Raw genomic sequence first — 144,179 nt, forward strand, 5'->3', positions numbered from 1 at the left:
GGAAGGTATTAGTATTAAGGTTGTTAGTTTTGTGTAATGTAATGTACAGTGGATCTGTGAGAGCTAATAGAGTGTGTTAGTTTGTAACAGTAGGTGTATTAGTTGGAAGTAGGTAGGTAGAGTGTGTGTGTACTCTCGCGCAAGCCGCGGCGACCTTATCCTTTTACAAATAATAATAATAATAATAATAATAAAATTTAAAGGTAGGGCCGGGATTGGGAATATCTCCAAGACCCAAGCCCAAGCTCACGCTCAGGCTTAGGCATCTATTGCCCTTTAAAATTACGAATTTTAGCTTCACACGTAGCTAAAAATCGATTTTCTGAGGACCAACGAAGCTTCAGGTGACCGAACATTGTGCTGTAAAGCACACCGCGGCCCTCTGAGTGATACGCTCATTTTGAGCTATCACACACTTTAATCAAAAAACTATCGTTCAAAAATATAAAAAAACGAGACGCTTAAAAAAGTAAGCGGTTAACCTTCGAGGTTATTCACCGTCGACGCTTGTAGGATGCCAAAGGCACATGCATCTGCGCTCTGGTCGTGTGCTAGAGACGGAGCAACTAGAGAGAATTTCGACTTACGCGAGTTCTCAATATCCACCTACTTTAGGTTTTGGGCCCTCGGCGGGGACCCAAGGTAGTACAAACCAAGACCCGAACATAGTGGCTAGTGACTCTTCCTCTGACTACGACGTCATGGAGGGTTTCAGAATGCCTAATCCCGATAGCTCAAGCCAAGACATGCATACTATGGGCCCGCGGTCTGGGCCGAGCGTGCTTAGCCGCTTGAAGGAAACCTTTAGTAGAGCCACTCGCTTCGAACATGGAGCTAATGATGTAAATGAGGGGGGTGGGGAAGTAAATTCTCCATTCATGACCAACGTAGAGCCTATTCCCTTAGAGAATGTGTACGTGAATACTTCATTCACTGTACCTCCTGACTCTCAGAGTTATTTCCCTCGAAGGTCATATTACCCGATGGTAGAAGCCTTGCCGAAGTGCAAGAGGTTGAGCGAGCGAGGGAAAAGGAAATTGAGAGCTTACGCAAGGTGGAGCAACGAAGAGAGTTAAAATCAAAAGCCCCTATGTCACTATCCTTGCTAAGAGAGCAATCGAGTGCTCTTGACTTAGCAACCGCTAAGGGCTAACCCCTAGAAAGAAACATTGCATCTAGCTCAAAAGGACACCCCTAGCACCTCAATCCTATATGGAGCGTTCTTAAATGAGAACTGGGAGTACGAACTACAAAAAAATACTATGACTGACCTATACACAGGTCACACCTATCACGTGGGTTGGTTATATGTCCTACAATCCACAATGGGTGCTACTAGTGTGGAGGATCAACAACAAAGAGTTTGTGAGGTCATCCATAGGGTCATTGAGTTAGAGAGACAGAACAAGGGGATCAACATGCCTTCAACGGGTCTCACGAGATTCTTAGATACAGGAAAGGCTAAACAACCGACCCTATCGCAAATGGAGACTCCCTCGGTAAGTCCGATGGATCCTCCATATGTTGTTTCTCCAAGGGTCTCAGTGCAATCTGAGCCCACAAGTGATAGCTTCACCTTTCCAAGTCTAGCTCATCTTTCCCTTGATGACACCATGCCTACCCCAATGATGGGCATGCCAAGAAGCATGCCATGGACCTCATTTGTTAGTAAAGCACCACTACATGGTAGCTCAATGCCTGCAACAGTACCTACAAGTGTGTACCAATCGTATGCACCTATGGGTCATTGCACTCATGTAGTCCCTACCCCTCCCATTGTTTCAACTACCTATGCTCCACAACCACAACACCCAAGTTCTTATTTCCATGGGACTATACCGGCTAGCATTAGCATGTCACATCCGACGTCTGCTATGCCTAGGGCCACACATATGAACTTTGGGCCACCACATGGCACAACATCGTACCCAACGTGGAACCCAAGGGCTTCCTATGCGCCAAGCCCAATGCCAATACCTACTCCACATGTCTCTGGAGCGCCTTTATCCACGGTGCCTGCTCACTTAGGTGACTTGGCAACATTTTCTCAAGCTATTGGTCGATCTATTGCTGAGAATATGCGTTACACGCCTGATAGAGAGCCTAGAAGTAAGGTAGTACAAATAGCCAAGCTCACACAAAAATTTAGTGGAGATGGGGATGTGAGAAAGCATATCGAAGTGTTTGAACAAATATGCGATTCTCTAGGAGAACACAATGACCTGCATAAGAGTAATGCTTTAAGCCTAACCTTAAGTGGGAAGGTAGGGGATTGGTATAGAACCCTAAGGGTGGAAAAAAAAACGATTTACCTTACTCTTAGGAGACTGTTCTTGAAAGAATACATATGAGAAGGAGTACTTTGGGGTGTAGCCTCTCAGCTCCAGAAAGCCCAACGAGAGGAAGGAGAGTCGGTGAGAGACTTTATAAGTCGCTTGAAGCATTTGAATTCTCATTGTAATCCAAATGAGCACTTCAACAATAACCAAATTCTTGATAGATTCATTAGGGGATTACAACATGAGGATATCTACAATGGCCTAGTCATTAGAGGTATCACCACTTGGGAAGCAGTCACCACCAATGCGATCCAGTTGGAGGATAATTTAATGATTCAAGGAGAAAGAGTGTTTGTTGAGACTAAATCTGTTGAGACTAAGTCTATTACTTCAATGCTATGAGTGTGGAGGTCCACATCGTGTAGCCGAGTTTCCTATTAGGCTACAAAAGAAAGCCACACTAATGCAAACCAGTCAAGCCAGCACATCTACAATGCCAATACTCATGTGTAATCGATGTGGTATAGATCATTTGATTGCCCAATGTCCAAATAATCCAAATGCACCGAAGATCATGCCATTAAACTTGATTGAAGTTACCGAGGAGCCATCACAAAGTACACCTGTGGTCCCAGTAAACGTACTCACACGATCGATGCTCCAAAAACAAAATTATATTCTTGAGGAAAGAGACACGGCATCTATTGCCCAATCTCAGAAAAAGAAGAAAACGCAAAGGAAGAGATCGCAAAAAGCAGTGAAGTCAGACCCTAGTTCAAAGACCAACATAAGGACTGGTGACGACCCTGTATATATGAACGATGCTGAAGAGGATTTGGATTCATGTGAAACCATGGAGACCAAAACAACCACTAAGATAGAAACCAACAAGGAAGATCTTCATGAGCCACAATGGCCAGGATCCAAGAAGAAGATAGAAACTTATCCAAACCCTACGGAGGAGATTGAGCGAGTGAAGCAATTAAGGAGTTTGGTAGAAGATACCCAAAGGGATCTAGAACTAGCACCTAGGCAAATCCAGATTACAGACAACGTGTTCCCTATGCAACAACAACCTCACCAAGTCCATAGACCCTTAGCCAGACCTAGTGTCATCCAAGAAGAAAGTGACTTAAAGTCATGGGAAAGTGGGCGTACTCACTTCTTGATGGAAAGAATGTTTACAGAGGGACTACTTGATCCTATCGAAGAAATGGAGATCACATCTTCCCCACGTCAAGGGACTGAAGTCCAAAAGGTGCCATTAAACATTGCCAAATTGATGGATTTCATGTCTTCAGAAGTTAGAACCACCATCATGTCCAAACTATATAAGGACCCTGAGCTAGTCTCAGCTCTTCGAGCCTTCCTCAATGGAGAACTAAATCTTGGGCTACCACAATTTTCACAGATGGATGGAGCTGGGGAGATGCCAACAGAGGAGGAACACTTAGATCCACAACCCAACCTAGATGAGAACCTTGTTATAGAAATACCTGTTAACAAGTTGGGACAATACTTTGAGGGTGATGAATCCAATGCGACCATACCAATCACTAATAAGGGATTAACTGTGAAGGGAATCCTTGATGGTGGCGTTGGGGTTAGCATTGTGACTAAAAATTGCTGGGAAACTATGGGAAGACCTCACCTTGCGACCACAACTATAGTAGTGAAGATGGCCAATGGGTCTATTGTTAAGCCTATTGGGATGCTAGAAGATCTCAAAATCAAGGTCTTTGGAAATAAAATAAGGATTACCTTCATTGTTATGGATTTCTCCAAACACACTATGGCATCGGAGATGATCTTAGGACATCCTTTCATGAGGGAAGAAAAAACGGTGCATGACTGGTCTAAAAACCATGTCTACTTGCAGTTCCAAGATTCTGTCATTCGAGTGGATCTTGTGACTGGTCGAGCACATCCCCTAGGAAACGGGGTTATAATTGATCATAGATCTGACACCATATTTCACTCAGCCCCATTGCAATATTGTTACACATGTAAAGCGGACACTGATGTTGGGGAAGATTCTCCTTATATGGATGTACTACCTGGGATGACTGAGTCGGACAATGTGGATTGGGTCCACCTAGCAGCAATCATAGACACTTGGGGAAATAGGGGGACAATCTGGGTAACACCTGAGGGGGATGAAATGCCACCACTCGTACCCTTAAATATGCTAGAAGCAATGCATATAGCTTCTGATGACCTACAAGATGAAAGTTTGACTGGCATTGGAACCAGTAGCGCCTCACAAGACTATAGCCCACATGATTTGGGGTCGGAATCATCAACTCTGAGGACGAAGAATCTAAGTTAAATCTTAGTGCAAATGTGGGGACAAACCATTCAGGGCCCAGTGGTACCCTAGATGACAATCTATCCAAGGGAGCAGAAGACACAAGTAGTGATTCATCTCGTGACTCTTCACTAGAGATCGGACGTAATCAAGAATTAAACAAGAAGAGTAAGAGATATAAGAGGCGATGATATCGAGCAAATGTGCATGCTAGAATAAATGAAAATAAATCTACAGCAGCATGGCTTAATTATATAGGGGCATGTGATGCTCATCGGAAGTTCGTAGATAACTGGGGTGAATACCTTCAAAGCGTTATGTGGTGTAGTCCACAACCCATTGACATCACACAACTAGAGGCTACAGAGAAGACAAATTTGAGCCGTACTATAAGGAGACGACAAAATCAAGAGTTAGCTCAACAACAAAAGGAATCGGAAGTGAAATCACAGTCCATAGAACAACAGGACTCCACAGACTTACACCCTGCACCTGAACATTTCAAATCCTATACCATAGAGGAACGTAAGGTTGTGTATACAAAGGCTCAAAGAAAACATATCGATGGAAGCAATGGAGTCTATGAAGGTCCAGTGATAGTTAAGGAAATAGAGTTAGCAGACCTAGGAGAAGAGTCTAAACCTGTTTTCATTGCCCAAGATCTGCCCAAGATCTTGTTAGGAAATAAGACGTAGCTAAATAGATAATTGAGTAGATTACTTAATGGAGAGAGACAGATTTATATACACGAGATTATAGAGTAGAGAGAGAGAGAGAGAGAGTACACACGATATACGTGGTTCACCCAATGTGGGCTACGTCCACGGGAAAGCAGCCACTCAATGGCTTTAGTACTTCAAAACAAGAAGTAGTTTACAAAGGGATTATACCCTTAATGGAGCTCCCGCCTTGCTTCACTCTCACCACCTCACACTCACCTTGTTGCATCAACTTCACACTATGAAATGTGTGTAGAAATGGCCTCCTTTTATAGGCCAAAAGGGCTGCCCTCTCTTATGAGAGACAGCCATGTGTAGCCGCCCTTGTGCGAATAAGTCCAAATCGGACCCTCCAATCCGCCCATGTGTGGCCGCCCTTGAGAAGACAAGTCCGCTTTTGAATTCGGCCACCGGCCATTGAATTCGGCCACCGGCCACCGGCCATTGACTTTCGACCACAGGCCACCGGCCATTGACTTCCGACCACCGGCCATTTGCCATTGACTACCGGCCACCGGCCAACCGACCGGTTGTTTTCCGACCACTTTCCGGCGGCCGTCCGGCCATAATATTCCGGCGAAAAAAAAGTCTCGGGGGCCTCCGCCCCCGAGGCCTTTACAGTTGCCCCTGATTCTTGTCCGTGAAAATTTTGGTTTCCGATGAGTGATTTTCCTTCACGCACGATGGCTTCTCCTCATGATGGGGGCCTTACAAATGTGCGCTTTTACCAAAGAAAATTACAAGGGTAAATCAGGCTCCATACTTAACAATCTCCCACTTGGAGACTGATCTCCAAACCAAACCTGTGACTGCTTTCCATTCTGGCTTCTTATCCTTGAATGCCGATTGAAGATGAGCAAAAGCTCAACTTCTCCTTGTTGACCACCTTTGTAAACATGTCTGCAGGATTTTCACTTGTATGCACCTTTCCTAGCTTGAGTTGTCCCTCTTCCAAAAGAGTGCGTATGAAGTGATATCTCACCTCAATGTGCTTTGTCCTTGAATGAAAGGCTGAGTTCTTCGCAAGATGGATAGCGCTTTGGCTATCACTGTACAAGACACAATTGTCTTGTTTGAATCCAAGCTCTTCTAAGAATCTGTGAAGCCACAGAATTTCTTTGCTTGCCTCCGTCATTGCTACATACTCTGCTTCCGTGGTAGAAAGTGAAACCACTTTCTGCAGCTTTGAAGCCCAGCTTATTGCTGTGCCTCCAACGGTGAACACATAGCCAGTAGTGCTCCTTCGAGTATCTTTGTCACCTGCCATATCTGCATCAGCATACCCTTCTAGAAAAATATCAGTTCCTCCAAAATACAAAGCATTTGTTGTTGTCCCTTTTAGATACCTAAGTATCCACTTCACAGCTTGCCAATGCTCTTTACCTGGGTTGTCCATGAACCTACTCACAACTCCCACTGCATGTGCAATGTCTGGCCTTGTCCAGACCATAGCATACATTAGAGAACCTACCGCTGCAGCATATGGAACTTTAGACATATAGGCTATCTCCTCTTGTGTCTTCGGACACATATCCTTGGTTAGTTTAAAATGACCAGCCAAAGGTGTAGAAACTGGTTTTGCATTTTGCATTGCAAACCTTTCTAGTACCTTCTTGATGTAATCTTCTTGAGATAGATTTATTGTCTTCTTCGTCCTGTCCCTTGATATTTTCATACCAAGTATCCTCTTTGCAGCACCTAAATCTTTCATTGAAAAAGATTTGGACAGCTCCTCTTTTAGGTCTTTGATGTCCTGCATGTTAGCACTTGCAATCAACATGTCATCAACATACAACATTAGGATGATGAATTTCCCATCTCCCAAATTCTTCGTGTAGACGCAGTGATCCGAGTTGCATCTTGTGAATCCATGATCCAACATCCATCGATCAAACTTCAAGTACCATTGTCTTGATGCTTGCTTTAAACCATACAAGCTCTTCTTTAATCTGCAAACCATTTTCTCCTTACCTTTTACTTCATACCCCTTTGGTTGAAGCATGTAGATTTCCTCCTCTAAGTCACCGTGAGGAAATGCCGTATTTACATCCATTTGCTCGAGATTTAGATCATGAGCAGCCACAAGGCTTAAGACAATCCTAATTGAGTTCATTTTTACAACAGGAGAAAATATTTCATTGAAGTCAATACCTTTCTTTTGAGAAAAACCTTTTACCACAAGCCTAGACTTGTACCTTTTCTTCCCACCTTCTTCTTCCTTTAGCTTGTACACCCATTTGTTTTGAAGTGCCCGCTTACCTTTAGGCAACTCAACCAACTCCCATGTTTGGTTGCGATGTAGTGAGTCCATCTCCACTTGCATGCTCTTCGTCCATTCTTCTTTGGATTCATGTTGCATAGCTTCTTCATATGATTCCGGCTCTCCAGAATCTGAGATCAAGAGATGGTTGAAGGAAGGAACAAACCTTTCTGGAGGTCTACTTGCTCTTGTAGATCTTCGGGGAATAGATTGAGGCTCCTCATTTGGGTGACGTTGTTGCACATTGTCACCGTTTGCAGTCCTTGAGTCTTCACCGTCCTCAAGCTCCATGTACTCATCACCTGTTTCTTTTGTTTGTTTTCTTTCCAAGTAATCTTTGTACATATTTTGTTCGTTAAAAATTACATCCCTACTCCTTAAGATTTTACCATCTTCAGGATTCCATAGGCGATACCCAAAGTCTCCTTCTCCATAGCCAATGAAGAAACACTTTTTGGACTTTGCATCTAACTTTGATCTTAGGCTTCTATCTATGTGTATGAAAGCCTCACACCCAAACACTTTGAGAAATGCATAATTCACCGGTTTACCTGTCCATGCCTCTTCTGGAACTCCCCCATCTAATGTCGTTGAGGGTGACCGATTGATTAAGTACACAGACGTACTTACAGCTTCCGCCCAAAGCTCAAGCGGTAGGCTTGCATGTAGCCGCATGCTTCGTGCTCGTTCCATGATTGTCCTGTTCATCCTTTCCGAAATCCCATTTTGTTGAGGTGTCCTTGGGGTTGTCCTTTGCCTCCGAATGCCATTGCTAGCACAAAAGCTTTCAAAATCTTGGCTGCAATATTCGCCTCCATTGTCAGATCTGAGGCATTTAACCTTGGTACCTGTTTCATTCTCCACAAAGGCTTTCCACCTTTGAAATATGGAAAATACATCGGATTTATTCTTCATGACATAAACCCATGTTTTTCTAGTCGCATCGTCTATGAATGCTACATAGTATAATGAGCCACCAAGTGATGGTGTACTTGCAGGACCCCAAACATCAGAATGAACCAACTCAAGTTTTTTATTTTTTCTTTCATTTCCTAATTTTTGAAATTTTACCCTCTTTTGTTTACCATAAACACAATCTTCACAGAACTCTAAGTCCACTTCTTTCAAACCTGGTAGAAGCTTCTTTGTTTGAAGGATTTGCATTCCTTTGGCACTCATATGCCCAAGTCGGTAGTGCCACACCGCACTGTCAACTTCTGTAGTTGTTGCACAAGCTGAAGGTTGCGTGTTAACAGTACACAAGTAAAGTGTACCGACTTTTTCACCCTTGGCAACCACCAAAGATCCCTTTGAGATCTTCCACCGTTTGTTTCCGAATGCAATGTTGTGACCTTCATCGTCCAATTGTCCTGTAGAGATTAAATTTTTTCGAAGAGAAGGAACATGCCTAACATCTTTAAGCTTCCATTCATTTCCATTAGCAGTTTTGACAGAAACTGTACCTTTGCCGACAATCTCACAAGCTTCATCATCTCCCAAGTATACATACCCAAAATTACCTTTGGTGTAGTCTTGGAAATGTTGCTTGTGTGGTGTCGCATGGAATGAAGCCCCGGAATCTACTATCCAGGAATTAGACACATTGTCTAATGAGAGAATTAGAGCATCTTGCTCTACTTTACCTGCCACATTGGCCTCCGATGTTGGCTTGTTGTCTTGAGACTCTGTCTCCTTCTTCTTCTTGGACCAGCAATCCTTCTTGACATGGCCCTTCTTGCCGCAGTTCCAACATTCAAGAACTGACTTTGTGCGTGACTTGCTCCGCCTTGAGCGATCACGACCCTTTTGGTTTTTGAACCTCTCCTTAAGCCTTCCTCTTGTTTCCACTGATAGTGCAGCACTTGATGATTATCCTGTGCTTCTCCTTTGCATTTCCTCGCTTAGGAGAACACCCACAACATCATCAAACTTAAGAGTATTTGTGCCAGAGATAGAATTACTTACAGCCATCACAAGGCTGTCCCAACTATCCGGTAGAGATGATAGTATAAGGAGAGCTCGCACTTCGTCATCGAAATTGATTTTCACTGATCGAAGTTGACTTATGTTTGTGTTAAAGTCATTTAGGTGTTCTGCAATTGAACCATTCTCTGCCATCTTTAGATTGAACAAGCGCTTCATAAGAAATACCTTATTGAATGCCGATGGTTTCTCGTAGAAGTCGTCAAGTGACTTCATCAAGTCCTCCGTGGTCTTCATCTCCGAAACATTGAAGGCCACCGTTGACGCCAAGCTTAACCGGATTGTTCCCAGTGCCTTTCGATCAAGGACAATCCATGCTTCATCTGCCATTGTTGCGGGCTTCTTCGCAAGACCGCCTAGTGGCAAATAGAGGTCCTTCTGGTAGAGATAGTCTTCAATCTGCATCTTCCAATGCTGGTAGTTTTTGCCGTTGAACTTCTCAATCTTGAGCTTCCCTTCCTCCGCCATAACTCCCACTCAATTCAAGGAATCCTTTCCTTGAGATAATTTAGCTACGAGAAAAACTTGCTCTGATACCAGTTGTTAGGAAATAAGACGTAGCTAAATAGATAATTGAGTAGATTACTTAATGGAGAGAGACAGATTTATATACACGAGATTATAGAGTAGAGAGAGAGTACACACGATATACGTGGTTCACCCAATGTGGGCTACGTCCACGGGAAAGCAGCCACTCAATGGCTTTAGTACTTCAAAACAAGAAGTAGTTTACAAAGGGATTATACCCTTAATGGAGCTCCCGCCTTGCTTCACTCTCACCACCTCACACTCACCTTGTTGCATCAACTTCACACTATGAAATGTGTGTAGAAATGACTTCCTTTTATAGGCCAAAAGGGCTGCCCTCTCTTATGAGAGACAGCCATGTGTAGCCGCCCTTGTGCGAATAAGTCCAAATCGGACCCCCCAATCTGCCCATGTGTGGCCGCCCTTGAGAAGACAAGTCCGCTTTTGAATTCAGCCACCGGCCATTGAATTCGGCCACCGGCCACCGGCCATTGACTTTCGACCACAGGCCACCGGCCATTGACTTCCGACCACCGGCCATTGGCCATTGACTACCGGCCACCGGCCAACCGACCGGTTGTTTTCCGACCACTTTCCGGCCGCCGTCCGGCCATAATATTCCGGCGAAAAAAAAGTATCGGGGGCCTCCATCCCCGAGGCCTTTAAAGTTGCCCCTGATTCTTTTCCGTGAAAATTTTGTTTTCCGGTGAGTGATTTTCCTTCACGCACGATGGCTTCTCCTCATGATGGGGGCCTTACAAATGTGCGCTTTTACCACAGAAAATTACAAGGGTAAATCAGGCTCCATACTTAACAGATCTGACTGAGACTGAGGAGTGTGTACCTAAATAACTTCTCAAGGAATTCAGGGATATATTTTCCTGGACATATCATAATATGAAAGGTGTTCCACCTTTCGTGGTGCAACACACAATCCCCATGAATAGCATGGCTAAACCAGTTCAGCAACGACCCTACCCAATGAATCCTAAATATGCAAAATTCGTTCAAGAAGAGATTGAAAAGCCTGTGGAATGCGGATTCATATACCCTATTGAGCACCCAGAATGGGTGTCTCCAATAGTGATTGTGCCAAAAAAGAATGGGAAACTCAGAGTGTGCGTGGATCTCAAGAAGGTCAATGCCGCCACTAGGAGGGACCATTACCCCTTGCCATATTCAGAACATGTGCTTGAAAGAGTTGCAGGAAAGGAAGCTTATAGATTTTTATATGGGTACTCTTGCTACAATCAAATCACAATTGCACTGGAGGACCAAGCTAAAACAGCCTTTATAACCGAATTTGGAGTGTTCGCATTTTGTGTTATGGCTTTTGGCTTAACCAATGCCTCGGCTACCTTTCAAAGATTAATAAACACTGCTTTTAGAGAATATTTGAGGGAGTTTTGTGAAGCTTTCTTAGATGACCTTTGTGTTTATTCCTCTTGGAAGGAACATCTAGCATGCTTACGAAAAGTGTTTGAGAAGTGTAGATTGTATCGCATCTCCTTAAACCCTTTCAAATGCCAATTTTGGGTTAAACATGGAGTCATTTTAGGGCATATAGTGTCCAAAAATGGGATTTTCATAGATGAGAGCAAAATTAAAGCCATTGTTGAATTGCCACCACCTACAAACTATAAAGGAGTTCAAAGGTTCATGGGCCATGTTGGTTATTACCGACGGTTTATTTTAAACTTTGCCGAGATAGCTCGTCCTTTGTACAAGCTTCTTATTGAGTTCCAATGGACTGCGGAGTGTGACCATGCTTATCAGTCATTGAAAAAGACCTTGACTAGCGCTCCTATTCTACGAGTGCTCGATTGTAATGTAATTTTCCATGTGCATATTGATGCATCAAACTTTGCTATTGGGTGTGTTCTAGCTCAACTAGGAGAACATAAATTGGACTACCCCATTAGCTGTGCAAGTCGTCAGTTGAATGATGCCGAAAGAAATTACACCACTACAGAGCGAGAAGGTTTAGGTATGATTTATTTAGTGAAGAAATTTCTCTACTACCTTCTGGCCAACAAGTTTGTGTTCTATGTTGATCATCAAGCCTTGTTGTATCTAGTAAATAAACCTTGTTCCACGGGAAGAATTACACAATGGTTGTTAATTCTCCTTGAGTTTGATTTTACCGTCGTGGTGAGACCTGGTAAAAGACATTTCATGGCGGATCATTTGTCTCGCATACCCAATGGTGAAGCCCCTACTGGAGTCGATGATGAGTTGCCCGATACTTCTCTATTCCTATTCGAAACCATACCTGAATGGAGTGAGAAGATTGTGAACTTTCTAGTTAATGGTTTTCCACCCCAAGAGCTTTGTAAAAACATAGCTCGAAAACTATTAAAAGAATGTGAACCTTACTCTCTCATTGCAAGAACTCTCTACAGGCTAGGGAAGGATGATATTCTTAGACGTTGTGCCCGTGAGGATGAGTATTTATACATACTGCAAGAAGCCCACATGGGTGTAGCCGGAGGACATTTCTCAAGGGAACTAACAGCTAGAAAGGTGTTGCAATCAGGTTATTGGTGGCCAACCTTATTTAAGGATGCATCACTTTTTGCAAAAGGATGTGATGAGTGCCAACGTTACAAGATCACACAACGAAAGGATAGGATGCCCTTACACCCTGTTAAAGTGACTCAACCATTTGAAAAATGGGGTTTAGACTTTGTAGACCCAATTAGTCCGTCAGCTCGTAGCAATCAATCTCGATATATTATCGTTGCCACTGACTATGTGACAAAGTGGGCGGAAGCCAGGACGACACGTAAGGCCGATGCGAGGTCAACTGCCAAGTTTCTCTTTGAAAACATTATTACAAGATTTGGTTGTCCCTTTGAGATTGTGAGTGACAATGGTACTCATTTTATAAATGGAGCAATAAAAGAACTCACTACCAACTTTATGATAGCTCACCATAAGTCCACACCTTATTATCCACAAGCAAATGGCCAAGCTGAGAGCACCAACAAGACCTTAATCTCTATCTTGACCAAAACGGTGGAAGCTCATCGCACAGATTGGGATTTAAAGCTTACATCAGCTCTATGGGTTTATCGTACTACGTACAAAGTTGCCATTAACTGCACACCATTCAAGATGGTGTATGGCCAAGAAGCGGTTATGCCATGGGAGTTTGTCGTTCCTAGTCTTCGAGTAGCTTCTCAAGAAGGTTGGGATGGTAACCCCTTAGTTGAGCGATTATATATCCTTGAAAGGCTAGATGAAGAGAAGCAATTAGCTGTATGCACTTGTGGAGAAAGATAGGAGGAAAAAATGGTTTGACCGTCATCTAAAGAACAAAGATATCAATGTTGGTGATAAAGTCCTTATGTATGGAGTGCATAACGAAAAGAAAAAGTTGAATTATGCGAGAAAAGGACCATATAGATTATGTGAGATCACCCCACAAGGAACCATTCGTGTGGAGACTCTTGATGGAGTTGAAACCATTGGATTCCTCAATGGGAGCAAATTTAAAAGATACTATGATCCTTTAAGCCAAGAGGAGCTACGTGCCATCCATACAAAAAAGGCAGCCAAGGCACAAATAGAATCGAAGAAGATACAAGCTCAAGCTGAGGCTAAGGAGCGACAACAACGCATAAAACAAAAACGAAAGGCTAACCTTGGAGTCACACATGCATTCCACGTTGAAACCGACGAGGATTGGTTGGACTCTGACACACCTCTACAATACCCTATTGAGCTAAACAGCACCTATGGAAAAGTGCTATATAACGCCTTATTGGCCACGGGTGCTAAATATAATCTGCTATCATATGGGGTGTGGTGTCATTTAGGGAAGCCACCTCTATCTGAGAGTATTATCCAAGTCAAGGGTGTCAACAAGAAAAAAACTTCGGTTTTTGGAATCTTGCACACTTCGGTCAGTTATGACAATGGGATTGTAGCTCAAGACTTTTTGGTCATGCTTGTTGGAACTATGGAGGGTAATATAAATCTAGGACGCACGTGGATGATAGCCACCAAATTCACTATTGATTGGGGGACAGGGGGTGTCACAACACAGAAACCAACTCTTAGCCCTGCCACGCAAGCCATAGTCCCTGAGATATTGCCTTTGAAGGAAATAAAACCCAAAACATTGCATGTCCAAGAGGTTGAACCATATGTCTCCATAGCCCAACTCTCTAGAGCTTCAACTGATGTAGCTGAAATAAAGCTTGAGACACACAAGACCCATCCCAATATAACAAAGAAAACATACAAGTGGGTCCCTAAAACTTCTTTAGCGACCATAGCCAGTGCTAAAAGGCAGGAGCCTGGTAAGAGACGTCCCGTTCGCCCCAAGAACTGTAAATAAACGTTGCGTTGGATTCCTAAAAAACTATTGGAAGCCCAAGGCTACTATGAAGGAAATGATCAAATCTGGGTGCCAAAATGTAAATTGTGCTCTTACTTGTCACCGGGCCCATGTGAGCTCAATCCTATGGCTCCAAAACAAATTCAAGATCGTGGAAAGGAAAAAATCATGGAATGCTACACACCTGCTCCAGAGCTAGTTTGGGTACCAAAGAAAGAACGATTTTTTCCACCTAGCTCAGGAACAGGGAAATCAAATGAAGCTTCTTGCTCTTCAATTAGTTCCTATACGGAAATAGAAGCTTCAACACAACCTCCACCTACCATTGTACATATCCATACAAGCAAAAAAGAGTTTGCACCTCCCGTTGTAAGTTCACCACCTACAACAATGTTGCAAATAAAATCATGGGAGAGTACCTTACCACCCTTGCAACTAGATGAAACGCATAGGGTGGTCGAAAACTATTGGTTAAAGCCTTCACCCATAACAACTTGGAACAATTGGTTTCAAAAGGTGACGACATCATTCCAAAAGGTATGATCTACCCAAGGAAGGGGGGAGTGTTTGCTGACATCCATCATTCACTTGCCTCCCCCTCAACCTTCCTCCCTGACCTCTTAATCTCCAATCTTAGGCAATGTATATATAAAGCCTTATACTCACAAAAACAAGATAAAAAAGTAAAAGAGCAAGAGCCATAACACAAAATCATAAAAACACATTATGCACAAGAACACGACCCTTGTAATATTTGTACTCTAAACATCATCTATTTGTGTGTACAGATATGGCTAGTACGCTAGAGTCATCCACTCCTGCCTGGTGAGAGGTACCCTCGTTACTTTTCACAAATGTTTTACATGGCCTTTCCGGTGCTTGCATGTGAATGGGATTTGGTAGTTACGCTAGCATGTGAAAGGAATTTTGAGGAGTTAGAATGGGTGATACGTCTCTTGACCACGACTGATCCATACTTAGTAGAGAGCGTTTCTCCCATTGCACAAGCCTACCCTTTTGACCAAGATGACTATAGGCGTCTAGTGACCTTCTTAGTAAAGATGGGTACCTATGATGAAGGAGAAGATTTACATGACTACACGGATGGCACATATGGTCTCATGGATGATGACTTTGTTTATCTTGACCACAAGGATAGGGGTTAAGCCTTAGGGTTTCCTCCCAATCTCTACAATATCATATTCCCTTGACTCTCTAAGGGGAGTGCAAATAATTAGGTTAGGGTTCCTTATGTTTTTCAATTGTGTTCAATAAGTGTTGGTACCTTTTCCCACTGATGTGCCTCTAGAGGTATTCTTTGTGTTTCTTAGTGTGTACAGGAACGTGTTGTTGTTGTTAGGATTTGGACCTTCATGGGATCTTTCTCTCGTTCACACTTTAAATCAAGCGCGACCATCAACACAAACAGGTGTTTCTTGTCCATTAGCATTGCCCCTTATCTTTTTTGCATCTATGTTTGTCTGCTTTGATTGTGATTGGAAGCATAATATTTAGTGCCTTCGTTAGCACCAAACATTAAATTCAATGTAATTTTTTGTCATAATCACTTGTTTAGGCTAAAAAATCAAGCAATCCGACTAAGCTAGTATGACCAAGCTAGGCGTTAGAGATATTCTCTTAATACCATGGGGAATACCTTCCTAATAATCAATGGTTACTTAGGTTCTTAATCCGATTTAGGCAGCATTGTGTGAAATGTACTAGGGCTTTCTAGTGGGCTTAGACCCTATTGACCTTTAGCTTAAGTATTATAAAGAGAGTTTACTAGTGTGATGAGCCTGGGGAGGGTAACAGTGTTATATGACCCCCCAAAGTTACAAAATTAAAATATTGAAAACGAACAAAAAAATAATAATAATCAAAGTGCCACAATGTAAAATCTTAAGCTGGAAGAGAAATCTCAGCTTGATTGGGTACTTCACTCACATGTATCGCCTATGGTACTAGAGCCCTAGAGGTTCCCAGTGTGGGCGCTTTTCCTTGAAAAGCAAAAAACCCAAGGCATACAAAATAAGCACACAAATCAAAATTGAATCATTGTGAAAAGACTTTGGGAGGTCAAAGAAAAAGTAATCAGTCAGGCGATGATTTCCTTTTATCGTAGCTTAACTACAAGGTCTTCTAGGTATAGCCTCTAGTCAGCCCTCGAACATGAAATACTTGGCTCTCGCGATTAAAAAACTTAATTGACCAGAGAAAATTGAGAAGCTTACCCATGTTCTTAATAGTCGATCTTGAGTGCCTTTCGACCGTTAAATTAGCGACCCTAGACTTGTTTAATTTTTTACCTTTATCGTTGCTTATGCGTTTGATTATATTGCAATTTAATGTTTATTGCTGACAAATGGTTTAAAATTCTGTTACCAATCAAATTGTCTGCCTACAGCTACATATGCTTTTTAATTGCTTATGAGAATGCAATTACTGTGCCAATGTTGTTTGATTTTGCAGTGACTGAAGGAGGCTAAGGACATTTATCTCAAAAGCTCTTCCACATCGATGAACGTGCTTCAACTCAATAGCTTTCGAGGACGGAATCTACATCAGGAAGGGGGGCATGTTAACCCTCACGGCTCACGGACACCCTATCACCTACCACAGATGTTGTAACCTACGACGGACGTTGTATTATTTACTTGGTAGAGTCAGGTACCGGGCTTGTCGGTCCAATAGGAAAAGGGTAAGAGTGATCGTCGATGAGAGGTGCACTCTAACTAAAACATTCAAGGGATTAGTTGGCTAAGCATGGGCGCCCAAGTGTGAATGGGACGAGCTCATATAAAAGTCAACTAAACCTAAAATTCACTCATTCTCTCATTTGTGAAATTGAAGAGTGCTCTTGCTCCATCTCCATCTTCTTCTTCTTCATCTCCTTGTGTGTGTGTGTGTATGCGTGAGAGAGAGAGAGAGAGATTGTGTGCGATCGAGCATTGCGGCGGCACGATGACGGCGAGACGGTTGAGCACGGCATAGCGGCGTCTCCCTCTTCTTCACGGTGAGGAATCCTCCACGACAGGAAGCGTAGAGCGGTGAGTGACACACCAACACCATCTTTGAGCTTACTAGTTTAGGCTTGTTGTGTGCTTGGAGCCATTTATGGCTCGCACACGGTGTATCGGCAAGTTCCTTGCGTAGACACATGCAACATACGCGCACATTGGTATACCTTTCTCTTGGCGATAAATATGTTTGCCTAATTTTGTAAAGCATTTTTATCAAGAACAAACTCATTGATGTTATGTAAATACTCAAATGTCCAGACCACTTCACTTTTCTTTTTTGTAAGCACAATTTGTTTGCGGTATTTCTTAAATCCAAGATATTTCATAGTTTTTATGAGTTTAATAATGTCGTCCAGTACCTCAAGCAGTCCATGCATGCCTTTATGAGCGATAGCCTCATAACAAGATGTTATATCAAAGGAATGAATGTTTGTCATACGTTTTGGTAGATTAATCAAAAAATCGTATTGATTATTAATCATCCAATACCCATTGGTTTGTGTTCCAGAAAACAAATGTAGCTTTTTATGTATAATTTTGGTGTATTCTGTAAACCCTTGTATTAATCCTTTGAGTAATTTGGTGATTATAGTTGTAGCAGGAGTAAATACACAATTATGCGCATTAGTGATCCATCTGAAATCCATTTTATGGATTTTAAAATTTCCCATAAAATATGGGAGAGAGAACATAGATGGTGTTTCTAACCCAATCTCTTAAGTATAGGATCCTATGGCCTCGCAAATTTCCTCCTCTTGCGAAGAAAGAAGACGGAATTCGGGGCTTTCTAGCCTTCTTCTTGCTGCTAATTGAATGAGTTTCTTACATATGAATACTCGAGTTTGCGCAGAGTTATCAAGTCCGCATATAAATAAATATTGTACAATATATTTTATTTCATCCATCAAGTGTGTGTTCTTGTACCAGGGAATTTGGTTCTGCCTATAAAAGGGAAATCTTTGGGAAAACATCTCATTAACTGAACCTTGGATATAATTGTAATGAGTTTTACTATCGTCACATCCTAAAAGGATGCATAAGGTCTTCCATACATTGCTAAGTTCTTTTATTATTGATTTAGGGTTTACTGGTATTAATGGTATGTGATTTAATCCTTTCTTGATAAACTCTTGGAAAGTTTTATGTCTAGCTATGCTAGGGTTAGTGGTGACCACATGTCTTCCGAAAGGTTCTAAGTCAACTAAAAAGTTGGAAAACCTTTTATGAGTTAAACAACCACATGGTTGTGTTTCATCAATTTCTTGGGCGAACACAGAAGATGGTTTGTATAGAGTATGGTTTAAGTTTTTGGTATATTTCCAATCAAAGCAAATCCTCATTTCAGATAGTTCTTTATTGATGTGAAAATCATTTATCAATGTTTGAAAAAACTTATGAGGATTAATAAAGTCCATAAATTTGTTACAAAACAATATGTGAACAAATCTTCCATGCATCCTAACGCTGCGTTCAAAATGTAATAATCCATTATTTCTTGTAATAAGTAAATGTACCTGGTCTTCAGAATTTGGGTATTCAAGTGCTTTGGGAGTATCCTCCTAGTCCTCAGATCCTTTGAATTTCCTTGGCTTCTTACTTGTTGACGCCATGCTGCTTGGTGTGTATGTGATCTTCTTTAGTTGCTCCTTGCCTTTAGGTGGTTTGAGTAGGGTTTTGATTGTGTTGGAAACTGGTGTGTTGTGTAGATTTTCAAGAAGTGGAGTCCCAGGTGTGTATGGACCAGTCCCTTAGCCACGTGTTCATGAAACTGATAATAGATCATTACCGCATGCCTTAATTCAGTTGGAAACGAGGCCACCCATGAAATAAAGGCATAAACCTGGGCACGTCCGGATGAAATTTGAAAAAACTTTGGTAAATTCTGGAATACGTACCACAAAAACTGATCAAACCAAATGATTGAAGAGGAACAACTGGAGTTTGGATCCACCCTTTTGCATTGGCATTTAAGGAAGGGTCTATAGGAATTCCAATAGTTTCTTAGAAACCGTTTTTGATCCGTTTCCCTGTCCATAAGAGAGAGTCCCTTGGTGCGAGCAATGATTGAAGAGCTTGGACATTTTTTACCATCGACATCAAATAATTTGACTTGTTTAAGCTCAAAGAGAACATCTTGTACCAAAAGATGTTTGGAATGTAAGGCTAAGGTTTTACACTACTCAACAATGTCCGTGGGAATACTACACAACAACCCTAGAGAGGAAATTGTAAAAGGTGCCCGATGGTTCAAAATTTCATAATCCCAGAGCTTATGTTCAAGTCGAATAACATCCAACTCAACTTGCCTGGGTGGTAGTAAAGGGATTACCTCTGAAAAGAGTTTAGAAATTGCTCTTTCGGGGGATAAACAGTTTGCATCTGCTCAAAAGTTGAGGGCTTCCTTCTCTTCTTCCTCCAGAAGTTCTAGATCAAGAAGGGGATTAATAACCTTTTCTGAGTGCTTGATTTCTATAGGTACCACTAGAAGGTTATTGATAAAATATAACTTGTTCACAATAGTGGATAGAGAAGTAAAATAAAAATCAAGATCTGAATTATCATGTGCGTCAATAATGGGTAGCTTAGCTAGGAAGGTATTTAAGGCCTCTAGAAGCTTATCCTTCTCTTTTCTGGAAAGAATCAATAAGGAGAGCCAGTCATTTATAGAAGCAATGTTTAATACCGATATAGAGTGGGTGCTTATAGCTTGTTTTTCAAAGTCAAGCAATTTTTTGTGAAATTCCACACCTTTGAAACAAGAAATTATACATTGGGTACCAACAGGTGGAACAAGAATGCCTTCTTCTATTCCATATCCCAGATGAGTGAGAGATCGAATCCAAAAAGCCTGAATAAATCACGATACAAGTATTAAACCAACAATTATTTTTATAACAGTACTAAGTTTCCTCAGTATATGATGGATACCCGACCAAAGGTATCTCGGGAAAATTGTGTGTGTGTTTGATTGTAAAATCCCATCATTTAGAATCATATACTGAGAGAACTTAAATACTGTTTGCACTTACCATATTGAGTAAAGAACAAAGCAAAGTAGAACTTTTTGATATAAAACTTATTACAAGATACTTCGATACATGAAAAAGTAGGAGCTTTAAGCCGGAACTCTTATCAAATGAAAGCAGGGATCTTTACCTGCCAACCAACCACAAGTACAATTAATTAGAATTAATTTGCACTAAATGGGTGACAGTATATCAAGCAATCCCCACTGCTTGTTATTGTTGTCACACCCTGGACCCCAACCTTACTCCTAATCATATGTTATGTTTTCTTTTGCTTGTCTATGCAAGTAGGGTCGATTACGGTCTGTGAAAGTTTTTATAGGTTTACACGGCTTGGAGATGGGGTCTCTAATTGCTATTGGCTTGGTTCTCTTTTCCCCTTTATGTGTTGCCATGAGCTTGTCCCGAATCTATTGTAGCTTAAATACATCTCGAGTGATGCTCATCCTAGTTGTCTGCATGTACCCCTATTTGTCCCCAATGGTTACACATATGAGTTTAGCATTCTTAGATACTATACTAGATGTTGAGGGACATCCTTATCTCTATGGTTTATACGTAGAATTCTAATTGATAAGTATATCTAATTTGTGAAAATTTTGGCAGCATTTTGTTTGTAAACCTTTCTTTTTTTTAAAAAAAAAAAACCATTTTACACAATGACATATGTCCTCACAGGAGGTTTTCATATACCCTCTTTCAAATCTTTGATATATTTTTATGCTAGATAGTAAAAAAACCAATGGTTACACATATGAGTTTAGCATTCTTAGATACTATACTAGATGTTGCCTTAGGGCATCCTTATCTCTATGGTTTATAAGTCAGCATTCCAATTTATAAGTATATTTAATTTGTGAAAATTTTGGCAGCATTTTGTTTGTAAAACCTTTCTTTTTTCAAAAAACTCAGTCTTACACAATGACATATGTCCTCATAGGAGGTTGTCATATACCCTCTTTTAAATCTTTGATACATTTTTATGCTAGATAGTAATCATAAAAAAAGCAGATAAGGAGGCAAACTTTTCTTTTTTTACATCAGTGCTTAAAAAGAATTGTACTCGAGGCTTTCTGTATCAATTCACTTGGTTATTGCTTGCTGTAGACATCTGTAGTGCTCCTTTTTCCCACTTAGCATTCAAGGTAATGCACCACTTGAAACTGTCACCTTCAACTGTCACATAATTTTGTGCAAAGATATTAATCGTATGATACAACTTTTAAATTATGCATATTATACAACCGGTTTATATGCCAATACGATGCTTACATGTGTTTATGATTTTCTACATGAATGCCGAACTGTATGTATAAGTATGCCAATACCCAAGCTTGTTCTTGTTAATGTATTAGTCTTTTGTCAATTATTCATAACCTATTGCGTACACTACTTATATGTATGTGGAGCTTCCTCTTGTTGTAACTGTATGTGAGATTCTCTACTGCTAATCTATGCATGTATACATAGTACAACTTAAGACATGTATCTATGATACAACTTTTAAATTACGCATGTGCAACCATTACTTATGTATTTTATTAATGCAAATACGTCCTACTTTTGCAGCAGAGATTAAAATAGCTAGTACATATGCCCTAGTTATTTCTCTTTCATGTGTGTAAATCTATCTGAAGACATCCTTTCTTGTGTGGTGTTTCGAGGCAAGCCATGTGTAACTATGCTAAGAGAACGTGTTGTGTGTGTGCGGCCATAAAAAGAAGGAAATTGTCAATATGCTACGAAACCTTGTTGTGTATGTGTAACTATACCAGGCACTTGCGTTTAATACTTGATTTGTATACAAATAGCATAAAAAAACCAATTTTTACAAAGCACTCTTTTTACCTTATGTTATGCGTCAAGCTGGGGATTGCACCTTTGGTTGTATATTGAAAAAGCGTCGGAGATTTGTTGTCTACTAATCCTTTATGGTAGCTGCACCTTCCTTCTTGCACTACTCTGTGTGTGTGTGTGTGTGTGTGTGTGTGTGTGTGTGTGTGTGTGTGTGTGTGTCGTGAGTTGCTTCCTTACTTGGCTATGGCAATTCCGTTAACTGGTGGGTGTGTGTGATAGTGCCGCTCGGTGAGGGTTTCAGAGGCTTATACGATTGAATAGGAAGCGGCGTTTCTTGGGAACACAGGTTGCTTTCGACAACCTATACTGTATGTGTAGAGGTGTTACAACCTTACAAGAGTGCTATAGAGAAAACGTTCCTGCCTTATGTTGAAGGCTTGTAAATAATACAGCATGGGTGCATAGATTGGCCAGTAAAGCGCTACAGAGGAGTGCTTGAAGCTTTCGCTAGCTGCGTTTTTATAAGCAGTTCTAGCCAGGCGGTGCCTTAAAGGCCTAGCCTTTGGGTGCCTTGAAACCTTTCTGCCAAACGATATGCAAGCTATGCTAGCGCTTGCAGTCCACGCTTCCAGCTTTAGGATTTGTCTATTTTAGAGGGTGAGTAGTTTGCTACCTTATTTTAAGCTTTAAAAATCGTATCTTGCTTTTAGATATTATCAATTTACTACTTGATGTAGCAAAAGGTAAAACCTTTTTCATGAGTAAGCCAATTACTGTAGAGTGGACGCTTTTAACCGGTATATTGTAACTGTGCCGGTATTACCTTTGGGTCCGTGTACTCATTAAGTAGGTGAATGAAAACCAATTATTTGAGTTTTGTAGGGTTTTTATACTCAATGCCAATGAAAACTTGATAAATTCAAGGATGCATACATGCATCTGGAGAACAAGTTACAAAATAAGGGGTTTGTCTATGCCAGAAGAAAAGCAAAAAAGGGGGGGGTTTGTGGCTTTGAAATCCATCATCTCGTCCTGCTTTGGATGCATCCATCCTTCTATCACTCTTCCACCAATGATGTTGTTGCCTGTGTCATGTTTAGTAAAAGCTTGTTAACAAAACTTACGTCTTTTTTTTCCAATGGTTGTATGTAAGCACCTGTGTGTTGTGGTTGTGTGTCCATAATATCACCGAGTGTTTGTCACCTTGCATCCTGTGTTGCATATATTGCGTGTGTGTGTGTGTGTGTGTGTGTGTGTGTCGAAAGATGTGTTTATACTTCAAATATGCAAGCATTGAGCCGAGTATGGCAAGCAAGGAGCATATCTAAAAAATTAGGACATAAAGTGTCGAACCTAGAGCAAGGGGTCAACCTTATAGGCATGGGTGTGTGGGGTGGGAATTGAGTGGGTGTAGACGTGTGTAATATCACAGAGTGTTTGTCAGCATGCATTCTATGTTCCGTATATTGTGTGTGTGTGTGTGTGTGTGTGTGTGTGTGTGTGTGTGTGTGTGTGTGTGTGTGTGTGTGTGTGTGTGTGTGTGTGTGTGTGTGTGTGTGTGTGTGTGTGTGTGTGAGAGAGAGAGAGAGAGAGAGAGGGAGAGAGGGAGAGAAGAAAGAAAAGAGAATTCCACCCACCATAAAATTAATTCCAAGAGAGTTTAAAGATCTACTTGGCCAAGACTTGAAGTTGCACAGAGAGAGAGAGAGAGAGAGAGAGAGAGAGAGAGAGAGAGAGAGAGAGAGAGAGAGAGAAGTTTTAATGTCTTAGGAACACATGAAGAGACCTCAAAGCTCTATCTGAGAATTCGTGAACTTAAGACCTGGTATTTAAGAGGGAACTATGATAACCAATCTATCACACTCAAAGGTTATTGTAGTTTCCCCTTCTTATTCACTGAGAGATATCTTGAAAAGTCTTGAACTCAAAACTGTGTGTGTGTGTGTGTGTGTGTGTGTGTGTGTGTGTGTGTGTGTGTGTGTGTGTGTGTGTGAGAGAGAGAGAGAGAGAGAGAGAGAGGAGGAAGAGGAGAGAGAGGGGGGGGGGACGGGGGGAGGGAGGGAGGGAGAAGAAGAGAGTTTTTATTGTGAGAAGGAAAATTCAAATAGATTTCAAAGATCTATTCAACAAGTCTTTTATCTCAAGATCTGTGTGAGAGAGAAAATTTCCATCTTCTTGGAGTGATTTAAGGGAATACTGTCCACCCTCCTCCCTTGTGCATGGTTGCACATGGACGTGCGTACACACACAAACATGTGTTTGTGTGTGACCCAATGGCCATGCTTTTCTTGACCGCAACAACGCGTGGGTCACACACTGGTGTCATATATGTTGCAAGAGTAATCTCTTGGAATGAGTTGATTGCAAGATATACTAATGGGAGAGGCTAGGAAGCATATCGTAACAAAGGTTAGCCAACAACATTGTGTTAGCTATGATAATTGAATATCAAAATTGAAGGGTAGGGAGGAGCTTTTTGATGCTTTGCTTAGAGCTTGGTCACTGTGAAACAAAGGCATTGAAATTTGTATGCTGCCATAGGAATGTCACGTTCTCAGGTATTATAAAGTTTCAAAAAAATTGTGTAAAAGGGCATGGTCATGCAAGGCTTAGGCTATGGTCACACGAGGCTTAGTTTTTAGTAGGCTGAGCCGACAACCATTGATGCGAAACAGCCTTTTGCAGGAGTCCATCGGCTTCGTAGGCTAACTATGCCTTTTTCAGCATAGTTGGAAAACTAAGCCTGTCTCTTGCCGGTCATCCCCTTGTTTCTCTCTCCTCGTTGCGTCTCACCCTCTCTCTCACTATACGCATTTGCCCGTCGCTTTCTGACCTACCGTGCCTGCCATCGTCAGGCCTGTCGAGACTTACAGATAACTAAGCCTCGCGTGACCATGCCCTTAGTTATCAGTTATTGATAACTATGCAAACTATGCCTAGACAAAGCATTAAATGAATAACTAAGCCTCTTGCACATGCGAGGCTTAGTTATTCATTCGTCCTCCCAACTATGCCTTGAACTTCACAACTATGCCAAAATTGACATAGTTACGAAAGGTAGGCATAGTAACTTATTTAATACTCACTAGTATGTGACCCGCTCGTTGCTGCGGCTACATGTGCGCCAATTGAAGCAACCATTGTTCTCCTTCCCTTCATAGGGAGGGCAAATGTGAGCAAATGCCTATGATTCTCATGTGAGCTTCTATAGCTCTTTAATACACTTGTGCATCAACCACCACTATAACTACTTTCTAAATGGCAATGTATGACAACACACAAGGTCTAAGTGCCCTCCACATTCACATCAACCAAGCACAATTCTATCTTTTGGATCAACAATATGTCTACCTTTTCGAGTGTAAGATCAAACAACTAATGAAGTGTAGTTACTCTCCACATTCTTGTGGAATGACCAAGGACAAATCTCCTTCTAATTGATCATTCCAAGCTCCAATATTCTCCTCCTAGTCATGGCGAGTTTGTCACTCCCCCCCCCCCCCCCCCCCCTCGTCTCTATCTATGTGTGTGTATTCAAGAATCATCAAGTCAATTTGATGTCTCTTGGGAATGAATTAAGTAATGGGCTCCCTTCGCATGATGTCTTGTTTTAACATCCTATGTTTCTCTCTAAGGAGGCAGCGAATTTGCGATTAGGCTAGAGACGTGCCCCTCACACAATTGATATGGGACCCTGCTGAGTGGTAGTGGCCCTCTAAATAGACTAATAGAGAGCTGGTATCCTTCTATGATTATAGTGTTTGCATTGAACGACGAATTCTTTAGATGCATTAGCATCCCCTCTCACCATCCTTACCAATCAAAGCGTTGGTCATAATAGCAACTCTCCCATGCTTCTCTCATGTACTTTTGGTCTTGCATTTGGGACATCACATTCAACTAAATCATCAATTGCTATTTGTTGGCACTTAGGATGCATGTACCAGCCATGAACCAACATGCCAACATTACACCACATAGTAGTAGAAGAAACTTTGTCATTGGTATGCACAACTGATTTGGTGAGCAGTGTGCCGTTTGCTTCTCAAAAAAAATATTCATGATGGGAGTGTGACCAGGGGGTGATTGCATGGCTATAGAAACTTTGTCTCTATATGTGGATAAATTTCAAAATTTACAGGTTGGATTGCACTCAATCTAGCTAGCATTAAGGCGCATATTGTTTGTTTGTGTACATTTGGGCACCATTGGCACCTTAAAATGCGAGGGCAATGAAAGCAAAAAATTTCACTCAATCGTTTCTCTTGCAAGAGTTTTGGGCATCATGCTAAAAGAAAGGGCGTGCTGCAAAATACACACACACACACACACATATACACACATGGAGCACACATGCACGTTCTTCTTTGAAAGAGAAGATTGTTCAACCATTCACATGCTTGCCCTTACCCATCTTTTGTACCATAGCAGCCATTTGGCTTAGCTCCCACTCCCTTGAATGTGAGACAAAGCATTGAGGCACTACATGGAGGAGAGTCTCTTTTTGTATGCAAATTATATCCCTTAACTATTTAAGAGTGCGATCATCATACCCTACATGAGTGCTCAGCTTTTGATCACATCAAACTTGCTTTACCCCCATTTTAGCCCATACCATGGCCTACATACCTTTCTCTCCTAGCCACCTTATGGATTTAACTTGTTAGTGGCCACCCTTATATCCATAGTCTTCAAGCAATTTACATCTTGTACTCGGTCCCATAGGTCAATCTAACCTTTAAGGATAATCTCTCTCTCTCTCTCTCTCTCTCTCTCTCTCCGTTGACCTTTGAGGTCACTATGATTGTTTCTATAATATTAAAATTTATGTCCACCTCTCCTTGTATAAGTATGTGAGCATGCAAGCCATTGAGTTCAAGAATCAACGTTCATCGGCTAAAAATTTTTAAGTCTCTTGTGATCTTCTTCTTCTTCTTCTCTTCTCTCTCTCTCTCTCTCTCTCTCTCTCTCTCTCTCTCTCTCTCTCTCTCTCTCTCTCTCTCTCTCTTTTGTAACTTGCTATGCAGCATGATGACTTGTTGCCAACAATGTTTGGATTGAATAAGGTTTGCGTAAACTTAATAGCTGAGAGTCGGGATTAGTCGCTCTCAAGATTAACGGGTCTCAAACCACGTCACTCTGAAGAAAAATCTCTCTCTCTCTCTCTCTCTCTCTCTCTCTCTCTCTCTCTCTCTCTCTCTCTCTCTCTCTCAGGTTGCATGTCTAATTTGTAGTACTAAAATGAAGCATGTGAGAGACTAAGAGCCTGGTCGTGTGTACCAGCAAGCCTGCTTTTTGCCCGTGTAGGAGCCGGATCTTCTCTCTCTACCTGTCTAATCGTGGTAGTTAAGAGCCTCAAAAGGGGCATAGCCTTTCACACGGTTGACTTGGTTGACTTTTGAGGCCCTCTCGGCTAGCAGGAACCTACTCAAGATCTATCTCATCGCTCAGTCAAATCAAGCATTTATCTTTGAAGCCATCGATTTTCTTGACTTGCAAACAAAACTGGAAGGCTATTTAGCCGTTCCAAAGTGACCAGGCTCTAAATCAAAGCAAAATGACATGAAGACAGTCCTACAATGGAGGCACATGCATGGAGGCATCCCTACAATAAGAGACCGGAGTCATCATTTCTAAGGGGAGGCAAAGGGCTCACATTAGGTATGCAACACCAAGGAGGATTCAAATGAGTAGAGGATTGCTAACTCCAAGACCAAGGCCAATATCCTCGACTGGCAATGATTATCCTCTAATGCAATCACATCAGTGTTTTGGAAAAATAAATTTTCAAACACACAAAATTGATTTCCTTTAATTTTCGAAGAGAAATTTTTGAAAATTAGGTTTATTTTGCAAGTTTTAACACTATTTTTCTCTATTTTGGGGCAGAATTTCTCCTTTTCCCCTTGCCCTCAACCGGTATTTTGGAAATTAAAAACGACATGATATTAAGCTGAGACACATTTTTCCCAAACACTAAATTGAAGACCCGCCTTGCACGATCGTTGCCGTGAGCACTGTAGCAGCAGGCAATGCCACTTGTCCCCTTACAGAACCCCTTTTTTCTTGCCTATGTCAAGAGTTTGAATGTAAAAACTTGGGAAAGCTAAAAAGCTTGGATGTTCACGTTGGAGCTCTCAACATTGTAGCATCCGTTGACTCACCAAAAAAGACGAAAAAAATGTGGAGACGGATGTGGGACTCTCTCTCTCTCTCTCTCTCTCTCTCTCTCTCTCTCTCTCTCTCTCTCTCTCTCTCGTGGTGTGGAGGGCCGCAACATGCAAAAATGAAGTCCGTCAAGATCAAGGGTGGCGGACAGGTGGCGGTAGAGGAGTAGGTGGTTCAGCAAGCGCTTGTGGCGAGTGGGGCATGTATTGGATCCAAAGTCTTGGCGTCCTGGCTAGCGGAGGATTGAGGTTGTATAAGGGTGTGGGTCTTGTGGCGGATCAGCTGTTGGCAGCCACGGGTGTTGATAAAGGAGACTACATGAGGCTTGTTGCAACAACATTTGAGAAGTTGTACATGAAGTAAGTGGTGGATTGTGTTCATAATCGAGCTTGGGGAAGGGGGGGAGGGCATTCTCTGTCAAGTGCCAAGGCAAATCAATGGCACCCTCTCTCTCTTTCGAACAAAAATAGACACACACACTTCTCAACATGACTAAATGGGATTGGCTCTCTCGCTCGCTCGCTCTCTCTCTCTCTCTCTCTCTCTCTCTCTCCCCGACACACACACACAGCTGCAGCAAATAACGGACCTGCGACCCACACGACAATGCCATAGAAAATGAAGCATGATCGATCTCTCTCTCTCTCTCTCTCTCTCTCTCTCTCTCTCTCACACACACACACACACACACACACACACATGTTTGAGTTGGACCAACTTATTGACACGTGACATAGCTCATTGTTCGTTATTTTTTCAAGCTGTAAAGTAGAGTCACCCTTCACAAAAACAAAAGTAATCACCCTTCAAAATTGAAGGCTCACTGCTAAAAAGTTTGCATAATATAAATATATATATATACTACTAAGTATTGTGACTTTTTGACATAACAAAGAAGTCAAAACTAAGTGTTTTCATTTTCTACCATCCCAATACTTCTACTTACCCTTCACTTTTACATTTCACCTACCCTTCACTTTTACATCTCAAACCAAATGTTTCTTAAAGGTTCTTGAAAGGAAGGAAAGAGTGACACATGGATGCCCTTTCCTTCCTTGAAAATTTTAAGCTCAATTATATATAGTATAGATAGATATAGATATAGATGGTCAAGGTGACACAAAGGCATTGAAATTTGTATGCTGCCATAGGAATGTCACGTTCTCACAGGTATTATAAAGTTTCAAAAAAATTGTGTAAAAGGGTATGGTCATGCAAGGCTTAGGCTATGGTCACACGAGGCTTAGTTTTTAGTAGGCTAAGCCGACAATCGTTGATGCGAAACAATCTTTTGCAGGAGTCCATCGGCTTCGTAGACTAACTATGCCTTTTCCAGCATAGTTGAAAAACTAAGCATGTCTCTTGTCAGTCATCCCCTTGTTTTTCTCTCCTCGTTGCATCTCACCCTCTCTCTCACTACATGCATTTGCTCGTCACTTTCTGACCTACTATGCTGCCATCGTCAGGCCTGTCGAGGCTTACAGATAACTAAACCTTGCGTGACCATGCCCTTAGTTATCAGTTATTGATAACTATGCAAACTATGCCCAGACAAAGCATTAAATGAACAACTAAATCTCTTGCACATGAGAGGCTTAGTTATTCATTCGTCCTCCCAACTATGCCTTGAACTTCACAACTATGCCAAAATCGACATAGTTAAGAAAGGTAGGCATGGTAACTTATTTAATACTCATGTGACCAAGAATGAGGAATAACTAAGCCTCATGTGACCATTGGCTAAACTCCTAAGGAAGCTTGCATTTTTTTATTTTTTATTTTGGGTCAAACATAGAAAGGAACGACATTTTATTACGAATGATCATAAAAATTCATCTTTTATGGCCCACATATTATAAAATTAGAGAAGACTTCGTAAACTCCTAAGGAAACTTGCATGGTTTTTGGCCAAATATAGAAAGGGAACAACATTCTATACTAATAGATAATAGGGGAGGGGATTCTCGCTCCCCCGTGCCACGCGTCATAAGCTCCTAACTCCGGCGTGCTCAGGCAGTGTAATCTGAGGCGCTAAGCGAAATAGTGAGAGAGAGAGAGAGAGAACGCGAGAGCGCCAGCCTTTGAGGTCCATGTGTCTGGCACGTGCCATGCACATGAGTGCGTGTACGGGGGAGCCCTACGTGTACAGGGGAAGAGAGAGGGAGACTGCAGCCTTGCACCCACAGTCGGAGGCGACCCCTCTAGGCGAGAGAGAGAGAGAGAGAGAGAGAGAGAGAGAGTGAGTATGCCGGCTATGTCTCTATGTTAGCGTTGAGCACGTCGGTTGCGTCTGTGTGTCGACGCTCAAAAAATACTTTTTTTCAAAAACTTAACAGTATAGGTAAATCGACAAAATTTGAAGGTTTTCTCACCTAGGTAATGACTTTTTTATGGTGCATGAAATTTTTTTGTCGGTTGCGCATGCATGTCTTCATCCTACCAAAGTGATTTTGAGAATGGTTATGAATTGTTATGGCATATGATTTTCTTATGTTACACATGTCTCCATCCTATCATAGTATGGCATATGTTTTTGAGAATCGTTAAAACTCCTCAAAGATGTCTATTCTTAATTAGATAATGAGTTTAACGTTTCATAGAGATGCTGTTTTAGAAATTCGAAAGATTGATCTATCACTGCCTGGTCGCATAACTGCCTGGACTTCCTCGCGGAGAGAGAGAGAGAGAGAGAGAGAGAGAGAGAGAGAGACTCTCGAACTGGCGCAAGCCTCGAGATAGCTCAAAGTCTGCAGCAGCATCCTCAGACTCGAACTGCGGCAACCTGCCCAGCTTGGACTTGCGCTCTGAGGACTTGCACGCACGTTGATTAACAGCTTGGACTTCCTCGCAGAGAGAGAGAGAGAGAGACTCTGAGAGAGAGAGAGAGAGAGAGAGAGAGAGAGAGAGAGAGAGAGAGAAACGAACTGGCGCAAGCAATGTTCGTGAAAAAACAATTTTCCAACCATACAAAATTCCTTTCTTTGAATTTGCCAAGAGGAAATTTTAGAAATTCGAAAGATTGATCTATGACTGCCTGGTCGCATAACTGCCTGGACTTCCTCGCAGAGAGAGAGAGAGAGAGAGAGAGAGAGAGAGAGAGACTCGAACTGGCACAAGCCTCGAGGCAGCTCAAAGTCTGCAGCCGCAGCCTCAGACTCGAACTGTCGCAGCCTGCCTAGCCTGGACTTGCGGTCTGAGGACTTGCACGCACGCTGATTAACAGCTTGGACTTCCTCGTAGAGAGAGAGAGAGAGAGAGAGAGAGAGAGAGAGAGAGAGAGAGAGAGAGAGAGAGAGAGAGACTCTGAGAGAGAGAGAGAGAGAGAGAGAGAGAGAGAGAAACGAACTGGCGCAAGCATTGTTCGTGAAAAATCAATTTTCCAACCATACAAAATTCCTTTCTTTGAATTTGCCAAGAGGAAATTTTAGAAAATTAGGTTATTTTTTCAAATTTTACACTATTTTTCTCTCTTTTGGGACGAAATATCTCCTTTTCCCTTCGCCCTCAACCAACATTTTTGAAATTGAAAACGGCATGATATTAAGTTGAGACACATTTTTCCCGAACACTGGGCGCAAGACTCTCACACACACACACACACACACACACACACACAGACTCCGGAGAAGAAGAGAGACACACATTGGTGGGGGAGAGAGAGAGAGTTGCAGAGAGAAAGCGAGACAAAGATTTTAAAAAATAAGGTTTATTTTTTGGGTTTTTACACTATTTTTCTCTATTTTGGGGTGGAATTTCTCCTTTTCCCCTTGCCCTTAATCGGCATAAGGCGCTTGAGAGAGAGAGAGAGAGAGAGAGAGAGAGAGAGAGAGAGAGAGAGAGAGAGAGAGAGAGAGAGAGAGAGAGAGAGAGAGAGAGACAGGCTAAGCCTGAGAGGGAGAGGGGTTCCGCTGCCAGGATCAAAGCAAAGCATTGCGAGTGGCCATCTCCCCTTTCGATCAAGGATCAAATCAGTATGACATGGTGTTTGTCTCAGATTTGCAAAATAGAGCCTTCAAAGCTTCCAACTGAGAGCGGTGTGTGCACATTTTACAGGGAAGAGGCTGGGTGGATTTCAGTGGGCCGGTGACTTTGTGCCAGCACTCCAACGGTCCCCAACTCTCCAAGTCCCCAGGGCGGACTCGGCCACATCTTGGCGATCGTTGTCTCTAAATCAATACGGGCCTGCTCCATTTCTCCCTCTTGCTTCAACCTTCAAAGTTCACGCACATCCTACAAGACATGAGGGGCTCTATTTTGGGGCGGAATTCCTCCTTTCCCCTTGCCCTCAACGGCATTTTTGAAATTGAAAAAGACACGATATTAAGCTGAGACACATTTTTCCCAAACACTGGAGAGAGACAGCCGTCGAGCACGAGCAGGGCTAAACAAATAGATTTTCCCTAACCAAAAACATAAAGGCAAACTTGAGAGAGGCCGTCGAGCAGTAGCAGTTAGAGGCTCAGAGCTCAAGTAGGAGACCCTCGAGCTTTTAGGATAGGTGACGTCTCTGTCAAGTCAAGGCATGTGCAAAGCATCGAAGTTTGCTTAAATACCCCCAAAATTTAGTCATAAATTCCTAGAATACGTAAATTGCCTTCTTTTGCGAGGTATTTTGTGACAAATCACATGCTAAGCACTCAAAAAAGAATCTCAATTGTCAAAAAGAAAAAGATTAGAAAATCTTGAACAATCCAACAAAAATAGATACAAGGATATTTTGGGAATTTTTGAAATTTGAGGGGTATTTTAGGAATTTCCACAAATTAGAGGGGTAGTCTGAAGGAATCAGTGATCTCCCTCTATGAGTGTCTCCTACTATTTGGTCTCCTCAAGAGGCTCTCCCTATGTCTATGCAGCTCCAATCAAAAAAGCCCAAGGCATCTCTGATCGTGATATCTCATTACTTTGGCCAGTGGTCCCAAACCCTCTCTGAATAGGTAGTGGAAGCAAAGGGTTTGAGGATAATAGGGGGCCTGTTTCACTAGTAATAAGAAAGATCATATTGAACCTCCCAAAAATTACAATTGTGAGTTTTGCCCCCCTCCCCCCCCTCTTTTTTTTCTTGCAAACCTAAAAATACACACACTTAAACAAAATAATTTATTTATTTTTAAATAGATGCATACTCTTGCTGAATGTTCAAATGACGCAACCACGAACTAATAAGCACATTCTACTATACAAATGACAAATATGCACACAGTAGGTGGCCAAAACGTTCTTTTCAGGTGCTTCACTAAAGGGCATCTGAGGAGATACCCTTTTGGGTTGAATAACAAAACTCTGTGAATGGCAGATGGAAGGTGAGAACTGAAGAACATGTGGCAGCTTTCCCGATGTGGGTGGGTGTAGCTTGTAGGAGTCGGCTCCTCTCGGAGCTTGTGCCAACCCATGTGTCCGCGTGCTGATCTCGGAGTCTCGGACGCAAATTTTTTTATTAAAAAAATTGAAACGCAACAAAGACGGACATGATCGCTGTTTGCCTGGGTAAATTTGGGTAGAAGTTCTATCTTGCCTCGAGTCCAAGTCCGCAGATTGAGAATATTGAGTTGCATTTTGCAGCTATGCCAATAAATGAAGATGAGCATATGAGCAGGTGTAGAGGACTTGCAGCTAGGGCAGGGGAGGTCTAGGGAAGTGCAGTTAGGAGATGTGGGCAAGCGAGGCGATGGAAAACAGGAATGCGAAGAAGCACCAAAGGGAAGGAGAGGGAGAGAGCGGTGCAGAGGACACATGGGGAGAGAGAGAGAGAGAGAGAGAGAGAGAGAGAGAGAGAGGGGTCAGAGGTCATGTGTTGGGCCGAACTGGGAGAGAGATCACGTAGGTAGAGGCAGAGCCATGGGTTTGGAACTGTGAGGCATTGTGTCAAATGTTTTGTGCTTCATCAATCGAGGTCTTCGAAGATGCTGAGGGAGCTTTGAGAAGGAAAAAGGGAGATATGGCGCATAAGAGAGAGAGAGAGAGAGAGAGAGAGAGACAGAGATTCTCCGCTGATGTGTCTGTGTGTGTGTCATTTGTCTGAAGAGTATGCCTGCAGCCGAACACGCCCGTGCCCGGAGAGTGGAGCTTGTTGGAGGATTGTGATACAGCACAATAGGGAACCACGGGCGGAGGAGGCATGCAATGGGCGAGCTGCAAAGGTGCTGCTTGAGAAACAGAGGTGAGAGAAAGGGGACATCATCGTCATGGCTTATGTGTGCGACGAATGCAACCTAGTGCGTCAGCAAGGCTGTGCTGCTTTTCGAGCCTTAGAGAAAGAGAAAGAGAATCTTCAAATCTAATTAATTAATAAGTTGGAGAATAGACCCAATACACTGAGATAAAATAATTTCTTGAAAGCATAGGAAACTTGGATGTGCTTCTTTCTACTTCATTGGGCTTGACTTCAGTTCAATACAAATGCAGCAAACGAAGCACCTTAAACAAGGTAAGGGGAAAGTTATTTTTTTACTATAAGTAAGCGAAAATGTATTAAGAGAGAACACAAAATTTAGGTTTGGAAGGTTAGGAACGGTTGCTTATTCTATAGAACCATGGAAACCACCAGGTTCATAGAGATACTTCAAGAAAGTAGGGGGGTGATCTTGACCTTAAGGTTAGGAACGGTTGCTTATTCTATAGAACCATGGAAACAACCAGGGTCATAGAGATACTTCAAGAAAGTAGGGGGGTGATCTTGACCTTTGGAAAACAAGAGAACTCCTTTGAATAGAACAAATTAATTGACACCGCTTTAACCGACTCTCGTAGATAAGAACTCTATGTTGTCCATGGGGTGGCTCCCGTTTTAGCGGATGTATCAGTGACATCTAAGAGTTGTCATGACTCGACACAAGCATGGCACAAATGTACTTTTTAGTGGTTGTCAATATAATTCACTCACCATTGTGAGTTTTGCGCAAAAAAAAAAAGAGAACACAAAATTTACAATTGTTTTTTTTTTTGCCATACTCACAATTGTGAGTTGATAGAATTTATATTAACTCAAACATAATACAATTGCCCACAAGCTCTACAGGTGCCTTGGGGGGACTAGGGTTCCAAGAGGGGCTTGTGCACAAGTAAAGATGTACAACCAGAGGTTACCAACCTACACTCTTGAATGTTCTAAGAAACTCAGTGCATCGGTCCAATCTTCACCCTTATTCTCCGATCCTCTTCTAGCTCCAACACCATGGATGAGCTCAATGCTCATGTCCACAATATCATCAAAACAAGCTATCACCAACTTGGCCTCAAATACTCAAAGATTCCTAGACTTCCAGACCTGATTCAGGTAGCAAAATCTAGTAATCTGGGTGCACACCAAAATGGCATGTCTTTGGAATCCACGTCCTCCCAAAATCAGGTTATCAGTAAAGAAAATTGTCTTCCAAGTTCTCCGTATCCATTTGCATACCTTAGCAGGCAGCCCTCGTGAAGCAGGGCACATGATGAACAGGTGAAGGGGGTCTTCGGAGGCTGACCTACAGCCATAGCAAATGTCAAAGCCAAGCCCTCTAGTACACACCTTAATACCAGTGGGCAAGGCTCAACATAGCACCTTACAGATGCATTTCTTCATGTATTCTGGCCATTGAGTCTCCCAAACGTCCTTAACACTCTTTTGCGAGAGCTCTTCAGACCAATTTTTCTTCCAGATTTTGATGAGTGGGATGAACCAATCCGCTTTGTATATCAGCACAATATAGATCTTTTGAGTCTTGGGAAGCGTGAACACTCTATCCTTCGGCCAATGCCAAGCCCTCCAGTCAATTTCGGATCCATTAACAAGTGGAGGTGAGGCTACAAGTACTTCCAAGATTCTAGTAATCAAAAGCCATTCGTACATACCCAAGTTATGTTGCATCACTACAAGCTCCACATCCTTCCAATAGAAACTTTTGTCATCCCAAAGATGAGAGAGTTTAGTAATTCCTTTGTTGTTTGTCAAGCTTGCAACTTCCCTCCAGAAGGGGTCCAAGGAACCCTTCCCAAGTTCTGAGAGCCAGGGGGACCAGTTGAGAGAGGAATCCTTGAAGTATCTGAAACTCTCTCCCCATTCCAGAGTTGAAGTTGCGTTGTTGCACTTTCGTACTAGCTCCCCTGTGCAGCCTCCAAGCTTTAGGAGTGTCCAAACGGGTGCCAAGATCTTGTCCTGCACTGTGACATTCTTCCAAGTGCCCCCTTTTGAGGCAATATTTTCTTCCTTAATCATATCCCATGCCATAAAATCCCATTCCTCCTTTTGGTCCGTCAATGAGGTCACCAGTTTGGCACACACAGCTTCTGCATGAACCATGGGGTCAATAATGCCAATTTCTCCTTGACTCTTTGGTCTCGCTACCCATTCCCATTTCCCCCATTGGCAAGGGGTTGAGGATTTTGTGTTGTTTTTCCACATGAACCATTTGATAGGCTTCAAATTTCTTTGCAATTGGATTTTCTCAGTTTTAGCAACAGTGATACAAATGAGATGTATGGGATCATGAAAGAATTGATCACCCCGTGACTCTCCTATGGAAGAGGAGGAGCACAAGCTTCCACCTTCTCATTTTTCTATTTACTTTGGTCAAGACCCAGTCAAATCTTTGTTTATCTATGATGCTCACCCCAAGAAGAGCGCTCAGATGCTTGAACACAGTGCCCTTGCTTATAACCTCCCCTGACCATTACGTGGGGTCGAACGAGTTGCTTTCTGAGAGAGAAATCAATTTTGATTTCTCAATGTTGCACATTGAGCCAAAAGCAGAAGTAAACAATTGAACAATCTCGAGGGCTCTTCTTATCAATTTTGAGTTGGCTCTAAGAAAGAGCCAAGAGTCGTCTGCAAACAACTTAGCAAGCAAATTATTTCCTACAGGGAGTGACAAACCTTGAATTTCCCCTTTCCTTGCACTGTCCTCGAGTGACCGCACTGTCCTCGAGTGCGGTCACCAAAGGGTGAGAGACAATAGCAAAGAGCAGCGAGGCAAGGGGGCAGCCTTGCTTGATGGAACGGTTAACTTCAAACCCTCCCACTATCTTGTTGTTGTTGAAGAGAAGTTCAAAATAGCTTCCTTCTTCGAGCGTGCGAACATTCGCATACATTTTGGGTCCAAATCCCAAAGGCTTCATAACAGCCTCAATGTAAGACCATGAGATTTTGTCATAGACCTTATCCAGGTCGAGTTGAAGGAGGATACATTCTTGCTTGGTAACAGAAGCGTACTCTATGCCAACCATGGCAGCGAGAATGTTGTCATAGACCAATCGTCCTTTCATGAATCCGTGTTGGTGGGGAGAGATGATTATGTTCAAGGTTGAAGCCAATCTTGATGCAATTGCCTTATCAATGATCTTGTATGCAAATTTCATCATGGAGATAGGTCGTCAGTGCTTAAGTAGCGAGCAATAAACCAACTTGAGTATAGGTTTGATTAGTCCTCTTTTAAGGCTGGCATCCAATTTCCCTTCCAAAAGAGCTCTGTTAGCTAGCTGTGTCATTGGGGTTTTGAGATCCTCCCAAAATTCTTTAAAGAATTCAACAGTGAGTCCATCCCACCCATGGGATTTTTCCTTCCCCATTGCTTGCAAGGTAATCCAATGTTCATAGATAGAGATTGGTCTTTCTAATGCTTTTTCTTTAGAAAGCAGTACATCACACATGATTATACCAAGTAGCTGGGCTCTGGCCTCTTCGATCCCCTGGGTAGCGACCTCTGACTAACATATAATTTTACTGAGATGGTCAAGCATGAGTTTGTCCATAGTGTTCTGGTCTCTTACTTCATTCCCCCCCTCATCGATGATTGTTGTGATAGAGTCTCTTCTCCTTTTGACTTTGAGAGCTCTAAAGAAATGAGACTGGTTGGCAGTTTTGGGTTTGAGGGCAAGCTCTCTGGCCAGCAATCGGGTCTTATTAATCTCCTCAGCTTGCAAATCAGTGAGATGCACTTTGGCCTCAAGCCATCTAGTGTGCCCTTACTCAAGAGCTCTCCCTTCTTGCTTTCTTTTGGGGAGATTCTCCACTTCTTCCTTCAACTCCATTGGAAACCTCTCGAGCCTTTCTCACTTTGGGCCTTTCACGTTTTATTGCTTATTGGATGCTACACACCAGTTCGGGCCAGGCTTGAGGTTCAACAGCTTCTACATCCCGCCTTAGCTTGCCAAGAGCCGCCTTGGCCAGGGATCTAAAAAGAGAGTCCTTAAAGAGATGATCCCCTGAGACTAAGTTCTTCTTCTTCCCTTTTGGCGAGCAAGTGTCATTGCTAGCTCTGGCTATGTAGAGCTCCAGAGAAAAGTGATCCGACATACTCTTAGAGGTATCAACACACAGCACCACACAGGGGGGTAGCCAGTCCGCGTGATGGGAGATGTAACACCTATCTAGACGGGACACTGTATTGGAATATTGGAGGCTTGTGTACGTCAAACCACGAGAGCTACTCCATGGACTTGCATTCCACAAATCCAGTAATGCCCATTTCTCGCAAAATTCTTTCCATTTGGATTTTTCAGAGCCAGCCAATAGACTAGCCGACCTTGTCTTATCCATTCATGCTTCCACCATGTTGAAATAGGCCAATGCACCAATCTCCTTTGAGAGACTGCTCTTGGAGATCCACCCAGAGTTTGGTTCTCCCCTTGGAATCACAAGGAGCATAGATGTTAATAACGGTGAAAGATTGGCATGCCCACTCGATCCTTACCCCAAGGACTCTGCCTAAGGTGTGGTTGAACACAACATGGGGCTCTAGCTCCCTATCCAAAATGGAGAGCACCCCACTATGCCCAAGGGTGCCATCTTCGTAATACACCAACTTATTTCCTATTGTCAGTTTCCTACAACAAAGAGCATCCATATGGTGCTCTAGCCAACAATTCATATTTGCTTTTTTGACCTCCTCCCAAAAGAGAGCACTTTTCTTGGCAGATTTTATGCCCTTCAGATTCCAAGACTGAATATGCAAGTCTTCCATTATGGGGAGAGTGGGACAAACTCCTCCACGTCTGGAGAACCAAACCTAACCACCTCTCTTTCGCTCTTCTCCTCTGCCATAGTCAGCCGAGAGGAGGATAACTCTAAGGTTAGAAAACCCTTTGGATCCTTGTCCATAAGCACCTCAAAGGTATTAGCTAGATTGATGGGGGCTTCTTGCAAACTTGGAGGATTCTCCTTGCAGTGAAAGTTGCTCCGAGCCAATGTTTTTACTCTCTTGCATTTTATCATAGAGATTTTCTGCCAACCCTCGTTCAACGGCTTGGGGACCGAGGATAAGGCAATTGTTTGACGAGGTGTCATGGGAGGTTTGACCACTGGGAAAGCAGCAAAATGCAAGCTTGTTGTGGCTTGATTGTTGCTACTATTAGGGCTCTTCCCGAAAGTTGAATTTACTCGAGGAGTGTCCTTAAGCGTGCTCATCTTGTCAGACTTGAGCACTTCATTATCTTTGTTGCTCCCACCTTCTCCATGCTTAGCAGCTTCAACTTCCATGTTGGATGTTGTTCATCCTTGTGCCTGCTCAGCTCTAGCCTCTTCCCTAGTGCCATTCAGATGGCAATCTCTAGCAAAGTGGCCGAACCCATTGCACTTAAATCATGCTCCAAAAAAGGTACCAAATCTAAGAGGGATCACTTTCAGACCTACACCTACATTGATTACCATGCTCTCTGGAGGAGGTTTAAGTATATCCCAGCAAATACATACTTTATTTGCCGCTGTCCCCACCTTCCTGTGTGCTAGAATGAATAGAGGAATACCTAGGGTGTTTGCAAGGTCTCCGAGGTTATCCCATAACCACATTGGTAAGTTGACGAAATTAACCCACACGGAGCTCGAATCCTTGAAGGCCTCGCGGGATTCAAAAGCCGGGTTCCACGCAAACTGGGGAGTGGTGGAGGTATAATGGGCTTTTGGCAAGGATCCTGTCAAGCATAGTGGAGTCGTTGAATCTTACAGTGAAGACTTTGGTTAGATACTGGATGTAGTCAATCTTTCCGCGATAGTTTAGGAACGTCGGACCAGAGATCCACTTGATGAGCTCTACTTGTGATGGTATTCTGCCCATGAACCCAAATACCAGGGACAAATTGGCCAGCTGGGATCTCCATAACACACTGTAGGTATTCCTTGTAGCGGGCTTGCACTATTCACCTCCGGTGGGAACGACACCTAGGTGCTCAAACTAACCAAACGGGTAGTAAGGGTGATGGGCACCGAAGATGGGTCACACCGTCGTTGAATAACGATGTGCACCGAAGATACCATGCAGTACTCTGCACGCCAAAGATACGAGAAGCAGAACCTAAGTAGAGATGAGCACTATCGCCAGGGACCTGCTATTGCGCAATGATTTGGTGTGTCCACATCTCAAGGCTCCGATTCAGGATTTATGGGGTAGCTACGCTTTGTGTGCTTGCTCTACCCACTCGCCCAAGAGAACAGAGAGCGGCTTCAAAATTCTCGCAACCCAGAACCTACGTCAGACGCCCTGGTCCGTGACCATACCATTCCTCCCATGTTCTTGCAAACACATTTCTTAGGTTACCGAAAAAAGTGGGTTTGGTTAACAAAGTTAGCTTTTGATTGAAGGTTTACAAAATCGACTAATGTCACAACTCCTAGTTAACTTTCTCATACATCTACATAAGGTGCCCCCCACATGGAGGGGAGGTAATCTATAATTTCTTTGATATTTACCTCCATTCTCACACATGAGGTAAGTGGTGATTTGTTATTTGGGTGGGAGAAAAGATCAACTCAGTTAACCTCAAGGTGGTAACAAGCAAATCATGGCTTTGGGATTCTTCAAATGCACTTTTTGGCCTGCCCAAAGGGCAAAGGCTATAGAGACGTCTTCTCTTTTTTGCTAACTAAAATAGAAAAAAGGTTGAGTTGTATTTTCAAGCATTTTTTGATAACCCAAAAATACCGATTGGTTGAAATAAGAGAGTGGGCACTCATTTAAATGAAGAGTGTGTAAATCTAATGATGAACATGTCTTGAGTTTTGAAATATGAAATGAATGCTCATTTTCATAGTCACCTCTACTAGTTAGGTGTTGGCATAGAAAGGCTAGTTGCTTCTTGCTAATGGTGGCCAATTGGAGGGAGGAAGGTATTTTTTTTTTAAATGAAGAAAATAAAGGCCACATTTGCTTCATTGTTCATGAGTGCTGAGATGTAATCTTAGTTTGAATGGATGAGTCTCATCAAAAGTGTGCTATTTTCATTTGGCAGAGGGATTGCATTCAAGGGTAAGTTAGGATTCCCAAAACTCTATGATTGAGCACTCATACCGAGTTTTGGTTCCTACAGCAACCATGGAGCATCTGCATCGTAGGGTTTTTGCTCTTTGCATGTGGTTGCAACCGTCCTGGCCCCTTGCTCATTGTATATTGATCTCCAACTAGTGTTGGGTGAGGTTCATACTCTTATCTTTTTATGTGTCCTGCTTTCATTCTCTTGCACTTCTGAGTACTTGCAGTTCAATTGCATCTATGCAAGATCACTCTTGTGCACAGCTTGGAGCTCAACTGCAGGCTCACTGCAAGTGTGCTTTCATATATGTTTGTTGGTGAGTACTTATATTTATTTGCATCCTGATTTGGCCGAGAATTATGCTGAGCTAGGGTTTTGTGGTGAAGGTTGGTTCTTTCTGTAGTTAACGTTCAAGAAACACGCCTAATGCTTCCACCACAATTTCATGCCTCTTTGTTGCAAGTTTTTTGCGTGTAGAGCTGAGCCGAAATCATGCCATATTGCTGCAATCTCCATGCGCACTGATCTGAATATTGCAGGACTTGGTGTTGTAGATTTTTGCTTTGCATAGTCTTTGGCGTACAGATTTGAGCTACTGGGTAGAGGATACTACGTTGATCTTTTTGGATAGTGTTTAAATCTTGCTAACCTTCATGTTGTAGACTAGTTTGCAGTTTCGTCTCAGAATGCTATCAAGCTCCTACAATCAGGTCTGCTAAGGTTGGGTAATTTGTTAATGTTTTGTATAGTGCGATGGTTCTCATGGTTCCTTGTACCTATTACTTTGTCGCTATTTATTTCATCTTGCACCCATCAGATGTGTTGTTTAAGGTGACAAGGTATACACTGCTCTTTGATAATTATTGGTCAATATCTTGCAAACCTTCCATTGAATGCCTCTTGTTTTTTGTGTGGTTGTAGGTTGCTTAGATCGAAGCGGTGCCCAACTCACTTCTTTGCCCACCCTAAATGCGTGACTCCTTGATGGTGCCTCCCTATTTTCTAATGAAAAAGAAACCCATTTTGTGCACATTTCAAAAACGTCAAAATTTGAAAAAATATTTTGGTTCTTTTAGTATTTACTTTTTTCGCTTTTGGTGAACGAGATGTTATCAGGGATATGCAGTCAATAGATTCTTGTTGCCTTGTGGAAACATTTAGGAGAGTAGAGTGGAAATCATGAATTGACATTTCTTTTAGTCATATACAAGTGTCATAATAATTAATATCTAATTCTCCTAAATGATTTTCTCATGTTAAACTCATCATTTAATATGGGAAAGTGCTAGGGGAGAAAAAGCTAGAATATTGGTTAAATTAGCAGGGTGGCCATGGTAGGGATCCAAAGGAGGGAAAATACGGATCCAAAGGGGGGGTCATCTGCAAAAGAACTATGTGCAACAATGGGCTCCAAAGACCTTAGGATTCAGCTCATTAAGACTTCCAAAATGCTAAGGTTCCAAAATTCAAAGGTTGTGTCCAAAGGTCAAAAGCCTAGGGAAATTGGATGCTTGGTGTGTGTCCCAAAAGTCTTCAACCATCCCTACATAGGAGGGGGCGGGCCCTAGAAGTAGGAGATGAGAGAGAAACTCTCACACACACACACACACACACACACACACACAAGCTCCCTTTACACAAAGGGAATGAGGGACACGTGTCAGCTCCCTAGCCTAGATGCCCACAAGGTGTACTTGATTCCTATTGGATGGCCTTGGAGGTGGACCAATGAGAATTAGGCTAGAGTAAATCTAGTTTAATTAGTTTAAAAACACTTAATAAAAGAACCAATAAGAATTAAGCTCTCTAAAAGACTATTGGACGATCTCCCAAGGGGTCCAATGAGCATTGAGCAGCCCAATGGCTTGCTTGATTCCTATTGGCCAGGAGACAAAGGGGTCCAATGAGAGTTTAATTGCATTTATTAATTACCTAAAGCTCTCACAAAAGGGGAAAGGGGGACACATGTCAGAAGGCTATCACTTATGCTCCCGAAATCCTATTGGCTAAGCTTGGGGAGGTCCAATGAGGGGCTAGCAAGACCAAATTACAAGAGGGATCGACCAAGAGAGAGAGGGGGCTGATTTTTGAAAGGCATTATATCACACACACACTCACACAATCTCATGTGTGAAGCAAAGAAGACTCTCTCTCCTTCTCAAGCTTTAATGGAAAGCTTACCACCTACTCCAAGCTTGTGAGAAGGGAGGCCTACACCAACAACTCTTGGCTTTGTGATGCAAATCCAACCAAGAGTCAAGATTCAATGCATGCTCATCTCCTCTACCATGCTAATTACTAAGCTAAGCTATGCTAATATGAGTGATTATGTGAGGAGATGTACATCTTTCTCGTAAGAATACTCCTTCTTCCTCTCAATCTACTCTCATACCCTGCTAGCTCTCACCATCTTCGAAGGTGTGTGAGGTCTTGGGTCTGAGAACGGGGATAATTCAAGTTGTGTTTGTTAAGTGTTTTGCTTAGTGCATGAAGTTTCCATCTTCATTGCACTAGCTAGTCTTGAAGGAACACAAAGAATTGTATTGTACAATGTCTCTCTTGATGGGAGAAACCATAATACAAAGCCTTTTGGAGGGGGGACCGGCTCCATGAAAATCCGATCCTCAACTGTTGTCAATTGCTTAATTTCTCTCTCTTTTGAAGTATTGTTCATGCTATCTAACTAGGTGTTATACTTTTTGTTGCTCTCTCTCCACCCAAGCACTCTTGTTATTCTCATTAGGAATCTATTCTAATGAAATGCTCACTATGTTCATGCTATTTTCCGCTACACACAAGTTACTAGACCATTAAAAGTTACATTGATATCAAAGCACAAGGTTTCTCTTTTCTTGCTCAAGAAGGGAGGTCCTGAAGCTAGCTATAAATGGTTGGTGTTATTAATTGCATGTGAGATAGTAGAATAGGGATTTTTTAGCCTTGTAGGGCGCCTGCCTTTGTGCAGTTAATGGGGCATCACCGTCGAGAGCTATGGTCTTAATAGTGGAGTCCTACGGGGCTTGCCTACGACTGAATTACTATTGAGCTATTAGAAGCTTGACAGGAGCCGGTGCTGTTTTGGTGTTGAACGACCCTCTCTTCTATTCCTGCAATTAATGGTATTTGAGCCACGGGTATAGTAGCTTGAGTGCTTTTTCTAAAGGGGTAAAGAGGAGTATCAACTAGGGCTTGAAGTGCCAAAGTACGCCTAAAAAGTTTACACCTAAAAGTTGTTAGAATGGCTGACAATAGTAAAGAGAGTGAAATTAATGTTGATAACTTTGATTTTGCTAATGAGCAAGCTACTAATAATGCCCCGATGCTCGTTAACTATCTTGTTTCTAGGCTTCAACAAGCCATGGGCAATCCATCCCTCCAAAGTGAAGTGCAACGGCAGCTTCGTGCCCATGGGATTCTCTAAGCTCCCCACCATGGCAAGAGAGCACCTGGGAAGCCTCCTTGCGAGCCTTCCAAAAGAGACCTCTCTCCGATTAGGGAAGAAAAAGAGGATCCATATGAAGGGCTCCGAAATTTTCTCCTTGATGACGCATCTCCTTCTCAAAGGAGAATTCAAGAGCCTCCACCAAAGGAACGAGAAAAAAGTGAGTCTCCTGTCACCTCGGCGGAGATGGCTCCACGAAGACGGCGGGCTAAACGCTCTACATCACCTCCAAAAGGAGAAGACCATCACATACTTCTCCACACCATACTTCAAGAGGGATGACAAAAAGCAAGAGAAGAAAAAGGCGAGAAAGAGGACACCCTCTTCTCCATCTTCTTCATCCTCTTCCTCTTATGAAAGTGATGGTGAAGACAAAGAAGATCAAGGAAAGAAAAAGGCAAGAAAGAGGTCACCTTCTTCTCCATCTTCCTCAAATTCTTCATCTTATGAAGAAAATGATGGTGCAACCTTTGAACCATCAAAAAGAAGAGACCATAGGAAATCCTATGCCGCGTGGAAGAGGTCATCCAAGCTCAAGAAATTCAAAGAGGGAGGGAAGAGCATCTCTTTCCTTACCTACGATGGCACTTTTGGTGCTATGGACAAAGTCTTGGCCTTTATCCAACAATTCGATGCGGCGTTTGGAGATCAGGGCTTCACGGAGTCCTCTAAGCTACACCATGTAGCTATGCACTTTCAAAAGTCCGCCAGGCAATGGTGGTCTAGCTTACGGGCCAACGGTGAAGCTCCACGAACATGGAAAGCTTTAAGAGCTTCCATTATGAAGCAGTTTTTGGCCACCGATGCCAAAGAAAAAGTACTCACCGAATGGTGAAGCTTGAAGCTCTCTCCCTACAAATCCATTCACAAATATGTAGACAAGTTTTGGGATTTACAACTCAAAGCCATTGTCTTCAAGAAGTTGGATTTTGGAGAGCAAAAGAAACAATTTTGTGCGGGCTTAACTGAAGAAATGGCAGAGTATGTCAACTCCCAAAGGCCATGCACCATATCCGCGGTTATACGCCATACTATGGTGGCCTCTCGAATCAATTTCCAAACGGGGGCTAAAAGAAATTCTAAGCCCACGAAAAACAAGGGTTCCAATGAGCCTAAGGGGAAGGACAATGTCCAAAAGTCTCCTAAGGGCAACTCCAACAAAGCTAAAGAGGGGAAACTCTCTCTTGAAGAGCTTGAGCGTTATCGCAAGGATAACCGTTGTTTCAAGTGCGGCGAGCAAGGGCATGTGTATCGCACTTGTCCCCAAAAGAACAACCGCCATGAACCTCCTAGAGCTACCTTGGTCAAAATCCAAGAGGAGGAAATTCACCACAAAGGATCTCCTCTATGCCATGCTTGGGGAAAGGTAAGAGAACATGATGCTTTTATTCTCTTTCACCCTGGTTCTACTCACAATTTTATATCTATAGAGTTGGCCACCAAGTTAGGCATACAAGCCTACGAGATGGGAGATGTCCTACCCCCGCAGATGGTGCTTTCAAGGGGCAAGAAGCTTCAGTCATTCCCTTAATCGGGAAATTGAAGCTCCATGTCCAAAGCTATGTGGACAAAGAGGACTTCTTTATCTCTCCTCTCAAGCATGAGGATGTAATCCTAGGGGCACCATGGTTTGATCGCATGGCTGCCAATGTTAAATTCCCTGAAAGGAGAATCTCCTTTAAGTTTAGGGAAAAAGATATGTATATAGATGCTAAGGAAATGGGTAACACTATACCCATTGTACATACACAAGCTTTCAACAAGTCAGTAAAGAGCTGTATTTCTGTGTACATGATTTTTGTTAAAGATTCTCAAAATTAACTTAATGTTTTAGCAAAAGAAAATATACACAATCAAAAGGAATTAGAGTTATCCAATTTTCTCAAGGGGTTTCAGGATGTCTTTATTAATGACATCCCTTGTGAGCTACCTCCTAAACGAGGTAATGATGACCATGCAATTGAACTTCTTCCAGGAAGTTCACCGCCTAACAAACCTCCTTATAGAGTTTCTCAAGATCAACAAGAGGAGATTATGTGGCAAGTGCATGAGTTAGTCTAGAAGAGCATGGTTAGGCCTAGCTCATCTCCATTTTGTTGTGTTGTGCTACTAGTGCAGAAGAAAGATGGCACATATCGTATGTGTGTCAACTATAGAGCACTAAATAGGATCACTATCAAGAATAGGTTTCCCGTTCCACGGGTGGAAGACCTATTTGATAAGCTACAAGGATCCACCTACTTCAGTAGGATTGACCTAAAAAGAGGCCATCATCAAATAAGTAGTTGATCAAGACATTGTGAAGACCACATTTCGCACTACGTTTGGTCTTTACAAATACATTGTCATGCCTTTTGTCTTGACCAATGCACCAACCACATTCAATTGCTTAATGGAGAAGCTATTCAGGCCTCACAAAAACTTTACTGGAGTGTTCTTTGATGATATCGTCATATTCTCTAATTCATTAGACAAACATAAGCAACACCTCCAGGTAATATTTCAAGTTCTGAGAGAGAATAAACTTCTTGTTAATCGAAAGAAAAGTGAATTTTTCTTACAAGAGATTGAGTATTTAGGTCACATTATCTCTCAAGATGGCATCCAAATGGATCCATCAAAGTTAGAGGTAATAAAAGGATGGCCTAAACCAAGGAATCTTCATGAGTTAAGAAGTTTTATAGGTATGTGCACATACTATAGACACTTCATAGAAAAGTTCTCACTAATAGCAGGACCATTACATGACCTAACAAAGAAAAACGTTAGGTAAACATGGTCTGCCAAGGAGAACAATGCTTTCGAAAAGATTAAAGAAAAGCTTATCTCTCAACCTGTGCTTACACTACCGGATATCTCAAAAGCCATTTGAGGTCCAATGTGATGCTTGTGGTGATTGCCTTGGAGCTGTTTTGATTCAAGAAGGGCATGCCATAGGTTATGAAAGTCAAAGGCTCAACCCTGTTGAGCAAGCTCTAGGCATATATGAAAAGGAACGGTTCTACATGCCGTAGAATCATGGAAGCACTATTTATTGGGGACTCCTTTCATTCTGCAAACGGATCACCAAAGTCTTAAGTACTTCATGACACAGACCAAGCTCTCCGACAAACAAATAAGGTGGGCAAACTTTCTTTCGCAATTTCATTTTCATATTGCTCACATTGCTGGCAAGCATAATCAAGTAGCCGATGCACTCTCAAGACGATCGAGAGTGAATGCGGTTTCCATAGCAACTCACAATGATCTATCTTCTATGATAGATGAGTATGCTATTGATCTTGATTTTAGAGATGTAATTCAGCCCTTGCACTGGGGAAGAAAGAGGAACCATTTACTTTACAAGATGGTTATCTTCTCTATGGCAATAGACTATGCATTACTAGCTCACTACGTGAGAAAGTAATGTATGAATCTCATGCTCCTCCTTATGCAGGTCATAGAGGGATTCAGTCTACCCTAAAGGGGATTGAAACATATTTCTATTGGCCTACCATGAAAGCAAACATACAAGAGTATGTTTCTAAATGTATGGTATGCCAAAAGACAAAGTTTGATAGAGGGAAGCAACCTGGATTGCTTCAACCTTTTCCAATCCCTAATTCACCATGGGAGAGCATATCCATGGATTTTATCTTTGGATTGCCTAAGTCTATCCATGGGAATATGGACGATAGTAGACAGGTTCAATAAACAAGCTCATTTTATACCTGTCAAAAAGACTATCAAAGCCCATCAAATGGCAACCCTCTTCATTTCACAAATCTTCAAGTACCATGGCTTGCCAATGTCCATAGTGTCGGATAGAGATCCTAGAATGACCAGTAATTTCTGCAAGGGTCTCTCAGAGAATTTAGGAACAAGGCTAAATTTCTCTTCAGCCTATCACTCGCAAACGGATGGCCAAAGTGAAATAGCTAACCTAACAATTCTGAATCTACTAAAAGCCTATGTAACGAAAGTAGATCAAAGATCCCAATGGGAGAAGTACTTACCCTTAGTGGAGTATGCCTACAATAACACTGTACATACTTCCACGGGAAAAGCACCTTTTCAGGTAATAGAGGGAAGATAAAAAAGTCCCTTTCTACTTAAGGTACACGGGAAGATCTTCGCTGCAGATGAGTATAGCAGAGACCTACAAAAATATTTCCAAAAGATTAAGGATGATATCTCTATCTCACAACAAAGGAAAAAGGTTGTTGCTAACAAACACAAAAGAGCCATAGCCTTTAAAGAAAATGATTGGGTCTTACTCAAATTTCCCAAGGCTCGATTAAGGCACACGACGGGCAAGAATCCTACGGGACACCAAAAGTACTATGCTAAGTTAGCAAAAAGGTACTATGGTCCCTTCCAGATTCTTAAGCCAATCAGCTCAAGTTGCCCAGCCATTGGCTCACACACAATGCTTTTCATGTGATCCTATTAAAGCCTTACAAAGGAGAACCACCTCAAGAACCTACTACCCACCGGAGATCGAGGACCAAGAAGAGGTGCTGCAGCCAGAGTCCATTCTCCGACATGAAGACAAGGTACTAAGAGGTGGTAAGACCATCCGATGATATCTTATTAAGTTTAAGAACTATCCTTTTGAAGATTCTACATGGATGCAAGGCATACAATTAAAGGATAACATAAACCTTGTCAATGCTTGCAATGCTTCCCTAGAGTAAGCAAATGTACAAATTGTTAAAAATGAACAAAGTTTTTGTCTTATAAGACTCTCTTTTTCTTTATTGTGCACAAAAATAAAATAGTATGCATGCTTAGATCAAGTTTTGCGGAGACAACGTCTCCCAAACACCAAGTAGAGCTTGTCACTCTACTATGGAAGATTGATAGGACTAATGTACTAACATGCTTGCGGTAGCTTAGGCTCTCAAGTGCAAAATGGACTAGTCATCCATTCTAGAATTATGTTGTAGCGTAAAATAGGGATCCTCTACCCGCTAGGAAAAGGACTAATGAATATGCTTTATCTTTTCTACCCCATAGTCGAGGACGACTATGATTTCAAGAGAGAGGTAATGTCATAATAATCAATATCTAATTCTCCTAAATGATTTTCTCATGTTAAACTGATCATTTAATATGGGGAAGTGCCAGGGGAGAAAAAGCTAGAATATTGGTTAAGTTAGCAGACCGGCCACAGTAGGGATCCAAAGCGGGGCCATCTGCAAAAGAACTATGTCATAATAATTAATATCTAATTCTCCTAAATGATTTTCTCATATTAAACTGATCATTTAATGTGGGGAAGGCCAGGGGAGAAAAAGCTAGAATATTGGTTAAGCTAGCACACCGGCCACAGTAGGGATCCAAAGGAGGGAAAATAGGGATCCAAAGGGGGGGCCATCTGCAAAAGAGCCATGTGCAACAATGGGCTAACAAGACCCTAAGGTTCTGCCCATTAAGACTTCCAAAATGCTAAGGATCCAAAATTCAAAGGTTGTGTCCAAAGGTCAACCCTAGGGAAAATTGGATGCTTTGTGTGTGCCCTAAAAGTCTTTGCACATCCCTACATGGGAGGGGGCGAGCCCTAAAGATAGGGAATGAGAGAGAAAGCCACACACACACACACACACACACACACACACACACACACACACACACACACACACACACACACACACACACACACACACACACACACACACACACACACACACACACACACAGAGGCTCCCTTTACACAAAGGGAATGAGGGACACGTGTCAGCTCCCTAGGCCAGATGCCCACAAGGTGTGCCCAATTTCTATTGGATGACCCTTGTCATAAAATCTAATATCTAACCAACCCAAATGATTTTCTCATATTAAATTGATCACTTAATGTGGGAGAATAAACGGGAACAAGTGTTAAGATATAGATATGTGCTTATAGATCTATCTCAACACGGGGCCAATGGTAAAGGGGCCCAAAAGGGAGATGGTCTATCAAAGAGCAAGGCTAACCAATGGAGCATAAGACCTTAGGGTTAGCTTCATTGAAGACCTCCAATAAATGTGTGTAAAAGTCCTTTGACCTTAGGTAAGCTAGGGCTGAGCTTGAGGTGGGAACTCGGCCCAAGCTCGAGGTGCTTGTCCTGCTTGAGGTGCTTGTCGTGCTTGAGGTGTTTGTCATGCTTGAGGTGCTTGATTAAGATGCTTGAGGTGCTTGACTGGCTCCATGCTTGAGGTGTTTGACTTGCTGCATGATTAAGGTACTTGAGGTGCCTTGAGAAGCTTGCCTGAGATGCTTGTGGGAACACCCCCTAGTTCAAGTGCTTTGTCATGCTTGGTGAGTAAGGTGCTTGATCACCTAAAGTCAAAAGCATACCTACAAGAGGGGGGGCCAGCCCTTTTCCTAGGGGCTAGAGAGAGAACACCCACTCACACACACAAGGGAAGCCCCAACTTGAAGAGGCAGCAAGGACACATGTCAGGCCCCTACCCATGTTACCTTCATGTGTTGATTGAAGCCTATTGGCTAGGCTTCAAAGGGGTCCAATGATAAATTACATGAATTATCTAATTGTTTTAGCATTTATCAAGTCCTCTCTCTCAAAGGGGAAAGGGGGACACTTGTCCCAAGGCTACCCATGTTGCTTGTAATGGCTCCTGCTTGTGATTGGCTAGGCCTGGAGGGGTCCAATGAGCTTCAAGCATGAGCTACAAGGGGGGGTCGACCCAAGCAAGCTAGGGGGGTGCTTAGGGGGTATACTCACCCACACACACTCACAAGCACTCTCATTGTGTACTATGCAAGGTGCAAGAGCTCCCTCTCCTTCTCCAAGCAAGTAGAGGTTGAGAGCCTACACCAACACTCTTGGCTATGGAGTGCAAATCCAACCAAGAGCCATGCTTCAATGCTTAAGCTTGACATCTCCTTCTTCTTCATTACTATGCTATTATGTATGCTAGCAACAAGAGTATGATAAGTGAGGAACTAGTTCTTTCTCCTATGAAATGTTTCTTCTTCCTCTTCCCTACCCTCATTCCCTGCTAGCTCTCTCCACCTTCGAAGGTGTTTGAGGTCTTGGGACTGAGGCTTGGGACAATTAAAGCTTTCTTCAAGTTCATGTTATGCTATGATTGTGATGCATGAAGCTTTCCATTTTCATTGCATCACCTAGGTCACAAGGAACACAAAGAATGTATTGTAACAAGTCTCTCTTAATGGGAGAAATCATAATACAAATGCCTATTGGAGGGGGGACCGGCTCCACATAAATCCGGTCCTCAACTGTTGTCATGTTCTCTAAATTCTCTCTCTTGCAAAAGTATTGTTCATGCCAAGTTAACTAATTGCTATGATTATGTTGCTATCTTCAATTATGTCTACCCGCTATGCTCACAAAGTTATTTCTTGAAAGTATTCTCATTAATTTCCGCTATTCTCAAGTTGAATAGGCTAATTCCATTACAACCCTTGAAGTGGACCAATGAGAATTAAGTTAGAGTAAATCTAGTTTAATTAATTTAAAAACATTTAATAAAAGAAACCAATGAGAATTAAATATCCTAGAAGACTATTGGGCAGTGTCCCAAGGGGTCCAATGAGCATTCAGGAGCCCCATGGCTTGCCTGATTCCTATTGGCCAGGAGGCAAAGGGGTCCAATGAGAGTTTACTTTAATTATTTAATTACCTAAAGCTCTCACAAAAGGGGAAAGGGGGACACATGTCAGAAGGCTATCACTTATGCTGCTTAATTGTAATTGGCTTGACTTGGGGAGGGCCAATGAGGCTTCAACAAGAGCAATTAGCAAGAGGGCTCGCCCAAGAGAGAGAGGGGGCTGATTTTTGCAAGGCATTATCACACACACACTCACACAAGCTCATGTGTGAAGAAAGAGAAGACTATATCTTCCCAAGCTTTAATGGAGAACTCATCACCTACTCCAAGCTTGTGAGATAGAAGCCTACATCAATACTCTCTTGGCATGTGGATGCAAATCCAACCAAGAGCCAAGCTTCAATGCATGCTCATCTCCTCTACCAAGCTAATTACTAAGCTAAGCTATGCTACATATGAGTGATTATGTGAGGAGATGTACATCTTTCTCGTAAGATACTCCTTCTTCCTCTCAATCTACTCTCATACCCTGCTAGCTCTCACCATCTTTGAAGGTGTGTGAGGTCTTGGGTCTGAGAACGGGGATAATTCAAGTTGTGTTTGTTAAGTGTTTTGCTTAGTGCATGAAGTTTCCATCTTCATTGCACTAGCTAGTCTTGAAGGAACACAAAGAATTGTATTGTACAATGTCTCTCTTGATGGGAGAAACCATAATACAAAGCCTTTTGGAGGGGGGACCGGCTCCATGAAAATCCGATCCTCAACTGTTGTCAATAGCTTAATTTCTCTCTCTTTTGAAAGTATTGTCGATGCTATCTAACTAGGTGTTATGCTTTTTGTTGCTCTCTCCACCCAAGCACTCTTGTAATTCTCATTAGGAATTTATTCTAATGAAATTCCCACTATGTTCATGCTAATTTCCGCTACACATAAGTTATTAGGCCATTAAATGTTACAACTATGTGCAACAATGGGCTCCAAAGACCTTAGGGTTTAGCCCATTAAGACTTCCAAAATGCTAAGGTTCCAAAATTCAAAGGTTGCGTCCAAAGGTCAAAAGCCTAGGAAAATTGGATGCTTGGTGTGTGTCCCAAAAGTCTTCAACCATCCCTACATAGGAGGGAGCGAGCCCTAGAAGTAGGAGATGAGAGAGAAACTCACACACACACACACACACACACACACACACAAGCTCCCTTTACACAAAGGGAATGAGGGACACGTGTCAACTCCCTAGCCTAGATGCCCACAAGGTGTACTCAATTCCTATTGGATGGCCTTGGAGGTGGACCAATGAGAATTAGGCTAGAGTAAATCTAGATTAACTAATTTACAAACACTTAATAAAAGAACCAATAAGAATTAATCTCTCTAGAAGACTATTGGACAGTCTCCCAAGGGGTCCAATGAGCATTGAGTAGCCCAATGGCTTGCCTGATTCCTATTGGCCAGGAGACAAAGGGGTCCAATGAGAGTTTAATTGCATTTATTAATTACCTAAAGCTCTCACAAAAGGGGAATGGGGGACAAATGTCAGAAGGCTATCACTTATGCTCATGAAATCCTATTGGCTAAGCCTGGGGAGGTCCAATGAGGGGCTAGCAAGAGCAAATAGCAAGAGGGGTCGACCAAGAGAGAGAGGGGGCTGATTTTTGCAAGGCATTATCACACACACACTCACACAATGTCATGTCTGAAGCAAAGAAGACTCTCTCTCCTTCTCAAGCTTTAATGGAAAGCTTACCATCTACACCAACAACTCTTGGCTTTGTGATGCAAATCGAACCAAGAGCCAAGCTTCAATGCATGCTCATCTCCTCTACCATGCTAATTACTAAGCTAAGCTATGCTAATATGTGAGGAGATGTACATCTTTCTCGTAAGAATATTCCTTCTTCCTCTCAATCTACTGTCATACCCTCCTAGCTCTCACCATCTTCGAAGGTGTGTGAGGTCTTGGGTCTGAGAACGTGAGGGAATTGATGTTGTGTTTGATAAGTGTTTTGCTTAGTGCATGAAGTTTCCATCTTCATTGCACTAGCTAGTATTGAAGGAACACAAAGAATTGTATTGTAAAATGTCTCTCTTGATGGGAGAAACCATAATACAAAGCCTTTTGGAGGGGGGACTGGCGGCTCCATGCAAATCCGGTCCTGAACTGTTGTCAATTGCTTAATTTTCTGTCTCTTTTGAAGTATTGTTCATGCTATCTAACTAGGTGTTATACTTTTTGTTGCTCTCTCTCCACACAAGCACTCTTGTTATTCTCATTAGAAATCTATTCTAATGAAATGCTCACTATGTTCATGCTATTTTTCGCTACACACAAGTTACTAGACCATTAAAAGTTACACAAGAGTAATGCTCCTCCACTCATGATGATAACCTACCCCTGCCTAAACCACCATCGTAGGCACAAACCACTACAATCTTTTCTTAACTCTGGCACCCTGTATTGATGGAGATCTATCACCTCACATATTACCCCTTCTCATGTCCAACACAACACTCCTACTCCTATTGATAACATCTCTGTAGATGGCTAGTAGACCCCTTTTGTGTTTAAGTTTGTCCTCACCCTTTTTGCCATTTTTTTGCTTAAGATTGGATAAAGATGATGAACATAAGACAAGTTTTTATGAAATTGTTGTATCACTTGCAAGTGAATTGAATATATTATAAAACACGTGGATGAGATATTGACTTTCATATAAGGTTGTATTTAGCCCCTACTCATCTTCTTCCTAAAGCCTTTAGTGAGATCACTGCAGAAGAGAGTATCCTGAGAGATTTTTAGTGAGATTGGCGAATGACATATAAGCTTGCTTATGGTTTAAATGCTTTAGTATTTTGTGGATGTAACTAATTGAATGTGGTACGTAGGATGCTTGAAAATCCCACTCTATAATAAATATATATATCAATGTTTAAAAGACGCTATCTTTTGGATAGCCTTAAAAAAAAAAAAAGCAAAACTCACAATTGTGAGTGAATTATATTGATCATCTCAAAAAATTACAAGAACTTGCCATGCTCGTGCCGAGCCATGACACCATCTAGAGACCAAACTTACATCAGCTATCTGGGGAGCCACCCCTAATGATGACCTTGATACACAAGGTTAATTATCATGTTTTTCACTAATCTTCTGGTTTCATGATTTTCTCATTTTTTAAGCATTTTGCTGACAACAAGGCACAGATAACCCTAGACCAATCATCCGAGTTTTGCTTGCGCTCGAGCATCCATATTAGCACTCTGCTTTCTTGTATAATTTCTGCAAAGCTTGCCACCTCAGGAACTCCTTCAAACACACGATCTTTTGGCATAGTCTTAGCAAGAATAACCCAAAAACCTTAGCTATGTACTAAGCCTAAGCAAATCTTGCAAAAAGGGTTTTTTTGACTATGTTCTGTGAGTTTATGTTTGCAAATGAATCACATGAAAATGAAGAAAGGTATGGTTGTATTTTTTTTTGGGTGGAAAGGATATTGCAAGTGTCCATGTCTTGGAATTGGAGATGTTTGGTGCTTAGATGCTCCTTAAGAGTTATGGTTTGTTTGTCTTAACTTATGTCTTTCTTTGAACAATACTATACTGATGTGGGTTGAGTATTACTTGCTCAAGCTATCGCACTCCTAGTTACCTATCAAACTCTTCAACTTTCGTTGCTTGCTCAAGCTATCCCACTCCTAGTTACCTATCAAACTCTTCAACTTTCGTTGCTTTTATCTCAGATGATAGGCCTTGTGATTTCATCACTTGTTCTCACCTTTAAAGGAGAAACAAATCCTAAAGGATTTTTATTTTTATGTTTGAGATCATGGCATGTGTTTCTTATGGCCTCTCTAATAATAATAACCCACTTATTAGAGAGATGCCCTGTGAATATTCTCCCCCCCCCCCCCCCCCCCCCCCTCCCTCTTCCACGCTGCACATGTCCAAGTTAGAGAGAGAGAGAGAGAGAGAGAGAGAGAGAGAGAGAGAGCTTTGTGAAGGCGAGGTGTGCTCCTACCTTGCTTGGCTTAACTGCTCCCTTCGCTGGCAATCTCCACTTGCATTGATCGACTCGCTCAGACCTACAACGCCCTTCGCTTCACCCTTGGAGAGCTACTTCCACTTCGCCCTTTCCCACAACCGCGCGTACGCGTCCCCAATCCCTGGGTGTCCAGTGCTGCAACAGGCATCCTACAGCCCCGACTAGCAATATGACGTCAATTCTGAGAGAGAGAGAGAGAGAGAGAGAGAGAGAGAGAGAGAGTTAGTTGGCGACGAGTCCCGAGTTAGTAGGGTAGCAAAGCTATGCACTTGCTGCCTTATGGTCCCATTCCACCTTCCTGAGGCTCGTTGGAAGATAGAAGACAGAGCGAGTAGAATCTCCAAAAGATTCCACATAATTTGCTTTTTTTTTTGAATAGTTCATACATACTTGTATGAAAAAGCTTGTTTTTATTAGTCAAACTAGTATTGCCGGCGGCCTCTCTCTCTCTCTCTCTCCCTTCTTCTTGTGTGATCGTTGCCTACAAGGAACACTTGCCAAACTCAGCAACTCCAGACACGTGGTCAAATCTTATGGTGCGCATCTTTTGAGGACCATTTCTCTTGCATTTTCTCTCACTTTAAAGGCTTAACCCTTCAAGTTTTCGACGTTTGGTTGTGGGGTCATTGAAAACTCTCGTGTGGGAGTCCCCTAAGATAAGGGGGAAGTTTTGAAGGTGGTAACTTTGTAAATTTGGGAAATCAAGGTCCAGAATTCCGTGTGGACTCGTTCAAAATGCAGCGTGCGCGAGTTGGCAGCGTTGACACACACAACGCCCTTCCCAAGTTCCCCATTTTAAGTGGGCATTCGCTACCTAAGTGGGGAGTCTCGACCCATACCAAATAAGGGTTGCAGGGGCGTTTCTGCATCTTACCCAGCATCGCCTCTCATCACAGAGTCTTCTCCTCCTCTCTGCGTTTTTTGTTTTTGCGTGAAGCTCTTCTGTTTATACTCCGAAAATAACCACCGTTTGCTTAACGTAGTCATTTGAGCAGAACATCAGATCTAGCCCAAGCGCCTTTATCAGCTTCTCATCGGCGGAGGAACTGCACTGCAAACTACCAGACAAATCCCAAGCGAAACCCTATTGGGACTGTTTTTAACCCTTCTGAACGAGGAATACATCAGAGCAGCAGCTCTTCTTTCATCATGGCTCTGAGTAATGTGCTCATCATCGTCCTCAATACCTTGACCTTCATCCTCTCCATACCCATCATTGCCATTGGGGCAAAACATGACAGTAACGATTGCTATCGGTTTCTCCAAAAGCCTGTGATCGCCCTCGGAGTGTTTATCATGTTAATGTCCATCATGGGCATTGTAGGGGCTGCTTGCAAGAATAGATGTTTGCTATGGATCTATCTGGTGGTCATGTTTTTGCTCATTATTCTACTCTTCATCTTCACCATCTTCGCATTCGTGGTCACCAACAAGACAGCCGGGGACATTGTGGGTAACAAGGGCTACAAGGAATACCGTCTCGGCGACTATTCCACGTGGCTCCGCCGGCAGCTTGAGAAAGCTTCCAACTGGGAGAAGGTTGAGAACTGCATTGGCGAGGGCAAGTTCTGTTCAGACCTTGCAGAAGACTATCCTGTGAGCAAGTATTCTAGTGTGACTTCATTCAGTCAAGCCGACATCTCGCCTATCCAGGTACCTACTTGATTTTTCTAGATCTCTTGATTCTGGTCATCATTGATGGTTTTCTTGCATATACAAGAACGGATATATGCACACCAAATGATGATCCGATAGTGCTTATGTTGGGCATATGCATGATAGCTATGACTTACAGCCATAGAGCCAATATGGGCTCATTCCTGAGCTTGGAAGCCTGCAGCCAATGGGCTAGCCTCTACCACAAGGGCTGGTGTCCCATACCACCAAGCCCACACTGATAAGGGTGTGTGAGTAGATCTGCCAAGGGCTCAGAGTCCAAGAGTGGTGATAGTGCATCATGTGTTGCTATGTGCGTGCGTTGTGTGCATTTGATTTTATTTGTTTACTTGCTATTTGTCATCATCAAGATCGTGCATAGAACGTATTGGGCTGATTGCAAGTATTAGGGATGGAGGAATCCATGTTTCCACATGTCCATGATTTGGGACATTTCCTTGGTGGCATGGCTCATAAATACCAGTTCTTGTCAAATCACTATTGGGTCTTGCTCTCTTTGGGCATAAATGACACGTTTCTTTGAGGTTAGGGAGAAAGTGTTTGATTGTGTGGTTATCTAAATGGAAGTTTAGGATCTAGATCTTATGGCCAAGGATGTGTCCTTCAAAAACTGCCTTTCTTTGGAAATTTGTGTGTTCCTTGGACCGCATTTTCAACTCATTAGATTAGGCATTAGCTTAGAGTCGCATGATAATTGGTTTTACATCCCCAGAGTTCCGGATAGGTGCTTGAGCTATGTCTTTCAAGGGTGAACATGGACACATAAAGTGAGTTGTATAAATAGGATTATGGTCTCCTTTTGTGCGACATCTCGTATAGACCACCACACTTGGACTCTAGGCCCTTGGCAGCTCGATCAGCACACCTGGATCGGTGTGGGCTTGGTGGTATGGGACACCAGTCCTTGTGGTAAAGGCTAGCACCATTTGGTGCAAGCTCTTAGGCTCAGGAGCGAGTCCTATTGGCTCTATGGCTGGGAGGTGAGCTTGATGTCTGCCGTCAACATGTTTATGTGTGAGTGTGGCTTGCGTCATGTCATGTGTGCAGGATGGATTTGGTTAGGGAGTAACATTAGGTTTTGTGGTTCCTTATGGACCAAGGATTATCTCAGGCTTGTTTTGTTGAGTAGAGCTTTCTGGCCCTGGTTCTGTGTCTATATGCATTGTGCTCGTAGAGGGAAGGATGAATATCATGGGGCTCGAAACATTGGGACTTCAGTTTCTTGTGTGTATTCATCATGTTTGGTGTACGTCGGTGAATGTATGTTTGTAATTATGTTGGTTTGTATATTCACAATCGGCCTAAGGATCGTTTGGCTCTAGCTATGGCATCAATCTGCAGCATTAATGTGTTCTTATTTTCATTTTTTCAGTCTGGCTGCTGCATCCCACCATCAGCATGTGGCTGCACATATGTGAACGCAACTTTTTGGAGCCCCTGCTCGAATACGACAGCTGGCACGGATTGCGCAGATTACAGCACGGATGAATCCAAGTTGTGCTACGGTTGCGACTCTTGCAAGGCAGGGGTATTGCAAAACATAACAAAAGAATGGCGCAAGATTGCAATTGCCAACATCGTTGTGCTCGTCTTCCTTATCATCGTGTATTCAGTGGGCTGCTGCGCTTTTAGAAATGCAAAGACTGACTCATACAGAAGCAAGCCCTATGTCTAAGTGAAGACTTAGTGATCACGGTAGGTCAGGGCAAATACTGTGGAGACCTTCGGAATGGCATATGCCCAGTGATAGTGAAGTGAGATTTTATGCCTTTATTTACAGATGCTCGGTTGGCGAGGACGGTATAGTTTGCTAGCAATATTTACAGATGCTCGGTTGGCGAGGATGGTATAGTTTGCTAGCAAACTTCTTTTGTATATGGAATTGCTTTTCCTTCACTGTATCGTCGGTTTATTTTTGCATTCGTTAATGCACTAATTTTAGCTTTGCAATAAGGAAAGGAGGCTACATGAAGATTTTTTCTTGTTTTGTTTTGGTAATGAATTTTATGTGGTGGTGGTGATTGAGGTCGGGAGTGGATGTATATTAGTGCTCCTGTGTGTGTGTGTGTGTGTGTGTGTGAGAGAGAGAGAGAGAGAGAGAGAGAGAGAGAGAGAGAGAGAGAGCATATGGTTTCTCCAATTTATGTGGTATGCTAGCTGTAAAAATCTTTGTTCTTTGCAAGGTGAATGTTCTTGGACTCTTACAAGGAATATAGTGCTGGAAGATTGTAAGGTGTTACTGGATCTTGATCTCAGATCCCACACATAGGAGATCATGAAATCTCTGTTAATTCTACAAGGAAGAGAGAAGAGAGAAGAGAGGAGAGAAGAGAAATTGTAATCATCGTACGACCATTCCCAAGAGACTGCCTCTATATGGTCCTATCTCATGCCCATACACCAGACAAGCATGCTCCTTGTAGAGTGCTTCTAGTGAAAGCACCCCCAAAATTTAGGATGTGCCTTCATTGATAATTGGTAATGTTGTGGTCATGCGAGGCATAGTTAGAGCAGAGTCGCACCGAGGGTTAATGGGGGGAGAGGACAGTCCATTCTGAGTAAAGGAGAAGAACATGCCAGAATTGTCGAATGCAAAAGATAACCTTGGTAGCACTTCGTGAGAGGTAGGTAATAAGCTATATTTTTGCAAGCCTTTCTACTCTTGTTTCGTAGGCTATAGCCTTACAATCACAAGCCTTCATGTCGCTGTCATCCACTCCTGCAAAATCGCTCCCACAAACTCACCACAGTGGTGCGACCTGGTTTGCAGTCTTGCCCCCGTTCCCCCCACTAGCACGGGCGTGACCCAGCTCTTACCGATAAGATCTTAGTGATGCAACTTTGCCATAATCAGCATAGTTACAAGAGGCCTTGCATAGTTGCATATAAGACAAATGATTGGTGCATGCGTGAGGCACATTTATTTTGAAAAGTATTCCAATCTAAGTTAGAGTTGTGCACAAAAGACGAGACAAGCACTTGAATGAAAATGGGTTTAGAAGTTGACGGATAGAAATTTAATCCACCGTTGATCCCATCTCCAAGGGACAAAAGGATAAGGCTCCCCATTGTCCTGGTCCTGACTAGAGCCATGGACCTCCCCCTTCGGACTCCCACGCCTTATTCATCGCAGCTACCACGCATTCGAGCAAGGGCAATCCCTCTGCAATTATAAAAATCTCCCCCTCCCCCCCCCGATCACACGTGTTGTTGTAGATCCCTTGTTGCAGACCCCGTGGTCTTCAAAGATGAGGGGAGTGGGGGGAAGGAACGCCGCAGGGTGCACCCCCCCCTAGTTTTGTGAGATATATTTACAAGGGTTGAAAAATAAGGAGAGGGAAAGCTCTTCTAGAAATGTAGCCTATCAACTAGCAAGGGCAAAACTTCCACTAAAAAACGTTGTCATGATTCTCGTTTTAGAAGCTGACCTCCCCACTCGCGACTTGGTCCTTAGGTTGTATGTGGGAATGGAGTGGAAGGCCCTCTTCGTATGTGGCAGGCCTTTAAGCACCTCCGTATCACCCTTAGGTCTGATTTGAAAGCTAATTTTAGTACTCTGAGGTATTTTATATCATTTCTAGTGGTTGCCACATTTGGTGACATTGGTTTCTCATGTCTACTTACAATCCATAATGTAGAGTATTCCGTGAACATGACAAACACCAAAATGAGTCATTTATGCTAACGCGAGAGTGCCACCTTTTTTTTGGCTTGCAGGAAGGCCCTAGGGGAGTGGTGGAAATGTTGGTGCATAATTAGGGCCGTCTGAAGAAAGGACTTGATGGTTGACATGTGTACAAGGTCACTTAGTTTAGTTGGGTCAAATACTCTGTGTTGGACACAAGGGTTTTTGGTATTTCGGTTTCATGACCGAATTGACAGCTTGCAGCTAGCGATGTGCTGGGTTGCACTCACTTCACTAGGGGACAAGTTGTGTAATGCCTATGGTGGATGTACCAATGATGCATTTATCATAGTGAGAGCTTCATAACAATTAATAGTAACTAAATTAAAGTCAATGGGAATGTACGAAAAAGACATTTTCCATGCTTCATGACAAACTATTGGCACCTCGATGGGAAAACCTGAAACTAAGCAACAAGACATGGGCTAGCTGGTACATAAATGCACCAAAGCATAAGAGACACTTGAATGGGGAGAGACAATCATATATTTCAAAAAATCTAGAACCCACTAGTCTCCTTGGCTTTCAAAAGTAGGAAGTTATGAGTTGAGTTTGTTATGGAGAGAAACTGCCAAAAAAGTCAATAAGAAAGGTCTTATTTACTTGACCCAATTCTGGGACTAGGATAGCCCAGGATGGAAAGTAGATGATCAATTGGTCACCCAGTATAATCTCAACGAAACTGAACAACTATTGATCAATAGAGCCGTCGATAGTCTTGTAACATTTAATGGTCTAGTAACTTGTGCATACAGGAAAATAACATAGACATAGTGAACATTTCATTAAGAATAGACTCCTAATGAGCATAGCCAGAATGCTTGGATGGAGAGAGAAACAAAAGCATAACACCTAGTTAGATAGGCATGAACAATACTTCAAAAGAGAGAGAAATTAAGATATTGACAATAGTTGAGGACCGGATTTACATGGAGCCGGTCCCCCCTCTAAAAGGCTTTGTATTATAGGTTTCCCCCATCAAGGGAGACACTTTACAATACAATACTTTGTGTTCCTTCAATAACTTGCTGGTGCAATGAAGATGTAAGCTTCAAGCACCAAGCTTACACTTAAAAACACAATAGGAGATGAGCATGCATTGGAGCTTGGCTCTTGGTTGATTTGCATCACAAAGCCAAGAGTTGTTGGTGTAGGCCTCCCTTCTCACAAGCTTCGAGTAGATGATGAGCTTTCCATTAAAGCTTGAGAAGGAGAGATAGTCTTTTTTACTTCACACAAAGCTTGTGTGAGTGTGAGTGATAATGCCTTGCAAAAATCAGCCCCCTCTCTCTCTCTCTCTCTCTTGGTCGACCCCTCTTGCTATTTGCACATGCTGGCATCCTATTGGACCCTACAAAGATTAGCCAATGACAATGAATAATCATAAGTGATAGCCTTGTGACATGTGTCCCCCTTTCCCCTTTTGTGAGAGCTTTAGGTATTTAAATAATGCAATTAAACTCTCATTGGACCTCTTAGTGTTCTGGCCAATAGGAATCAGGCAAGCCATTGGGCTTCTGAATGCTCATTAGACCCCTTGGGAGATTGTCCAATAGTCTTCTGGAGAGCCTAATTTATATTGGTTCTTTTATCAAGTGTTTTTAAATGAATTAAACTAAATTTACTCTAGCCTAATTCTCATTGGTCCACCTCTATGGCCATCCAATAGGATTTGAATGCACCTTGGGGGCAACTGGGCTAGGGAGCTGACATGTGTCCACTATGCCCTTTGTGTAAAGGGAGCTTGCAAGAGTGTGTGTGTGTGTTTCTCTCTCATCTCCTATTGAAAGGGATCGCCCCCTCAAGGATAGGGATGTGGGAAGACTTTTGAGTCTTTCCACAAGCATCCAATTTACCTAGAGTTTGACCATTGAACATTTTATTTAATTTTGGAACCTTAGCATTTTAAAAGTCTTAATGGGTTGAACCTTAGGGTCTTTGAAGCCCATTGTTGCACATTGCTCTTTTGCAGATGGCCCCCCCTTTCGATCCCTATTTTCCCTGCTTTGGATCCCTACTGTGACCGGTCTGCCAGCTTAACAATTATTCTAGCTTTTTCTCCCTTGGTACTTCCCCATATTAAATGATCAGTTTAACATGAGAAAATGATTTAGGAGAATTAGATATTAGTTATTATGACAAGTCTCATCTTTATACTTTTGTCTAGTTGTGAGGCTGAATTTGATTGGAAAGCTTGGCATTGGCATGAGAACATAAACTTCACAAAATCACAAACTAAGGAAATCTGTGGCAAACTCATGTGTAAAACAGGCTAGTTCTCTCCATTCAATAAATAGTGGTGGAAACATTGGCCAAAATGTAGATGGGCGTCAATAGCAAGCAACTTATGGGACCCTCAGTGGCCACAAGCTATGAAGATCTTCCTATGGAATGTGCTATGTGAGGCTATTCCTACCAAGATAAAGATACTAACCAGAGGGATAGGCTATGATAGATGATCAGGGTGCAAAGCGAGTGGTGAGAATCCCCTTGATTTGTTCCACAATTGTCCAACTATGAGAGAGCTAGTGGGAAAATTATGTGAATCTCAGAGTATTCCACCTCACCTTAGGGAGTTGTTCCCCCGCAAAACCCCTCGCCATCACCTCACGTGCTATTTGAGCACCTACTTGTCTCCTCTGCTCGCACATCTCCCACCCTAGAGTCCATATCTGCATATCTCACATCACCTATGCACCTAGCTATTGTCTCCCCAACTGCATACCTTGCAGTGGCTCCCACGCTACTTGTGCACTTGTACAAAGAGGTCGCTACTGGCATCGGCTTGCAACAAGTGTCATGTTCCCTGGGCAAGCACAAAGAGATTTTTCCCTTACCCCCCCCCCCCCCCCCCCCCCCCCAACAACAAAGTTCTTTTTCGTTTCATTCAGAAGCCATCCAAAGGAATCTTCGTGGATTCTGTCTAATTAAACGCTTCCAAAATTGTGCCACCCTACCTGTTAGAAAACTTGTAATATTAATGGCTAGATATGCTCGTCTTTTTGAATATATTAAGAAGGCAACCAAGCTTTTCAAAGATCTCACTCTTCAAAGGCTTAGGGTGGAGGAGCCTGTATAGAGATCATGAAATTGAGGTAGGCACTATGGGAGCTTTCCTTTGCCATTTCGAGCCAGAGAGGGTACAATCAGAAGCTCTTGAGTGGGGGCATCAACAACAAAAGATGTCATGAGGTGCAATGGATTGACATGAGCACACGATGTAGATCTTACATTTCTCATGTAGCAAAGGCAGACACTAACAAGAAGTTGAACCCTAGGAGACCGCAAGAACTATCCCAAGGCTAAAGTGGCCCGCAATCGGGGCCGGGGGGGGGGGGGGGGGGAGAGAGAGAGAGAGAGAGAGAGAGAGAGAGAGAGAGAGAGAGAAGAGAAGGAAGAGATTTATCACTATCCAAGATATAAAAGTTTAGGTGTTTTGAAGCATTCTATCTTTGAAAGAGTTACCGGATATTTCTAAGGCCAAGAAGGAGAAGAGCTACAATAATTTTCCAGAAGAGCAAGGCGATATGGGTCAATGCAAGAGTTGAAACCAAGACAAGGGCCAAATACATAGTGGAAGCTACTTTGTGATTGTGTACATCTTCTTCGATATGCATGGTAGCCATGACAACATGTGGCTTGTGAGCTAGAAGAGTAAGGAGGGGTATAAAAAGGGAAGGGGCAAAGGGGACAAAACACACTAATGACAAAGGCTAGTCTCAGACAACTAATAAACTCACAGTAAGTATCTTCGCTTGGATGAAGAGGTGGTGGGTATGAATGTGGCGAGTAGACAATACCTTCATTTGATGGGGGGAAGTTTGGTGAAGGAGGTTGATGTGGATATTGATTTGGTGCATAGCTAGGCTGTGGTGCTTGCTTTGGACTAGATGAAATGCTTGAAGGAAGATGAGGTGAAGTTTGGTTGAGAGGAGGGTGATGAAAACTTTCAATAGGTGTAAGTGGTTTGAAAATGGATGGTGATAATGTAGATTTGTGTGAGACTGGATATGGCGTGTACGGGCTTGGTGGCTTGCTTTTTGGTGGAGATTGATCAATCTTGGTTGATGGTGGATGTGATGATGTAGGAGGGGTGGATTTTGATGGAGATGGTGATAACCTAGTTTGGAGTGTAGGTGATGATGGTGGCTTAGCTAGAGACTCTTTAGATGGTGGAGGTGGTGGCCTAAAGATTATTGGAATTGGTCGCCTCCTTGGTGGTGCAGGGCTTGGTATCGACCCAACAGGGGATGATGTTGGCGAAAGTGCTGACACTGATTGTGTTCCTGTCGGTGCAAGGCTTGGAGAGAATGATGTTGGTGGACTAAATATTCTTGGGATTGGTCGGCTTCTTGGTGGAGACCCAATAGATGGGCTTGGGTTACCTGGTGGTCTAAAGATTATTGGGATTGGTCGGCTTCTTGGTTGTGTAGGGCTTGGTGCTGGCTCAATAGACAGGCTTGGTATTGACCCAATAGACAATAGTGGTGGCGAAGGTGATGAGACTGGTGGTGTTCTTGGTGGTGCATGGCTAGGAGAGGCTGATGTTGGTGGGGGAGAGGATGTTGGGAAAGTATGGTTTGCAAGTGTGGAAGGTGGAGAGTTGTCATTTGTAGGGGTTGGTGATGGTGCCTCATAAATGTTTCTCCTTGCAAAATAAATTTGTGTACCCTTGTGGGGGAATGGCATGATGGGAGCATGAGTGGAAGAAGTTAGGATTGGTGCATCAAAAGGCAAAAGAGGTTTAGAAGTCGTGTTGGTGGGCCTTGAAGTAATTTTGCCATCACAATTGATACAAGCTAGGCCTATGAAGAATGACATTATAAAGGACTCGATGAGGAATGCCAAAATATGTGTCATCTTGATTGAAAGATGCCACCAAAGCCTTCTCCTCGTGGTTAATATATTTGCAAATGCTTTGCATAAGGCGCAACTTTCATTGCAAGTTTTCCCCACAAAAGCTTCTACGTCATTGTAAAACTTACCCACGTCCTAGGGGACGAAGGACGTCATCTGCTAAAGTAGTTAGCAAAAAGGTCTCGTCAAAATCACAACGACCACAAGACGAAAAACTGTCATCTATCCTTTAATTTGCTTTGTCTTCTTTAAGGGTATCACCCATCAAAAATGGCACCCCTGGCTTGCTAAATTATTTTACCTACTCTAAGAAAACAAGGACATACTTAGACATCTGGGAGCCTCCCGTGGGGGTACTTGAAAAAATCAAAACAAAAATGAGAAGGTGGGAGTATGCTCTTCTCCCATTCCCAAGTCGGATAAAAGTGATGAATGCCTTCATGATTCCTTATATTGCCTTCACTAGCCCGCTTCTCAAGATGGCTAAGTGTCACTCGAAAGAGTTCTTAAAACCAGTAAAAACATTTTTATGGAAAAATAACACGAAATCTTCCAGGCCATGGCAATGGGCAAGTTGGGAATCGGTTGCTTGGCCGTGGAATCAAGGAGGCTTCGGGATTCTTAACCCTGTGACCCATGCAGAAGCTTGTTGCGCCAAATTTGTTGTTTCCTTGGCTAAACAGGATCAAGTTTGCGCAGTTATGATCAGAGATATGATAGAAGCAGCTAAACTTGGCTCGAAGGGAGGAAAGTGGAGAGGGGTGGAGGTTCATGACAAGCTGCTTGCCCCGTCGTGGTCTACATTAAGACTGGGGGGCAGCTCAGGAGAATTGGTAAGAAAATACAATAGAGTAGCAGGAGTCTTAAAGTGGGGGGAAGAAGCCAGATACTTCAAGAACTCCATCCTACATTGGTCCCCCTGGCTCTCCAAAGTTGTAGATCCGCCACAAACTCCCTATTGGATTGAGACAGCGAGGAAGATGAATAATAAGGGTCTGATCCGACTTGAGCACTTCTGCTACAGTGTCAACAAGAGTTGGAAAACCATTGACCTTATGATTTCCCAGTACCAACTCAATATCTTGGAGGTCTTGCTTGTCCACAAAGTGATGAAAGAACTTGACAATCTAGTGATGCCAATCTGTGACTCGGAGTTGGACTGGAAAGCCTGGAAATGGCCCGGAAGGAGAAATCCCAAACTCCGAGCGAACTTTTTCGAGCAATGATAAAACCGAGCGAGTTAATGAGAGGCACTTTATCAAAACACACATAGCCAAGAGTTCTTATAAGTGACTCATTTATGCGAGTCATTCATTTCTTCACTTGAGATACTAAATATATTTCCCTGGACCTCCTAAAGATGGCGGTTAAATTTAAGAATGGGTATGCTAAGCAAGAGGTATGTGCTAGCACGACCGACATTTGAGCTTGTTCTTTCTTGTGTATTTTTCTATAAAATAAAAGAAACCTCGTAGATTTTCTATTCCCCAGAGGAATTTTGTAAGTTTGTGAAAATCACATTGCTGATATGATGTCTGCAGGCCTTCCTATGCATTATGCTTGACCTTTCAGGAAAACCCCCCCTTCCCCCCCTACTTTTGCAATGTATTTGACTATTTTTCACCTCTTTGCTTAATTATAGCAGAACTTAGTATTTTTCAACTCTTTGCTCATGCGCCAACCTTATTAGTAGCCGACTATCGTGAATATTTTAGGGTGTTGTGAATTGAGACCATCGTCTATTTGTTGACCAATATAAGTATCCTCGTTAAGTTTTATTTAGATTTTAGGAGGAATCTACCAAGATCCCAAAAGATAAAATTGAAGGTCCTCTGCAAGCAAGAAGTTAGTGTTGCGTCAACTACTGCATGCTTGTCTCCGCGTGTTTCTTGAAAGGGAGAATCTTTTAAAAATCCATTAAGATTTTGTTCCCCACTTTTTTGAATCCCCTCCCCCCTCTCTCTCTCTCTCATCGTGCATGCAATAAAAAAGACTCCAGAATCCACACCCTTTGTTTATATGTGAAAAATCTCTCTCTCTCTCTCTCTCTCTCTCACACACACACACACACACACACACACACACAAAATGTGCAGTACATCTTTGATGACTATGGAAATTCATGTGATGTAGCCTCCACACAAAAAGACCCCGCTCCTTCTCAGCAAGGTTGTGTGTTCGCCACCACATCCACATCTAGTAGTGCCACCACCATCCTCAAGTGCAAAGATTGTTGGGGGCAAGGGCTAGAGCGATTTTTTTTTTTGAGAGGCAACTCTGTCTCTCTCTCTCTCCCTCCCTGCGTGCTTCTGGAAAACCTGTGATGACTAGGTGGCAGGACATGTTTCCATCCAACTCTTAACGGTGTGTGGCCTTACTGGAGAGGTAGGACAAGAGTGTTGATGTGTGCGTAGCACAACGAGGCCTTGCTAGTTGTGGGCTACTATTGATGAAAGACAAGGTGAGATTCAAAATTGCTAATCATCACAAATTTTCATTAACAACAGATGTAGTCGTTCAATCTAGCTTTCGCTCTCTCTCATTGTATAGTTAAAAAAATCTCCTTGCACAGATGGAGACCCTTTGAGGGATTTTTTTTATTATAGCACAAGAGCTTTAGAAAAGAAATGTGTATTCACTTTTACATTTAGTACAAAAAGAGAGAGAGAGAGAGAGAGAGAGAGAGAGAGAGAGAGTGTATAGAGGAGACTATTCACTTTTTTTTTCCAATACTCACAATAGTGACTAGTATAAATATTAAGTAGCAAAAAGAATAACATAAAAAGCGATGCTCAAAATGAGCCATGGCATCGTAGTAGCACAACGGAACAACAATAAGATCATGACCTTTTACATGGAGGCCTAACCGACAAATACAAACAACTATGATAACCACCATTTGACCATAGATGACCCTTAACAAACTATCTAGAACACGAGAGGCCAACCCGGAACAAACAAAATACTAATGCACATAGCATGTCGAGAGGACAGGGCCCACAAATTCCATCACCAGTAGAGGCATCTATAGTTGCCACACACCGGGACGACGCCCTGTCACAATCGACAAACTGCTCGCCTAGAGGGAACCTCCAAATAGAGCCGACGTAATAGCTTGACCGACAAACGGTGGGCAACAACTAAACAAGATCTAGACAAGAGCACCTACATCGCCGCAAAGAAAAGCAGACCACCCCGAACTTAAAGTCTGTCGAGACCACCATGAATAACCGAGCCGAACCCACAACCAAGGCTGGAATCACAAGCTAGCCAATCAAAAGCACCAACATCCTCCAAGATCAGAGCCGGCACTCACCTTGAAGCCGAAACCACAGGCTATTAGAAGGGAGCCTTGCCCTAGCAAGGAACACCTCAAGTGAAAAACCGAGAACATCCCATGAAGAAACAATAGCCATATCATCCATTTACCCTTTCAAAGAGGAGGCGGGAGAGACAATGCCTCTTGTATGATAAAAAATATGGGGGAGACAAGGAAAAGCAACAACAAGAAGACAAGCCTACCCGACGTCTCACCCGTGAGACTTTATGGCATGAGATCTCCATGCAACATCCTCCAAACAGAGGCACACTTGCACCCTACCTTATAGCAATGCCCCCTTCAAATCCCTCCAAGCTCAAAGGCCTCGTAGGTTGCACAACGTAGGAGGCTTCGGTCTCACAAAAAAAAGATTATTTTTTTGGTTAAGAAAACACTCTCTAAAGGGTATGAGCCGACACAGATACTTTAGGGAGGGTTTTTAATTTAAAAAATCGATCTTTTTTGCTCCGTCTCATATCTTTTAGGGAGGCTTAAAAAAAAAAAGCTTTATGTTTTTTGTAGTGAATACAAAGTGTTTAACTCCTTAAAGATTGAGTTTTAGTGAATACAAAGTGCTTAACTCCCTTCCGTGAATACAACGTGCTTAACTCCCCTCAAGGATTGTAGTGAATATAAAGTGTTTTAGTGAATACGATGTTAAAGGATTGAGTTTTAAAAGATGAAGTTAAAGGATTGAGTTTTAAAAGATGAAGTTTTAAAAAAAAAAAACCTCCCCAAAGGAAGGATTGAGTTTTAAAAGATGAAGTTTTATTAAAAATAGCCTCCCTAAAGGATCTGCGTCGGCGCAGATCTTTTAGGAGGCCTTTTTTTTTAATAATATATATATTATAAAAAAACTCAATGTTTCTTTTTTTCTAGGATGTCCCCATAATCTTTTCTTTCTTTGTTTTAAAGGGTATCTTGGGTGATGCCTTTAAGGATTGAACAAGTGAAAAATTTAATAAAATGAAAAAAGAAAAAAGAAAAAGAGGACAAGGCGCGTCAGACAATGGTCTCACTTTTCCTTGCTAAAATACCCCTCTAATTTGTAAAAATTCCTTAAAATTTTCGCTTTTGAGTGCTTAATTACCTTGCAAAATTGACGAAGCCTACATAACCAACTCAAGTTCCAAGTTTAGCATCTTGTATTCGATAGACAATAGTCTTCTTATGTCTTTGGAGAAATTTAATGAGGGGTGTGTTCTGAGAATTTTGGAAAATTTGAAGGGTATTTTGGGAATTTAAGACAAAAATATGAGGGATAATTTGGCAGAGCTGTCGCGTGGAGGAAGAGAGATTTGTCGGTGGAAGCGTGAAGCTCGATGTGATTTGTTTGTAGGCCGCACAATGCAACATATTAGAGGTAGGCATCGCAAAACAAAAAAGGCCTCCCGATGAGCTCGTGCGACATTGTATGGTGCTGTAGACCAGGGATTAAGCTCGCGCAAGGGAGACAATGCCTCTCTTGGGCATGGTGTGCAAACCTGGTTGGTGCTGTAGACCAGAGCTGAATGTCACTCAGGGGACATGGCAAGTCAGGGAGGATGGTGCGGTGCACGGTTATCTACAGGCCTGCGCAGACCAATTTTGCTTCTGAGTGTCGCACTTTCCTTTTCTAGCATGCAGGAGGTCGAAGGTGCATGTAAAAGAGAGAGAGGATTGCCTGAGGCAGAGCTGTCAAGAGTGGCGAGGAGACGGAGGGCGGGAACTTGGAAGGGCAAGTGAGCATGGCCAAAAGAGGGTGCAGGATCCGAGGTGTCTGGGGCACAGGAGGGAGCCAGGACACGCGGGAACTAGGCCAGAGCAAGACTACTTAGTTTTACAAAACTCTGAGAACGAATCTGCTTGTCTAATTAATTAATGTGTGTACAATTGACCCGGTATGTCCCTCTAAATAGGTCCAACCAATTTTACTTTTGGGTTGAATTAGAGGGTATCTTCAAAGATACCCTCTTTGAAATCAAAAGAAAAGCTGATTAAGGCAAGGATCTCAACGTGTGGGGAGAGGGAGAGAGAGAGAGAAAGAGAGAGAGATGACACGTGGGAAAGCGAAGGAAGAGAGAGAGAGAGAGAGAGAGAGAGAGAGAGAGAGAGAGAGAGAGAGATATTTTTAAAGGGAAATTCCCTTCAAATTTCAAGAATTCTCAAAATAGCCTTGTGCTTATTTACTTGGTTGGAGGTTTCCTAATCTTTATTCCTTTTTGACAATTCTCTCTCTCTCTCTCCCCCGCCAGCGGCTCAGTATGGTTTGCGTTGGAATGGGTGTATGTGTGTGTGTATTTGTGTCGTTTGTCTGCAGGTCAGAGACTAGAGCATGTTGGACGCAAGAGGAGAGAGAACAAGAACTGACTATGGAGAATCATATATGGGGAACTCCATGGCGATGGAGCATGCCTGCAATCTCTATAAGAAATAGAAGGGAATATCGTAGGTGAATGGGAGAGAGATGTGAGGGACTAAAAGACAGGCAAGTGTAGGCAATGGAGCAAACATAAGAAAATGGCGGCAAGCCGCGTGTAGAGCCAGCCATGGCAAGCATGGGGCTGATGATGGCGACAAGAACACACATGGCAGGTGTGACGTGATCATGCTGACAAGAGACTTTTCTTAGCAATTCTTAGATTTCGTAGATTCGGTGGTGGGAATCTGAAGGGATAATTAATTAATGAGAAGAGAATGGACCCACTAGGCCTTGAGGTAGTCCCTACAATCTTTTTTCCATTTCTTTTGATGGGAATAACAGGAGATGCTCAAGTTGATCTAAATGAAAATGGGAAAGTCTAGGGGAAAGTTGTCCCACTGAATGTAAAAAAGCAAAAGAAAATGAAAGAGGGTTGTGTCGTACGAGGAGACATGTGTAGGCACCCGGACGTGGAGGGAACACATGCGCAGAAGCAAGTCAGCAACGGATTTTTTAATATAAAAAGTAATTAAGGTCTTGTAGGCCTCAAAGCAATGCGATGCTAGGCTGGGCAGTGCATGGACAGGGAATGAGTACGAGCGAATAAGACAGGATGATAGAGACTGCGTCTGCAGCTCTTGCCAACCTACAATAGTGAGACCCACGCAGGTAGGACATGTAGAGTCAAGGCATGGGGGAGGAGGCCAAATCTCTTTCGTTCTGTCTCTTGTATTTTCACTTTACGGGAGATAGCTCAATGCACGCTTCATTCCTTGTAGGTCTCGAGCTCGAGCTTTAGGTGACAGACAACAGACGACGTTCCCAACTAAAGCGAGGAGGTGGGATCTTGTGAGATTCTACCTAGTAGATTGAGAGAGATTGGTAGGATGGATATAGTCTTCTTTTCTCTCTCTCTCTCTCTCTCTCTCTCTCTCTCTCTCGTTTTTTAAAGCTCTTCAATGTGTTTTTTCAAAAACAATCTCCCTAAAAAGGTCTACGCACGCGTTGACGCACACCCTTTGAGAAAGAGTTTTTTTTACTGAGAGAGAGAGAGAGAGAGAGAGAGAGAGCAGGGCTAAAAAAATACATTTTTCTTAATCGATGAAAATGAGAGCAAACTTGGATTTCTCCCAATTTTTAGGCAAAAATTTGAATCTTTTGCTAGTAATTACGCTGAAACTTGTGTAAATTTCCTGGTTTTCTTAAAGACAAGCTCAAAAGCTTAAGAAAACCAAGCTCAAAAGCTAGCTGAGATTTTACAATTTTCGCCGATTAAAATACACTAGATCCCAAGTTTTTTCTTACATTGAGAGAGAGTCTCACTTCTTTTTAATTTTTATACATATCTAAGAGTTTCAGACAAAAAGATCCATTCACTTTCCTATTTTAGAATGGTTTCTAAGTCCTTTGTCACACTAGGGTGCCTCTAAAATAAACTCTCGCGTACACTTTTTGCAGTTCGTTGTTGCTTAGAGAACTTGGTCGAGGGTGTGAGGTCGTATAAATATTCGCCCGAAATTTGGTTCGTTCGGAAAATATCGCTCGATGTATGGTAAGACTCGCCCGAAAGCAGTCTCTTGGGGAAACCCCATACCAAAATCATTTATCAGACAATGATGCAAAAGAAGAATTGGTCTAGCCCCCTTAATAAGCTATGGAAAAAGCAATGGATGGAGGAAAGGTGGGAGCATGTAATGGAGAACATATGGAAGCCAAAGGTTCCACAGTACATGAAGGTTTTCTTATGGAAGGTTATTTGGGATGCTCTACCGACAGGTGTGAAGATTCAGGAGAGAGAGATTGGGCCAGATCGATGCTTGGGGTGCAGGTTGACTAGTGAGGATCTGGCCCACCTTTTCATGGACTGCCCATCTATAAAAGGCCTTGCAGGGAAAGTATGCAAGTGGGTCCAGAGAACATGGAAAATTAGATTTTTCAAGACTGACCTATGCTTTGGAGGTAAAAACTCAGGTAGTCCTGCACTCCTCGTCATCACCCAGATTGCCAGATACTTCTTCTTTCATAATGTATGGCAAACAAGGAACCGCCATGTTTTTGAAGGAGGATTTGAGGTGGCAAGCTTCGCAGAAATTATACAGGAAAGCAAAGTGCTAATATGGGCACTCGGGCACAAGCATCACTTGGAGGATTGGTCTAGGACTACTTGTGCCTTGTTGTCAGCAGACGGAATACCTGGGACGGGGGCAAACCTTGGCCATCGGTAGGAGTGGCTGCCCTAATAGCCGGTGTAATTATGATTCCTAGATGTTGTCATGGCTTAACATGAGCATGACAAAACCTTGTAATTTTTTCAGCTGCTCAATATAATTCACTCACAACTGTGAGTTTCGCTTTTAAAAAAAAAAAAAGACTAGGTCAAAATTTGAAGCATTTGCCAATACTTACACCGAAACTTATAGAATTTTACTAATTTTCTTAAGTGTAAGCTCAAAATCCAGGCGGGACTTATCAAATTTAGCCGATTTAAAATACACTAAACCTCGGTTATTTAGCACAAACAATGGAGAGGGGATCAACATTTGTAAAGGTACAAGCAAAAAGTAACCTTCTAGGCTAGCCTCCAAAGGCTTCAAAGCTACATTTCATACTACTTACACTTTCCTGTTGGCTCAACTTTCACATTTCCATTATATGAAATCTCTAGACATTTCTTCACACTCCTCCCTTGCTCTCCAATGGTGAGCAAAAGTACCATGGAATAGCACATGACATTATGTGCAATGCTCATAATCGCATGTGCTGGCCAACTCGCCTCGAAGCCATCATTGCATAATAGTGCACCTTACTCATTAAAAAAAAAGGTATCTCTTCTCAACACCACTTGCCCGCTCCCACCTGATTGCCACTTGCCCCCCACTATTTGTTGCATAAAAAATGTAGAACAAATAGAATTTTGTACCAAGGAAAGTAGAGAGAGATGCGATGCAAAGTAAATTAGTGGAGAATCAAAATTTAAATTAGCACTACTATAAAGTGATGGCATCATCCACCCATCCGCTCTCAAGATAGAGACAATAGTACATATCAAGAATCACCGAGTATGCCATTGAATTACCAGATTCTAGAGGAGCTGTGGTCCAAAAAGAAGCCACATTATGATCATTTATGTGTCTTTGGATGCGAGGCATATGCACATGCTCCCAAAGAGTTTCAAAAAAAGCTAGACCCAAAGTCACACAAGTGCATTTTCCTCGGTTATGGTGCAAATGGAGAGATGTGATATCGTCTCTGTTGGCACACAAAATCTTGCAAAGTAATTTGCACTTCACATGTTGTCTTCAACAAATCAAAGATGCACAACCAAGAAAGCAATTGAGTATAGAAAAGTCACATTTGAGGAAATTGCCTCAGAATCTATGAAAACTCAGAAGCCTAGTGACGTACCGTCTACTAGCAGCACTCCGCTTGACATGATAGTGAGCATTAGTCAGGTTTCGAGACGATCTTCGTGATCCTCACATCCATTTGAGAAATTTCAGGCAGGATGGACTATGTCATGCTAAATGACTACGCCGAGAAATCTTGTTACAAAGAAGCCATGCAAATGGATGACAAGGTCAAGTGGGAGCAGACTATGCAATCTGAGTACAACTCAATTGTCAACAACAATGAGACATGGGACTTGGTTGAATTTCTAGAAGGCAAGGAGGCATTCCCTTACAAATGGGTTTACAAAGAAAAAGTTTATATATGATGATCCTAAGCTTAAGTACGAGGCCAAATTGGTTGCCCCATTCAAGCATCAAAAGGGAGTTTATTTTGACGAAGTCTTCTCGGCCGTAGTCTATATGACTACACTGCACACAGTGCTTGGCGTATAGTCATTGAGGACATGGAACTTGTTTAAATGGATGTGAAGACAACCTTTCTTCAAGGGGATCTAGATGAGGATGTTTACATGAAGCAACATGGAGGTTTCGAATAGCCTAGTAGGGAAGAGCTTGTATGAAAACTCAAAAAAGTGCCTTACGGCTTAAGGCAGGGTTCAAGGTAGTGGTATCAAAAGTATGATGGTTTTATGTAGCTCCAAGGGTTTGGTAGGAGTCAAGAGGATCACTGCTTTTATACAAAGAAACTCAATGTTGGTTCTGTAGTCACTCTCATTTTATATGTAGATGACATGCTCATTGTAGGAAAGTCCAGGAGATTTCCAAAGAAAATGTTGAGCAAAAACTTTGCTATGAAGGATTTGGGCAAAGAGAATTATTTTCTTGGTATGTGTATCAAGAGAGACAAGAAAAAGAGAATTATTGAGTTGTCTTAGTAATCCTATATCCACATGGCCTTGCGGTGTTTCAATATGCATGGCTATCATATTTGAAACTTTAGCAAGGAAGATTCTTCCAAATCAGATACTGAGAGAGTAGGAATAGCAAGTGTGTCATATTCATCATCTGTAGGCAGTCTTATGTATGCTATGGTAGCCACAAGGCCAAACATTGCTTTTACAATGGGAGTGGTTAGTTGGTATATGGCTAATCTTGGCAAGAACATTGGATAGCGGTGAAACATATCCTTAGATACTTGAAGGGTACAACAAGCAAGCATTTATGCTTCAGTAATAGTGATTCATGTATTGTTGGTTACATGGATGGAGATTATGTGGTTTGTATTGATCTACATTTGGCTACATTTTTATATTTGTAGGAGGAGCCATTTCTTGGAGATCATCTCTCCAAGATTATATGTCTTCTTCCACTACAAAGGCTGAGTACGTTGCAACATCAAATGCTAGCAAGGAACTATATGGTTGGCATATTTAGTGGGAGATTTAGACATTCAACACGTTCTAATTTTTCATTGTGATAGTTACAATACCATTTCCTTGGTAAGGAATCTCGTGTTTCACTCCAAATCGAAACGCATTGAGGTGAGGTATGATCTCATTTGGGATGCATTGACGGATAAGTGCTTGGAGATTATCAAGGTCCACACTGATGACAACCTAGCATATGCTCTTACAAAGAGCTCAGATACAAATAAATTTTCACATTGCATCAAGTTAATGGGTGTAGGGTAGACAGATTTTCACAAGGGTGAAGCTGACGTGCTTCATGGTGTCATGTAGTGTGCACTGCAGCTAGGAAAGCATCAGGCCTCTGGTTATGAGGGCTCAGAGAAAAATCAAGTGAGTTAGTAGAGCCTTTGAAGAAAAAGACACACTCTAAAAGAAAAAAACTCTATCCATGAAAGAAACACTCTAGGAAACAATCAAGGTCAACTCAAACCTCTTGTGTGTTTTGATGATTTGGTGTAGCCTCACTCCCAATTGTGCAGATACAATGCTCTTTCGCAGTGTTAACAATCATGATTTTACCCTTCAATTCCTCATTGACACCATTTCATGGGAGCTTTAAAACTTCATTATACAATCCAAATGGTTGTTTGAAGAGGGGAAATCCTAATTGGTGGCTTCACAACCTCGAACATGCAGTGGAAATAGAACAAGACTGCACTAGCACTCTGACTTGGAACTACCATACCTCCTTAGTTAGATGTCCAAAAGATCTCACTTTTGGCTCTAAAAACTCACTCTTAGCTTGAGTAAGGATGGCACCATCATTGATGTGGCATTTTGAACTATTTTATGCTAATTTTGGGCTATTTTATCCCAAAAATACCCTTTTTTGTATGTAAAAAGCTCAAGTGAGTTGAGAAAATCCCTAAATTTGTGAATAATCCCATTGAGCTCAAATTTCATGTTGATTCTCATTTTTCCACTTGGCAAGCACTTTGGACACAACTTTTACGACCACGCATGGAACCTACTATTTTTGAGCAAGATTGGCCGCATTGAAATTTTGATACAAAACGAGCATGCCACTTCAAAACACTTGACATTTATGCATTTCTAAAGCAAATTAGGCATATTTATACATTATAGCACTTGGTCCCACATAACAAAATTCATAAGAAGTGAGGTGAACATTGTCATTCACATTGTAAACGTGCCACAACACGATGTCGCCACCCTAGTAAGGTATGTACATGATTGCAACCCGGAAACTGTTTCAAATTTATGACATTGTACATTGTAGCATTCAGTGCCACATACCAAAAGCCATAAAAATTGAGGTGAACATTTTCCACAACACGACATCCACCCCCTCTAAACCTACACATCCTTTGGCATGTGCCACAATAGTAGTCCTGCTCAAACGCCACATCTTCTTTCTCACTTTGTATATAGTGAGGTACATCCTCTTCTTCACATGATTTGGCATATGTTGCATTCCATATTCATGCACATACGGCCCAAACCATTTCTTTACAAACTTTTTTATTGCAATATGATGGTTATCAACCTGCATATAATATCTTTGGAGCATGAAATGGCCTTCATCCCCACATAAATCATAAGGTAGCATCAAGTGTTTTCACAATCCTTCTTCAATCTCTTCAATTTTCTTGGACACATAAATACTACTCATCCTCATCCAATCATCAAGTACATAAAAGCTTGCATTCCCTCTATCTAACCTCCAAAGTCTTCTCAAGATATTATGTCATGTAAATAACCACCAACACTCTGCATATTCTCTTAGAGTGCTAGCATAAGCGTGCCTAATCTCCCAAAGCTTTGTGCATCAATTATTATAACTCCACTTACACTCCAAAATTGGTAGGAACATTAGAGAAATAGCTTCACCCTCTATCTTGAGAGCATTGAAACTTTAATAACACTCTTGGAAAAACTAACATGGAAATTATTTTCATCATGGAACTTGGATCATAACACTCCTTTGAAATAATCATAATGATAATAATTCTTCATGTCCAGTAGAAATTGCCCACCCAATGAGTCTTAAAGCTTCAATGGGGCTCGGCACTCTCTACTTATAATTAAGCTTTATGAATTGTGTCTCATCTCTCATGTTTGTTGTGCATGAATGTCACTCCCACTACAAGACTACACCGTGGTAGCCCTTAAACACACCTCAACACTCTCTCACCAATGTCGAAGAGTGTGTATATATGTATGAATAGAGCGTAGGGGTGTCGATATGAAAAATACCTGCAAGTGTGATGCTGATGTCATTTAATGATTATCAAAGGTAGATACTCAAAGGTGAGGACATGAGGGATGCCAAGGATCAATGGGATGCAAGAAGATCAAATTTCAAGAAAATTGAAGCGACGTTGTAAGTTGAGAAGCATCAAGAGTCGAATCCATTGCCGAAAATGTCGATTGAAAACTACCTTCTGTTGTGCTTCTCAAATGGGGATTTTGAGAGCATGAACGACTTCAAAAGGAGGGTAAAACTTCAAGACACTTCATGAAAATACTCCCATCATGACAAAGAGGCTGCAACAACAATTAGAACCAAAAGTCAGCTTGAAATTGTGTGCATGCACAAACATGAATTTCAACTCTCTCTCTCCCCCCCCCCCCCGGGAGACCACTAAGTAAAAATTGCATATAACACGTGCAAACAAGAGGTATTTAAATAATCCCTTACCTGTATATTTTCAACATTATATGTACCCCTTATGTATGCATTTTTCTATCAAAAACTAGCGCTTATGTATGAAAATTTTCACTTTCTCAAATAAAAAACCCTTTATGTAAGTACATTTTTCTAAAAATGTAACTAATTATAAATCCCTTATTTTGTTCGCACGTGCTATCTTACATATTTTCTAGTGGATGCCCCGGATCTCTCTCTCTCTCTCTCTCTCTCTCTCTCTCTCTCTCTCTCTCTCTCTCTCGTCTGCTCTAAGCTCTCCACAAGACCTTTGTCAAATCTTGGATACCACTTGTAGAGTGCACGAAGCATGTGGAGTGCGAGGGAGAAGAAGAGCAAACACACAAAGTGGGTGGAGCTCAATGAGAAATATACTCATAGATCCTATTCCATTAGACATAAAGAATAAGGTTAGATGGGTTAGTAGTGGACGTCGGACAAGTTGGCCTAAACTCAACAGCCATGTCTCGGCAATCCAGATCAGCATGGCTACCTCATGATCACCACCTTGTTTTAGAAATGCATTAGCCACCCTTTGCATTAATTTGATAGTCCATGTTCATCATGTTGAAGTCCTTCGGATTAATGTGTCTAACCAACCAAATTTAAAAACACAACTTACAATGACTAATGCATGCTAGTCATGATTGGAGGCTTCATTGACCTTGACAATTGTGAGAGGAGGTGCTGAGGGTCAGCCTACTCACAATATGCACATGCAACAACTACCAAAGAGGTTGTTATAAAAAGATTTGGCTACAAAAGCTTCCAAAGAGGTTTCTTTTTCTGATTTTCTTTCAAAATCTATCACTAATATTTTTCTGTAAAAGCACTTGAATACGGCTAAATTTGTGGAAATATCTAACACTATCTAGATGTGAATTGACATTTGATCATAAAAGGCATGAAAAGCATAAAAGAAACAAGAAGATCAAAAGGCAGACTCTAAAATTTACTTTTACGTTGAAATAATTATCTAGTTATATATATATATATATATATATATATATATATATATATATATATATATATATATATATATATATATATATATATATATATATATATATATATATATATATATATATATATATATAGATAGAGAGAGAGAGAGAGAGAGAGAGAGAGAGAGAGAGAGAGAGAGAGAGAGAGAGAGAGAGAATGAAATGATATATTAATGTCTTCAAAAAGCCAAATTGACCTATGAGACAAAAGAGTTTACAAATGGTGAATCTGATACAATGTCTATGTAAAAGACTAACAAACTAAAAATTGAAAAATTGAAACTGAACCGAGCTAAAAGTGAAATGGAAAAAAAAGGAATGGGATGAAAGGCTGAGATGTTGGAATCAAGATCCTATCTTATGATATCTAGCATCGGTCTTTGGCGGAGCTCATCAATGTCCTCCTCAATGAGTACTCTGACTGGGCATCTCCCATGTTTGGCTAGAATAGTCCGGACCCTCTGATGCAACTTTCACCGATGTCTCCATGACCCTTGCAATCGTGGGCATCTGGACCTCCCAAGTTCAGTGGCCGTGTCAATTTGGTACAGGTGGACTCTGAAGTCTTATGTGATGCTTGCTCATCTGAATGTCGTGCATGTAGTCTAAAAAAATCAATAATCTTCCTCTGTGAGTGCCTCCTACTGTCTAGTCTCCTTAAGAGGCTCTCCCTATGTCGATGTAGCTCCAATAAAAATAGCCCAAGGCATCTCTGATCTTGATATCTCATAACTTTGGTCAATGGTCCAAAACCCTTTATGAATAGGCAGTGGAAATGGCCTCGTATCTCATAATAGTAGATTGGGTAGTGACATATGTGATGTAACTCTGTCTCTGCCTCTATATAGCATAGGTGACTAATCCTAGCCTCTACTGGTACTGCTGTAAATATACCAGTCTCAATCTCTAACTGATGTGACGATGTGCACATCTATCCAATAGCACATTGTAATCCATGGGATAAATGACTGTCCATGTAGGCCAGTATGATCACAAAACCATCCTTTGTAAGCTCAAGGAGATGCTCTCTATAGAAATCCATCTTCGTGCCACGCACACACATCAGCTGTATTCATGTCCTCCTAGTGTCTAACTGAATCAAGTCATATATGATGAGCTGAGTGATCTCGGCCCGTGTGAGAGACAAGGAGGGTGCATCCAAAAAATGCTGGAAAGGGGGTAGTCTATCCATGTCAAAACCATGCAGCTTGAACCAAGTTGTCATCTGTGCATACCAACAAGAGGTGTCTCCCTATGAGGCAAGCTGTTAAGAAGACTCCAAAGCTAGACGGGCATATCTGTCTCTGGGGATATCCCACATATTGTGCATGAAAGAAATGGATTTGGTGAGTGCCGCAATGACCAATGGTGGAGCAGTGAGCTCTATACGAATAATCTCATGTGGTACAGAGGGCTTGGCCCTAATCATCCAAGAAATCATAGAGACAAGAGGCCTCTCCATGCACTTCCATCCATCAGTACTACCAGCCCGACTATGGTGGTCCATTGATGACCCCCAAATCTGGATCCCCTAAAGCATAGTTGATGTGACCAAGGTGTCAAAAATCCATAGTTTTGTTCGAGGTCCCTAAAAGGGAACCTGCGAACACATCCTCTCTATCTTCCCTAGAGCCGCATATGCTCTCGTCACCCTAGTCTCTGCTGCTCTCCTCAAAGAAAATACTAGGCACTAAAGACCACACCAAGGTAAGTGTATGCATTTGTATACTCCACCGTCTCCTGGCCATATGCAAAGGTAGGTGCATATCTCCTGACCCACTATGGTGTGGTGTTGAACACCATAACCTTGGTCTTGCCAAGGTTTGCCAATAAGCTGTTATCACTAACAAATGTGTGCAATGTATCCAAATGTCGCTGCATTCCCTCAAGTGAATAACACAATATCATCAACAAATAGAAGCAATGAGATCCAAGTCCCTGCTAACTGTGATCCTCTGATGCCTCTCCTCTTAATGTAGTTAGAAACCTCATCCACATAAATACCAAATAAAGTAGGGGAGAGTGGACAACCCTATTTCACCCCAATAGTGGAGTACAAAAGCTCAGACACCCCCTCGGGAGTGCATACCTGACCCACAACTAACCTATATACAGGGCTATGATCCCCCAAATCAGCTATGGGGGTAAACCCATCTCTTGTAACCTACAAATCATTAATCAAGCTCTAGGGACTATGTTAAATTCTTTGCAAAAGTCTACAAAAGTACTATAAATCCTCCTACCATGAGACCAACCCTCCTCAATAATATCTCTGAGTGTCAATATGTGATCAAGAGTGGAAAAACCTCTCCTAAAACCTGCCTGTCCTGATGCTCGTATGCATGCTCTTTGTGCCCATCTACTCAATTGCTTCTCAAGAATTAGAAGCATATAATCTGGCTAATGTGTGCCCAATCATAATGGTGTGATAGTTCCCAGGCATGATTGGATCTCTTTCCTTGAAAATAGGCACAACAGTCGACATACTCCAAGTATCAGGAAAACCATCACACATGGCTCGGTTGAACATCAATGAAAGAAGTTCTTCAAGCATATCTTGGGCATGTATAAAGTGCTCCGCTACCAATCCCTTATGATCATATGCTCTCCTAGTCCTCATCCTGTTAATAGCTTTCTTCACCATCTCAGTGGTAAAGAAAAAACATGTCTCTGGACATTGCATTGGGGGGTCTGGTAGAGGCGGTTGTCTTGAAACTGTGTAAAGAGATGATGCATACTCACCCCAAATCTCAGTGGATGTGATAGCCGATGGAGGGGAGTGCTCATGAAACAATCTTCATGCCTCACCTGAGTCCTGGCTCAAAAATAGCTTATACAAGTCCTTCTCTAGCTAAGCTAGATAAGCCCTCTTCTTTCGTTGCACAAGACGTCGAAAGGAAATTTGTGATTGTCTATGACTAATGACTCCCAAAGACACCTCTGTCTGAATTCTGGCTCTCATTTCTCTACACTCCTCATCATACCAACCTTTTTGGGGCATGCTTCCAAAATGGCATTTATGCTCAGGCTGATTGTGTGGGTATGCCTCTATTGCTGCATCATGTAATGTCTTTGTCAGTATCTGGATAAGCTCCTATAATGGAAGTCTCGGTTCCTCAGTAGCTAAGTGTCTGTATATACCATCTATGTAGACATAATTAGTCTCTGACGTGAAATAGTATCAGGTATATGTGGATGTTTGTGTCAATCGAGCTCTGCTAAATTGAAAAGAGATGGTAAACCTGAGATGGGCATGATCTACTGCCACACCAATAGGCTTGTGCCCGACTATAAAATTTTGAATAGAGGGTATAAAACTGGCCCGAGCCAAGCCCGAGCCAAAACATAATCCATGTGCTAGCCCCATATCTGTGAGGAAAACAAGTGAACCCACTCAATCCTGGAAATATTTGTAGACCATTCAAAATGGCCAGTCCATGTGTAGTCCCCATGTCTATAAAATATCCCCCCTAACCCGTGTTCTCCTCATCCTGCGAACACCTGGTCAAACCCATATCACTGACAAACAATTCTCTCAACATCTCCTTTGAGGTATCATAGGAGACTATATGAGAGTGGCTTGTCCTGGCATTGAAGTCCCCCAGAAGGATAACATCCCCATCTCTAGAGAGCTCCCATATATCCTCATCCAAAATCATATAAGGTGACTGTCCCTTGGGGGTTTCATAGTGAGATGTGCTTGGTAGAAAATAGCATATTGCGATGTAAAGTGGCCTCCCAGTCTCTGCTCTCACCGTGACCCACATATACCTGGCATGCTCATCTCTACGAACAATACAAATGAGGGACTGCAACTCCTCCCTGAATAAGACTGCCACACCTCTTGACCCTCGTCCTCTATACTCTGATCTCACCTCCCTCCCATCTACAAGTAGTCTCCAAACGATACCCCAACACTCTAGGTAAAGTGCCACCCAGAGTCTGGTGTGTCTTTGAGTAGAAAATAATGTCGCTTCCTCTGAAGCTATCCTCAAAAGCGCCCACATCTAGCTTCAGTGAGTCATTACAATTCCATGCTGCTAGTTTTAGGCTTGTCCCATAGGTCTCACACCGTCATGCGGTGCTTTTTTCTAGAATCACTACTCTCCCACCTCTGTAAAAATAAAGTATTCCTTTCTCTCTAGTTGCCTTGATCTCCGGCATCTTCTCTTGCATGTGTGCTAGGGTGAGTTCACCCCCCAAGGAAATCCCGATCTTCTTGAGTGCTGGTCTTTTCTTCAAAAACTCCTTCCTAGCCTCTAGGGTAGGAAAGCACATAATGAGCGCTCTTTCTTTGGAGCAACTTTCCCTTCCTTCCCTTTCTTCCCCACTCTCCAAGCCCATGTGTGAGTAGGCTCAAGAATGTTCATTCGTTCCAAAAGTTCCTTAACTTCTTCTTTCACATTGTTAGTGTCTTTTAGACCATTAACAATGTCTTTTAGACCATTGACATGTACATGAAGAGCTCTTGTCTTCCTCTTTTTCTCCTCCTCCAAGCTCAAGTTAATTATGGTAGATGGGGGTGTGGTAGTAGAAATTCCACCTTTTCCTTTCTTTGAAGTAGAGAGAACCCCACCAAAACCACTATTTAAGAACGTGGGCTTGATATGGAGAATTTTTTTTCGAGGTCATTGTGGATGTTTGTTTTGGGGGGGGGATATGAAGACGCCTCTACACTCAACCATCAATTAGATCGATCATTTTGGGCTGGGATATCATCAATTTTGGATAACTTAAGTGTGATTGTCCTTGCATTTATATTGAAAAGAAGCATATTCTATGTACCAAGTATGTCTCTCAAATCTTTTTGAGGCGTTTTATTAGGGCGAATCTAGCTAGATTCCTCCATGCTTTTGAGGCCAAAAACGGAGAGAGAGAGAGAGAGAGAGAGAGAGAGAGAGAGAGAGAGAGAGAGAGAGAGAGAGAGAGAGAGAGAGCTGTCTATGTCAATGCAATGGCCCAACGATAGGGAGGGCTTTTTTTGTGAGTGCCAATGTGAGTGCGAGGCGAGAGACACAAAGGGAGTCTCCTCGTTTCTTGGTGTAGCACAGAGCGGGCGCCTGTCATATCGGTGTGTAGTCCATAAGGCATGCAAGGCTCAGACGATGCTTGTGCACACATGGATTCTGTGTGTGTGTGTGTGTGATCTACAGGGAAGGGCTCGAGTGTAGCTGCATATTCTCGCGTGTTCATCTGCAAAGTGCTGGACATGATGGTGATAAGGAGAGGTGGGGTACGACAACATGTGTGCAATATGCCTTGGTTATCTCCATTGTGAGTGCAATCAAAGGTGGAGATGTGGTGCAGGTTATTGTTGCAAGGTAATCAAGCAAAGGTTCCCCAAGCACAATTGCAGCAGGGAGCGGGGAATGAAGTGTTGGTGCGAGAGCGGCCTATTGTACAACACAGTGGCACTCACCCATTCTATAGACAAGGAGGCAACAAGGGGGTATCGGGCATTGCATGGTGATGCATAGGAGAACAATCGACAAGGGAAGGACTTTACAAGGTGGGGGAGTGTGCAATTTTGTGTTTTTTTTGGGGGGGGGGGGGGGGGACTAGCGTAGAGCAAGGCTGTGAGAGACAGAGGAGTATGGTTTGATGAGGCATAGACAATGATCGCGACATGCTGCAGACAAGATGATGGCAACAACTCGAGAACTTTTGCCTTTGAATCGAGAGATTCCTTCAGAATCTCAACGAGAAATTAATTAATGGATTCAATGTAGATCCCTATAATAAAGTGAAGCAAAGTAGCTCTTTTGGTTTGTCAAGAGACTAGCGTAAACAATTACTTTTTGCTGGTAGCTTTGCAAATATTTATCCTTTATCCGTGACAAATTTTTCATGTTTGTTCAATGATAAAATTAAAACATATAAAGAAAACATTGTTCAAGAAAAGTGAGTCTCGGTTTACAATCACTAGTAAAACGACGTTGCTTTCGATGGCGGCATGGTCCCGCTTACCCTCAAACCCCTTGCTTCCACTGTCTATTCAGAGAGGGTTTTGAACCACTAGCCAAAGTTATGAGATAATAGGATCAGAGATGCCTTGGGTTACTTTTATTGGAGCTGCACAGACATAGGGAGAGCCTCTCGAGGAGACCAGACAATAGGAGACACTCACAAAGGGAGATCAATGATTTCTTTATTACATTACGTGACATTCAGATGAGTAAGCATCACAACAAACTTCACAGGAGGTTACATATCTACATGTGCACTTGGCTAGAGTAACGTGATAAAGCACAATCATGCCACTTGAAATTTTATTAATGCTAGTTGAGAGCAGGAAAGAATGCACTTAAGAAAAACAATGTGAAATGTGAAAAGAAAAGGATATGGTTAGAACTTAGGAAAACCAATTCTTTTGTCACGTACATTCCTTGGATAGTGATTTGTCCGTCAAGCTCCTTTTGCAAGACTTCGCAAAAGTAATAGGAAGTTCAGAACCCTTGTGCAATCTGTTGTGAAATCCAAAAAGCCACGTCATACACATCTCATGACGAGACCTTTTTGCTACTTTGTAAGACTAAATAGCACATGATGTCCTTTTGTCCCCTAAATTGTGGGAAAGTTTCACGATGAGGAAGAAGGCTTTGTGGGGAACCTTGCAATGAAAGTTGTGCCTTAGGCTATGCATAGCTTTGCCACAAATATATTAACCACAAGGGGAAGGCTTTTGGTGGCATCTTTGAATCAAGATGACAAGCATTTTGGCATTTTTCATCAAGTCCTTTACAATGTCTTTTTTCATAGCTTGTCTCAATTGTGATGGCAAAACTACTTCAAGGCCTATCCACAGGGCTTCTAAATCTCCTTTGCCTTTTCATGCACCAATACTAACTTCTTCCCCTCAAGATCCCAAGATGCCATTCCCTCACTTTCAAGTTGAGAACAAGGGTACACAAATTTATCTTGCAAGGGGAGACCTTTATGAGGCACCATCACAAACCCCAATGAATAATAACTCTATACCTCACACACTTGCAAACCACTCTTTCCCAACATCCTCTCTTTCACCAACACCATCCTCTCTTAGTCATGCACACCCAAGAACACAAGTAGTTTCATCGCCTTCGCCAACACCATCCTCTCTTGGGTCTGTACCAAGTCCTACACCACGAAGAAGACGACCAATTCCAATAATGTTTAGGCCACCACCTCCAACATCTAAAGAATCTCTACCTCAACCTTCATCACAAATTGGGTTTGCACCATCTCCATCAAGATCTACCCTTCCTACATCACCATATCCACCACCCACCAAGATTGATCAATCTCCACAAAAAAGCAAACCACCGAGCCCATACGCACCATCTCCCATTCTCAAACCACCTTCACCTATTGAAAGCTTATCTCACCCTCCTCTCGAGCAAGCTTCACCTCATCTTCCTTCAAGCATTTCATCTAGTCCAAACCAAGCACCACAACATAGCTATGCACCAAATCAATATCCACATCGGCCTCCTTCACCATATGCTAACTCACCCAACTTTCCTCCGTCAAATGAAGGTACTATTTACCCACCGCATCCTCATCCATGCGAAGATACTTATTATGAGTCCATTAGTTGTTTGAGACTATCCTTTGTCATTAGAGTTTCTTGTCCCCTTTACCCCTTACCTTGTTACACCCCTCTGGTCTCTTTAACCACACAAGCCACATGTTGTTGTGGCTACCTTGCATATCAAAGAAGATGTACAAACTTGCAAAGTGGCTTCCCTTATGTAACTGACCCTTGCCTTGCTGGCAACTCTTGCATTGACCCATATCGCCTTGCTATTCTAGCAAATTATTGTAGCTCTTCTCCTTCTTGTCCTTAGATATATCCAACTCCCTCAGATTATTGCAAAAGTAGAGTCACTCAAAACACACCTTTTATAGACGCAATCTTGGATAGTGATCTTCCTTCTCTTCTCTTCTTCTCCTCTTCCTATGTCTCCCCCCCCCCCCCCCCCCCCCCCCCCCCCCCCCCCCCTCTCTCTCTCTCTCTCTCTCTCTCTCAGCTATACAAATTTGTTACATGTGCAGGTAGGGAGTTGTGTGTGCTTTCATATGCATTTGTGGAGTATTGGTTGTGGTAGCAAAAAAAAACTCCTCCAATATTTGCTCCTATGGGATTAACCTAAGAAGGAAACATGATGAATAACAAGATGAAAACCACCTTGGGAGTCAAGGCTCTCATGTAGGTATGTATGTAGATGCGCTACACAAAGCACTACTTGAAGAAGAAAAACCAAAATTTACCATTCTCTTTGCCTTGACTTTATTGTCTTTTTGGCCTGCGAAAGCAATGGCCTTAGTGTTGGGTTGGCTTGGGCGTGCTATTGCGTATGGCCTCCACGTGGAGCACAGTGAAGTACAAGCTTTTAAAGCTCTAAAATTTCGCACGCAACTCCTGCAGTTGAAGTTGTCCTCAGATGCGAGCCTTCACGTGCGCTCAAGCTTCAAGTTTGAGCACGTCGCGACTGTCCAACCTCTTGCGACTCGCGAGCTCCACGTGCTCGGTTTTCTGCAGCTGTCCACATGTGACGCGTGATCCAATAGCTGCAGTCAATGACTAGACACTCAAAACTGACTGGGTCTCGGTTGCCTGAGAGAGAGAGAGAGAGAGAGAGAGAGAGAGAGAGAGAGAGAGAGAGAGATCATCTCAAAGAGAACTCTTCATAGCTCTGCACCTGTCGCGTCAATTTACCTCTCCAAGACAAATTTGAACCGGAAATTTTACAATACTAGCCATCATTTTTACAGAATTACACTATTTTTCATGTATCTTAAGCGGAATTTTTTCCTTCTTGCCCTCCCCTCAACCGGCTACTTGGATTTTGCAACCGGCTCAAGGCTAAGCTGAGGCACACTTTCCCGAACACTGGTTGCGTTCAAATTTTGTCAATCTTTTAAGCTAATTTTCTAAATTTTCCTCTTGGCAAAACTAAGGAAAGGGATTTTGTATGTTTGGGAAAATTGTTTTTCCCGAACAGTGCATGTCGTTTTTGATTTCGAAAATGCTGTCAACCTCAAAAGATAGAAAGTGTTTTGCTGCAGGTAGTGTTAGGGAAAAATGTGTCTCAACTGAATACGATGCCGTTTTCGATTTCGAAAATGTTGTGAATCTCAAAAGAGGGAAAAATAGTGTAAAAACGCAAAAAATAGTGCCTAATTTTCCAAAATTTCCTGTCAAAAAATTTTGTTAGGGAGAAATGTGTCTCTACCTAATACCATACCGTTTTCAATTTTAAAAATGTTCTCAACGCCAAAAGAGAGAAAAACAGTGTAAAATCCCATCAAAAAATTAGCTTGGTTTTTAAAATTTCTTGGCATTTTTGACATTCGAAATGGTATGGTGTTAACCCGAAGCACATTTTCCCCGAATACTGCTTGGTAACGTTGACGCTATGGTACGAAAATATTTCAAGAGGAGACTTAAAAAAATTAGGCTATTTTTTAAAATTTTTACACTATTTTTTCTATTTTGGGGCGGCATTTCTCCTTTTTTCATGCCCTCAATCAGCACTTTTAAAATTGAAAACGGCATGATATTAAGACGAGACACATTTTCCCCAAACACTAGAGAGAAATTTCAAAAAATTAGGCTATTTTACAAAGTTTCAACACTATTTTTTTTCTATTCTAGCGCAGCGTTTCTCCTTTTTCCCAAATACTATTGTGCCCTCGAGCGGCATTTTTAAAATTGAAACCGGCACACTATTAAGGCGACAAACAATTTACGACGACCACTAGTTTTCGGAAATCCTTTTTCCACCAAGTGCTCAACAAAAATCATTTTCTTGAGCATGCAAATTTGTTTTCGCTGAGTTTGTCAAGAGAAAATTTTAGTCTCCTTCATTCGCTATTTCTATGGTGTTCAACATATGAGTATGGTGGGAACCCTAGACCACCAACACACACTTGTCCAGTAGTTCATTAATCTCTTTGAATTTGATGTCACCTTTTGCATGTGTCTAAATGTGTCAAATCCATTTGATAAATGTGATAGTAGGTTAGCTTTAAGACATAGTGAACACTTGAGAAAGGCAAGGGAGCTTCTAGTATATAAGTGGGCTTGCTGCTTCAAAAATTAGTTTCAAAACATCCGTTTCCGTTTCCCTTAGTGATCTAAGATGCTTGTGACTGTGTGAAGTATTATTTCTATGAACTTATTTATCCTTTAACCAAATGATGTTCTTTAGCTTTTGCTTCTTTTGAACACATCAAGTAATAATTGTGTGAACATTATATACCATCTCTCTTAATATGGCGGCCTCTTCTTCCTCGCGAAATACACTCGATGGACATTACGATGGTTACGATGACAACATCAAACCCATGTGCGATGAATCTAGTGATGTTCGCTCGATGGAGTTTCAAAATGGTGACTCAATAACTTGCTAACTTATAGAAAATGCTCGATATATGCTTGGCAATAATGTGACTTTCCTTTAAAAAAAAAAAGAGTTACACAAGATAGTGCACCATGATAGAGCTGCATCGTTTTTATGAACTTATTTATCCTTTAGCCAAATGATGTTCTTTAGCTTTTGCTTCTTTTGAACACATCAAGTATTATTTCTATGAACTTATTTATCCTTTAGCCAAATGATGTTCTTTAGCTTTTGCTTCTTTTAAACACATCAAGTAATAATTGTGTGAACATTATATACCATCTCTCTTAATATGGCGGCCTCTTCTTCCTCGCGAAATGCACTCGATGGACATTACGATGGCTACGATGACAACATCGAACCCATGTGCGATGAATCTAGTGATGTTCGCTCGATGGAGTTTCAAAATGGTGACTCAATAACTTGCTAACTTATAGAAAATGCTTGATATATGCTTGGCAATAATGTGACTTTCCTTTTTTTAAAAAAAGAGTTACACAAGATAGTGCACCGTGATACAGCTGCATCGTTTTTGGGACTCGATAATGCCGTCGTTCTTGATCGTGTGTCTCCACTCCGCACAAGGAGCGCTTCGAGGCTACCTAAAATTGATGTTTCTTCTTCTCTTGGCGTTGGGCCCAAATCCCTCAAGCGTGTGGAACAAAGTAGTGCAATAGCACTGTCCAAGACGTGTGAGGCAACAACGGAACTAAGTAATACTTGCTTACACCGCATAGATATTCTACTGTTGTATCCAACCCTTACGAGTTTTCTTTTTGTTGTGACAGCGAAACCTTTACTGGGGGGACCACCACCTATAGTTGCAAAAAAAGACAGCGTTGCGGAGGGTGCCAAACTAGAAGCACATATTGCTACTGAGTCTTGCCATGAGAATGTAATTTCCACTGGTTCATCTTCTCTTGTGCCTTATATTCCCACTAAGATCCCTCTATTGCGCATTGTTGACATCACTGAAACTTGCCCTCGTTTCGCATTCGAGGGGTGCATACTTAACCGATATGGAACCTACAAACAAAGCCCAGAAGTCGCTAAGTATATGTGTTACCTTAAGGCAGACCTAGTTGATCCACTCAACACTGACACCATCACTTGTGCTGTTAGCGATCAATTTATTGAACAATTCATTGACACCCTTACTATAGGAGACTTTGTCCACATTGAGAATGTAACTGTAAAAAAAAAAACTAAGTCAGATGGTTGCACATCTCCTCATGTACTATTTTTCAATGCTTCCACGGTTGTAGAAAAAACAAAGCCTTTTGAAGTTAGCCTTAGTTTCTACCTAGAGAGCAAAGTGCATCAATTTTTGGATGAAGCACAGTCCTTGCATGCACAAGGCCCCCGTACACACTTTGGAAATGTAGCTTTTTGTAAAGAATGAGGATGCAAGAGAGCTACACAAGACAAACACAAAGCACACAGAGATGGAAAGCTTCTTCTTCTTCTTCGCAGAAAAGAGAGTACAAAATGACTAAGTGCTAAAGCTGAAAAGTAGCACATATGTACATGCGGTCACTAAGTGTGAACTCGCTAGAAGCGTACTAGGCTGGCACTATAAGTGTAGTTCGAGCTCTGCATGTCGCAGAGTCCAAGCATAGTCCGAAAACGTCGAAGCTTCTCAGCTCCGAGGGCCTTGGTAAAGATATCCGCTATCTGCTCCTCTGTGCTGACGTAGACCAAGTCGATGTCGCCCGCCAACACTCGCTCTCGAACGTAGTGGTAATGGACCTCTATGTGTTTGGTCCTAGCATGGAACACTGGGTTCCTAGCCAATTGCATGCTGTTGAGGTTGTCACAATGGATGAAAATCTGCTGGTCCACCTGCACTCCCAAGTCCTCAAGTAATGTGCGTAGCCAAGCTACCTCGCACGCCGCAACTGCTGCACCTCTGTACTCGGCCTCTGTGCTCGATAAAGCAACCGTAGGCTGCTTTTTGCTGCTCCAAGTAACAGCAGCACTCCCAAAAGAGAACATGAAGCCACTCGTAGATCTCCTATCAACAATGCTACCTGCCCAATCTGCATCTGTATACCCATACAATGCTAATGGTGCATCTGCTGCATAGAACAATGCGTAGTCAAGAGTCCCTTGCACATACCTAAGTGTGCGTCGTACTCCATCCAAATGTGGCTTCCTCGGAAGCTGCATGAACTGACTCTCCAAGCCTACTGTGTAGCTCAAGTTTGGCCTTGTGATAGTCAAGTAGATTAGACTACCCACCATCTTCCTGTACATATGGACATCCTCAACAACATCACCCTTCTCTGCACTCAGCTTTGTATTCACATCCAAGGGAATGGAAATCGGCTTACAATCAGCCATACCATACTTTGACAACATGTCCAAAGCATATTGTCTCTGTGACAGCTATACACCCTCTGGAGTCCTGATCACCTCAATGCCAAGAAAGTAGCGCAACTCGCCCAAATCTTTCATTTCAAACTTCTGTTTGAGAAGACCCTTCACATGGTCAATCTCCATAGCATTGTCACCCACAATAATAAGGTCATCTACATATATGGTAATGACCACAATCCCCACATCACTCTCACGTACATAGAGTGAATGATCAGCATGAGCTCTCCTAAAACCAATACTGACAAGATACTTGGCAATCGTGTCATACCATGCTCTAGAGCCCTGCTTCAACCCATACAAAGCTTTGAGAAGTCTGCATACATAATTTGGGTAACCTGGATCGACATAACCAGGTGGTTGATCCATATACACTTCCTCTTGCAACTCACCATTCAAGAAAGCATTCTTTACATCCATTTGATGCATAATCCATCCTCTAGATGCAGCCACTGCTATGACAGCTCTCACAGTCGTCATCTTTGCCATTGGAGCAAAGGTCTCCTCATAGTCTATGCCATACATCTGTGCATAACCCTTTGTGACCAGCCTTGCCTTGTGAAGCTCAATGTTACCATCAGCCTTATGCTTGGTTTTATACACCCATTTACAGCCAATAGCTTTCTTGCCACTTGGCAATGGCACCAACTCCCATGTGTCATTTGCTTCCAATGCAGCCATCTCTTCATTCATTGCATCATCCCAATGCACATTTCCAACTGCATCCTCAAAACATGTGGGCTCCACATCCTGTATCACCTTAGCCATGTAGGCTTGGTGATGCGCTAGATACCCATCATAAGTCAATTTCTGAACTGGATTTTTGACTCTATTAGATCTACGCGGTCCTGGGTCACTCCTTTGCCCTCAGCATCTTCTTGTACTTTCCTTACACCAGGTGTCCTGACAGCCGGAATTCCAAATTCCTCATCAAGACTTTGTTCAGAACCATCTGAATCCATGTCTACATGTGAAAAACCTGATGATGCATCAACCATAAAGGGAGGTTCATCAACCTTTTCCTTTCCTTTTCGTGATACATTCCCTGTACCTGTTGGTGGAGTAACCTGCGTACGTAGTCTACCATTCCATGGTTTCTCAACAGAGCCACGAGAAGAGGACTCTTGTGGTCCACTCAAAACCTGTGACTGTGGCCTCACATTTTATACAACCACATCATCTTTTACATCAGCCCCAATAGTGCCATGTGCATTACTGTACCAGCTGCTCATCTCATCAAAGACTACATCTCTGCTCACTCGTAATTCTCGTGTAGTAGGATTGTAGCACCTGTACCCCTTTTGTTCAAGGGAATATCCCACAAGAATGCATTTCTCTGCTTTAGGATCCAATTTCCTACGCAACTCATCTGGTACATGCACGTAAGCTATGCAGCCAAACACTTTCAAGTGTGCCAAATCAGGCTTTGTACCTGTAAACTTTTCCTCAGGTGTTACATCATGCACCGCAGCTGTAGGTGTCCTGTTCATAATGTACACAGCTGTATTTACAGCTTCAGCCCAGAAATGATGAGGCATGTTCTTCTCATTCATCAATGCACGTGCAACCTCTGCAATGTGCCTGTTTTTCCTTTCTGCGACCCCATTCTGCTGTGGAGTATATCTGCATGTAAACTGCCCGTGTATACCATGCATTCGCAGAAAATCTGAAAAATCATTGGAGAAGTACTCTCCCCCTCCATCTGACCTCAATGTCTTGATTTGCATATCTGTCTCCTTCTCAATCATGACTTTGAAGTCTTGAAAGTGACCAAATACTTCACTTTTGTTACGCATGAAGTAGACCCATACTTTCCTTGTATGGTCATCAATGAAAGAGACATAATACCTGCAACCATGTATACTTGCAGTATCGGTTGGACCCCAAACATCTGTGTGCACCACCTCAAGTGGCTTTTTACATACATTGCGCTCATGTGGAAATGAGTCCTTTGACTGTTTTCCAAACTGGCATGCTGCACACACTTTATGCATACTATCCACCTTGAATTTGGGCAAACCTTTTACAATCTGTTTTGATTGCATGCTGCGCAATCTCTGCTCATTGACATGGCCAATGCGTTTGTGCCAAATGTCAACATCAGCCACAACACCTGTGCCCTGTGCAAATAATGCAGCTTTTACCTCAGGCATGTCTACATTCAGCGTAAACATTCTGCCCACACATTTGCCCTCTGTGATCAGCTTACAGCCATTCTGGAAATCTTCTACATAACAGCCATTTGGATTGAAGCGAACCTGCAAACCCTGCTCAACCATTTGTCCAACAGAAACAAGATTCTTTGTAATGTTTGGGACATGAAGTACATCTGCTAAGTACTTTGATTTCCCACTCTTCGTATTTAGAGGTATGTCCCCTACATGAGCAATGGGGTGAGCTGTGTCATCTCCTGTCTGCACATAGCCTGACACATCTGGTTTGCGCATATCTCTAAACCACTCTCCACGAGACGTCATGTGATTAGAGGCACCTGAATCCACATACCAAACATCATCTTGGGTGGAATTCTCTGCAGTCATTGTATTCATTACATGCTGCATAACAAACATGCGCTCGTTTTTTCTGTCATCTGCATCTCTGCTAGTAGATGCATAGTTGCCCTGTTCTCTCTTTCTACTTGCTTTTCCCTTTGGACAGTCACGTGACATGTGACCTCTTTCACCACAAGTCCAACATTCTCTACTATCTGGAGTATGTTGCTGCCTGCTTGATCCTGCACCACGACCTCTTTGACTCCCCCTGCCTTGAGATGGTTTCCCCTGCCACCTGTATTGTTTTGATTTGATTGACCTTCCAAAAATTGGCCCCTGCAACCCCTTGGGCCTCGACCACGACCTCTACCTCTACCTCTGTTGGAGTTAGAATAGAAGGCCTGTTCAGAATTTTTTCTGCCATGAGAAGAAGATGTGTCAAGGTTCTTCTCCTCAAGAATAAGCATAGAAATCAAATCTTGGAACACGGGGATGTCGTCTCTTGTATTCATGGAAGACCTAAAATGTACATACTCATCTCCCAGACCATCCAAGCATGCACGGACAATGTCATCGTCTTCCACTGAGACTTTAATAGATCCAAGAGCCTCAATGATACTCTTGATCTTCAAAGCATAATCATTGATGGAGAGGTTGTTCCTCTTAACCTGATTTAGCTCCGACTTTAGTTGAAGCTTCCTGGCCTTGGTGTTCACCTCGAACACTTTGCCTAAGTTTTTCCATGCAATGGAGGGGGTTTCAGCATCCTGTAGATAGCCCATCATGCCATCCGTGATGCTCATAGAAAGCCAATACATCACTTTGCTTTGGCCTTGTTGCCAGTCCCTCAAAGCTTTCCTATGTTCTGCTGTAGCATTTGCCTCGGGAATCTCTGGTTCCTTTTCATTGTCTCCTTCTACATAGTCCCAATAACCTTTTCCTTTTAGGAAATTTGTTATTCTGAACTTCCATGCAGGGTAGTTATTTTTCTCAAGCTTCTCAGTAACAATCTGACTGAAACCGTCAGACATCTTGAAGCACCAAGACAAAATAGCTGCAATCTGCAAAAACCTGCAAATCTGCTGAACCTGCTATCGTGGTTCCTGTAACGCTTTTTACACTCAACGAGTGTCCACAATCAAGCGTTTCACAACCACTGTACTTGTACAGTAAATCTCTGTATACTGCACTTTGGAGACCTGTTCAGAAACTTGTGCGAAAAACCCCTAAAATTTTTTTCGCTGCGCGAGGCGCCTTCGGCATCTGGTCGTGGATTGCGAACGAAGGGATTGCGATGCTCTTGCTCTCTTAGCCTCTCTTGCGTGCACCAGGCTCTGATACCATGTAAAGAATGAGGATGCAAGAGAGCTACACAAGACAAGCACAAAGCACACAGAGATGGAAAGCTTCTTCTTCTTCTTCGCAGAAAAGAGAGTACAAAATGACTAAGTGCTAAAGCTGAAAAGTAGCACATATGTACATGTGGTCACTAAGTGTGAACTCACTAGAAGCGTACTAGGCTGGCACTATAAGTGTAGTCCAGCTGTAGAATCACTGGCAGAGATCCTCCGTGTCGGTCACCTAACGCGCCAGTGAGTAAATGCCGTAAGCGGCCAAGAGCCGTAGTGGATGCCAGCTCAAGGTGTAGAGCTCGACATCTCAACACTTTTGTTGTTATACAGGGGCATGCTAGCACTTCAAAAACTAGTCTTTGCCAAGGTAATGTTGTTGTTGTAGATGGGCCAACAGCTGAGGACCGTGCCACTGTAAGGCTTACTTATCTTCGGCCTTCTATAGATTTGCAACTTTCTAATATTTTCCCTCTCTTGCCATCACAGCTTAGCTTCGTGAATGCACGTAAAGACGATTACCACGCTATTTTTCATGCTCTAGAGATCAATGTGCATCCTATGTTTGTTTCACAAAACATAGGTTCCTTCACAGGTTGAAGCAATACACTCTCAGTCTTGGATATTACTATCCTAGCACACGTCAAAAATCCTCGTCTCAAGCACCGTTTGGAGGAAGCATATAAGGCCCATATTCTTGATGTTGGTCACAATCAAGAAGTAAGTATTGATCTTGCTTTTCCCTTTTCACGACAATAACTCAAGAAAGCTCTAACTCGTCAACTGCCTATACATAGATAACTAGCACACTGCACTTTGTGAATGTGAACTCAATTTTGGTGGAACTTTCTTGTGGTCAATGAAAATCTACCAAGATTCACCACCAACAAGAGGTGGACTTTTGCTCTATTTGCTAAAAATCTACAACTATTGTTTTGGTGCCCAAGCTTAAAGGAAAGATTTTGGCCAACAAAGCTTCCCCAATTGATGTCTCCTTGGCGGATGACATAGTTGACAATACTTAGCTTCGTGAATACATGTAAAGACGATTACCACGCTATTTTTTGTGCTTTGGAGACCAATGTGCATCCTATGTTTGTTGCACGAAACATAGGTTCCTTCACAGGTCGAAGAAATACACTCTTAGTCTTGGATATTACTATCCTAGCACACGTCAAAAGTCCTCGTCTCAAGCACCGTTCGGAGGAAGCATATAAGGCCCATATTCTTGATGTTGGTCACAATCAAAAAGTAAGTCTCGATCTAACTTTTCCTTTTTTACCGCCGCCAAAACTCAAGAAAGCTCTAACTCGCCAGGCGCCTATACATAGATAACTGGCACACTGCACTTTGTGAATGTGAACTCAATTTTGGTGGAACATTCTTGCGGTCAATGCAAATCTACTAAGATTCACCACCAACAAGAGGTAGACTTTTTCTCTATTTACTCAAAATCTACAACTATTGTTTTGGTGCCCAAGCCTGAAGGAAAGATTTTGGCCAACAAAGCTTCCCCAATTGATGTTTCCTTAGCGGGTGACATAGTCGACAAAATATTGCACCTTGCCAAAATTTATTGACTTATATACTTTTGATGTGCTAGATGCACGTGAGCTACTAGCCTCCCTTGTTCGTACTGGCAAATTCGCTGTCAACAAATTAGGCCTCATTACATCTTTTGTCGAAGAGACAAAGTAGTGTTCCTCTACAACATTGAAGGTCCATCATCTCCACGCTGAAGAACACCCTTTGTATTATATTGCTTTCATCCATTGCTCATCTTGTAGATTCCCATCTCTGTTTCTCTCTCTCTCTCTCTCTCTCTCTCTCTCTCTCTCTGTGAAAAACTGTATGTACATGGCTTCCTCAACCAACCGTAATGCATCTTTTGAACAACTCATTCAAAATAATATTGATAGTGCTTTCCTTGCTAATCACCCATGGAATAATAATGTTTTCCTCGTGCTCAATAAAATAATAAAGTCACGCTCGTCATTACAAAAAAACACCAACATCATGATAGAGGCAGTGAGAGTATCATTGGAGCAAACACCAATGATCACACCTTCTCTAGCACATTTGGCTCCCAGTAAACATGATTCTTCCATTTTGACCCAAGTATTAAATAGCCACACATCATCTATTAGTATTGCGCTTGATGTTATCCATGTGTTCTCTTTTAGATTCAGTATTGCATGTGATGTTTATATTTACGGTGTGCCAATAACTTCAGTAAAAAACACAACATTCAATAGTGGAACCGACCCAACGACATTTCCAAAAATCATCATTGTCGATAGAAATGGTAACCTATTTTTTAACTTAAGGAACAACCAATCCTCACACAAATGCAAGCCTCGTACCTGGGACAAAAATGAGACCGAATCATTGACAACTCTGATTCTCCAGCAACCGAATGAACTCCCTATCTCCATCGCTAGACAATTTGCTTGCTTAGTGATAGAACCATCCGAGAAATAGGTGCAATAACATCAAAAATTAAAAAACTTTAAAAAAAAAAACACCCCACAGCTCCATCGAACATAAACATTAAACAAGACTCCCCATCAAAAAAAGCTATACAACAGTACATAGAAACAGCAAACAATGTTTCTATATATCGATGTTATAAATGTGGACGTTTAATGTTTTTTTCACAATTAGCTCAAAAAGGGCGTAAGTCGGCACTTGGGAGATCTAGAAACAATGAGATACACTAAAACTATGTTTGCACTTCATGCGGTCGTAGAAGGCAAGAACATGCTGCACTGCTCACCAATTGAATTCCATAGGATTTAACCTCCCCTTGGATACAGTAGAGAAGCTAAATCATTTAGAAAGCCACCCTGTAAGTCCTAGGCTACCTTTCACAAAAATTAGGGAGCTTACATACGATGGTCAATTTGGGTTGCGAGGTAGCCTTGTTAATGTTTTGGCATCCTTGGGGAAAACACAACAAATATTGCCAAGGTTTATTCATGATGAAGCCTCGATAATAGTGGGTATTAAGCATCGTCTACAATACAATCATTGCTACCTTTTCGGGGTTGTTCGACCATTGCTTACAATGAAAGCCACTGCTCAACTATTACAAACATCTTTATACAAGAACGAAAATATTACTCTAAACAACGAGTGGGTAAGCCATTTCCATAGTCTTCATTGTCCTTTGCCTGATGATTTTTCCGATGACAATCAACCATCAGAAGAAGATGGTCTAGCTATAGATTTCATGCTCCATGGAATTGAGTCATCACAACAAGTAGTAGATCACAGCGACAAAATCTTCTTTGTAGCTCCTGCGGAGGAAAATAATCCTTTGAGTATTTTCAAAGATGAATACTGTGAAGAACTTAGTTTCCCTACTATTTTCTATGGTGAGCCCCGTAAATACCATACACTTACTAAGCATAAATATCAACACGTAGCCCAATGGGAGCTTATGCATAGTGATAGAAGGTTCTCACTAAATTTTAGAGAACCTTTTTTTCAAAACAGTCAAAGTCATGACTCAAAAAATCCTGGGATCCATTTGGATCCGTATGCGCAAAGGCAAGCTAAATCACAATACACTAGTGGCCGCACAGGTTGTTGGAGATACTAACATTGAGAAGGTCTTGTCTTCCCAACTTGGATATCGTGACTTTGAGGCATTGCGAACATCACCTGACTACAAAGAGAAACTAAAAAAAAATGCTTTCGCTATGATTAGACAACTTGGACCACCAACATTCTTCATCACATTTTCTGCGGCTGAGAAACGTTGGAAGCCCTTGAGTAGAGCACTTACTAAGCTCAACCCCATCATGCGTGCAACCACACAGACAGAAGCGTCATACGTATGAGATTTGGTCCGAGCCGACCCTGTAACAACAGCTTGCTTTTATTTGAACCGATTTAACGGGATGAAGAAATTGCTAACCAAGGATATAACCATATTGGGAAAACTCAAAGATTACTTTTTGTTAACCGAGTTTCAGAGCCGAGGTAGCCAGCATGATCATGGGCTCCTATGGATAGAAAATGCTCCTATCTATGGGAAAAATCCCAACGAAGATGTTGTTGAATTCATTGATAAGTGCATAAAAACTGACTCCATGCTCCTTCCTCTAGACTTACAAGAAATTCAAACACACAAGCATAGGAAGACTTGCTTCAGAAAACGCAAGGAATGCCGCTTTGACTTTCCTTGCTACCCAATGCCTTTTACTATGATTTTAGAACCCTACCATTCTCCAGATAACAATATCCAATACAAAAAAAAGAACACAAAAAAATCAAAGATAATCTGCTACTACTAGATTATAAAACAAATATTACATTCGAACAGTGGCTCCTATCTATGGACCTTCGATTTCATGATTACATCGAAGCTATATCATCCACAATCTCATGCACAACACTTTTGTTGAAAAGAAATATCAAAGATATTTACACAAATAACTTCAATCCAACCATTTCAAAGCTATGGGATGCGAATTCAGATATACAATACATTTTAAATGCACACGGAGCAGCTACCTATTGCACCTCATATATAACAAAATTTGATAACATGCTCATTAAAGCAATCAAAGAACAATTTGACTCTTGCATTGAAAACAATGCAACTACATACGATAGACTTCGAAAAATAGGAAACACAATACTAAACACACAGCAAATAAGCTCACAAAAAGCAATATATATTGCACTTTCCCTACCTCTCTACATCGCAACTCGAGAATTTATGTTCATAAACACAAACCCTCCCCACGAGAGAACAATGCTTCTCAAGCGAAAACACCTCCTACAAAACATAGACCCGACTAGCACAGAAATCTTTTACGAAACGAGCATAGACAAATACTGTACACGTCCTGCCCAGCTCAATACCATATCATTGGCAGAATTTGCCTCCATATACAATACAACAAGCAACACATACAAAAAACGTACCAAACCAAAGATTATACGATATGTCAAATACAATGCCGTAAAAAATCCAGATAATTATTATAGAGAACAATGTCTTTTATTTCTACCATGGATAAATAATGAAACTCAACATCTAGCAGATGGACTCACATGGAAAGATGTATACAATCAAAATAAACCGACCATCGATACAAACGAATCCAAATATAACAAAACCACAATACTAAAGGACAACCTTAACACCGACTCACTAGCCACCAATACACCTTCGACATCTACAACGCTATCTAATATTTCCTCCCATATTCGTGTTGATACCTAAATATACAACACCGCCAGCTCCATACACACACTATACCAACCATAAAAATACTAATGTAACCAAACAATATCTATTACAAGAGCATTCTACTAATTAACACACAACAAAGGCTAATATTCGATGATATTATGCTAAGAAAACGTATATTTCCTACAAAACCAATCCATATTTTCCTTACTGGAGGCGCAGGCACAGGAAAAACTTTCACCCTCCTTTTGATTGTCTAAGGACTTCTACGTTTCTATAACCACAGATCACATTCCAACCCAACAACAACAAAAGCTTTGCTAATGGCATACACGGGAAAGGCTGCGTTTAACATTGGTGGCACCACTATCCACTCAGCCCTCCACTTGCCACTGCTCACATCATCTAATACTTCCCTATCACCTGAGATACTGAATGAGCTACGACTACTTTATCACGACCTACAGCTAGCCGTTTTCGATGAAGTCTCCTTGATTGGGACCAACGTCTTCTCTATGGAAGACTCTCGCTTGCGTGCAATAAAAAACAACTACGACCTTCCATTTGGTGGTGTTGATGTTGTCTTATGCGGCGATCTTTGTCAAGCGAGTCCTGTGCGCAACTCTTGGATTTTCTCCAGGAAACATCAGCTGCTTGAAGATATCTCACCCTCTTTCTGGCATGACCACATAAAGTCTTATGAGTTAACAACCACCATGAGACAAACTAACAAGAAATTCATCGACATACTCAATAGGATACGCGTTTCAAAGCACACCAACGAAGACATTTTATACCTCAATACATATTACATGCGCACAGTACCTCATCCAGCCATCGTCTTCCACCTTTATTATGCAAACAAAGATAAAGACCTACACAACCAACATATTTTCAACACTACCAGAGGGACACCACTATTTAGTGAAGCACAAGACACAAGGGCAAAAAATTGCAGCAAAACTATTCAAATACCAATAGATCCAAAATTGACAGCAGGTCTTCACAAAAAACTTCACTTGAAACCAGGCCTAATTGTAGAACTTTATGCTGGAAATATTGACATTCTAGATAGCCTAGTCAATGGAGCCGACGGTATATTCAAAGCAATAACACAAAACTCCACGACACAAACCATCCGGATTCACTTTCAAACCACTAAAGTAGGCCAAAAAACTAGGTATGAAAACCAACAACTATACATTACATCAATAGATAGGCAATGGACACCAATCCAAAAAATAACACGTGAGTTTCAAATAGGAAAGAACTTCCTGAACACTATTACTAGAACACAATTCCCAATTCAACCTGCAGTTGCTAGAACCATACACCGTGCACAAGGCTTGACACTGGACACCTTGGCTTTCGATCCAACCAACATTTGAAGTCACGGCCTCGTGTACACTGCCCACTCCCGCGTAAGAGATCCCAACAACCTTTACCTCCTGGGAGAATTAACTTCCAACCATATTAAAGTAGACCAAACAGTCCTAGCTGAGTTACACCGCCTCAAAACACATGCCACTTGGCAACCTACATAGCTTAACCTCCACTCTTTGCCCGTCAATCACTTGATAATACAATCTCTTAACATTGTATCCATAAAGAAACACCACAAAAACCTTATTCATGATAATAGCTTAATGGCCTCCCACATTCTTTGTCTCCAAGAAACAAAACTACGACATCCTAACACAGTGGCCATAAAAGGTTACACACACACTCAAACAACTGGCCCCATGGGAGTATCCCTCTTCACATCAAAGAAAAACATACATTTACAACACCACATCATCATTTCCACGAATGAAATAGAATGCATTACATCGCTCCTCATCACACCACATAACCCACCAATAACCCTAATAACATTGTACCGCAGACCCTCAACTCCACTTCCTTTGCTCCTGCAAACATTAACCACACTACTCACACCTCACCTCCAACACACCCCTACCATTTTACTCGGTGACTTCAACATCAATGCTAAATAGCAAACACCTAAATACCTTGCACTTTCTAACCTTCTCTCCACACACAACATGACACAACATATAACCAAAAACCACAACAATCTACGATTCAACTTTGGATCGCATTTGGACTACAAATTCCTTCACTAACATAACAACAGGCACTAACTTTTTGTTCTGGTCAGACCACTCCATTATTTACTTACTACTCCCACTAAACTCCAAAAACACATTTCAATGCTCCCCTCTTCCTACTTCCTAAAATCACCTCCACAAATCCTTCCATCGGCAGGCCCTCGTGGTCCCTCACCTTGTTGTTTTTAGCAATTATGAGTAGGGATGATATAATCTCTCTTTTTGAAAGAGTATTGCCTAAAAAAACGCTAAAAGAAAAACCACAACCTATAAACAATCCATTTTCTTTGCTTTGATTTTTCTTGGGTAAGTATATCTTTTTCTTTTTTGCAATACTCACTCCAATTAGAGTGAATGATGATTATATTGTTAAGTATGGAGCCTCATTTACCCCTCGTAATTTTTTTGTATTAAAAATGCACATTTGTAAAGCCCTCATTATGAGGAGAAGCCATCATGCATGAAGAAAATCACTCATCGGAAAACAAAAAATTCACGGTCAATTTTGGCGGAATATTTCTCTTCGTCGGAATATTATGAGCGATCGATGATCGAAAAGTGGTCAAGAAACAGTTAATCGGTTGGCCAATTGGCCGGTGGTTGATAGTCAATGGTCAATGGCCGGTGGTCGAAAGTCAATGGCCGGTGGTCGATTGCAAGGTGGACTTGTCTTCTCAAGGGCAGTCACATATGGATGCATTGAAGAGTCCAACTTGGACTTGTCTACACAAGGGCGGCTACAAGCTGCCTCTTATGAGAGAGAGCAACCTAATCATTTGTTGCGCAGAGAGAGAGAGAGAGAGAGAGAGATGAAATAAAATGAAATATTAACTTCCACAAAAGGCAAATTCATTACAAATTGGTGAATCTGATACCATGTCTCAGTACAAGAAAGAGATACTAAAATGAATCTAGATGTGCTACTAGTTGGAACTATGTGGGATATATAATGTGACCATTGATATAATGGGTGCCCAATATAAGAGGGTAATATAATGTGTGTGAGTGTGTGAGCTCTCTCTCTCTCTCTCTCTCTCTCTCTCTGTTTCACTTGGAGTTCGCTCGGTTTTTGTGTTCGTTCAATAAACTTTGCTCGGTGCTTGGTAAGACTCCTGGTATTGTATGCTTAGGTTTGGATATAAGCTAAAAATTGATCATGTTCATTGAAGAAATTGAGCAATATTGGGCATAATACATTTCTAGCTCAAAATGAGTCCGATTTTTGTAAAATGGATTTTTTTCCTTGGCTTTGTGTTGTTATTTATTGGGGGTATTAGGTTTCCCAAAACTCAAGAAAGGTGCAATACATAGTGATGAGTCTATATGCACAATCAAACTTTCTTCTATTGCATATACATTGCCAAAAAAATTGATCAAAGTGTAAAATTTGACCATAAATCTATATGCCATGATTTTCATAAATAGGCCATAACTTCAAATACATAGAGTATCCATGCATCAAAATCGTTTGAAAACCTTTATAATAATGAAGGCTACTTATGTATCACCCTAGAACTAACTAAAAGGAATTTTAGGGTGGTCTATGGCCAATTTTATGAAAAATGAAAAAACCAACATATGCTTTTTGACACAGTTTATGTTTAAAAGTACTTATAAAAAACAATTCTAGGAATGGAATCCATAGCCCAAAAAAATTCATTTTTTTTTTCACTTCATAAGCTATCTGTGTGGATAAAAGACTCTCTAAGGCCTCATTGACATACCTTGCAATAATTCTAGGAAACTGCTGCAAGACCAACACAACTGAAGAGACATGCTAGAATACAGAGCTAAAGAATGTCGAACCTACGATAAGATGGGCCAGGCCAAGGGCCAAGACACACATGTAGTACAAGGGAGCCTATATTTAGCATGCGAAGGGCCTATATTAGGCATGCTTGGGTGGAGAGTTGCATGTGCTAGTGCCTAGGCGCTTAGACTAATATCAGAGCAACATAGGGGAGAAGGACAACCATGGAGACGGAGAAGTATTGACTTGAATCCTCTCTCTCTCTCTCTCTCTCTACCCTAAGTCTCGTCTAATTTTGTTCATCTTGCACTGCCTCCCCCCAGGGCGAGGGGCAACCCTGGGGGGGGGGGGGGGGGGCATTAGTCTCTCAACATGTCCCAACCTTTCAAGCTACAACCATAGGGTTTCTTGGTTTGACATGTTGCAACATTGCCTGCCCATTGTAGGCCAAGAAGCCAGCATTGACCTGGTTCCTGTGTTGGTGCAGGCATAGTTGTGCTCTCCCTATGCAAACCTACTCTGCCTATGCAAACCCGACATGACTTGTCTCTTGGTCTGATGGGCTACAGCACTGGCTATCCATTGTAGGCCAAGAAGACAGCAAATTGACTTGGTTCCGACGTAGTTGCAAGCATATGCATGCAATACCTGGTCTATGTTCTGTGTATGCAAACCCGTAATGATTGTGTCATGCCCACAATATGCCAACCATCAAGAAACACGACCTGGTTCTTGACAAGATATAGACAAGCAACTCGATTTGAACCTCCTACTCTGTTTTGATGGACTTAACCACTCCCACAGGGGCCTTGATCATGTCTTCCCCTAGTACTCTAGCATAGAGCTGCAAGAGCTTTCTTTTGATGGCAGCCGCGCTAAAAAAGGACCCTTTTGCCCGTCAAGATGCTGTTAAGTATGGAGCCTGATTTACCCTTGTAATTTTCTGTGGTAAAAGCTCACATTTGTAAGGCCCCCATTATGAGGAGAAGGCATCATGCGTGAAGGAAAATCACTCACCGGAAACCAAAATTTTCACGGACAAGAATCAGGGGCAACTTTAGAGGCCTCGGGGGCGGAGGCCCCTGAGACTTTTTTTTTTCACCGGGATATTCCTTTTCGCCGGAATATTATGGCCGGATGGCGGCCGGAAAGTGGTCGAAAATCAACCGGTCAGTTGGCCGGTAGTCAATGGCCGATGGCCGATGGTCAGAAGTCAATGGCCGGTGGCCGATGGTCGGAAGTCAATGGCCGGTGGCCGAATTCAAAAGCGGACTTGTCTTCTCAAGGGCGGCCACACATGGGCGGATTGGAGGGTCCGATTTGGACTTATTCGCACAAGGGCGGCTACACATGGCTGTCTCTCATAAGAGAGGGCAACCCTTTTGGCCTATAAAAGGAGGCCATTTCTACACACATTTCATAGTGTGAAGTTGATGCAACAAGGTGAGTGTGAGGTGGTGAGAGTGAAGCAAGGCGGGAGCTCTATCAAGGGTTTAATCCCTTTGTAAACTACTTCTTCTTTTGAAGTGCTAAAGCCATTGAGTGGCTGCGTTCCCGTGGACGTAGCCCACATTGGGTGAACCACGTATATCGTGTGTACTCTCTCTCTCTCTACTCTATAATCTCTTGTGTGTGAAATCTATCTCTCTCCATTAAGTAATCTACTCAAAAATCTATTTAGCTACGTCTTATTTTCTAACAGATGCACGGATTACAATGTTGGAGATGCACATCAAGAGCTAATCAAGGAGAACGCGTCGCTTAAGCAATGCTTGCATTTTCTTGAGGAAGCAAAAGAAACAAAGAGTCAAGCTTTACTTGCAAAAGCTCACAAAGTTGAAGCTTCCCTCACCAAAACTGTCATGGTGGTACAAAAAGAACTGCATGAGGTAACGCACAAGAAGCTCGATACACAAATACAAAAAGTGCTACAGGAAAACCGATGGAAAAAGTCTCTTGGTCTCAAGGTCAAGATTGGAGGGCTCAACTCCCCATGGTCCACCGAAGAAGACACACTCAAGGAAGCCATCACCAAGCTCAATGATATTCTCCAACCAATCCACATCAAGCCCGATTCCATCTCCAAGATCAATGATACAAACAAGGCAGTTCCACCCCAACAATGTATTCTTACATTCAAGGACAAAGAAGCAGGGATTAAACTACTACAACAATCTCGCCTCCTCAGGGGAAGTACGTTTTGGATTGCCTAGGAACTGACTCTACATCAACCCAAGCTTAAAGCTAGTGAGCTCAAGAAGATGCACGAAGCTCGTAAACAAGGTAAATGGGTTGGCTACCGAGGCGATAAAGCCATTATCCAGAAGTTTTGAACTCCTAAACTGGCATCTCCATCTCTTGAACCCCCTTAGGATCTTCTATTTTCCTTTTACCTCTTTTCCCTTCCAATGGACCCTTAGTGCCTAATTGATATGTATCTCTTTGAAAACCCCATTGTAACAATCTCTTTTTGGTCCCATGGGTCATATGTGACATCCGAGGACGATAATAAAATCTCTCTCTCTCTCTCTCTCTCTCTCTCTCTCTCTCTCTCTCTCTCTCTCTCTCTCTCTCTCTCTCTCTCTCTCTTTGGCTTTGCAAAGCCCATGGTGAGCATGCAATAAATCGCTCCTATTCGTAAGGGATACAAGTCGAGTAGGGAGGAGAGCAGGGAGGAACTTTGACTCGTGGGCAACAACAATTGCCCCTTGCATACACAATGGGATGAAGGTTCAAAGAACCATTTGTAAATCTTCTTGGCTTGAAGGGGTGTGTTGCCATCCTCAACAATTCTCATTTCTACACAGGCTCGTGAGGAGGCTCTGTTAGGCCATTGGCTCGTCTTGTTACCTTTGCTCCTCTGCTTTTGCAGACGGCCAACATTGCTTCCATGAAGTTTTTTTGAGCTCATACTAGGGTTTACACACAAAGTATGATTCCCACCCTGCAAACGAGTGCAAGTTGAATTTTATGCTTTGATTTTGGATCTTCATGCTCTCAAGTTAGCCAAGATTTAGCACATGGATGCTCAAAAATTGGTAGCATTTAAAGTAGCTGTATTGCAACCGATTTTGACCCAGTGAAAAGTTCTTAACTTGCCAAATTCAAACTAGAAATCATAATTTGAAGAATCCATGCAAGGCATGGTGGTGTCGTGGCATGCAAGGGGCAAGATGGGGATTCACCATGTGTAAGATGATTAAAAAACATTAGATTTTTGCAAGTCGAGCAAGTTCGCATGCATCATGCATGCAAAGATTCGCTTCTACAAAATATAAGATGATGGTGGTTAGAGTTCGACATCATAACTGGCTTCTACAAGGGCTCATACCACAACAACCACCTTCAAGGATGTCCTTAAGAATGGCTAAAACCAAGGCTATGAGATGATGTTAGGCCCTCAAAGCCACATGCAAAGGCCGCTGAAAGTAGAATACAGATTCAACAAGGTGCCGAAAGCCAAGGACAAGCTGACAAGGTGTAAGTAGGGTTGACAACATGTGCAAAGGTACCCAATTAATGAGCAGGCTCTATATATCGTTGCTAAAAGGAAAATTCTCCCTAAATCGGGCCATATGGGCTCTAAGATTGGGAAGATTGATCGGACTAGAGTGAGGTTTTAGTATGCTTTCAACATATTTCTTTGTGGACAAGGTGATTTCTTATTATTTTTTATCAGCTCTTTAATTATAGATGATGGGTCTAAGCAAGGTTGCCTAGCAGTAAGGCAAGCTCAGGATAGGCCTGTTGCATGTAAGCCATAGGAATTTGGCAAGAGCGACCATTTGTTACACTTCATGAAGACAAGAAATGATTGCATGCAAATGAGTATTGGGAAACCCAAGGCTACGAGCTGACTTCATCACACAACCACACCACAGGATGATTTGTGCTAGTTGCTTGACAAGAAAAGGTTGCTTTGGACAAGAAATTTTGTGCAATCAAAATATGTAATAGGTAAGTTTTTTGAGCTATCTATTGCCCACATTGGGCAATCTAAGATAATGTATGCTTTTCAATAAGATATACAATTTGACAAGGTCAACTCTTTGTGAAAACTCAATAAGGTCAAATTTCTTTTGCATTGACATTTGTATGTCAGCAACAATACTTTTTGGCTACGAGTACATAGGTGTTATGATGTTTTTTCTTTCACATATATTTATGTGAAGCACGGCTTCAATTTTAGGTGTTCTACATAGAAGCTTCCAATGATTGGAGTATGCTATCGGCATACGAACTTGGGGGAACTCTACAACATGTTTGAATTCTTTTTCACTAGAGGTCCGCATGAATGAGGGCCAAGGGGGCATCCATGGTTCGTACGATAGCTCTCTATTTCTCAATATACATTGCTATGAGCCACATTCAAGCCAACACAAAAAAATCCAACCACACTTCATTCTCAAGAAAAAGTTTACTTTTGAATTTGAGGATAACTAGCCACAAAGGGGCAACAAGGCTAGACAAGTTCAAGTTCTTTGTATTGTTCTATGTTTTAACCTTTTGTTTGTGAAAAATTTTCCCTATTGTGTGCAAAGCAAAGTTCTTTGATAGGCTTAACAAGAAGCAAGGCTTCTACTCTATGCCAAAGTGCTACACATTGATTAAGGATCAAGGGTAATGGCAGACAGGCTTGGCAACTTGGAAACTTATGGATATAAGCTCACCGTTACATTTAGCAATATGAAATTGTCATGTATCCATGCCAGGAAAAATGGTGTAAGGCACATATGGCATCAGTTCGCAATATTGAGACCGTCATTGAAGCCAAGGGCTTATCACTCTATTTTTTTGATATGCATGCATGGCGTGCCATTACAGCAAGATTTATTCCATTGAATCATTGTTTAACATTTTGCTAAAACATCTACTATTCTGTCAAGGATAACCTTATCTATCTCATCATCACAATGGATTTCACTTGTTGTGATGCATTGGACTCACATGAATTCTGAGACGAGGTAAGACCTTAGTTATTTTTTTGATGATTTTTTCTCAAAAATTATTCACTTGAGGTTGTTGTAGGGGTTACCCTTAGTTGTAACGTTTCACTCAATTAAGGTTGAGGACAATATAGTTTCTTGTGATAGTTGTATATGATGACTACAACGGTGGGCACTTCTTATCATTGGCTCTATGCACAAGGTGCAACCAATACAGATGAGTTTTCTATGGGTAACAAGTAGGCATGTCCTCACTATATCAAGCATCTAATTCATGTTGATGACAATATAGTTTCTTGTGATAGTTGTATATGATGACTACAATGGTGGGCACTTCTTATCGTTGGCTCTATGCACAAGGTGCAACCAATACAGATGAGTTTTGTATGGGTAACAAGTAGGCATGTCCTCACTATCAAGCAACTAATTCATGATATGACATGAATAGACTAAAAGAGCCTCAATGCAGGTAGTCTCTTGTTTGAACACCAAAGAAAATCTAGTATGACTAACTTCTTTGGGCTATTGGGAATATTTCTCTTTTTTTCATGGGGAGAAATGATTATTTCAAGATCCAGTTGTGAATAAGATGTCAACTTATGAGGATCTGTTGTTTCATTTATCACAATGATTATGCATATAGGAATGGCCTCTTTAGGGGTATGAACCAAAAAATCCCAAATCACTCCATGAGTGTTGATGATCATTGATTGATCTCTTCATAGTTGTACTCTCAAGGAAACAAGTTCTCAGTCTGCCAAGGGGTAGTGGATAAGTTCAAATTCACAAGTTGATCACAATCATTATTAGACATGCTGGTGTAGCTAAAGTTGGTTGATGTTGTGAGCAATAAAAATCATGGCTATGTGTACTCACAAGGGCATTCCAAAGCAGTAAGGCAGATATAAAGATTGAAGGGCAGCGGGTGTGTATGATTTATGTGGTTTTTTGAGTTACAATACTATGCTATGGTTCCTATCAAGGATGGTAGGTCCAAATGTTTGATGTGCTGAAATGAAGTGTTAGAGGTGTCCCTCAATGTGTTCTCCAAGCTGGTCGAGAGGGATCCTCAATCGGATCTACGGAGTGCAAGTTATGGGAGCTTGAAGATAAAAAAGGTATGCAGATCCCTGCCGGATTGGATAGTTGCAGATGGCTGGTCAAAGTGCATGTGAGTGCATGGACTGAAGTGCTCAATTTACGATGCATGTGAATCTTTTCAAATTGGCATTGGACAAATGGAGTTCAAATGGCCAAGTTATGAGCATTTGAAGTTTTGCCGAGGACCAGTTATGTGCCAGTTTGACCTCCTCGGCAGACAAATCATCAAGTGTTTATTTAGCCTTGCAAGGGTTTTCATGGATACTATGCGGCATGTCAAGTCCACTCAAAGCTATGGAATGCCAATCGGAGCTTAGAGTACAAAGATAATGAGGGTCAAAGTTGGGAGCAATTTTTGAGGAGGTAGTGGCAGATGACTTTTGGCTGCTTTTGGGCTCGTCTTTCAAAGGCATAGAGAAGTTGAGAAGCTATGATATTTTGGGGGATCAAGTCAGAACCATGGAATTTTAGTGTGGTTTTACAGAATTCCAATTTGATAACCAAGTAGAATTTCAATCTGATAAACAAGCAGGGAACTAGAGGTTGCCAAAGTGGGAAAAAAAAAGTTTTTGTGAAGCTTTGCTATGGGAAAATCTTTGAATTCAAAGGAGGAGGCTCTTGTGGGATGCAATGTGGTGGTTGTAAAGAAAGAGGATGCAAGAGAGCTACACAAGACAAGCACACACCACACAGAGATGGAAAGCTTCTTCTTCTTCTCAAAGAAAAGAGAGTACAAAATGACTTAGTGCTAAAACTGAAAAGTAGCACATATGTACATGTGGTCACTAAGTGTGAACTCGCTAGAAGCGTACTAGGCTGGCACTATAAGTGTAGTCCAGCTGTAGAACCACTGGCAGAGATCCTCCGTGTCGGTCACCTAACGCGCAAGTGAGTAAATGCCATAAGCGGCCAAGACCCGTAGTGGACGCCAACTCAAGATGTAGAGCTCGACATCTCAACACTCCCCCTCGAGCTCTGCATGTCGCAGAGTCCAAGCATAGTCCGAAAACGTCGAATCTTCTCAGCTCCGAGGGCCTTGGTAAAGATATCCGCTATCTGCTCCTCTGTGCTGACGTAGACCAAGTCGATGTCGTCCGCCAACACTCCCTCTTGAACATAGTGGTAATGGACCTCTATGTGCTTGGTCCTGGCATGGAACACTGGGTTCCTAGCCAACTGCATGCTGCTGAGGTTGTCACAATGAATGACAATCTGCTGGTCCACTTGCACTCCCAAGTCGTCAAGTAATGTGCATAGCCAAGCTACCTCGCACGCCGCAACTGCTACACCTCTGTACTCGGCCTCTGTGCTCGATAAGGCAACCGTAGGCTGCTTTTTGCTGCTCCAAGTAACAGCAGCACTCCCAAAAGAGAACATGAAGCCACTCGTAGATCTCCTATCAACAATGCTACCTGCCCAAACTGCATCTGTATACCCATACAATGCTAATGGCGCATCTGCTGCATAGAACAATGCGTAGTCAAGAGTCCCTTGCACATACCGAAGTGTGCGTCGTACTCCATCCAAATGTGGCTTCCTCGAAAGCTGCATGAACTGAATCTCCAAGCCTACTGTGTAGCTCAAGTCTGGCCTCGTGATAGTCAAGTAGATTAGACTACCCACAATCTTCCTATACATATTGACATCCTCAACAACATCACCCTTCTCTGCACTCAGCTTTGCATTCACATCCAAGGGAATAGAAATTGGCTTACAATCAGCCATACCATACTTTGACAACATGTCCAAAGCATATTGTCTCTGTGATAGCCATACACCCTCTGGAGTCCTGATCACCTCAATGCCAAGAAAGTAGCGCAACTCGCCCAAATCTTTCATTTCAAACTCCTGTTTGAGAAGACCCTTAACATGGTCAATCTCCATAGCATTGTCACCCACAATAATAAGGTCATCTACATATATGGTAATGACCACAATCCCCACATCACTCTCACGTACATAGAGTGAATGATCAGAATGAGCTCTCCTAAACCCAATACTGACAAGATACGTGGCAATCCTGTCATACCATGCTCTAGAGCCCTGCTTCAAACCATACAAAGCTTTGAGAAGTCTGCATACATAATCTGGGTAACCTGGATCGACATAACTAGGTGGCTGATCCATATACACTTCCTCTTGCAACTCACCATTCAAGAAGGCATTCTTTACATCCATTTGATGTATAATCCATCCTCTAGATGCAGCCACTGCTATGACAGCTCTCACAGTCGTCATCTTTGCCACTGGAGCAAAGGTCTCCTCATAGTCTATGCCATACATCTGTGCATAACCCTTTGCGACCAGCCTTGCCTTGTGACGCTCAATGTTACCATCAGCCTTATGCTTGGTTTTATACACCCATTTTCAGCCAATAGCTTTCTTGCCACTTGGCAATGGCACCAACTCCCATGTGTCGTTTGCTTCCAATGCAACCATCTCTTCATTCATTGCATCATCCCAATGCACATTTCCAACCGCATCCTCAAAACATGTGGGCTCCACATCCTGTATCACCTTAGCCATGTAGGCTTGGTGATGCGCTAGATACCCATCATAAGTCAATTTTTGAACTGGATTTCTGAATCTGTTAGATCTGCGCGGTCCTGGGTCACTCCTTTGCCCTCTAGCATCTTCTTGTACTTTCCTTACACCAGGTGTCCTGAAAACCGGAATTCCAAATTCCTCATCAAGACTTTGTTCAAAACCATCTGAATCCATGTCTACATGTGAAAACCGTGATGATGCATCAGCCATAAAGGGAGGTTCATCTACCTTTTCCTTTACTTTTCGTGATACGTTCCCTGTACGTGCTGGTGGAGTAACCTGTGTACGTAGTCTACCATTCCATGGCTTCTCAACAGAGCCACGAGAAGAGGACTCTTGTGGTCCACTCAAAACCTGTGACTGTGGCCTCACATTTTTTACAACCACATCATCTTTTACATCAGCCCCAATAGTTCCATGTGCATTACTGTACCAGCTTCTCATCTCATCAGAGACTACATCTGTGCTCACTTGTAATTCTCGTGTAGTAGGATTGTAGCACCTGTACCCCTTTTGTTCAAGGGAATATCCCACAAGAATACATTTCTCTGCTTTAGGATCCAATTTCCTACACAACTCATCTGGTACATGCACGTAAGCTATGCAGCCAAACACTTTCAAGTGTGCCAAATCAGGCTTTGTACCTGTAAACTTTTCCTCAGGTGTTACATCATGCACCGCAGCTGTAGGTGTCCTGTTCATAATGTACACAGCTGTATTTACAGCTTCAGCCCAGAAATGATGAGGCATGTTCTTCTCATTCATCAATGCACGTGCAACCTCTGCAATGTGCCTGTTTTTCCTTTCTGTGATCCCATTCTGCTGTGGAGTATATCTGCATGTAAATTGCCTGCGTATACCATGCATTCGCAGAAAATCTGAAAAATCATTGGAGAAGTACTCTCCCCCTCCATCTGACCTCCATGTCTTTATTTGCATATCTGTCTCCTTCTCAATCATGACTTTGAAGTCCTGAAAGTGACCAAACACTTCACTTTTGCTACGCATGAAGTAGACCCATACTTTCCTTGTATGGTCATCAATGAAAGAGACATAATACCTGCAACCATGTATACTTGCAGTATCGGTTGGACCCCAAACATCTGTGTGCACCACCTCAAGTGGCTTTTTACATACATTGCGCTCATGTGGAAATGAGCCCTTTGACTATTTTCCAAACTGGCATGCTGCACACACTTTATGCATACTATCCACCTTGAATTTGGGCAAACCTTTTACAATCTGTTTTGATTGCATGCTGCGCAATCTCTGCTCATTGACATGGCCAATGCATTTGTGCCAAATGTCAACATCAGCCACAACACCTGTGCCCTGTGTAAATAATGCAGCTTTTAACTCAGGCATGTCTACATTCAGCGTAAACATTCTGCGCACACATTTGCCCTCTGTGATCAGCTTACAGCCATTCTGGAAATCTTCTACATAACAACCATTTGGATTGAAGCAAACCTGTAAACCCTGCTCAACCATTTGTCCAAGAGAAACAAGATTCTTTGTAATGTTTGGGACATGAAGTACATCTGCTAAGTACTTTGATTTCCCACTCTTCGTATTTAGAGGTATGTCCCCTACATGAGCAATGGGGTGAGCTGTGTCACCTGCTGTTTGCACATAGCCTGACACATCTGATTTGCGCATATCTCTAAACCACTCTCCACGAGACGTCATGTGATTAGAGGCACTTGAATCCGCATACCAAACATCATCTTGGGTGGAATTCTCTGCAGTCATTGTATTCATTACATGATGCATAACAAACATGCGCTCGTTTTTGCTGTCATCTGCATCTCTGCTAGTAGATGCATAGTTGCCCTGCTCTCTCTTTCCACGTGCTTTTCCCTTTGGACAGTCACGTGACATGTGACCTCTTTCACCACAAGTCCAACATTCTTTGCTATCTTTAGTATGTTGCTGCCTGCTTGATCCTGCACCACGACCTCTTTGACTCCCCCTGCCTTGAGACCGGTTTCCCCTGCCACCTGTATTGTTTTGATTTGATGGACCTTCTTGAAATTGTCCCCTACAACCCCTTGGGCCTCGACCACGACCTCTACCTCTACCTCTGTTGGAGTTAGAATAGAAGGCCTGTTCAGAATTATTTCTGCCATGAGAAGAAGATGTGTCAAGGTTCTTCTTCTCAAGAATAAGCATAGAAATCAAATCTTGGAACACGGGGATGTCGTCTCTTGTATTCATGGAAGACCTGAAATGTACATACTCATCTCCTAGATCATCCAAGCATGCACGGACAATGTCATCGTCCTCCACTGAGACTTTAATAGATCCAAGAGCCTCAATGATACTCTTGATCTTCAAAGCATAATCATTGATGGAGAGGTTGTTCCTCTTAACCTGATTTAGCTCCGACTTTAGTTGAAGCTTCCTGGCCTTGGTGTTCACCTCGAACACTCTGCCTAAGTTTTTCCATGCAATGGCGGGGGTTTCAGCATCCTGTAGATAGCCCATCATGCCATCTGTGATGCTCATAGAAAGCCAATACATCACTTTGCTTTGGCCTTGTTGCCAGTCCCTCAAGGATTTCCTTTGTTCTGCTGTAGCATTTGCCTCGGGAATCTCTGGGTTCCTTTTCATTGTCTCCTTCTACATAGTCCCAATAACCTTTTCCTTTTAGGAATTTTGTTATTCTGAACTTCCATGCAGGGTAGTTATTTTTCTCAAGCTTCTCAGTGACAATCTGACTGAAAGCGTCAGACATCTTGAAGCACTAAGACAAAATAGCTGCAATTTGCAAAAACCTGCAAATCTGCTGAACCTGCTATCATGGTACATGTAACGCTTTCTACACTCAACGAGTGTCCACAATCAAGCGTACATACAACCACTGTACTTGTACAATAAATCTCTGTATACTGCACTTTGGAGACCTATTCAAAAACGAAGGGATTGTGATGCTCTTGCTCTCTTAGCCTCTCTTCCTTGCACCAAGCTCTGATACCATGTAAAGAAAGAGGATGCAAGAGAGCTACACAAGACAAGCACACAGCACACAGAGATGGAAAGCTTCTTCTTCTTCTCACAGAAAAGAGAGTACAAAATGACTTAGTGCTAAAACTGAAAAGTAGCACATATGTACATGCAGTCACTAAGTGTGAACTCGCTAGAAGCGTACTAGGCTGGCACTATAAGTGTATTCCAGCTGTAGAACCACTGGCAGAGATCCTCCGTGTCGGTCACCTAACGCGCCAGTGAGTAAATGCCGTAAGTGGCCAAGACCCGTAGTGGACGCCAGCTCAAGATGTAGAGCTCGACATCTCAACAGTGGTGGGATTAACCCACATGGGGAGTGGATAGTAAAGGGTTCACACTATATATTCTAGGAGGGAACCTCCCTATTGTGCATCAAAGGGGGGAGAGAGAGAGAGAGAGAGAGAGAGAGAGAGAGAGAGAGAGAGAGAGAGAGAGAGAGAGAGAGAGAGAGAGAGAACACTCTTTTAGATAAAATGAGAAAATTCCACATCTTTGGGACTGATTTCAATGCCTATGGATTTCTATTTCCCATTTGATTTGGGAAAATTTCATTTTATTTGGGACTTTTCTTGAGGACTTGTGTTACATTAGACAAAGACATAGATTCTCAAGAGAATGGTGGTGTTGAGAAACACCTTTTTTTTTTCCATCCAAAAGTTTATTTTCATGTTGGTGTTAATTGATACTTTATAAAACATACATAGACACAGAGAGCAAGAAAAACAATATATGAAAATGAAATGCTTGCGGATGACTCCCTGTAGTCTTTGGCCAAAATGATGTATAGTCACCAATTTGTTTATTGGTTGGTTGTTCAAGCTCACTAATTATTTTTTGCCAATAAATAATAACTGGCTCCATGTATTTTGTAGAATCGTGCTCCTTTCCCTTTAGTAGAGTCCATCTTTTCCAAAATTGAAGATATGTCTTAATCCCTTGAATAACAAGCGGACTATCCCTCACATAGTCTGCTATAGGAACCACATATGGACAACCTACTGGCAATTTTGGTTTCCCTTGATCATATTTTTTCCACAACTCAATTCCTGACTCCCTCGGCATCCAATCAGGTGATTTGGGGTGAATTATGTACTGCATTACTAGGATTTCACCTTGCATAAAGAAACGAAATTGAAGTGGCTTAGAGTGTCCAACAGGAGCATCTTGTCCATCACACATGTACCTTTTAACAAAGGATATGAAGTCGGGAACTTGCGTCATCAAAAATGGTGTTGGAGCTGAACTTTCACATTTTTGAAAATGTTCCATAAAATGTGGAAAAGTGTAGGTCATTCCTGTTCGTAATCTCTCTGAGAACCTGCTAAACATTGCATTTATGTCCTCATGTGTATGACCCACCATTAAGAATCCCAAAAGCACGGTTTTGAAAACACCTTTTTCTACCAGGAAGGATAAGTATGCAAATAAATATCGATTCTTATTCTCTCCTGCACAATTATCTAGCTGTAGCAAAAGATTCCCAGGCAATTTTTGAAACATGGGAGTGGACATGGTATCCACAACACATTGAGAGGAGGCTGATTGCAAGTTAGAAATCTCGGCATTACATCCTTCAATAGACAACGGTGGTGTTACTGCTGCTGATGCATTCCTCTCACGCTCTTTCATCATTCTGTTTTGGTGGTCTAGAGTTGTCCTTGAATTCAATGCATTGAACAATGTTACATTGCTGCGTGGCATACCATCATGACATAAATCTCCTAGCCCATGGTTTTCTATTCTTTCCAAATTCTGTAAGCATAATGCAAGGGAACCAATTGTAGCATTTAGATCTGAAGGCCATAGACCATTCAACGAGAAATGACCATACATACCATGCCCATGCCCATGTGTTATCATACCTGTTAATGATACTTGCAATTGATATGCATTTGCATAGTCTTTTGAGTTCACTCGCAATCTAGGTATTGCTATTTTTTTTTGGTCCATTTTATCATGTATAATGCATAAGTACTTATCCTTTTGGATTTGCGAGAACTTACGCCAGGTGTAGTACACATTTCTATAGCTTTGTTGTTGCATCATGTGAATTTTACGTTCATCCTTCAAACGTGAAATCAGCTCATCATCCTTTGTTGACTCTAGTTGAGACTTTATCCGACTACACACAACACATTTTGAGAACTCGCTTGTTTTTGACAAGGTCACATTAGCAAACTCTGTATTCCAAACCCTATTGAATGTAGTGCTAGACATTGGATTGAGACACATACTCTCAAGTGTTTTATCGACATCATGTAAGATGTCTATTTGCTTGTACGTGTTTGGTATTGCAAGCAAGGTTTCTCTGGTACCATCTTCCATAGTTCTACTCTTATGTGGCATTTTCTCTGAGTTTTCATCTACCAATGAGCGCATCAATGCCCTTCCCATTTCTGTATGGTCTCTTCCTTTTCTTATGACACCATCATTACCATGCACTGAGCGTCGAACCCCATTTTCAAACTGTTCACGATAACGATAACATGAAGTTTTTGGAATGCCATGAATTTCGTACCAAGCTCTACTACAGACCTCATTGCCATTAAAAGAAAATACATAGCAAGTCTTTGCAGTTGTTTTGTTCTCACGCCAATCAGCCAACATTTTATCATACACATAGTTGGTTCTATTTTGCAAACTTTGTCCCCAAAATTTATTGCGCATAGCCATGACCTTATCTCTATTGGCATATTGACAACACCTCATAGAAAAACAATCTATGGTTGAAACAAGCTAGACAGATGATAGGAATGCTTGATTGGATCTCTTAGAAGGTCTCACAGACATTTTTGGCTTCCTATTCATAAAGCAATATTTTCATTTTTTTGAAATAGGCTCTACCAAACAAGCTGATTCAATGCATGTATCTTGTAATGTGTCACTAGCATGTAAATCCTCATATTGTAACAACGCTTTTCCATCCATAGTTGTCACTCTCTTGATAGGACAACAAACCAGGTTTATGCTGCATACATAAGATTGTGTAGAAATAGTAGCCTCACAAGCATAGGATGTTTCAATACCAATACCGATGTTATCTTCACCTAGCACACCAAAGTTCACAGAATCAAATGGACACACATACATGACAACCCCTTCGGCTACTACATGTGTTTTGCTTTCATCCCAAAGTTGAACCCTCTTATCCTTCCAAACCTCCCTATAGATCATTCCATCAGACTGTGCCTCGAATGCTCCCATTCCTTTGTGAGTCTCAGACATAGAAACCCCTTCGTAGTGTATCTCATCCATATGTTGTAGCAACCCAATACTCCATTTCACAATACTGTGAAAAGCATCTCCAATTGTCAATGCATCCATTGTTGGAAATGGAATAAGTTCTTTCTTTTGAAAACAAAAATCAACTGACACCGATACATTTCCTTCACCAATAAGCATGCCTGAGCAATATGCATTTGGGTTTGTCTCACAGACACTCCCAAGGGCAACCTTTTGTGTGGCTACAAACATGCATACTCTATCACCTTGATTAAAATCCATACCTGCAAGAAGGTTTCAATAAATATTTGTTAAGAAAACCATCACAAAGTCATTGTATTGTGAGTATATATGTAGGTGTTTCATTATGATTATATACATAGAGGGCACTATATGTGGTTGTTTCATGATGGGTATACAGAATCCTATGGACTTAGGGCCATAGGATGATATATGTAGGTGGTTCATACTGAGTATGTATAAATCATATGGCCTTTAGTCAATATGATGTTTTATGCAGGTGTTTTGTGTTGAGTAAATATACATCCTATGGCCTTATGGCCATCGGGCACTATATGTAGTTGTCTCACGATGGGTATATAACATCATGTGGCCTTAGGGCCATAGGATGCTATATGTAGGTGTTTCGTGATGCAACTGTACACATCCTATGGCCTGAGGGCCATAGGGCACTATATGTAGTTATCTCACGATGGGTATATAACATTCTGTGGCCTTATGGCCAATATAGAGCTATATGTAGGTGTTTTGTGATGCAACTGTTCACATCCTATGGCCTAAGGGCCATATGGCACTATATGTAGTTGTGTCATGATGGGTATATAACATCCTATGGCCCTAAGGCCATAGGATGATATATGTAGGTGTTTCGCGATGCATATGTACACATCCTATGGTCTAAGGGGCATAGGGCACTATATGTATTTGTCTCATGATGGGTATATAACATTCTATGGCCTTAGGGTCAGAGGGCATAATATGTAGGTGTTTTGTGTTGAGTACATATAGATCATATGGCCTTTAGTCTATATGATGTTTTATCAAGGTGTTTTGTATTGAGGGCCATAGGGCGCTATATGTAGTTGTCTCATGATGGATATATAGCATCATATGGCCTTAGTGACACAATGAGTTTGTATACATCCTTTGGACTTAGGTCCATAGGATGCTATATGTAGGTGTATTGATATGATTATATATATACATCCTATGGCCTTGGGTCCATAGGGCCCTATATGTAGGTGTTTTATGATGACTATATGAACATCCTACAGACAAAAGGCCATAGGATGCTATAGTTGATGTTTCTAGCTAAGTATATATAGATCTTATGAATTTATGACCACAAGGTCTCCTCAATTTGTGTTTTGTGGTGAGCTATATATGCATCCTATGGACTTTGGGCCATAGGGTGCTATATATAGTGATTTCAAAAAGCTAGAGCCTGCCAGGACATAAGAGGGTACGTTTGATCCGCACGATATGCCACGTGGCACAACCAAATTCATTGATCATATGCCATGTGGTGTATCCACAACCATTGATTATATCTAGAGACCGTGTCTCAAGTAGTCCCGTGGATGTAGATCCATATGATATGTGTACGTCTTTGAAGGGACATAAAAAAAAACGGTGTGCACGTATCGCATGATCAAATGTGTGATCAAATTGCGTCTGCGCACCTTTACAAGCCTCTTCGCAAATGCGCACCAACACCTTTGCAACCCATTCTAGTATACGGCCTCCTCGTTTAAATACTATTTGTATAAATATATGTGTTGCATGTATACTTACACTTTCAAAACACGTGCAATTAGTTCGCAATTGCACGTGGCGAAAAAAACCTTTTTTTTTTTGCTTACCCCAAATTTTTCCAAAATGTGTTTTCAAGTCTCCCAATCAATACTGCACAAAAAAATATCGCACTTTTTCCGATGAAAAAATCTCTAATTTTGAATGTTTTTTAGTGTATTTTTCAGTATGCGATTTTTGGTCCCGGGACGGTGATTTCGACCATGGGTGTCGTTCCACTCGTAGCGAGATGACACGGGCACTGACAAAGTCTTACGTAAATTTTTTGAAAAAATTCTATACTTTTTTTTTTTTGGGCAGAAAGCTCTTTCAGTTTCTAATCCTTTGGTATGACGCTCCCCCTAAGAAAACGATTTTAAACTCTTCAAAATTCAAAATAAAAGAGAGAGAGAAGTTTAGGTTTAAAATTTGAAAGTCAAATTTTGAATTTTGAATTAACAAGATTAATTAACCTTATCTCTATCTCTCTCTTTCTTTCTCTCTCTCTTTCTTTTCGAAATCCTACTCTACTCTCTCGAACAGAGCTCTCTGCGCGCTCCCTGCTCCTCTCCTAAACACCCTCCGTGCGCGCTCCCTACGCCTCTCCCAAATGCCTCTTTTGCGCCGCCTCTGTTGTGTGCCCTCTCTATGCCTCGAACAAAGAGCGCCCCTTTGTCGCCCTTGCTAAGTCTCTTCTCCCAAACAAATAGCACCTCACGCTGCCCTTCGATGAACGAATAGCCACCCTTTGCCACCCTCCGTGTGCCTCTCAAGCGTGCAATATCTCACGACAGCATCCTGTGGTAACGCCTCTTTCGCCTTACTCTCAAACGTGCAGCATCCTGTGGTGCCCCTTGTTTCTCCTTCTCTGTCTCTCTCTCTCTGTGTGCCTCCCTCCCAAACACAACAGTGCCTCACATGTAAGCTCAATCTTTGTTTTTAATTTATTTATTGATCTCTATAAAAAAACAGTAAAATAGTAAAACAGTAAAACTGTAAAACAAAAAAACAGAAAAGAACTAACCTTTGTATTGTACGCTTTTTGTTGGTGTGAGAGAGGTCCTAGAAAGAGGAGATGTGGTAGGGGGTGCCTGAATGACGATGTCAGAGGTATACCGGTAGATATTGAGGCCCAAAATTCACAAGGGACTGCCTGCTATGTGAATAGGGAGAGATGAGAAGAGGGAGAAAAAAAGTTATTTGGAGTGAGAGAGAAAGGAGATTAAGAGAGACAAATAGAGGAGAGGAAGATGAGAGAGAGGGAGGACTGATAATAAGGCCTAACAATTTAAATGAGAGAGAGAGAGAGAGAGAGAGAGAGAGAGAGAGAGAGAGGGCACCTTGTGGCCCTGGGGCCCGTAGGGTGTCAACGTAGAGCATAGAGGGGTTTAGGGTAGCATAGATCACACCTAGTCCCTGGGCCATAGGGTGTCAATGTAGAGCATTTAGGTTTTTTTAAATTATTTCCATGTAGCATGACACCTTGTTGCCGTAAAGCAATAGGAGACAAACCTAGAGAAATGGTAATTTCTTATTAGCATATGGAACAACCTCCATAAGATGCCAAGATATAGAGCATGGAGAGTTTTCCTTAGTATACAACAAACCCTATGGCCATAAAGAGAGCACATTAGGAAAAATTTGAGCTCATTTTTGGGCCTTGTAAGAAATTGCTGATGTGGCAAGCTTTTAAAAAGTGGGGACCGGTAATTCTTTTGGAAATAAGATCCAAATTTGTGGGAGGTTGGATATTTAGAATCTACTCTTCAAATGCTATCTATTGATATATAGCATGCATGTATCAGACATTTCCTTCATATAGATATGGAAAAGGGTGATTTTAGAGTACCGTAACGGTAACAAAAACTAGCTGATTGGAAAAAAATGCCATAACTTTCATGAAACTCATCCAAACTTTTTAGACATTGACTCTTTAGAATTCATTTGTCAAGAGCTTTCTAATAATAGGTCAAATCATGGGGTTCTGAGTAATATTTAGAGGGTTTACTGGATTGCTCTCTTTTGTGCAGCTTTGATGATGTGGCACCCTTAAAAGGCCCAAAATGAGCTCAAAATTTTCCTAATGTCCTATGGCCTTGGGGCCATAGGTTTCCGAAAAACCCTCATAGTGGTTTCTAGCATACAAGGTGCCATATAGAGCATAGATCGGTTCTTACTAGCATAGAGCGGACCGTATGGACTTTAGGCAAAAGGGTGCCAATATAGAGCATGGAGAGGCTCTTACTAGAATAGAGGGGACCCTATGGCCTTCAAGCCACATGGTGCCAATATAGAGCAAATAGTGTTTTTTATTGAAAAATATAACTCCCTATGGCCCTAGGGCCATTGGTTGTCAAAAATCCATCATGAAGGGTTTCTTCAAATTGAAAACATAGAGGGAACCTTGTGGCCCTTGGGGCCATAGGATTTCATTAAAGAGCATCGAGAGCTTCTTACTAACATAGAGGGGACCCTATGGTCTTCAAGCCTTAGGGTGTCAATATAGACCAAATAGTGCTTTATAGCGGCATAGAGAGCACTCTATGGCCATGGGGCCATAGGTTGCCAAAACAATAAGGGTTTTTTTGAAACAATGAGGGCACCATGTGGCCTTAGGGCCAAAGGATGTCAATATAGAGCATAGAGCATAGAGAGGTTCTTACTAGCATAGAGGGAACCCTATGGCCTTTCAGCCCACAGGGTGGCATTATAGAGAAAACAAAGGTTCTTACTAGCATAGAGGGGACCCTATGGCTGCCAGCCCACAAGGTCTCCTCAATATAGAGCAAATAGTGTTTTTTACTAGCATGGAGAGCACGCTATGGCCCTGGGTTCATAGGCCAAAAAATCCTCATGAAGGGTTTCTTTAAAACATACAGGGCACCTTGTGTCCTTAGGGTCATAAGATGTGTAGAGCAGAGAGAGGCTCTTACTAGCATATAGGGGACCCTATGGCCTTCACGCCATAGGGTCCCAATAAAGAGCATAGATCGGTTCTTACTCGCATAGAGAGACCAAATATTGCTTTATACCTGGGGCCATAAGGTGCCAAAATTTTGAGGGTTTTTTTGAAACCATGAGGGCACCTTGTGGCCTTCGGGCCATAGGATCTCAATATAGAGCATAGAGCATAGATCATAGAGCATAGAGAGCTTCTTACTATCATAGAGGGAACCCTATGGCCTTCAGGCCAGAGGGTCTCAACGTAGAGAAAACAGAGGTTCTTACTAGCATAGAGGGGACCCTATGGCCTTCAGCCCACAAGGTCTCCTCAATGGCATAGAGAGAACCCTATGGCCTTGGGTCCATAGGTTGCCAAAAAACCCTCATCAAGGGTTTCTTCAAAACATAGAGGGAAACTTGTGGCCTTGGGGTCATAGGATGTGTAGAGCAAAGATAGTTACTTACTAGCATACATGGGACCCTATGACCTTCAGGTCATGAGGTGCCAATATAGAAGATAGATCGGTTCTTACTAGCATAGAGACACCAAATAGTGTTTTATACATGTGGCCATCGGGTGCCAAAACAATGAGGGGTTTTTCAAAACAATGAGGGAACCTTGTGGCCTTCGGGCCATAGGATCTCAATATAGAGCATAGAGAGCTTCTTACTATCATAGAGGGAACCCTATGGCCTTCAAGCCATAGGGTGTCAACATAGAGAAAACAGAGGTTCTTACTAGCATAGAGGGGACCCTATACCCTTCAGCCCACAAGGTCTCCTCGATGGCATAGAGAGCACCCTATGGCCCTTGGTCCATAGGTTGCCAAAAAACCCTCATGAAGGGTTTTTTCAAGACAGAGAGGGGAACTTGTTCCCTTGGAGTCATAGGATGTGTAGAGCATAGAGAGGTTCTCACTAGCATACAGGGGACACTATGGCCTTCAGGTCATAGGGTGCCAATATAGAGCATAGATTGGTTCTTACTAGCAAAGAGCGGATCCTATGGCCTTCAGGCCAAAAGGTGCAAATATAGAGCATAGATCGGTTCTTATTAGCATAGAGAGACCAAATAGTGCTTTATACCTGGGGCCACAGGGTGCCAAAACAATGAGGGCACCCATAGGCCTTGGGCCATAGGATGTCAATATAGAGCATAGAGCATAGAGCATAGAGCATAGAGTATAGAGAGCTTCTTAGTGGCATACAGGGAACCCTATGGCCTTCAAGCCAAAGGGTGCCAATGTAGAGAAAATAGAGGTTCTTACTAGCATAGAGGGGACCCTATTGCCTTCAGCCCACAAAGTCTCCTCAATGGAATACAGAGAATACTATGGCCCTGGGTCCATAGGTTGCCAAAATACCCTCATCAAGGGTTTCTTCAAAACATAGAGGGCAACTTGTGGCCTTGGGGTCATAGGATGTGTAGAGCATAGAGAGTTACTTACTAGCATACAGGGGACCCTATGGCGTGAACGCCATAGGGTCCCAATATAGAGCATAGATTGGTTCTTACTCGCATAGAGAGACCAAATATTTCTTTATACCTAGGGCCATAAGGTGCTAAAATTTTGAGGGTTTTTTTGAAACCATGAGGGAACCTTGTGGCCTTCGGGCCATAGGATCTCAATATAGAGCATAGAGCATAGAGAGCTTCTTACTATCATAGAGGGAGCCCTATGGCTTCAGGCCACATGGTCTCAACGTAGAGAAAACAGAGGTTCTTACTAGCATAGAGGGGACCCTATGGCCTTCATCCCACAAGGTCTCCTCAATGGTATAGAGAGAACCCTATGGCCCTTGGTCCATAGGTTGCCAAAAAACCCCATCAAGGGTTTCTTCAAAACATAGAGGGCAACTTGTGGCCTTGGGGTCATAGGATGTGTAGAGCATAGATAGTTACTTACTAAGATCGGTTCTTACTAGCATAGAGACACTAAATAGTGCTTTATACATGTGGCCATAGGGTGCCAAAACAATGAGGGGTTTTTCAAAACAATGAGGTCACCTTGTGGCCTTCGGGCCATAGGATCTCAATATAGAGCATAGAGAGCTTCTTACTATCATAGAGGGAACCCAATGGCCTTCAGGCCATAGGGTGTCAACGTAGAGAAAATAGAGGTTCTTACTAGCATAGAGGGGACCCTATGCCCTTCATCCCACAAGGTCTCCTCAATGGCATAGAGAGAACCCTGTGGCCCTGGGTCCATAGGTTGCAAAAAAACCCTCATGAAGGGTTTCTTCAAAACATAGACGGCAACTTGTGGCCTTGGGGTCATAGGATGTGTAGAGCATAGAGAGTTACTTACTAGCACACAGGGGACCCTATGGCTTTCAGGTCATAGGGTGCCAATATAGAGGATAGATCGGTTCTTACTAGCATAGAGACACCAAATAGTGCTTTATACATGTGGCCATAGGGTGCCAAAACAATGAGGGGTTTTGGAAACAATGAGGGCACCTTGTGGCCTTCGGGCCATAGGATCTCAATATAGAGCATAGAGCATAGAGCATAGAGAGCTTCTTACTACCATAGAGGGAACCCTATGGCCTTCAGGCCACAGGGTGTCAATATAGAGAAAACAGAGGTTCTAAGCAGCATAGAGGGGGCCCTATGACCGCCAGTCCACAAGGTCTCCTCAATATACAGCAAATAGTGTTTTTTACTGGCATAGAGAGCACCTTATGGCCCTTGGTCCATAGGTTGCCAAAAAACCCTCATGAAGGGTTTTTTCAAGACAGAGAGGGGAACTTGTTCCCTTGGGGTCATAGGATGTGTAGAGCATAGAGAGGTTCTTACTAGCATACAGGGGACACTATGGCCTTCAGGTCATAGGGTGCCAATATAGAGCATAGATTGGTTCTTACTAGCAAAGAGCGGATCCTATGGCCTTCAGGCCAAAGGGTGCCAATATAGAGCATAGATCGGTTCTTACTAGCATAGAGAGACCAAATAGTGCTTTATACCTGGGGCCACAGGGTGCCAAAACAATGAGGGCACCCATAGGACTTGGGCCATAGGATGTCAATATAGAGCACAGAGAGCTTCTTACTAGCATACAGGGGACCCTATGGCCTTCACGCCACAGGGTGCCAACGTAGAGAAAATAGAGGTTCTTACTAGCATAGAGGGGACCCTATGGCCTTCAGCCCACGAAGTCTTGACTCAATGGAATACAGAGAATACTATGGCCCTGGGTCCATAGGTTGCCAAAAAACCCTCATCAAGGGTTTGTTCAAAAGAAAGAGGGCAACTTGTGGCCTTGGGGTCATAGGATGTGTAGAGCATAGAGAGTTACTTACTAGCATACAGGGGACCCTATGGCCTTCAGGTCATAGGGTGCCAATATAGATGATAGATCGGTTCTTACTAGCATAGAGACACCAAATAGTTCTTTATACATGTGGCCATAGGGTGCCAAAACAATGAGGGTTTTTTTGAAACAATGAGGGCACCTTGTGGCCTTTGGGCCATAGGATATAAATATAGAGCATACATAGCTTCTTACTATCATAGAGGGAACCCTTTGGCCTTCAGGCCATAGGGTGTCAACGTAGAGAAAAGAGAGATTCTTACTAGCATAGAGGGGACCCTATGGTCTTCAGCCCATAAGGTCTCCTCAATGGCATAGAGAGAACCCTATGGCCCTGGGTCCATAGGTTGCCAAAAAACCCTCATGAAGGGTTTCTTCAAAACATAGAGGGAAACTTGTGGCCTTGGGGTCATAGGATGTGTAGAGCATAGAGAGTTACTTACTAGAATACAGGGAAACCTATGGCCTTCAGGTCATAGGGTGCCAATATAGAGGATAGATCGGTTCTTACTAGCATAGAGACACCAAATAGTGCTTTATACATGTGGGCATAGGGTCCCAAAACAATGAGGGTTTTTTCGAAACAATGAGGGCACCTTGTGGCCTTCGGGCCATAGGATCTTAATATAGAGCATAGAGAGCTTTTTACTACCATAGAGGGAACCCTATGGCCTTCAGACCACAGGGTGTCAATATAGAGAAAACAGAGGTTCTTACTAGCATAGAGGGGACCCTATGGACTTCAGCCCACAAGGTCTCCTCAATATAGAGCAAATAGTGTTTTTTACTGGCATAGAGAGCACCCTATGGCCCTTGGTCCTTAGGTTGCCAAAAAACCCTCATGAAGGGTTCCTTCAAAACATAGAGGGCACCTTGTGCCCTTGGGGTCATAGGATGTGTAGAGCATAGAGAGTTAATACTAGCATACAGGGGACTCTATGGCCTTCAGGCCATAGGGTGCCAATATAGAGCATAGATCGGTTCTTACTAGCATAGAGAGACGAAATAGTGCTTTATACCTGAGGCTGTAGGGTGCCAAAACAATGAGGGTTTTTTTGAAACAATGAGGGCACCTTGTGGCCTTGGAGACATAAGATGTCAATATAGAGGATAGAGCATAGAGCACAAAGAGATTCTTACTACCATAGAGGGAACCCTATGGCCTTCAGGCCACAGGGTGTCAACACGGTTTCTTACTAGCATAGAGGGGACCCTATGGCCTTCAGCCCATAAGGTCAAATATAGAGCAAATATTGTTTTTACTGGCATAGAGAGCGCCCTATGGCCCTGGGTCCATAGGTTGCTAAAAAACCCTCATGAAGGGTTTCTTCAAAACATAGAGGGCACCTTGTGCCCTTGGGGTCGTAGGATGTGTAGAGCATAGAGAGGTTCTTACTAGCATACAGAGGACCCTATGGCCTTCAGGCCATAGAGTGCCAATATAGAGCATAGATTGGTTCTTACTAGCAAAGAGCGGACCCTATGGCCTTCAGGCGAGTGGAAGTTCAGGCGAAAGGGTGCCAATATAGAGCATAGACCGGTTCTTACTAGCATATAGAGACCAAATAGTGCTTTATACCTGGGGCCATAGGGTGCCAAAACAATGAGGGTTTTTTCGAAACAGTGAGGGCACCTTGTGGCCTTGGGTCCATAGGATGTCAATATAGAGCATAGAGCATAGATCATAGAGAGCTTCTTACTAGCATACAGGGAACCCTATGGCCTTTAGGCCACAGGGTGTCAACATAGAGAAAACAGAGGTTCTTACTAGCATAGAGGGGATCCTATGGCCTTCAGCCCACAAAGTCTCATCGATATAGAGCAAATAGTGTTTTTACTAGCATAGAGAGCACCCTATGGCCCTCTGTCCATAGGTTGCAAAAAAACCCTCATGAAAGGTTTCTTCAAAACATAGAGGGCACCTTGTGCCCTTGGGGTCATAGTATGTGTAGAGCATAGAGAGGTTCTTACTAGCATACAGGGGACCCTATGGCCTTCTGGCCATAGGGTGCCAATATAGAGCATAGATTCTTTCTTACTAGCAAAGAGTGGACCCTATGGCCTTCAAGCCAAAGGGTGCCAATATAGAGCATAGATCAGTTCTTACTAGCATAGAGAGACCAAATAGTTCTTTATACTTGGGGCCATAGGGTGCCAAAACAATGAGGGTTTTTCAATGGCATCGAGAGCACCCTATGGCCCTGGGTCCATAGGTTGCCAAAAAACCCTCATAAAGAGTTTCTTCAAAACATAGAGGGCAACTTGTGGCCTTGGGTTCATCGGATGTGTAGAGCATAGAGAGGTTCTTACTAGCATACAGGGGACCCTATGGCCATAGGGTGCCAATATAGAGCATAGATCGGTTCTTACTATCAAAGATCGGACCCTATGGCCTTCAGGCCAAAGGGTGCCAATATAGAGCATGGAGAGGCTATTACTAGAATAGAGGGGACCATATGGCTTTCAAGTCACATGGTGCCAATATAGAGAAAATAGTGTTATTATTGGCATATAGAACATCCTATGGACCTAGGGTGATTGGTTGTCAAAAATCCATCATATAAGGGTTCCTATGGCCTTTAGCCTTCAAGGTCTTCGCAATATAGATAAAATATTATTTTTCATTGGCACACAGAGCACCCTTGGGGCCCTTGAGGCCAACCCTATGGCCTTCAGGCCTTAGGGAGCCAATATAGAGCAAATGGTGCTTTATACCGGCATAGAGAGCTATAGCCCTGGGGCCATAGCAAAACAATGAGGGGTTTTTGGAAACAATGAGGGCACCTTGTGGCCTTGGGGCCATAGGAAGTCAATATAGATCATAGAGAATAGACGATAGATCATAGAGCACAAAGAGATTCTTAGTAGTATAGAGGGAACCTTATGGCCTTTAGGCCATAGGGTGCCATTATAGAGTAAACAGAGGTTCTTACTAGCATAGAGGGGACCCTATGGACTTCATCTCACAAGGTCTCCTCAATATAGAGCAAATAGTGGTTTTTACTTGCATGGAGAGCACCATATGGCCCTCAGGCCATAGGTTACCAGAAAACCCTCATGAAGCGTTTATTCAAAACATTGAGGCCACCTTGTGGCCTTGGGGCCATAGGATGCCAATGTAGAGCATAGAGTGGTTCTTACTAGCATGCAGGGGACCCTATGGCCTTCAGGACACATGATGCCATATGGTGTTGGTGTAGAGGATCTAAAGGGGTATTTAGGCCATTCAAGGGATACTACTTTGAGGTTCCTCTAATGTCATAAGAGAACATGTGATCACACTACTATAGAGTGGCCTAGGTACACTTGTAGAACCATTTTGTTGGCACCCTTTGGACCTAGGAACACATGGTTTAACATAGAGGGGACTCTATGGTCCTAGGTCCATATGGATGTATTAATATCCATCTTGTCTAAATATATGTCATTCTTTTTACGAAAAATGTCTCAAAAGAGAAAGTCAAAGTCAGTTGATGCAACAGGCTCAACACCAAGTTCTTGGTATCTAGATTTTCACTTACCAAATGGTGGAAGTGATGAGAAATTCCACTTGTTCTTTCAAGATAAAGAGCAATTGCCCTTCAAGGACTGTGGTATTGTCAAGGAGATAAAGAAAGATTGTTCAGATCTTGAAATGTCTCCATGTCTTGGAGTAAAACTACTCAATGGTGACTCCTACTTCCTGGAGCCTATGGCCTTTGCTCAAAAATTGGTGAAGGTTGATGACGGAGTGACAATGACAAAAGCAGGGTGGGTGGAGCTTCAAGAAGACACTCCAAGTGAGAACCTTATAGACTTATATATTGAGGGCTTTAAGAAAGTCAATCAATATTTAGGTAAATTGAGCAGCACAAAGAAGAATAAGAAGCGAAAGAATGAAGACACAGGTAAAGCAAATCAATCTAAGACTCTCAAGGAGGGTCAGACTCCCTCACTTGGAGACAATAGTGGAAATGTGGCTGAAGAAAATATTTCAGTTATACCCTTTTTACAGACTCAAGAAGCAAGAAATTCTAGTGGACTTGTAACCCTAACAGTTGAAACCCCTTCAGTGGCAATGGTTGTGGACTCAGCATCCTTAGCTATGTTGGACTCTATTATACAGCCCAAAGAAAACGATCTTGATAAAGAAGTTGCCAAAACTTCTAAGAGTGGGCTAGATGGATACGTTGGAATTGCACACTATTTTAAATTTGGTGTACAATTTACCAAATTGATCCTAGTTGAGCAATGCAACCTTGCACTAGATGGCTATAAATGCAGACCATTGTCAGATGTGTATGTGACATATCTCTTGAAGAAATTTGCAGGGCACTCTAGGCCAGTTTCCAGTGCAGCAGACCTGATGTCGTATAGCCCAATTACAAAAAGGACTTTACAAACAGCTGAAGTGCATGGAGACAAGCTATCAACATACCACTACTGGATTCTAGCTGGTCAGCATTCCATCATAGCGGCTAGAGCTTTTTTGCGTAACAACAACACTAAGTATGCTTTGAGAAAAGAGTTCTACAAGTTTAGAAGTGCAAGGATAGTGGTAGATGCTTCGAAAGAGGTTGCTGTTCACATTTCCAAAATGAAGAACATGGAGAGAATAATAGCAATGAAACACAATCCTTATGTGGAGGTCTTGAAGCATGGTTGTAGTCAATGGCTTGCATATTCTAAACCAACAAAACCCAAGGCAGGTGTTCCTGTCAGTCATCCGAGTCGAGCACCTTGGGATGTAAGTTCCACTTCCCTATGCTTGTTTTTGTTACAAATATGTCTTGAAATAAAGTTAATTTTCATTTCTTTATTTTGAAGGCCTTTGTAAATGTGGTGAACATCGTGTTCAACCATAAATCATTTGCCAACAAAGGAGCACACGTGGTCATGTACAATGATGAAATCTATGATCAGTGGATAAACATCTTGGAGAAGCATGAGACATCCCCACTGCTCGTGGGTGACAACCAAGCATAACAACCTTTAGATTCCTAAATGGTTTAGAAGATAATGATGTCAATCTACTACAACAGGAGCTGACAGATGAGAAGACTTGCTTAGTGAAGCAACCACATCAAGCGGGCATGCTCGACCTCACTGCACGTGCAACGAACTTAAAGCAGACCAAGGTTTTTGAGCCTCAAATATTGATGGCATTTAAAGAGATAGATCCATTAGCAATAGAAGTTACTTCATGGGATGAATGTAAGTCTCATTATAACATTACAGATGAGATTTACAAATCTCTCTTCACGAGCTGTATGCAATAGCTAAATCTCTTACTCCAAAAAGGAAAGGAGAAAGAGCCAATTCCTGAGATCACTAGGGGATATGTGCAATGGATCATTGCACAAAAGAATGGCACTTCTAGTTTGCAATTCATTTTACCATGGACAATCAAGTGTGTTGGAAAGAATTTGGAAGACATTGAGTTTCTCTGTAGGTGAGAATAGCTCAAAAAATTCTTGTTGGTGTTTGCATCATAGATACAACACACAAAAGTCTTACATCTAGTGGTTGGAGTGATACCCAATTTGGTAAAGTAATTGATGGAGTATGTGGGGTAGCACATCAACCATCATAGTTTTTAATTGCCGGCTTAGTCAAGTATCAGCATGCTGCTTCCCTAGAGAAGGCAATTTCTGAAAAAGCTAAATGCTATGAAATGCACGTTCTACCTTTGAGCTCCTTAATGGGATCAGAGACCATCCAAACATGTGATCTTCACGAAGTAATTTTTGGGGTTTGGGCATTTTTTAGTCAAGGAGAGCAGTACACCAACTACTCTAGTGTTAAAGAGTCACTATTGGAGCCAATGCATACTCTATGCATCAACGACGATGCATCAACGACGATGAGTATGATGCTGTGACCATGGCCAAAGCCTTTTTTGTACGTCGTGCAATCAAATGCATATGTCTCAAAGAAGATCATGAAGTAATAGACATCTTCTCATTAGGCTATGGGACTAAAGAGGCACTACAACAACAGAGAAAGGTGATATCAGTTGCATGTAGTAGTGATCAAATGACGCAATTGGAATCTCTTTACCATTCCATACTGGAAGAAGACCTTGATCTTAGAAGGTGGGCAAGTGTGGATAACACAAAGAAAGTCAATTCCAAGGATTCAGAGGAAGAAGAAATTGAAGAACCATTGGATGCAAGTGCTGAGGCCATTCTAGAAATTCTATAGGAAACAGGTTAAGCTAGCCACCCATGATATTACATTACTGATATTTAGATTATTATTGTTGTCATTTTATTTTATTTGTCCCACCTCAATCTGCCCACCATGATGTTAAAAACATTGATGTTTGGTTCGTTATTTTTCTCAATTTATTTTCTTTGAAAAAATGTGAACTTGTGAGTTTGAGTTTTTTCACAATAAATGAATTAAACTTAAGTATATGCTATTATATGGACATGTTGTGGTAAATAGAATTCTACATTTATATATAGTCATAAGATATATTATGTAATACTTTAAAGTTAAGTGATCATATGAGGTTTGGGAAGAACACCCTATGACTTGAGGATCATAGAGTTCTTTGTAGACATGACACCCTATGGCCCTAGGGCCATAGAATCCCCCAAAAGAAAATGGGATACCCTACAAACTTACGGACGTAGGGTGATTACACCGAGTCTCTAAAAGGGCACATAAGCATCTGGGTTACTCTATAACCTTAGGTCCATGGGTGTCAACATAGAATCCCCCAAAAGCATTTGGCCTACCCTACAATCTTACGGATATAGGGTGATTACATAGAGTCTTTAAAAGGGCACATAAGCATTTGGGCTAGTCTGCAGCCTTAAGGCCATAGGGTGTCAACACAAAAACCCCCAAAAGCATTTGGGCTACCCTACAATCTTATGGATATAGGATGATTACATAAAGTCTCTAAAAGGGCACATAAGTATTTGGGCTATTCTAGAAGGAAACATAAGTTATCCAAGAGAATTTGGGATACCCTAAGGCCTTAGGGCCATAGGGTGGTGACATAGAATCTCCACAGGGACACTTAAACCACCCCATGGATGCAAATCACTTAGCTCTCTATGGACACATCTTATAAAATATCACATGACACCCTATGGCCTTTAGACCATAGGTTGGTTATTCTAGGTCACCTAAAGATTCTTTAAGTGTTTCAAAAACATTTTTCTTTGGCCTTATATCTTGTGTCCATATACATTAGGGACATATATTTCTTATCTTGTGATTAAGGTTTAATATTCTATTGAGAATGAAATAAGATAGAAAAAACTAAAAAGTATTTAGTCCTCAAAATTCCAAAATGAGAGTTTGAACAATTGATTTATGATCATTTTTTGTTGGGTGTAAGTTCTTCTATTGTGAATTGATGGTGTAAGCGTTTGAAATAATTATCTTTGTATTGCAACGAACTAGATTAAACATATATTCAACATTTGTTGTAAACATCGAGTATCAAAGTGCAATTGGTTATTGAAGTATTTGTCCTTTGGATTATGTGAAGATCTAGTTCTTTAATTGTAACAAGATTTTAATCAAAGATATAAAGTGCGAGTATTTTGTTTCAAAGTATGATTTTGTTTCTCTTCTAGATGATGCAGAGAATTGGAATTTATATCTTGACAATAGAGGGAAGCTAGGACTAGTACAATTTTTTAAGCTTGTCATGTAGCAATCAGAACATTGTATCAAGGTTTATTGCAAAGAAATGATTGTATAATGTATAACCATTGTTTAAGTTTGCAAATTGGAAGTAGAAGGCAATGCAAGTTCCAGAACATGTGCAATGCCATAAGGAGAATCCAACACAAATATTTTTTCCCCCGGATTTGAAAATCAAAGTGCATGGTGAGCCGGACCTTCCATCCACAAGCAGATCAATGCATTTGTGAATTAAAGTACTTGCAAATTTGATTTAAATGTTTGAATGTTATGATGATATTTGAAGGCAAAGACCCCTTCAATTGTGTGGCAAAGCAACAGATGTATGATGTATGATAATGATAATGATGAAAATTTGTATATTGGATTGCATATTTACCGCAGTATTAATTTACACATTTTAATAAGATCATAAATACATTGAGATTTTATAAAAAAGTTAACACTTTGATTTTTTCATGACTATTTTATTATGAAAACTTTTAATGTGTATTCATCCTTGAAAATTATGTCAAAAAGTATATCACCTATATAAATGGTATTTAAGAAAACAACTTGACTTTTTTTTATTGAAATTACTAATATTAGAAAGAATTCTATGTGCTCTAATGACATCGTAATCAAGATCCATTTGTGAATGTACCATGGATTCCTTGGCCACCCTATGTCCCTTGGGCCATAGGATACAAACTTAGAGCATATAGTGTTTCTTACTAGCATTGAAGACACCCTTTGGCCCTTGGGTCATCTGCCAACTTAGAGCATGGAGGATTTCCTTTTAGCATAGAAACATAGAGGGCACCTTGTGGCTCTAGGGCCATAGGCTGCTAACATAAAGCATGTAGAATTTCTTGCTAATATGAAAGGTACCCTATGGCTCCAAGAGTGTCAACAAAGATCATATAGGGTCTCTTAGTAGCATAGAGAGCACTCTATGACCCTAGTACCATAGGGCTCTAACATAGAGTCTATGAAGAGGCACGTAAGTCACTCAATGTCCATAGGGTACAAATATAGAGTCTCTAAAGGGGCACTTAGGTCACTCAATGGTCTTGGGTCCATAAATTATTCTATATCTATGTAGTAAGGAATTCTCTTCAAGGACACCTTGGCCCCCCTATGGACTTAGGGACATAGGGTCTCAACATAGACAATAGATGGTTTCTTATGATAGCACCCTATGGCCCTAGGGCCACAAGGTTCCAACATAGAGCATATGCTGTTTCTTAGTAGCATATAGGGCACCCTAGGGCCATAGGGTGTGAACACAGAGCTCACAAGGTTTCTTCCTAGCATAGACAACACCTTGTGATACTAGCACCATAGGGTGCAAACATGAAACATTAGGGGTATGTATTAGCCTTGAGGGCACCTTGTGGCCCTAGGGACATAGGGTGCCAACAGAAAAAATATTGAGGTTTTTATTATCATAGAATGACCCTATGGCCCTGGGGCCATAGGGTGCCTATATAGAGCATGGAGGGATACCTTGTGACCCTGGGGTTATACGGTGCTAGCATTAGGCATAGAGGGTTTGCTAGCATAGAGGACACCCTATGGCCCTAGGATCATAGGATGCCAGCATAGCCATGTAAGATTTCTCTTTTACCATAGAGGACGTCTTATGGATCTAGGGTCATAAGATGCCAACATAGTGCATAAATGGCTTCTTATAAGTATACACATAAACATAGTGCATAGTGCATAGAGGGAATTTTACTAGCATAAAGGCCGCCCTATGGCCTTGTGGCCATAGGGTGCCAACATAGAGCATAGAGGGATTTTTATTAGCACCTTGTTGCCCTTGGGATGCCATAGTGCCATAAAGTGGTTTTTGTATATGCAGTAGAGAATTCTCTCACACATGAAACCTTGGTCACCATCTGGCCCTTGGACCATATGGTAGTAGCATAGAGGACACCCTATAGCCCTAGGGTTTCCTTCTAGCCCTAGGGCCATACACTGCCAACATATAGTATACATGGTTTCTTCATAGAGCAAAACCTTTTAGCCTTACTCAATAGAGTGGAAACCTAGAACATATAATGTATCTTACTAGCATAGAAGGCATCCTATGACCCTGAGGCCAAAGAGTACCAATTTAGGGCATAAAGGGTCTCTTCCTAGGATGAAGGGCACCTTGTGGCCCTAGGGCCATAGGGTGCCAACATAGAGAATAGCGGGTTTATTGCTAACATAGAGGGTCTCTTTATAGGATAATGGGCACCCTATGGCCCTAGGTCATAGGGTGCCAATATAGAGTCTCTAAGATGGCACCTAGGCTAAGATAGTCTTTGCAAACATGGTAAGGAATACTCTCAAAGGTCACATTTTCCACCCTAGGGCCCTTGGGACCATAGAGTGCCAACATAGAGAATATAGGGTTTCTTACTAGCATAGAGAGCACCCTACGGCCCTGGGGCCATAGGGTGTCAACATAGTCAAATGGGGTGAAAACATAGAGCATAGAGGGTTTTTTACTATCATGGAGGACACCCTGTGTCCTTGGTGCCATAGGGTGCAAACATATAGCATGGAGGGTTTCTTGCTAGAATTGAGAGCACCCTATGGCCTTGGGGCCATACAATTCTAACAAAGAGCATAAAGGGTTTTTTGATAGCATAGAGGATAGCTTATTTCCCTGGGTCCATATGATATAAAAATAGAAGAGTCTTAAGAAGGGCATCTAGGCCACTAAATCACCATGGGGCCATAAGGTGGTCTTTGTGGGGAATGCTCCTAAAGGGTTCCTTGGACACCCTATGGCCTTTAGGCCATAGGTTACCAACATAGAGTTTAGATGGTTTCTTACTAGCATAGAGTGCATCTTGTGGCCTACGGTCTTTAGATGGTTTCTTTCTAGCATAGAGGCCACCCTGTGGCCTAGGAGCCATTTGATGCACCCTATGGCCCGAGGGCTGTAGGTTGCCAATGTAGAGCGTAGAGGTTTTCTTTCTAGCATAGAGGGAACCTTGTTGCGTAGGGGCTATTTGGTGCTCCCCTAGAGCGTACAAGGTTTCTTAGTAGCATTATAAAGGGTACCTTGTGGCCCTCAAGTCTCCATAGGGTGCCAACATAGAGCGTAGAGTGTTTTTCTTACTACCATAGAGGACATCCTATGGCCTTGGGGCCATAGGGTTTCAATATTGAGCATAGAGGATTTCTTACTAACATAAAGGGTACCTTGTGGCCCTATGTCCATAGGGTGCAAACATAGAGAATAGAGGATTTCTTACTATCATAGAGGGTATCTTGTGGCCCTAGGTCCATAGGGTGCAAACATAGAGCATAGAGGATTTGTTACTAGCATAGAGGGCACCCTATGGCCCAAGGGCCATAGAGTGACAACATGTAGCATAAATGGTTTCTTACTAGCATAAGAGGAACACCTTGTGGCCCTCGAGCCATAGGGTGCCAACATAAAGCATAGATGGTTTCTTACTAGTGCTCATAGAGGGCATCTTGTGGCCCTATGACAACCCATGGCCTTAGGGCCATAGGGTGACACAGAAGTAAATTACCATATGGATTTGAAGCCATATATCTATTTATATGTTGAGACCTCCTAAAAATCCTAACCCTATGGCCTGAAGGCCATAGGAAACTTAGTCAAGGAAATCATCCAATGCAAGAAGATCATGGCAATAGAAAATGAGACTTGTGCTCTAGAGCTTAAAGGCATAAATGTTTCTCCAATTATACTTCTAGGCGCCACCATCATGGACAAAGAACTAATGTAGCTAGATAAAGATTAGGAATCTCTAGACAATGAGGATCATAAAAATAAATTCATTGTAGATGTGTTGTCAGTTAGTAAATTTGCTATTTGCGATGAGTTTTTTCTAAGAGTGTGACAAAAAATATTTATCAAAATGTAGATACTTTGGAATCTAAAATTAGGTGTTCTTTAAACTTGCAGTCCTTCAACAAGATATTGCGGCTGACAAAGTTTTACTCAAGATCGTTGGTATAGAGGATGCTCATGCCATTGACCCTACTGAGAAAGATTCTATCAATCTCCATGTCAACCAAAGAGTTTTTGAAGAAGATGACAAGAATATACAAGTTTTTGAAGGTCAACTGCTACAACGACTGGAGATAAATTTAAAGAGTAATCCAATGGAAGAAGACAGTGAAAGTTCCAGAACATGTGCAAGGCAAGAAGAAGAATCCAATGAAAATATTATAGTAGCCCAAGATTTGGGAATTGGTTGCATGACACTACAATGGAAGTAGAAGGCAATGCAAGTTCCAGAACATGTGCAACGCCAGAAGGAGAATCCAACACAATATTTTAGCACCCCAGGATTTGGAAATCGAAGTGAATGGTGAGTCAGACCTTCCATCCACCAACAAACCAATGGTGACTATAATAGTGAGCTTGTGTGGATTGTTCCTGAGGAGATGCTGGCAAAAGTCCAAGAAAATGAAGAGTTTAAAGTTTAGACATGAGCATATTTTTCCTTGTCCAGGATGCATTGAGTTTTTAAAGGCTCTACTTAGCAATTTCAATGTAGGGATATGGTCAGCTGCTAATGACATGCATGTTGTGGACATCATCAAGATTTTAGAAAAGGAAGCTAAAGAAAAATTTCCATTCTTTAGAATCTGGGGGCAAAGCCAATTTCAACCATGCGTAGAATCAAGGATCACTCGCTTAGATAATCCAGGAGTAGAAGCACTTTTCAAACCGTTGGCTATTGCATCATCAAAATTTGGGCTTGATGCAAGAAGATTGCTTCTTGTAGATAATGAACCATTAAAGGGATGCGTGAATCCTGCATTGAACTGTATTTTTCCACCATCATTTAATGTTGATGATGAGGAGGATAATATCCTCCTTGGGGAGCTGCTACCATATATCAAAGTTCTCAATCATGTTAATGACATTCGCACAGTTACAGGGTCTCATTTATATGGACAAGCATCCATTGCTCAAGGTCATGAGCTTTATAACTGTATACACAAGGTTGTTGCTGAGTGGGAGGAGAGAAATCTAATTTTTCTAGGAAAAAACTACTGCACGGGAAGGCTACCAGAAGTTTCTCGTCCTCTTCACGATGAGAAAGTTGCAACATCTAGCACTAGTGGAATGTCCACTCGAAGTCAAGACAAGAAACATTCAGCACGTGATCGAGAAAAAGTAAGGGTCTTAAGAATATCAACTCGTTATCAGCCTTGAAAGGTACAGAAGCAATCATGTTTGCCCAAAAATTGGGATACAAGGAGCCTGTGATCAAAGTACATGAAGCCAGGAATTATATAAAGCATCTAAAAATTCAGTATGATCTCAAATAGCCCTATATCAAGAAATGATGGGGAAATGTTTTGTAACATTTTGTCATATACAAAGATGTTTATGTACTCAGAGACTTTGTTAGAGTGCTTGGGGTTTCAAGATATATGAAGATGTAAATGATTAATAGTTTTTTAATTTGTCTTTCAATACTATAAGTAAATTTTGAGTTTCGTGTGCCAAATGCTCTTTTTTTTAAAAAGGTTTTATAGTTGTTTGCTTTGAAAGTTGAGTTCATTGTGCCATCAAGGACAATCTACATGCTCATAAGGTCAAATCTTGCTCTATGACCTTGGGGGAATTGCACTTTATGGTCAACACCCTATGACTCTAAGGTCATAGGGTCATAGTTTGGCATGTGTTCTTGCATAAGACTTACTAAGTGTAACCACAAATTAGCACCCTATGTCCCTAAGGTCTTCAACACACTTAAGATCTCTATATTAACTTTTTTTTAAAAATCATTTCAAGGCTTCTAAGAAAAAATGTTTTGTTATTAGATTATCACAAAATAGAGCAGCTCCCTTTTATATTACATCAAATATCACATTCAAACCAAGAGCAATCGTTTCATTATCTACCAGCATCTTTCAAACAGGAGAAAAGAACGCTTATCTTGGATTTAGAGGGTGTGCTTCTTGCAACATTTGAGCTTCAATCAAGGCCAACCTAGACCAAGTACATGTGCATTGTAGAAGATAACAATGAGGTATATGTGGTGCGTCAAGATGCAGAGTATTTCTTAAGATTTTGCTTTGAGTTCTTTGAGGTTTGGATTTGGAGCTTCCATCTTCTACAAAAAGCTCAACACATAATCAAGACCTGTTTTCCTACACAAAGTCACAAGTTCAAGATGATTATGGATAACACGTGCTTTCATGATCGGTTACAAAAGAGCCTATCACTGAAAACTTTCGACCATATGGAAGCTATTTGATTATTTAGATGGGGGTAACACTATAATATTTGATGATAGTCCATATCGAGTGATGTGGAATATGCAAGGAACTTATATGATTTTTTCAAAGTTTTGGAACCAACCTACTCAATGACAAGAGAGACTATACCATAAGAAATTTTGTGATGTTCCATCTTGATCCTGAGACTCACTATGTAATGCAATGTTATATGTCTCAAAGGACTCAAAATATCAAGAGAAGGAGGCCACCTTAAGTGTACTAGTTAAGTATTCTAAATAGCATCCACCAAGTATTTGGCATTGTGTACTTTTCAAATTTTAAACTTGATGGAATGTTGTGGGATAGCTTGAAAAATCTTTAAACTATTATTTTAATGAAGTGCATCCTATTGTGAGGAGACTTCTCTCATTCAATTTCTTTGGTTTCATTGTTGATGCTTCTATGGTATTGTTAACTTTTTCTTCTTAGTAATTGTCTTTATTAAGTGATCCAAACAATCAGAATGTTCTTGACATTTGGTAGTGTTACAAAACGGTGTTTTTTGAACACTCTCAATCTTGGAGATATCATACTCTTTCTAGTTAGTACTTTGTTGTACATGCGATGAAGACCATCATTTTTATGA

General features: G+C 41.9%; 4 protein-coding genes across 4 annotated transcripts; 2 read left to right on the plus strand and 2 right to left on the minus strand.

Annotated features, from left to right (window-relative positions):
* Positions 1-37,265: 37,265 nt before the first annotated feature.
* Positions 37,266-37,679, minus strand: LOC147444408 (secreted RxLR effector protein 78-like). The gene has a single exon (XM_086528105.1). The coding sequence runs from the start codon at positions 37,677-37,679 to the stop codon at positions 37,266-37,268; it is 414 nt and encodes a 137-aa protein (XP_086384231.1).
* Positions 37,680-57,474: 19,795 nt separating this feature from the next.
* LOC147444409 (tetraspanin-8-like) lies at positions 57,475-60,333 on the plus strand. The gene is made up of 2 exons (XM_086527031.1): positions 57,475-58,351; positions 59,748-60,333. Exons 1-2 carry the CDS (start codon positions 57,848-57,850, stop codon positions 60,048-60,050), a joined length of 807 nt encoding a protein of 268 aa, XP_086383157.1. The 5' UTR covers positions 57,475-57,847; the 3' UTR covers positions 60,051-60,333.
* Positions 60,334-65,455: 5,122 nt separating this feature from the next.
* On the minus strand, positions 65,456-67,112 carry LOC147444410 (uncharacterized). The gene has a single exon (XM_086527849.1). The coding sequence runs from the start codon at positions 66,918-66,920 to the stop codon at positions 65,535-65,537; it is 1,386 nt and encodes a 461-aa protein (XP_086383975.1). The 5' UTR covers positions 66,921-67,112; the 3' UTR covers positions 65,456-65,534.
* A 20,695-nt stretch (positions 67,113-87,807) lies between these two features.
* Positions 87,808-89,048, plus strand: LOC147444411 (uncharacterized). Its single transcript, XM_086527851.1, has one exon. The coding sequence runs from the start codon at positions 87,833-87,835 to the stop codon at positions 88,952-88,954; it is 1,122 nt and encodes a 373-aa protein (XP_086383977.1). The 5' UTR covers positions 87,808-87,832; the 3' UTR covers positions 88,955-89,048.
* Positions 89,049-144,179: the final 55,131 nt, after the last annotated feature.

This window comes from Adiantum capillus-veneris, chromosome 13 (genome assembly GCF_014529385.1).
Source record: "Adiantum capillus-veneris isolate H3 chromosome 13, ASM1452938v2, whole genome shotgun sequence".
Taxonomy (NCBI): domain Eukaryota; kingdom Viridiplantae; phylum Streptophyta; class Polypodiopsida; order Polypodiales; family Pteridaceae; genus Adiantum; species Adiantum capillus-veneris.

Bases quoted from the DNA above. Each gene is read 5' to 3' on its own strand.
- LOC147444408 (XM_086528105.1), bottom strand. From the start codon at position 37,679: ATGAAAGGACGATTGGTCTATGACAACATTCTCGCTGCCATGGTTGGC.
- LOC147444409 (XM_086527031.1), top strand. From the start codon at position 57,848: ATGGCTCTGAGTAATGTGCTCATCATCGTCCTCAATACCTTGACCTTC. The intron at 58,352-59,747 runs GTACCTACTTGA...TCATTTTTTCAG, and splicing joins CCGACATCTCGCCTATCCAG to TCTGGCTGCTGCATCCCACC.
- LOC147444410 (XM_086527849.1), bottom strand. From the start codon at position 66,920: ATGACACATATTTTGGCATTCCTCATCGAGTCCTTTATAATGTCATTC.
- LOC147444411 (XM_086527851.1), top strand. From the start codon at position 87,833: ATGACAAGCATTTTGGCATTTTTCATCAAGTCCTTTACAATGTCTTTT.